This window comes from Carcharodon carcharias, chromosome 1 (genome assembly GCF_017639515.1).
Source record: "Carcharodon carcharias isolate sCarCar2 chromosome 1, sCarCar2.pri, whole genome shotgun sequence".
NCBI lineage: Eukaryota > Metazoa > Chordata > Chondrichthyes > Lamniformes > Lamnidae > Carcharodon > Carcharodon carcharias.
In genome coordinates this window covers 263,820,433-263,964,611 of record NC_054467.1, presented here as the reverse complement: position 1 = coordinate 263,964,611, position 144,179 = coordinate 263,820,433, and the positions used below count along the sequence as shown (strand labels likewise).

Below are 144,179 nucleotides of genomic sequence, written 5' to 3'. Positions count from 1 at the left end.
CTCGCAATAAATGATAACATTTTATTAGCTTTTCTAATTACCTGCTGTGCTTGCACACCAGCCATTTGTGATTCATGCACTAGGACACCCAGATCTCTCTGCACCTCAGAGCTCTGCAATCTCTCACTATTTTGATAATAAGCTTCTCTTTCATTCTTCCTGCCAAAGTGGACAATTTCACATTTTCCCAAATTATACTCCATTTGCTGGATCTTTGCCCACTCAACCTATCTATATCTGTTTGTCGCCTCCTTATGTCCTCTTCACATCTTACTTTCCTATCTTTGTGTCATCAGCAAATTTGGCAACCATCCCTTCAATCCCTTCATCATTTATATAAATTGTAAACAGTTGAGGTCCCAGCACTGATCCTTGTAGTATACCACATCTTATTATTGTAAGCCCAAATGTTGTCCATGTCTTTCTGCATATGGACACGGACTGCTTCAGCATCCAACGAGTCACGAATGGTGCTGAACGTTGTGCAAACATCAGTGAACATCCCCACTTCTGACATTGTAATGGAAGGAAGGTCATTGATGAAGAAGCTGAAGATGGTTGGGCCGAGGACACTACCCTGAGAAACTCCTGCAGTGATATCCTGGCACTGAGATGGTTGGCATCCGACAACCACAACCATGTTCCTTTGTGCTAGGTATGACTCCAACCAGTGGAGAGTTTTCTTCCTGATTTTCGCTAACATTTTACTGGGGCTCCTTGATGCCAGACTCGGTCAGATGCTGCCTTGATGGAAAAAGCAATCACTCTAACCTCACCATTTGAGTTCAACTCTTCTGTCCCTGTTTGGACCAAGGCTGTAGTGAGGTCTGGAGCTTTGCGCTCCCCGGGAAACCCAAACTGAGTATTGGTGAACAGGTTATTGCTGGGTAAGTGCTTCTTGATAGTCAATGATACTTTTCATCACTTTGTTGATGAGATTAAAATTAGACTGATGGGGCAGTAATTGCCCACATTGGATTTGCCCTGCATTTTTTTGGACAAGACACACTGGGCAATTTTCCACATTGCCATGTGGTTGCCAGTGTTGTAGCTGTACTGGAACAGCTTGGCCAGCTAGTTCTGGAGCACAAATAATCAGTACAACAGCCAGGCTGATATTGGGTCCATAGCCTTTGCCTTCAGCTGTTTCTTGATATCATGTGGAGTGAATCGAATCAGCTCAAGACAGACATCTGTGATCCTGGATATCTCAGGAGGAAGCTGAACTGGATCATCCAATCAGCACTTTCAGCTAATGGCTTTTGCAAATGATTCAGCATTGTATTTTGCACTGACATGCTGGGCTCAGCCATGATTCACGATCAGGATGTTTGTGGAGCCTCCTCTTGATAAATTCTGCACACTACTCACAACTGGATGTGGCAGGTCCATAGAGCTTTGATTTGCACTCTTCACTGATCCACAGTTGATCCCTCAGCTTGATGGTAATGGTAGAGTGGGGCATATGCCGCGCCATGAGGTTACAGGTTCTGGTTGAGTACAATTCTGATGCTGTTGTTGGCCCACATCCTCATGGATGCCCAGTTAGTTGTGAGTTGTTAAATTTATTTTGAAACTAACCCATTTAGCATGGTGGTAGTGCCACACAAGGTGCAGGATTTCCATAATGTGAAGACAGGGCTTTGTCTACATAAAGACAGTGTTGTGGTCACTTGTATAAAGGATAAATGCATCTGTGATGGGTAGACTGGTGATAGGATGAGGTCAAGTAGGTTATTCGCTCGTGTTAGTTCTCTCACCACTTGCCTCAGGCCCAGTGTGGCAAATATGTCCTTCAGGACTCAGCCAGCTTGGACAGTAGTGGTACTTCTGGCCATTGAAGTCTCACAACCAGAGTACATTCTGTGCCTTTGCAACTCCCAGGGCATCTTCCAGGTGCTTGTGTGAGGAACATGCTAGACCTGAGGTCTTGGGCAGCGGAACTGTAGGCAGACTATGGAAACTAGAAACTAGTTTACTTACACAATTAACAATATGTACAGGATGGGTTACTGAGAACGCACATCTCCTCAAAGGGTTGTCTGTGTCTAGCACATATACTATCTTCTTTTTAACAACACTATTAACTATGTCCAACTATTTACATCACATTTGTTTTTGAACTATTTACATTATTTTGGATCTGGCTCCTCCTTTTCTTTTGCTCCCCAACTCCCCCACCAGAGTCCATCAGCTAGAAGTTGAATCTCTACAGCGCCTTAGCCATTCTTCAAGACTGTGTCATGGTGACTGACACACTTTCTAAATCCTACACTAACTAAACTGGACACATTGCTCATTCAGCAACCCTGGATTAAAACCCTGGAACTTCCTACCTTCAACTTTGCTGGAGGAACTTCACCAACTTCAGTGGTTCAAGTGCAAGGCCTGTCAGCACCTTCCTAAGGACAACGAGGTGTGGACAATAACTATTGATCTTACTAGCAATGCACATATCCGACAATGAATAAAGAAAGAATTCTGTACACATCTCTCTTGTGTCCATGTTTGCTTGTTTACCTTTGTGTTTCTTAACTGGTAGAGGATTGATTTTAGTGAGCTAAAGAGAGATTTGGCCCAGGTGGCATAGAAATGAAAACTCATATTTACAGGGCTGCATGTCTGAGGTGGCAGAGTTGGGAGGGGGTTGTTGGTGGTGGTGAAATAAGTCAGGAAACCTGGAAGTGCAGTTTTCCTGAATCTCCTGTAGTTTATAACTGCAGGACACCTTTTAAAATTTTCACTCCAGATCATAACAACCCTTTGGGTAAAAAGGTTTCTTTTCATTCTCCTCTTGGATCTTTTTGCCATTTACCTTACATATCTTTCCTCTGGTTACCAACCCTTCTGCTGGTGAAAACAATTTTTCCCTATTTACTCTAACAAAGCCCTTTATAAGTTTGAACACCTGTATTAAATCCCCTCTTAGCCTTCTCTGCTCAAAGGAGAATAGTTCTCTGGTTTCTCCACGTAACTAAATCCCCTCATCCCTGGTATCATTCCAATAAATCTCCTCTACATTCTCTCCAAGGCCTTGACATCTTTCCTGAAGCATGCAGCCCAGAATTGGGCACAATATTCTCGCTGACGCCTCACCAACGATGAGGGGTTTACCATAATGTCCTTACTTTTGTAATTTATGTCTCTATACGTATGCTTTTTAAAATTTTGTCTTCTCAATTTTATCTTGGTGCCTTTAAAGGTTTTTGTATGTAAACTCCCAGGTCTCTCTGTTTCTGACCCCTGCCCTTTAAAATTATACCCTTTCAATTATATTGCATTATGATATTATTTGAAAATGCATCACTTCGCATTTCTCTGTATTATATATAATCTTCCACATGTCAGGCCCTTAAATCAGTCTATGTCCTCCTGAACACTAACTATCCTCCTCACTGTTAACAATATTTCCAAGCTTTGTGTCACCTGCGAGGAGAGACAAAACAAATTAAAAAGTTACGATTTTAAAGGGAGTACAGAAGAGAGGGTGAAATTTTCCCATCTCACCCACAGCGGGTTTCGTGGCGAGCGGGAGCGGAGAATCCAGCGACGGCAAAAACTTACAAATCCACCATCGTGAAAACAGGTCGCAATTCTCCTGACGGTGTGTTCATGGCAAGTCGGTTATCCCGCCAACTAGGGGCGTAAACCCCACTTACATTCATTAGTATGTCATGAATGCTCATTAAAACAGCTGCTTGCTGGAATCTTGTCAACCTTTCCAATCTTCCATCCTGCCGTCGGGAAATTATGTCAGTGTCAAATCCATTTGAAAAGGGGTGGCGTGCACAAGTCAGACCTCAGTTCGCTGGTAAGTTCGAGGTGAGTGAAACAAACCTGGCATAGCGCTGCGCCGGTCTTATTGTGATGAACGCCACTCTGCTGAGGTTGTTGGGTTGGACTGCTTCTTCTCTTTGCTTCCATTGTCCCACGGAAAGCCACTGTGCTGTGGTACTCATGCAGGTCTCCATTTTCAGAGACTAGCACTTCAACCGGGGTTGGGCTGTGAGGCAAGAGTTGGGTTGATTGACACGAAGGGAGGCAATGGGGAGGAAAGGTGGTGAAATGGCAGTGAGGGGGAAGGGTGAACACGAGGAGGGGCAACGGGGAGGGAAGGTGGTGGAATGGCAGTGAGGGGGAAGGGCGAACACGAGGGAGGCTTTTCTTGGGGTTGCCCTCGAACCTGTTATTGCCGCAGGAGTGAGCAAGGGTCTGCTCAGAATGAAAGAGGGAATACCCCCTTGCGATAAAAGCCACTTAAAGCCAATGGCTTCATTAGCACTGTTAAAGGGCATATTATTGGAAACAATTCTGAGAGAAAGGATAAACTGTCACTTAGAAAGGCACGTATTGATCAGGGGTAGTCAGTATGGTTTTGTGTCTTACTAAGTTAATAGAATTTTGTCAGGAAGTAACAAGGAGGATCGATGAGGGTATTGCAATCGATTTTATCTACACGGATTTCAGTAAGGTATTTGACAAGGTTCCACATGGCAGACTGGCCAGGAAAGTGAGATCTCATTGCGTACAGGGAATATGGCAGAATGCAAAGTTGGTTCAGTGACAGGAAACAAAGGATAATGGTCGATGGATTTTTTTTGAGATGTTTCACGGGGCTCAATGCTGTTTGTTAAATATGTTAATGATTGAGCCTTAAATGTGGGAGGCATGATTGGGAAATTTGCAGATGACACAAAAATTGGCCATGTAGTTGATAGTAAAGAGGATAGCTGTTGACTCCAGAAAAATATCAAGAGAAGTGGCTAAAGGAATTCAATTCAGGAAAGTGTGAAGTAATGCGTTTGGGAAAGGCAAACAAAGCAAGGAAATACTCAATAAATAGGAAGTTATTGAGAACGGTTGAGGAAGTGAGAGACCTTGGAGTGCATGTCCACAGGTGCTTGAAGTTGGTAAGAAAGTATATGGAATGCTTTCCTTTATTGGGCGAGGCATTGAATACAAAGGCAGGGATGTGATGATGGAACTGTATAAAATGCTGGTTAAGCCATAGCTGGAAGTTTGTCTACAGTTCTGGTCACTACATTATAGAAAGGACATAATTGTTTTGGAGAGAATACAGAGGAGGTTTACAAGGATGTTGCCAGGGCTTGAAAATTGCAGCTAAGAGGAGAGATTGGATAGGCTAGGGTTGTTTCCCTTAGAACAGACGAGGCTGTGGGGGTGACCTAATTAAGATGTACAAAATTATAAAGGGGACTAAATAGGGTAGACAGGAAAGACTTGTTTCCCCGAGCTGAGGGGTCAATTACCAGGAGGCATAGATTTAAGGTGATCAGTAGAAGGATTGGAGAGGACATGAGGTGTCTGGAATTCACTGCCTAAGTTGATGGTTGAAGCTGAAATGTTCAACTGATTTAAAAAGGTGCCTGCGTCTGCGTCTGAAGTGCTGTAACCTGCAAGGCTACGTACCAAGTGCTGGAAAGGGGGATTAAAATGAGCAGCTAGTTATTTCTCCTCTTTGGCCAGTGCACATACGATGGCCGATATACCACATCAGAGGTTGGAGCACAGATCTAGGTCGGGTCACTCATCCCACTTAAACTTTAGCATCCCACACAAGGCTGAAGATGTTACATATCCGCGATGCCATCTTGGTCACCTCGATGTGTGTATTAGTGTCTCAGGGACAAGGTGGCATCAGCCACCATGCAAGTAGGGCAGGAAAAGCTATGGACCCTTACGGTCTCCAAATGTACCATCTTCTGAGCTTCACTTTCTTGCCTCCTGAATCATTAATGTCTTCAAACTTTCCTTTCAGCGAGGAGCCAAAAGCACATATGGATCCAGGGCTCAATGCTGCCTTTGTCAGGGTCCTAATGTAATGGAGGAGGCAAAGGATGGAGTGATGACTCCGCGCACAGCTCCAGCAGGAGGGACATGGTCAAATCAAGCCACAGCATGAAGAGGAGGGTCAGGAGGAGAGACCCAGACAACCGGGGCGACTTACCGGACCTAGGGTTTATCGTCCAAGAGTTTCCGATTTACAAATGAGTGAGAGGCAATGCAGTGCATGTCTGTGTTTGTCCCAAGCTCTGTTACATCACATATGCCACATTCTTCGTGAAGACCTGATGCCACATGGAGTTAGACAGCATCCCCTGCCAGTGGCTTTGAATGTGACCGCTGCATTCAGTTTCTTGGCCTCTGCTTCTTTCCAAGGCGACCTGTGTGGCATCCCTCAGTCCTCAACACATCGATGAATAAAGGAGGTCACAGATGCCCTTTACAGGAAGACCCATCATTATGACAGGTTTTCTCTGGATGAAGATAGCCAGGCTGCGAGATTCACGGGCTTCATCGCCATCTCAGGCTTCCTAACAACGCAGGGTGCAATAGACTGCACCCATGTGGCTATACGAGCTCCACAGCAGCAGGCCCTAATGCTTATAAATTCCAAGGGCTATCATTCCATCAATATACAAATGGTGTGTGTGATCACCAGAAGCACACACTGCACGTTCATGCACAGTACCCCGGGAGTTGCCACAACTCCTACATCCTGAGTCACTCCCAGGTGCCTGAGATTTTTGAGGGGCAATTATGACTGCAGGGATGGCTGCTTGGGGATAAGGGGTACCCACTGAAATGCTGGCTGATGACACCAGTGCATCGCCCTCAGAGTCCATCTGAGGAGAGGTACAACTCTGCTCACAGCTCCACATGCTCCCATATAGAGCAGACCATACAGCTTAAGACCATAAGACATAGGAGCAGAAATTAGGCCATTTGGCCCATCGAGTCTGCTCCGCCATTCAACCTTGGCTGATAAGTTTCTCAACCCCATTCTCCTGTCTTCTCCCCGTAACCTTTGATCCTCTTACCAATCAAGAACCTATCTATCTCGGTCTTAAATACATTCAATGACCTGGCCTCCACAGCCTTCTGTGGCAATGAATTCCATAGATTCACCACCCTCTGGCTAAAGAAGTTTCTCCTCATCTCTGTTCTAAAAGGTCTTCCCTTTACTCTGAGGCTGTGCCCTTGGGTCCTAGTCTCTCCTACTAATGGAAACATCTTCCCCACATCCATTCTATCCAGGCCTTTCAGTATTCTGTAAGTTTCAATCAGATCACCCCTCATCCTTCCAAACTCCATCGAGTATAGACCCAGAGTCCTCAAACGTTCCTCATATGTTAAGCCTTTCATTCCTAGGATCAAGTGGCAAGTAAATCCGCACCACACAAGTGCCAGGCATTGACCATATCCACCAAGAGAGAATCTAACAATTGTCTCTTGACATTCAATGGCATTACCATCACTGAATTCTCCACTATCAACATCCTGGAAGTGAGCACTGAACTGGACTAGCCATATAAATTCTGTGGCTATGAAAGCTAGTCAGAGGCTAGGAATCCTGCAATGGGCAACTCACCTCCTGACTCCCCAAAGCCTTTCCACCATCTACAAGGTACAAGTCAGGAGTGTGATGGAATACTCAACACTTGCCTGGATGAGTGCAGCTCCCACAACATTCAAGAAGCTGGACACCGTCCAGGACAAAGCAGTCCGCTTCATTGGCACCACATCCACAAACATTCACTCCCTCCACCATGGACGCTCAGTAACAGCAGTCTGTACCATCTACAAGATGCACTGCAGAAATTCACCAAGGCTCCTTAGACAGCACCTTCCAAATCTACGACCACTACCATCTAGAATGACAAGGGCAGCAGATAGATGGGAACACCACCACCTGGAAGTTTCCCTCTAAGCCGGTCACCATCCTGACTTGGATGTCGCTGGGTCAAAATCCTGGAACTCCTTCCCGGACAACACTGTGGCTGCAACTAAACCACATGGACTGCAGCGGTTCAATGGACTGCATCCAGTGAATGAATTTTAAAAATTGCATGTGACTCAGGTAATAACCCAGAGATTATAATCTTTGAGGTTCTGCTTCTTAATTTGGTGCCTAGCTCCCCAGATTGACTATGCAGAACCTTCTTCTTTGTCCTGCCTATGTCGTTGGCACCTACATTGACCACAATGACTGGGTCCTTCCCCCTACCACTGCAAGTTGCTCTCCAGCCCCAAACAGATGTCTCGAACCCTGGCACCAGGCAGGCAATACAGCCGTCTGAACTCACGCGCTTTGCTACAGAGAATGGTATCAATCCCTCTGACCACACTTTCCCCTACTACCACTACATTCCTTGTTACTCCCCCCACTTGAATGGCTTCCTGTACTACAGTGCCATAGCCATTTAGCTCATCCACCCTGCAGCTCCCACACTTTTCCAAACAAGCTGATAAACCTCAATCTATTGGACAATTGCAAAAGCCGAGGCTCTCGCACTCCTGCCCTGTGGGTCCCCTTACCTGCCTCACTTGCAGTCACACCCTCCTATCCCTGACCACTGACCAAATCAGAAGACACTATCCTAAGGGGTGTGACTGCCTCCTGGAATATCGTGCCCAGGTAACTTTCCCCCTCCCTGATGTGCTGTAGATCTGCAGCTCGGCCACCAGCTCAATAACTCTGAGCCAAGGTTCCTGCAGCCACAAACACTTAGTGCAGATGTGTTTGCCCTGGATCATACCAGTATCCAGAAGCTCCCACATCCTGGAATCGCAACAAATCACCTGCCCTGCCATCTCCAATATGTGTTAATTAATTAATAATTGCTAATTAATTTATACTTATTGAAGCCTACACCTCCCAATAAGTTTTGTTACTGCCAGTAAACTTTACAATGCTGATAAAACAATACAATACTTACAATACTGATAAAACTTACAGTTTCTAATTACACCAGTTACTGGTTAACCTGCTCTTTCTGCCACACCAAACTGGAAATCAAATACTGGAGGCTGAAAGAGTAGAAGAAAAAAGCAGGTCATTTTTCCAGGTAATTCTGTTTTTGTTTTGGATATCCAGCATCCGTAGTTTTTTTTGTTTTTATCTCTTGTGTTTAATTGACTGCCACTGCTCTTCAAGAAATGCCTACCTTCTTGAAGAAGTTCTGTTCGTCTCTGCGACAAGATTTCCGTATCTCTCTTTTGCCTTGCTCACCTTCCTTGCTTTCCATTTCTCTCCTGGTGTTTGACAAGGTGTTTACTAAAACCCGCTTTCACAGCCATATCTCCTTTCTCAGTGACTGTCTCCGTCTCCGACTTACCCCACGTGGATTTCAACTGAAATTCCACCCCTCATGATTCGAACCCAACCAGGATTACAGGTATCTCCGGGGCATAAAACGTTTCTCGGACTGCTATTCCCGTCACATTCTGAAATCCACACTCAGTGCCATACGCCCCCAAATGAACACACTCGACCTCTCCCTCCAGCAGCACCGCCGTACCCTTTTTCAAAGCTGCGCGTGCCCCTAGTTTCATTTTATTCTTCGGCTCATCCGACGCCTCAACAAGAAACTTTTTCTCTTTCTCTCAAGTGCTAAGGAACACAAGCTCCAACAACTCATCGACACCAACACCCATCTAGGACCCTCCAGCCCTGCCTGTCCCTCCGTCCCCACCCCATCTTCCAACCCCGGCCCCAGCTGTGTATTCACTATACCCCCTGACCTTCCCCTCTCCGATGCTGAACATTCAGTGCTTAGTAAAGGACTTAGTTTCATACCCTTACGCCCTCACCTCAATGAATTTCGGGCTCGGCTTGATGCTGAACTCTTCTTCCGCTGTCTTCGTCTCCGGGCTCACTTCTTTGGGCAGGAGTCCTCTCCCCGTTCAACGGATCCTTTCACTCACCTCCAATATTCTCCCTCCACCTGGACCCCTCCCTCTGGATTCTTACCTTCTCTTGATCTTTTCATTGAGAACCGTCGGCGCGACATTAGTCGTCTCAATTTCTCTGCTCCTCTCACCCATTCTAATCTCTCTCTCTGAACTTAACTGCACGCCATTCTCTCAGGTCCAACGCTGACATTGTCATCAAGCCCACTGACAATAGTGGTGCTGTTGTTGTCTGGCGCACTGACCGCTATCTCGCGGAGGCTGAGCGTCAACTCACAGACACTTCCTCCTACCTCTCCCTGGACTATGACCCCACCACTGAACATCAAGCCATGGTTTCCAGGACTGTCACTGACCTCATCTCCTCTGGGGATCTTCCTCCCACAGCTTCCAACCTGATAGTCGCCTAACCTCGGACGGCCCGCTTCTATCTCCTACCCAAAATCCACAAACAGAACTGCCCCGGTAGACCGATCGTCTCAGCTTGCTCCTGCCCCACAGAACTCATTTCTCGTTATCTTGACTCCCTTCTCTCTCCCCTTGTCCAGTCCCTTCCCACCTACATCCGTGATTCCTCTGACACCTTACGTCACCTCAACAATTTCCAGTTCCCTGGCCCCAACCGCTTCCTCTTCACCATGGACGTCCAATCCCTCTACACCTCCATCCCGCACCAGGATGGTCTGAGGGCCCTTAGCTTCTTCCTCGAACAGAGGCCCGAACAATCCCCATCCACCACTACTCTCCTCCGTCTGGCTGAACTTGTTCTCACACTGAACAATTTCTCCTTCAACTCCTCTGACTTCCTCCAAATAAAAGGTGTGGCTATGGGTACCCGCATGGGCCCCAGCTATGCTTGTCTCTTTATGGGGTATGTGGAACATTCCTTGTTCCAGTCCTACTCTGGCCGCCTTCCACAACTCTTTCTCCGGTACATCGATGATTACTTCGGTGCTGCTTCATGCTCTCGTCCGGACTTGGAAAAATTTATTAATTTTGCTTCCAATCTCCACCCCTCCATCATTTTCACGTGGTCCATCTCTGACACTTCCCTTCCCTTCCTTGACCTCTCTGTCTCAATCTCTAGTGATAGACTGTCCACCAATATCCATTACAAACCTACCGACTCCCACAGCTACCTCGACTACAGCTCCTCACAGCCCGTTTCCTGTAAGGACTCCATCCCATTCTCTCAGTTCCTTCGCCTCCGTCGCATCTGTTCCAATGATGCTACCTTCAAAAACAGTTCCTCTGATATGTCCTCCTTCTTCCTTAACCGAGGTTTTCCACCCACGGTCGTTGACAGGGCCCTCAACCGTGTCCGGCCCATCTCCCGCGCATCCGCCCTCACACCTTCTCCTCCCTCCCAGAAACATGGTAGGGTCCCCCTTGTCCTCACTTATCACCCCACCAGCCTCCACATTCAAAGGATCATCCTCCGCCATTTCCGCCAACTCCAGCATGATGTCACCACCAAACACATCTTCCCTTCACCCCCCCTATCGGCATTCCGTAGGGATCGTTCCCTCCGGGACACCCTGGTCCACTCCTCCATCACCCCCTACTCCTCAACCCCCTCCTATGGCACCACCCCATGCCCACGCAAAAGATGCAACACCTGCCCCTTCACTTCCTCTCTCCCCACTGTCCAAGGGCCCACTCTTTTCAAGTGAAGGAGCATTTCACTTGCATTTCCCCCAACTTAGTCACTGCATTCGTTGCTCCCAATATGGTCTCCTCTACATTGGAGAGACCAAACGTAAACTGGGCGATCGCTTTGCAGAACACCTGCGGTCTGTCCGCAAGAATGACCCAAACCTCCCTGTCGCTTGCCATTTTAACACTCCACCCTGCCCTCTTGCCCACATGTCTGTCCTTGGCTTGCTGCATTGTTCCAGTGAAGCCCAACACAAACTGGAGGAACAGCACCTCATCTTCCGACTAGGCACTTTACAGTCTTCTGGACTGTATATTGAATTCAACAACTTTAGATCTTGAGCTCCCTCCTCCACCCCCACCCCCTTTCTGTTTCCCCCTTCCTTTTGTTTTTTCCAATAAATTATATAGATTTTTCTTTTCCCACCTATTTCCATTATTTTTAAATATTTTTAAATCTTTTATGCTCCCCCCACCCCCACTAGAGCTATACCTTGAGTGCCCTACCATCCATTCTTAATTAGCACATTCGTTTAGATAATATCACAAACTTTAACACCTATGTGTTCTTTTGTTCTGTGTTTGTGACATCTTTTCTTTTGATGATCTGCTTCTATTACTACTTGTTTGTCCCTACAACCACACCAACCCCCTCCACTTCTCTCTCTCTCCCCCCACCCAAACCCGACCGCCCCCCCCACCCCCACACTCACACCTTAAACCAGCTTATATTTCACCCCTTTCTTGGACTTACTCAAGTTCTGTCGAAGGGTCATGAGGACTCGAAACGTCAACTCTTTTCTTCTCCGCCGATGCTGCCAGACCTGCTGAGTTTTTCCAGGTAATTCTGTTTTTGTTTTGAAGAAAGAAGCACCTCCTCCCCACCCTTCACTCAACTCCCCACTCAGCACATTATACTTCCTGCAGTAAATCTTAACTAAAGCATCTCTATCCCCCTATGCGCTGAATTCCCACTTTGAACCAATTTCCCAATTATACTCAATCGGTCTCTGTCTGACTCAGGCGAAGTCTCCCTCACTGACCGTGCGCCTACTGACCCTAGAAGGTTGACACCATCCAGGTCAAAGCTGCCCACTTGATTGGTACGCCATCCTAAAACATTCAATCCTTCCACCATCGACACACAGTAGCAGCAGTGTGTACCATCTACAAGATGCACTGCAGAAACTCACCAAAGCTCTATAGGCAGCACCTTCCAAACCCACAACCACCACCATCTAGAAGGACAAGGGCAGTAGACGCATGGGAACACCGCCACCTGAAAGTTCCCCTCCAAGACACTCACCATCGCCATTATATCGAAATATATCACCGTTCCTTTAATTTCGCTGGGTCAAGATCCTGGAACTCCTTTCCTAACAGCACTGTGAGCATACCTACACTACAGGAACTGCAGCGGTTCAAGAATGCAACTCACCACCACCTTCTCAATGGCAATTAGGGATGGGCGATAAATGCTGGACCAGCCAGCAAAGCCCATGTCCCGTGGATGAATATAAAAAATATACAGTCAAAAGAATTAAGGAGATTTACAGGTTACTTTTCAGCACTGGGAGAGTCCACTTACATTTATAGCACCCTGTCACTGTTCAACACACCTCATGACTAAATTTATAAGTGTCATCCACAAGGAACTTTTCAGTACAAATCCAATTATGTGACAAAACTGGTTGAACCTTATCTAGTACCTAGGAACAACTATCTAACTCTTTTTGTTTTGCCTCTCTTAATAGTTTACCCTGAAGTTTATTGGCAGTCATCAAAAGTTCATGATCATGAGGACTTCTACTTCAAAGTGCGCTACATTACTTTTCTGGGGCCTTTATTTCATAAGGCTACAGCATCTACTTCCACTCCGAAGTCTGATGGGATTACTCCTGTGAGGTCTCTCTCTTGTACTACTGGACGTTTTTCCTCTTGTTTGCGATTGTTTTCTGGCACATTTATGGACTCTCGACCACTACTTGCACTCCACTTTCTAACTCTCCACTCTTTTGCCCTATTCTGCCAGGCAATCAAGATCACTTCTTAGCTACTATCTTGAACATTCAACCAATATTTAAACTTACCAAGAGCTTTTGAAGTCAGGGTGGGGATAGGAATTGGCATAGGGAGATGAATGCATGGCTCAAAGACTGGTTCATGGGGCACTGGCACCAGTGGAGAAAATGGGATCTATACCATTGGAACGATCTACACCTGAGCCGTGACATCATGTACAATTGGAGTATTGGGGGTAATATACTCATTAAATGCAATGTAGACAATCATTCATTGTGGGATTAATGTACACTCTACTGTCAGATTGTCTTGCTAAAAGAAACAGATGTACAGGCAAGTCATTAGGTTTCCTAGAGGTGGGGCATCTCACAACATAATTCTTTGGACTGAAAATATAAATCTTAATTGTTTATTACATCTTTGTTGCACACAGAAAATTTATTTCCATTTTTACTCAGGGAGAGAGAGAATGCAATCTGTTAATTGTATTCAGGTGGTGAGCTGAATGGAGATACATCTGTAGTCATAAATAATCTACATATATAATAGATGTAAATGGATATGATATGATTGCAATTATAGAGTTATACCTGCAGGGTGACCAAGGGGTGATCCAAGGGTACTCAATATTTAGGAAGGACAGGCAAAAAGGAAAAGGAGGTGGTGGTTAGTTAAGGACAAAATCTGTGCGATAGTGAGAGGGGATATTGGCTCAGAAAATCTACATGTAGAGTCAGTCTGGGTGGAGCTATGAAGCAATAAGAGGCAGAAAACATTAGTGGGAGTTGTCTATAAGCCTCCAAACAGTAGTGGTAAGATAGGGGATGGCATTAAACAGGAAATTAGAGATGTATGTTACAAGGGTGCTACAATGATCATATTTATAGACTGGGGAAACCAAATTAGCAATAATACTGTGGTGGATGAATTTCTGGGGTGCGCATAAGATGGTTTTTTAGACCAGTACATCGAGGAACCGACTGGAGAACAGGCTATCCTAAATTTGGTGTTGTGTAATGAGAAGGGGTTCATTAATAATCTTGTTGTGTGGAGTCCTTTAGGGAATAGTGAACATAACATGATAGAATTCTTCATTAGGGTGGAAACAGAAGTAATCCAACCTGAAACGAGGGTCATAAATCCAAACAAAGGAAACTAATAAGGTATGAGGTGTGAGTTGGCTAAGATAGATTGTGGAACTTCATTAAAAGGTGGATAGACAATGGCTAGAATTTAAGGAACAAATATACATTCCTTTCTGGTGCAAACACACCAACATGAAAAGCAGCCCAACCATGGCTAACAAAAGAAATTAAGGGTAGTATTAGATCCAAAGAGGAGTCATATAAAGTTGTTAGAAAAAGTAGCAAGCCTAAGGATTGGGAGCAGTTTAGAATTCAGCAAAAGAGGACCAAGAGATTGATTAAGAGGAGAAAAATAGAGAATGAGAGTAAACTTGCAGGTTACTTGCAGCGGAAGCTTCCATATGTACGTAAAAAGAAAAAGATTAGTGAAGACAAAAGTTGGTCCCTGGCAGTCTGAAATTATAATAGAAAACAAGAAAATGGCAGAGTAATTAAACAACTACTTTAGTTTTATCTTCGTGGTGGAAGACACAAATAACTTCCCAGAAATACCCGGGAACCAAGGGTCGAGTGAGAAGGAGGAATTGAAGGAAATTAGTATTACTAAAAAAATAGTGCTGGAGAAATTAATGGGACTAATAGCTGATAAATCCCCAGGGCCTGATAATCTACATCCCAGGGTACTAAAGCAGTTGGCCATGGAAATAGTGGATGTGTTAATTGTCATCTTCCAAAACTCTGTAGATTCTGGAACAGTCTTGGCAGGTTGGAGGGTGAAAAATGTAATCCCACTATTTAAAAAAGGAGGAAGGGAGAAAACAGAAAATTAAAGAACAGTTAGCCTAACCTCAGCAGTAGGGAAAATGCTAAAGTCTATTATAAAGGGTGTGATAACAGGACACTTAGAAAATATCAACGGGATTAGACAAAGTCAACATGGATTTATGAAAGGGAAATCATGTTTGACAAACCTAATGGAGTTTTTTGAGGACATAACTAGCAGAATAGATAAGGGAGAACCAGTGGATGTGGTGTATTTGGATTTTCAGAAAGCTTTTGATAAAGTCCCACTTGAGAAGTTAGTATGTAAAATTAAAGCGTATGGGACTGGGAGTAATATATTGGCATGGATTGAGAATTGGTTAGCAGACAGGAAACAGAGTGGCAGGCAGTGAATAGAAGGGGACCAGCATGGACCAGTACTTGGGCCCCAGCTATTCACAATATATATCAATGATTTGGCTGAGGGAACCAAATATACTATTTCCAAGTTCACTGACAATATGAAACTGGGTGGGAATGTGAGTGGTGAGGAGGGTGTTAAGAAGCTTCAAAGCAATTTAAACAGGCTAAGTGGGTGGGTAAATACATTGCAGATGCAGTACAATGTGGATAAGTGTGAAGTTGTCCACTTTGGTAGGAAAAACAGAATGGTAGAGTATTATTTAAACGGCAATTGGGGAATGTTGATGTACAAAGGGACCTGAGGTGCCCTTGTAAACCAATCACTGAAAGCAAGCATGCAGGTGCAGTAAGCGGTTAAGAAGGCAAATGGTATGTTGGCCTTCATTGTGCGAGGACTTGAGTACAGGAGCAAAGGTGTCTTACTGCAGCTGTACAGGGCCTTGGTGAGACCACACCTGGAATATTGTGTGCAGTTTTGGTCTCCTTACCTAAGAAAGGATATACTTGCCATAGAGGGAGTGCAGCGAAGGTTCACAGTCTGACACCTGGGACGGCAGGATTATCGTGTGAGGAGAGATGGGGACGAATAGGCGTGTATTCACCGGAGTTTAGAAGAATGGGAGGAGGCCTCATTGAAACATAAAATTCTGACAGGGATGGACAGACTGGATTCAAGGTTGATGTTTCCACTGGCTGGGGGTCTAGAAAAAGGGGTTACAGCCTCAGGATACAGGGTAGTCCATTTAGGTCTGAGATGAGGAGAAACTTCTTTACTCAGAGGGTGGTGAACCTGTGGAATTCTCTACCACAGAGGGCTGTGGAGGCCAAGTCACTGAATATATTTAAGAAGGGAACAGATAGATTTCTGGACTCTAAAGGCATTAAGGGGTATGGGGAGAGCGCGGCAGAACGGCATTGAGATAGAGGATCAGCCATGATGGTATTAAATGGTGGAGCAGGTTCGAAGGGCTGAATGACCTACTCCTGCTATTTTCTATGTTTCTACATAACACCCGTGTTCTGAGCACATCCATCCCTGACCCAGTAGGAATTGTTATAATGGTTCCAATCTGTTGAAAACAAATTCCAAAAACCTTAAGATTAGGTCACTGATAGGATTAAAATTTTGATTACTATTCATACCATAATTAACCAGATAATGTGAACAATATTCTAATGGTTGTTGATTTTGGCTCCAGCTTCCAAGGTATTACAATTACTTTAGACAGTATTACATAAAAACTAGGAGCAGGAGGAGGCCATTCGGCCCTTCGAGCCTGCTCTGCCATTCATTGTGACCATGGCTGATGATCCAACTCAATAGCCTGCTCCCGCTTTCTCCCCATACCCTTTGATCCCTTTCACCCCAAGAGCTATATCCAACTCCTTCTTGAAAACATACAGTGTATTGTTTTAACTGAAATAATATGGAGGCACTGGATAGTATTTCGTCTGTCATTCTGCTTCTGTTTATCATTTCATTTCTAAGTAAATGTATTCCCATATTTAATCTGGATACAGTGATCTGATGGCAAAATAGCCCATAATCTTCTGCCCTCATGTGTTGCGTTTTTTGGTGGGGCAGTGTGAAGGGCCGGGGGTGGGGTAGGGCGACAGTTAATGAGGTGGGAGGGTGGGAGGTGCATACCTGGCCACTCTTCCACCTCTATCCCGATTAAGTCCATGATGGGAAGGCCTTCCTGTCCCATTGACATTTGAGGCCCTTAAGTGGCCAAGTAATGCCCAGTAAGGGCTTCAGCTCACCACTGCTGGTATTAACCCTTGTGGGAAGCACCTCCCCACCTTTTTCCTTGCCCTTGGCTCAGCTGTTGTATCCCCTTCCCCCACAACACCCACCCCTTGAATTATCCCTGCCATCTCTCATCTGTGGCCTGGTTCTGTCAACGATCCTAGCCTTTGAGTGGGTCTTATACCGGGATCAGTCACCGCCGTCCTGGTAGCACTGCTGTTCAATATAGCTGACCTCTGATCGGCCGGCAAATCTCGGTGAGCAGGACGTCCGCCTCCGAGGTCCTTGATCCTGGGGAAAAGTCTGCCACTGACCTGTCAAGTGCCTGAGTGGAACATGGTGTGGCAGACCTTTCTGGATGCAGGTCTTCTGGCAGCTCTTATGCCAATGGCTGAGACCCCCATTGGCTCCATAAGATTCCAGTCATGGTATTCGTTATCCACATTGACAACAGTCTTTCCACATCCTCAGTGAGCAATTTACAATAAGTTTACACTATTACAAAAACAACTTATATAGTGCTTTTCCACAATGAAACGTCCCAGGACATTTTAGGGCAAAGTATGACAATATGGTAGTTGTTACTTGATAGAAGACCTCAAGTATTGTCAAACCATGAGTAAAACTGTTGGGGTAAAGCTTGAGCGCAATATGATCATGGAAACACCATTACCCTCAGGTGCCCATCAAGTCAGACGCCATCCTAATGCTGACTTGCACAGTAATTTCTTGCTCAACATTGTAGTTAGGTTCCTGAAAACTGCAATTTTAAGTTAAACAACTTTAAGAATATCAGATTTTCCCAATACATCCAATGTAAAAGCTATAGTTACATTCTATAGGACCTTACATGTCAGAAACACTCATTAGAACATTGTACCTTGTAAATTGAAATACCATACATTTTTAAATTCCTATATTCATAAATAACTTTTAACATAAAATAAATTGTAAAGTGTTAAAAGAAATATACCAAGTCTTTCTCCTTACCTCCTCCTCCTCGTCTCTCCCACTGGCTGACTCCAATGTTCGCCAACTCTCTCTCTCATTCACTGCTTCTCCCACTCTCCATCTCTCCTGCAGGCTGACCCACCTGCTGGCCGCCTCTCCCACTGGCCGACACTCCCACTCGTGAGCCTCTCCCACTCACCCCTTTCCTCTCCCACTCCATCCCACTCATTACTCTCCCGTAGGCTGACACTCCTGCTTGCCACCGCTCCCAATGGTCAACATTCCCACTCATTGCCTGCCCCGCTTGCCACCTCCATCTCCAACTCTCCCGCTTGCCATTTTCCTCTGATAATTGTTGCTTCCCTCTCCTGAACCCTCTGACAATGTGAGCCTGGGGGAGGGGTGGCGAGAAGGAGGAAGCGAGTTCAAGGAACTGTGAGCAGGAGAGTCAGTGATGGAAGTAGAGAGTGGGGGCATTGAGGGAAGGAAGCAATGAATGGGACGGTCGGGGGGGGGAAGTGGAGAGTGGGAGGTACAACGGGGGAAATGGAGAGCGGGAGGGTCGAGGAGAGAAGTGGAGAGTGGGAACGTCGAGGAAGGAAGCAGAGAGTGTTAAGATTGAAGAGGGAAGTTGAAAGTGGGAAGGTCGAAGAGGGAAAATTTTTTCTCTACAGATAATGATCCAGTTCCCTTTTGCATTCAACCTGCCTCTGCTACACTGTCAGGCAGGGCATTCTAGATCCTAACCACTTGCTATGTAAAATAGTATTTCCTCATGTTGCCTTTGGTTCTTTTGCCAATTCCCTTAAGTCTATGTCCTGTGGTTTCTATCATTCAACGGGAACAGTTTTTCACTATCTACTCTGCTCAGACCACTCATGATTTTGAACACATTGATCAAATCTCCTCTCAACCTTCTCTTCTTCAAGAAGAACACCCTCACTTCTTCTTCAGGGGAGACAGTGGTCGGAGGTAATGTCACTGCACAAGATATCCAGAGGTCCAAACTATTGTCCTGGGGACATGAGTTCAAATCCCATCACAGCAACTGCTGGAATTTGAATTCAATTACTAAATCTGGAATATAAAGCTAGTCAGGGGTGTAGTGCTGCTGGGGTCCACCAGAGCTCAGCTCCGACACCTCCAGGCAGCGGAGTGCCGGGGCCCCAAGGAGGAGAGGCTGGCTGCGAGACCCAGGAGTGAGACGCTGGTGGAGCTCCTGGGCGGGTGGTCAGGCTGACTACCATATGTGGGAGATTGAGTGTGTGTGTGTGTGTGTGGGAGTGAGAGAGTGCATATGTGTTGGTGGGCGGGGGGGGGCGGTGAGGAGGAGTGAGAGTGTGTGAGTGTGTGTGTGGGAATGAGAGAGTGTGTGTGTGTGTGTGTGTGTGTAGGGAGGAGTGAGAGTGAGTGTGTATGTGTGTCGGAATGAGAAAGTGAGGGTAAAATTTTGGCCTTGGCGGGGATGCTCGGTGGGGGTGGTTACGAAGCCAACTGCACCCTGCAATCGGCACCATACCGCGATTTCATGCTGGCAGGCTAATTAAGGCCTGCCCAGCATGAAATGTGAGCAGAGGTGCTCAGTGCTTCCTGTGTGGGGTCTGAGAGTGCAAGCGGGCCGAGTGCAAAATTCACGCATGCGCGCGAGTGCTGCATAATCTTCCTGAGGCACAGCGCTGCCTCAGGGAGATGAAGAGATATATTTTTTTCAAAATTTAAATGTAGTAAAACATGTTCCCCTCATGTGACTCTGTTATTAGGGCTATGTTATTAATGAAAAGTTTTTATTTTACTTTTATTTGCTTTTGGAAACCTCAACCCACCTGTGGATGAGGTTTCCAAAAAAATGCAAAGGCCGTCAGGTTGGACAGGCAGCAAAACCTTTACACCCACTGACCGAACTATCGCGTGAGCGTGCCGACATTTCACACTCGAGCAGTTCAGGCGCGCGCCCACCAAGCAAAAATTTCTGCCCTAAGTGCGGGTGTGTTGAGCGGGGAGGAGTGAGAATGTGAGAGTGAGCATCTGTGGGAGTGAGAGTGTGCCTGTGTGTGTATGGGAGTGAGAGAGTGAATGTGTTGGGGGTGAGAAGAGAGAGACTGTGTATGCGTGTGGGATTGAGAGTGAGAGTGAGCATTTATGTGGGAGTGAGTGTGTGTGTGTGTATGTGGGAGTGAGAAAGATTGAGAGTGTGATTGTTTATCTGTCTTACTCCCAGTCTCAGGTTTCTCACTTACCGTAACCAACACATACACACACCCACTCACAGTGGAGCCCTAAAACTGGGAGTGAGCCTGGCACACACAATCTGACCCTCTCACACTCTGAGCATTTTTATTACTTTTTTTTAAACAACAATTTATTCCTTTGACATCGTGCTATTTTTGCTCAGCAATTGTTTCTTTTCTACATATCTCAACTTTTTTTTGAAATTCAGTTTGAAGTTGTGTCAAACCTAATCTTTCTGAAATTTGCTCATTGGCTCCTTGAGGGAGAAAAAACTGGAAATGTGCCCCCCACCCCGCCCCACAAGCAAAAAGGTTGGACAAGCCAGTTTTAAATGGAGTTCTTGTCATCCATGATGAGCAGCCAAAGCTTAGGACCTGACAGACCAGCTTAAAAAAATCCAAACTTTCAGGCTGAGGCTGGGGCCATTTGTTGGAGGGACGGGCGAGAAAGAGGTTGGTGGCACAATATATATTTCACTTAAAAAGCATAGTTTTACTGTTTTTTGGGGACTCAAATGTTAATACATAAGTGTTAGGGGAAAATTAAAAATGCTAAAAAAGAACACTATAAGAATTTACTGAAGAACACTTAAAATCTCCAGGCAGACATGGCTGCTAAGCATATTAAGAGTCGACAATTACCAGATGAACATTGCACAGCCTTGAGAGTCAGACGAGAGACACGAGAGAGGACATAAGTTAGATTAGGTGTACTCCCCTCTCACATAGGGAAGGGGCAGATGGTTTTAGCTTAGATATGGGAAGACATACAACGGGCAAAGAGAAGGCTTTGATGAAACACAAACAGTCTTGAGCTGTGAGAACCAAAGTCTTTGCGTATGTGCTTTAATTTTGATTGGATAATATAATTATGTATACATCCTTGAGAATAATTAGTTAGCAAAATCACATGTTTATGTACTGAATAGGATAGTGCTTGGGGCCTAGTGTTTTGGATTTCCAGCATCCGCAGTCCTCTGGCACCTCCCCCGTGGCCAGAGAGGAACTAAACATTTGGGTCAGAGCCCCTGCGATCTCCTCCCTTGCCTCCCTCAGCAATCTAGGACACAAATCATTCGGACCTAGAGATTTGCCCACTTTTAAGCCTGTCGACACCTCCAATACCTTATCACTCCCTGTATCAACTTGCTTAAGAACCTCGCAGTCTCTCTCCCCGAGTTCGATACCTTCATCCTCATTCTCTTGGGTGAAGACGGATGTGAAGTATTCATTCAACTCTCTGGCGGTGTCCTCTGGCTCCACCCGTAGATTGCCCCCTTGGTCCCTTATGGGACCTATTCTTTCCCTGGTTATCCACTTCCCATTGACATACTTATAGAATATCTTGGGATTTTCCCTGCTTTTATCAGCCAGAGCTTTCTAATATCCCCTTTCCTCTCCTGATTATTTTCTTAAGCTCCACCCTGCACTTTCTGTACTCCACTAATGCCTCCGCTGACTTGCTTCCCTTGTACCTGCTAAAAGCCTCTATTTTCTTTCTCATCGTAACCTGAATATCTCTGGTCATCCATGGTTCTCTGGGATTGTTACTCCTTCCTATCACCCTAGAAGGAAGATGTTGAGCCTGTACTCTCCCCATTTCCTTTTTGAGCACCCCTCACTGCTCCTCTGTAGATTTCCCCACAAGTTGCTGTTCCCAGTCTACCTTGGCCAGATGCTGCCCTATTTTACTAAAATCCACTCTCCCCCAATCCAAAACATTTTTTGCAACTTGTCTATTTCTTTGTCCTTAACAAGCTTAAACTGTACCATGTTGTGGTCGCTGTCACTAAAATGCTCCCCCACCACCACCTCAGCCACCTGTCCAGCTTCATTCCCCAGAATTAGGTCCAGCACTGCACTGTCCCTTGTCAGACCCTCTACATATTGATCTAAAAAGTTCTCCTGTACACATTTCAAGAAATCTACTCCATCCAAGCCCTTAACACTATGACTATCCCAATTAATGTTAGGAAAGTTGAAATCACCTAATATAATTACCCTATTGTTATTGTTCATACACACCTCACATTGTGAACATATTTGCTCCTCAATTTCCCGCTGACTATCTGGGGGTCTATGATAAAAACCTAACAATGTGGCTGCCCCTTTTTTATTCCTAAGCTCTACCGACAAAGCTTCTTTCCTTGCCCCCTCCAAGATATCATCTCTCCTCTCCTTACTGCAGTAACTGACTGCTTAACTAATAATGCAATGCCTCCTCCTCTTTTACTCCCCACCTGAACATTCTATATCCTGGAATGTTGAGCTGCCAATCCTGCCCCTCCCTCAACCATGTCTCAGTGATGGCTACTATATCACAATTCCTCATGTCAATCCTCACCCTTAACTCATCTGTTTACCTGGCATTAAAGTAATCACCATTCAGCCTTGCCTTACTCCCCTGAAACTTAATGCAGCTGTACTCCCTCTGATTTGATTGTTTTACTCTATTATGTGTCCCTATTCTGCTAATATTGTGTCCCCTCCCCCCGCCAAATTACTTTAAATTCCTCCCAACAGCATTAGCAAACCCGCCCGCAAGGATGTTAGTTCCGCTCTAGATCAGATGTAGATAGTCCCGGTCTAGATCAGATGTAGACTGTACCGCTTGTACAGGTCCCACCATCCCCAGAAACGGTCCCAGTGATCCAGGAATCTAAAACCCTCCCTCTTGCACCAACTCTTAAGCCATGTATTCATCTGCACTATTCTCCTATTTCTGAGCTCGCTAGCACGTGGCACTGGGAGTAATCCAGAGATTACAACCCGAGAGGTCTTGCTTTTTAGTCCACTGCCTAACTCCCTGAGTTCTTGATGCAAGACCTCATCCCTCTTTCTACCTATGTCATTGGTACCAACTCACCTCATGGGTGCCCAAAGCCTGTCCACCATCTACAAGGCGTCTACAAGGAATACTCCCATTTCTCCAACACGCAAGAACCTTAACACCATCCAGGACATAGCAGCCCACTTGATCAGCACCACATCACTCAACATCAACATTCAACTCCTCTACCAATGGCACACAGTGACAGAGCCACAAGATTCACTGCAGCAACTCGCCAAATGTGTCTTTGACAGCACATTCCATACCTACGACCTCCACCGCCTAGAAGGGCAAGGGCAACAGTTATGTGGGAACGCCAACAGCTGCCAGTTCCCCTCCAAACCAATCATCATCCTGACTTGGAAATATATCACTGTTAATTCACTGTCGCTGGGTGAAAATCCTGAAACTCCCTCCCTAACAGCAATGATGGTGCACATCCACTACAGTGGTCAAGCAGGCAGCACAGCATCACCTTAACAAGAGCAATTAGAGATAAATAATAAATGCTGGTGTCATTGTCAAAAAAGCCTGTTCCCCCTGTGTGGAGAGACTAAAACTAGGGGCATAGCCAGGACTGAAATGAAGTAACTTTTCTACACTTAGAGAGCAATGAACCTTTGGAATTCTCTGCTCCAGAGAGCAATGGATGTTCAGTCTTTATGTATATTTAAGACTGAGATTAATAGGTTTTTGGGCACTAAAGGAATCCAGGATATGGGGAGTGAGTGGGAACTGGAGCTGAGATAAAAGAGTGAATGCAGCATGCTAGAATTTCAAGTTCAGTTTGAGAGCGAGAAACCTGAGTCCCACACTAGTGTTCTGGAGTTAAGTAAAGGTAACTACATAGGCATGAGGGCAGATTTGGCCCTAGTGAGCCGGGCAGGAAGTCTATAAGGTAGGACAGTGGATGAACAGTGGCAGATATTTAAGGAGATATTCAATTCCTCCCAAGTAAAATATATTCCAAAAAGGAAGAAAGATGGTATGAGGGGGTAAAAGCATCTATGGCTTAGCAAGGAAGTTAAAGATAACATAAAGGCAAAAACAAAGACATACTAAATTGCAAAAGTCAGTGGCAGGCTGGAAGACTGGGAAACTTTTAAAGATCAACAAAGGGTTCCTTAAAAAAAAAATAAAAAGAGCAAAGGTAAATTATGAAAAAAAACTAACGCAAAATGTAAAAACTGATAGCAAAAGCTTCAAAAAGTATATAAAGGAAAGAGAGTCGCAAATGTGAATGTTGGTCCCTTGGAGGATGAGACTGGGGAATTAACAGTGGGGAACGCAGAAATGTCAGAGACGCTTAATCAAAATTTTGCCTCAGTTTTCACAGTGGAGGATACTAGTACCACCCCAATATTAACAGGTGGGGCAGAGGGTATAGAGAAGGAAGAGCTTGGAACAATCACCATCACTAGAGATAAAGTACTGAGCAAACTATTGGGATTAAAGGGTGACAAGTCCCCAGGACCTGATGGCTACATCCCAGGGTCTTAAAGGAAGTGGCAGTGGAGATTGTGGATGCATTGGTAATAATATTCCAAACTTCCCTGGATTCTGGAAAAGTTCCAATGGATTGGAAAAATGCTAATATATATCACCCTTATTCAAAAAGGTGGGAGGCAGAAAGTTGGAAATTATAGGCCAGTTAGTTTAACATCTGTCGTTAGGAAATTGTTGGAATCCATTATTAAGGACGTAGTAATGGAGCATTTGGAAAGTCAAATTGCAATTCATCAGTCAGCACGGTTTTATGTAGAGTAAATCACGTTTGACTAATTTGCTAGAGTTCTTTGAAATTGTGACAAGCAAAGTGGATAATGGGGATCCTGTAGATGTAGCACATCTGGACTTCCAGAAGGCCTTTGATAAGGTGCCGCACAAAAGATTAATACACATGGCACGGATCTAGGGGTAATATATAATCTTGGATAGAGGACTGGCTAACCAACAGAAAGCACAGTGGAGAAAAATGGGTCTTTTTCTGGATGCCTACCACAGGGTTTGGTCCTTGTGCCCCAACTATTTACAATCCATATTGATGACTTGGATTCAGGGATAGAAGGTACTATAGCTAAATTTGCAGATGACACCAAAATAGGTGGGAAAGTAATTTCCAATGAAGAAATAAGAAATTTACAAATTGATACGGTTAGGTGAATGGGCCAAAATTTGGTAGGTGGAGTATAACGTGTTTAAGTGTGAGGTTATCCACTTTGGTCGGAAGAATAAAAAGGCAACTTATTATTTAAATGGAGAGAAACTTCAGAATGCTTCAGTGCAGAGGGATCTGGGTGTCCTCATGCATGAATCGCTGAAAACTAGTATGCAGATAACAGCAGGTAATTAGGAAGGCAAATGGAATTTTGGCTTTTATTGCTAAAGGAATAGAGTATGAAAATAGGGAAGTGTTGTTGCAACTGTACAAGGCATTGGTGAGACTGCACCTGGTGTACTGTGCACAGTTTTGGCCCCCTTACTTGAGGAAGGATATAATTGCATTGGAGGCGGTTCAGAGGAGGTTCACTAGATTGATTCCAGAGATCCGGGGCTTGTCTTGTGAGGAGAGATTGAGTAGTTTAGGCCTATACTAGCTGGAGTTTAGAAGGATGAGAGGAGATCTAATTGAGGTACATAAGATGCTAAAGGGGATAGATAAAGTAGATGTGGAGCAGATGTTTCCCCTGTGGGGCATTAAAGAATGAGAGGCCATAGTTTTAGGCTAAGGGGTGGTAGATTTAAATCAGAGATGAGGAGGATATACTTTTCTCAAAGGGTCATGAATCTGTGGACTTCACTACCTCAGAGTGCAGTGGATGCCGGGACGCTGAATAAATTTAAGAAGGAGATAGGCAGGTTTTTAATTACTAACGGGTTGAAAGTTTATGGGGAGAGGGCGGGAAATTGGAGTTGAGACCGAAATGAGATCAGCCATGATGGTATTGAATGGCGGGGCAGGCTCGAGGGGCTGAATTGCCGACTCCTGCTCCTAGTTCTTATGTAAAAGATGAGCCATGATCCTGCTGAATGGCAAAGCAGGTTTGAGCAGCGAACGACTTACACCTGCTCGTTTCTTATATCCTAACAAAATCATCGTCTTTGGCAACCGCGCCCCGGCCCCCCCCACCCCCCAACCAAACGTTGTCCCTAAGCACCAACTCCATCCCTCACGCTGAAGTGGAACGGGACGGTTCACCATCTGGGAGTTATATTCGACCGTGAGATGAGTTTCTGGCCACATATCCATGTCATTATTGCGAGAACGTATTTCCACCTCCACAACAATGCACAGCTTCACCCTGTCTCAGCTCACTGGTGCCTTCGTTACCCTCTGAACCTGACTCGTCCCCCACATTCCACCCCCATCCAAAACTCTGTGGCCCTTGTCTGAAACAGCATTAAGTCCCATTCCCCTAGGGCCTCGGTGTTTGTGACCTGGATTGGCTCCAGCAATCAAATAATCATCACCTGGACAGGAATCAAATACTTCTGTTTCTCGTTCGTTTTAAAGAAACTCAAAGGGGACTGTCTGGGGTCTTCTGATTCTCAGAAATGGCAAAAAAAAACCCTAGCAGCCTGTACCTACAGCTCAATGATGGAAAGAGCCTTTTCTTCACCTACTTGACCCCCTGCGCCAAGGGCAGCAGCCACCAACAAAATGGCGCCCAGTCGCCCAACTGCCACAACCGCCGGGAGAATGCCTCCCGTCCAGCAGGCTGCGCAGGCGCCCGAGCGAATCACCGCCGGGAGCTGCCTCCCGTCCATCAGGCTGCGCAGGCGCCCGAGCGAATCACGGCCGGGCGCTGCCTCCCGCCACTCAAACTGCGCAGGCGCCGGAGCCAATTAATCGCCGGGAGCTGCCTCCCGCCAATCAGGCTGCGCAAGCGCTGGAACCAATCAATCGTCGGGAGCTGTCACCCGCCACTCAAACTGCGCAGGCGCCGGAGCGAATCACTGCCGGGCGCTGCCTCTTGCCACTCAAACTGCGCAGGCGCCGGAGCCAATCACTCACTGCATTGTGTCGAAATGTGGAGATGCCCTGAAGGGGCCTTCTCTGGATGGTGGCCGGTGACTAGTGGGAGTTCCACAGGGGTCGGTGTTGGAACCACAACTTTTCACTTTATACATTAATGATCTAGATGAAGGAACTGAGGGCATCCTGGCTAAGTTTGCAGATGATACAAAGATAGGTGGAGGGACAGGTAGTATCGAGGAGGCGGGGAGGCTGCAGGATTTGGACAGGTTAGGAGAATGGGCAAAGAAGTGGCAGATGGAATACAAGGTGGGGAAGTGTGAGGTCATGCACTTTGGTAAGAAGAATAGAGGCATAGACTATTTTCTAAATGGGGAGTGAATTCAGAAATCTGGAGTGCAAAGGGACTTGGGAGTCCTAGTCCAGGATTCTCTTGACATTTATTTCGAGAGGACTAGAATATAAAAGCAGGGATGTGCTGCTGAGGCTTTATAAGGCTCTGGTCAGACCACATTTAGAATATTGTGAGCAATATTGGGCCCCGTATCTCAGGAAGGATGTTCTGGCCCTGGAGAGGGTCCAGAGGAGGTTCATGAGAATGATCCCAGGAATGAAAGGCTTAACATATGAGGAACGTTTGAGGACTCTGGGTCTATACTCGATGGAGTTTAGAAGGATGAGGGGGGGATCTGATTGAAACTTACAGAATACTGAAAGGCCTGGATAGAGTGGACGTGGGGAAGATGTTTCCATTAGTAGGAGAGACTAGGACCCGAGGGCACAGCCTCAGAGTAAAGGGAAGACCTTTTAGAACAGAGTTGAGGAGAAACTTCTTTAACCAGAGAGTGGTGAATCTATGGAATTCATTGCCACAGAAGGCTGTGGAGGCCAGGTCATTGAGTGTACTTTAGACCGAGATAGATAGGTTCTTGGTTGGTTAGGGGATCAAAGGTTATGGGGAGAAGGCGGGAGAATGGGGTTGAGAAACTTATCAGCCATGATTGAATGGTTGAGCAGACTTGATGGGCTGAATTTCTGCTCCTATGTCTTATGGGTGTGGGAGGCAGCAGAGAAACTGTGCAGGGCAGTCAGCTCAAAACCCTGGGACCCTGAGAGCCAAGTTTGCACCAAGGCTGCAATGATCTCAGGGGCTGAGTGGCCATGGTCAAATCCAGCCTGAGTGCCAGTGGGCTGGTTGTTTTCTTTTTATTCATTCACGGGATGTGGGCTTCGCTGGCTGGGCCAGCATTTGTTGCCCATCCCTAGTTGCCCCGAGAAGATGATGGTGAGCTGCCTTCTTGAACTGCTACAGTTGACAAGGTGTAGATACATCCACAGTGCTGTTAGGAAGGGAGTTCCAGGGTTTTGACCCAACGACAGTGAAGGAACGACGATATATTTCCAAGTCAGCATGGTGAGTGACTTGGAGGGGGACTTCCAGGTGGTGATGTTCCCATTTATCTGCTGCCCTTGTCCTTCTAGATGGTAGTGGTCGTGGGCTTGGAAGGTGCTGTCTAAGGAGCCTTGGTGAATTCCTGCAGCACATCTTGTAGATGGTACACACACTGCTGCTACTGTGCGTCAGTGGTGGAGGGAGTGAATGTTTGTGGATGTGATGCCACTCAAGCAGGCTGCTTTGTCCTGGATGGTGTCAAGCTTCTTTAGTGTGGTGGGGGCTGCATTTGTCCAGGCAAATGGGGAGTATTCCATCACACTCCTGACTTGTGCTTTGTGGATGATGGACAGGCTTTGGGGAGTCAGGAGGTGAGTCATTCGTTGCAGGATTCCTAGCCTCTGACCTGCTCTTGTAGCCACAATATTTATATGGCTAGTCCAGTTCAGTTTCTGGTCAATGGCAACCACCAGAATGTTGATAGTGGGGGATTCAGTGATAGTAATGTCTTTGAACATCAAGGGGTGATGGTTGGATTCTCTCTTGTTAGAGTTAGTCATTGCCTGGCACTTGTGTGGCATGAATGTTACTTGTCACTTGTCAGCCCAAGCCTGGATGTTGTCCAGGTCTTGCTGCATTTGTACATGGACTGCTTCAGTATCTGAGGAGTCGCGAACGGTGTTGAATATTGTGCAATCATCAGCGAACATCCTCACTTCTGACCTTATGATGGAAGGCAGATCATTGGTGAAGCAGCTGATGATGGCTGGGCCGAGGACACTACCCTGAGGAACTTCCGCAGTGATATCCTGGAGCTGAGATGATTGAACTACAACAACCACAACCATCTTCCTTTGTGCTAGGTATGACTCCAACCAGTAGAGCTTTCCCCTGATTCCCATTGACTCCAGTTTTGCTCGGGCTCCTTGATACAACATTCAGTCAAATACAGCCTTGATGTCAAGGGCAGTCACTCTCACCTCACCTCGGGAGTTCAGCTCTTTTGTCCATGTTTGAACCAAGGCTGTAATGAGGTCAGGAGCTGAGTGGCCCTGGCAGAACCCAAACTGGGCTTCAGTAAGCAGGCTATTGCTAAGCAAGTGCCACCTGATAGCACTGTTGATGGCCCCTTCAATTACTTTACTGATGATTGAGAGTAGACTGATGGGGCAGTAATTGGCTGGGTTGGAATTATACTGCTTTTTGTGCACAGGACATAGCTGGGCAATTTTCCACATAGCCGGCCATATGCCAGTGTTGTAGTTGTACTGGAATAGCTTAGCTAGGGATGTGGCAAGTTCTGGAGCACAAGTCTTCAGTACTATTGCTGGAATATTGTCAGGTCCCATAGCCTTTGCAGTACCCAGTGCGTTCAGCTGTTTTTTTCTTGATATCACGTGGGGTGAATCAAATTAGCTGAAGACTGGCATCTGTGATGCTGGGGACCTCCAGAGGAGGCCGAGATGGATCATCCACTCGACACTTCTGACTGAAGATTGTTGTAAATGCTTCAGCCTTATCTTTTGCACTGATGTGCTGGGCTCCTCCATCATTGAGGATGGGGATATTTGTGGAGTCTTCTCCTCCAGTGAGTTGTTTAATTGTCCACCACCATTCACGACTGGATGTGGCAGGACTGCAGAGCTTAGATCTGATCCGTTGGCTGTGGGATCGCTTTGTCTACAGTGTGTTGCTTACACTGTCTTTGTTTGCTGGTTTTTGCACTTCATCCTTCAGTTTGGAAGTTAGGACAATAACACGTCAGCAAGCTAATTTGGGCTGTCAGCAAACACATTTATTAAACAATAAAGTAATAAGTGAGTAGAACCATTGCACAGTGTCGATGTAGCTATAAAACACAATAATATCCTTCAGAAAGTGAAAAAAGCAAAAGTCCTGACTGCTGTGTTAAAAGTGTCAAATGTTTAAAGTCCACAACCCTTCTGGCCAATTCATGCTCCAACTCTAAAGCCTAAAACCATTTAGGCAAAAGCCTAAAATCATTTAAGGGTCACTGGATCGATGAATTAAGATAGCTCAATTGGCTTCTCTCATCCATAATTAGGTTATACCAGGACCATCCTTGAGTTGTTTGCTTCTTTTGGGGGGAGGGAGGGAAGGGTGTCAACTTTGTTGAAGCTTTCAGATGGCTTTTGTTTATATACGAGGTTAGCACTTTATCATCGGGGTCTAATGTGACTGCTAATTGGAATAAATGGACTAGATTAATGTTCCTCTAACTGACAGGACCATTTCTTGTCAGATGCTAAATTGGTAAAAATTAACTAACAGTTGGAGTATTTGCCCAATTACTCCATTGTGATAATTGATAAGAAAGTCAATATAGCTTAAACATCCCCCCAACCCCAGGACTCGCTATGCACCTTGACCTTGAAGTTCTACCAGGCGGGGGGGTGTGGGGTTTCAATCAGTGGGGTGGCCAGTGAAGTGGCAAAAGCACCTTAGGGGAGTGGCTGGTCTGCTGAAATTACAACCGCAGAGTGCGAGACCCCTTTCCCCTCATCTGCCCCTTGGTGGAATTCCAAGTCCATTCATTCAATCTATCTTTAATATGAGTTTCAGAAATTCATTAATGTCTTGGTAGGCTCTTAATTCAACTTCCATCTTCATAGCAGTATCACGTATGATTTTAGCAACATCAGTTTTGCTTCCTTTACTAAGGTCTATGGAATTCTTTGTTATGGAGAAGATATTTGTCACTATTAAGATTGCTGAAAGAATTCCTGAAATAACTTTGACAAAAGTAGATAGCAGGGGAAGCGATCCAGAAAGCAGCTGGTTCACGATTTCAGTTTTCTGGCTTGCTGTTGTTACCTGCCTAGCTGTTTTAGACACTGGAAGAGTACTTGACTCTCCTATAACTGAATCTTCTTCATCTGTCTTCCTGCAATTAGCTGCACCGCAGGCTGCGTTTAGAAACTCTGACATTTCTTCACTAGACTTGTGCTTCATGATTTCTGCATGTAGCTTCTGGCTCCAAGATTTCATTGTACCACAAATCTCGTGTAAATATTTTGATATTTGTTTACAGCTGTCATTGTATTGATTTACAATTTCATCAACTCTTTTCTGTTTGTTTGATTGTTTAACAGATTCTGTGATACCAGCTGTAAAATTGGTGGTTGCACCACTTGCACTCATACCAGCTCCCAATGCACTGAGACCCAACGAGGTACCTGATGTAAAAGGACTTGCGATTATTCCTGTAATGGACAGAACCCCTCCTACAACCGCTGCTGAAGCCCCTGTGACATTTGCAATGGTGGCACCTCTGTGATACTCATCAATGCTGTCCGCAACCTCTTGCAGTTCCTTTATGTATCCTCGGGTCTGGTCTCTCCAAGCTGGGAACTGCTTCGCAAACAATTGGCAATTCTCAGCTCTCTTTTCCAGTTCAGCCTTCAGCTCTACCCTGTTAAGATTGTAAACATTACTTCAAGTCATTTCACAGCGCACACTGATCTTTACTAACAATGGTACAGAGAGAACAGGGAGGCTAGTCCTTCATGCCTGTCTTTGTTAGGACTGGGATTTGGATGAATGGATAGCAATTGAAGAGGGACAATGAGTGGTACTAACTGAGAGGAATAAGTGGTAATAGGGGAAAATGTGACAATTAATGGGGCAATTGGATGACAGTAAAAGGGGAAAATAGATTGTAATTGAAGATGGCAACCATTGTAAAAAGGGAAAGGTAGATTATCTCTATTGTATTGTATCTGCAGTTTTCTCTGATCAGAACCATTACACTGCACTTGTTGACATAGATTGGAGCCTTTTAGCTGTGCCAGCTTAGTGGTAGCTCTCATACCAAAAGCCAGGGGTCCACTCCAGAGAGTTCTATATAAAGTCTATGTGAAGGCATAGTGGTAATGTCACTGGACTAGCAAACCAGAGGCCTAGGCTAATGTTTACAAACGTGGAAATCTGGTGGAATCTAAATTCAAATTGAATTAATAAATCTGGAATTGAAAGTTAGTCTCAGTAATGGTGACCCTGAAACTATCATCAATAGTTGTAAAAGCCCATCTGGATCACTGACGTCCTTCTGGGGAGGAAATCTGCCATCCTTACCTGGTCTAACCTACGTGTGACTTTAGACTCACAGCAGTGTGGTCCTTCTGAGATGGCCACTCAGTTCAAGACAACAAATGCTGGCCTTGCAAGTGATGCCCAAAAATAAAGAAAAAGAGATTAAAGAATATGTGTCTGTATAGGGTCACCAGCAGAGGACATCGCAGAGTATGGAAATTATGAATTCAGTGCAGAGAGAGATGGCAGTGTTGCTTTTTGCCTCTAATATCTGTAATGGTTTATGTTAAAGTATATAATTCACTTATCCTACCTATAACTTAAACCAGAGCAAGTACTTAGATAAAAGTAACAATAGGCTAACCCATTGACTAATCAAATAAATTAATGAAGATTCGATACAGTACTGTGGGTGTACCTACACCACATGGACTGCAGCGGTTCAAGAAGGCAGCTCACCACCACTTTCTCAAAGGCAACTAGGGATGGGCAATAAATGCTGGCCCAGCCAGCGAAGCCCACATCCCATAATTAAATCAAAAGAAAGATGGCAGCACGTGTGGTGCGGTATACTGCAACTCTAATTTAAGGAGCACCTTGTGATCCCAGACAACCACGTCTGCAGTAAGTGTTTGTATCTCGAAGTTATTGAGCTGGAGTCCAAAGTACTGACATTGTGGTGATCAGGGGAGGGGGAGAGTTACCTGGGCACTTTGTTCCAGAAGCCACACCCCTCATGTTAGGAAGTAGTACAGGTCTGGTTAATGATCAGGCACAGGAGAGTGTGACTGAGAGCCAGGTCAATAAAGGAATCCCGGGTGTAATGCTGGAGGAGTCTGCATCTTTGATCTTTTCTAATAGGTACAAAGTTCTTTCGGTCTTACTTGGCAAAGTCAGCATCCTGAACAAGCAAACTGACTGGCATCACGGAACTGGAGGCTATTCAAGTGGGAAGTGATCAGGGATGTGGTAGTCATGGAGGACAGTATTCTTGGGGGTTAGATACAGTTGTCTGTGGAGTTGTGAAGGCTATGGTGCCTGCTTAGTGTCAGGTTTAAGGACATTTCCTCATGGCAGGAGAAGACTTGGAATGGGAAGAGGAGGATCCAGTTGTTGTCTGTGTAAGAACCAGTGACATATGTAGACCATGGGATGATGTTCTGGTGAAGGAGTTTTTTTTTTATATATACCTTTCACGAGCTGTGGACGTCACTGGGTAGGCCAGCATTTGTTGCCTATCCTTAATTGCCCTTCAGAAGGTGCTGGTGAGCCACCTTCTTGAAGTGCTGCAGTCCATGTGGTTTAGGTAGACCCACAGTGCTTTTTGGGAGCAAGTTCCAGGATTTTGAACCAACAACAGTAAAGGACTGGCAATATAGTCCCAAGAATGAACCATGGTATAGTTCCCGGATTCCCCAAGCTTATGGAGGACTATCCTTCCCTGGTTCGTTCCCCATGGCAATGCCTTGACCAATCAGAGTCGACCTACTTGGTTTGAACTTGAAACAAAAGCTTGGCAGTTAACTGTTCTCTGCTGCATTATCCATGGCAATGCCTCTACCAAACCATTTGCCAACCAATCAGCAGGCTCTTCTCATGCAGTATAAATTGTTGTGCTATCCTGATGAGTGCAAGACAAGATGCTTTGATAGTATGTCTCTTTCCTAGCAATACTCAAATTTGGCACTATTAAACCATAGTAATGAACTTAATGTCAATTACATAGGATCAAGATGGCTACTGTGATTTGGAGAATTGGACTAAAAGTTATGACGGCAGATAAGCAATGGAAAACATTGAAATAAATATTTCATACTTTTGAACAAATCCATTGAGTAGTGAAAATCCCATGGGAAAAGAGAGCCATTCATGGCTAACTAAAGATGTTAAGGATAGCATTAGATTCAAAGAAGAGTATTCAAATATTGTCACAATGTGTAACCCTGAGGATTGGGCAAAATTTTAGATACTAGCAAAGGATGACCAAAAGATTGATAATGAAGGAGAGTAAATTAGCTAGAAGAATAAAAACAGATTGTAAGAGTTTATACAGGTATTTAAGAAGGAAGGGAATTCCTTAAGGGCTGAAACAGGAGAGATTATAAAGGATATTAATTAACTAATTGGGTTTTTAATAACCCAACAGCTTCATGGTCGCCCTGACCGATATCAGTTTTCTTTATTCCCAGATTTCTTTCAACTGAATTAAGATTTGAAAACTGCAGTGACAGGGTTTGAACTCATGTTCGAGTGCATTATTAATGCAGGCCTCTGGATTAGTAATAAAAACAAAAAAACTGCGGATGCTGGAAATCCAAAACAAAAACAGAATTCTGTTTTTGCTCTGGATTAGTAGTTCAGTCACACAACCAGCACATTACTGAACCTTTGTTTGCTATCCCTGTTAGATATTGTTAAACTAAGTCACCAGCTTGTCGATAGTAAGGAAAAGGTTGAAAGGTCCAATGGCTAAAATGCCCTCTGTTTTCATCTGTACCGACACTGGCCTCCTGGCAGCCCCCTCCACTTCCTCACCTCCCTCGAGACTGGGTTCGTCCAACCTGAGGGAAAGCCGGGACTGTCGGATAGAAGATATGTGTTCTTTTCCATTGTTTGAAATTGTATCCTAACCAAGCTGTGTTACAGATGGTCAGTGGTGATGCAAACAGGCTCAACGACCCACCTTTCTGGTCTGCATTAAGAGAGTGAATCTGTTATCTGGGTTAACTTGAAGGCAGGAGCGAATTTAGAAAGAAAGGCTTGGGTACAGTGCTAATTGAGGCAGAATGTTTTACTCAAAATTTGTTTCACTGAGCAGCTGCTACAAAAATGTCAGTACCCACCATAGCTCTTCTGGAATGGGCTCACCATCTGTGAAAGGAATCAGATGAATATTAACGCATTTTAACACTATCAAAGCCTCTGTGAGCTCCCTATTAATAGGACACACTGGTCTTTCCCTGGAGCTCCGTGCAGATTTACAGCAGAAGTCTGCTGGAACAGTCTAGAAGTAACAGAGCCATTGCCCTATACAAAATCTTGAACCCAAAATTATGTTTATTTTAGGGGCCCAGACCACTCTCTGGTACTAACTGAGGCCATTAACTTAAAAAAAGAAAGACTTGCATTTGTCTAGCGTTTTTCACAAACACTTGGCGTCTCAAAGCACTTGACAACCAATTAAGTACTTTTTGAAATGTAGTCACTGGTGTAATGTAGGAAACACAACAGTTAATTTGCACTCAGCAAACTCCCACAAACAGTAATGTGATAATGACCAGATAATCTGTTTTTTTGTGATGTTGATTGAAGGATTAGTATTGGTCAGGACACTAGGGATAACTCTAAAATAAAAGCAAAGTACTGTGGATGCTGGAGACCTGAAATATAGAGGAAGTGCTGGAAAAACACTGCAGATCTATGGAAAGAGAAGCAGTTAACATTTTTAGTCCAATATGGTTTATGAAGAAGAGTCATATTGGACTTGAACTCTGTTTCTCTCTCCGCAGTTGCTGCCAGTTCTGCTGAGCTTTTCCAGCACTTTCTCTTATTACACCAGGGATAACTCACCTGCTGTTCTTCAACACAGTGCCATGGGGTTTTTACATCCACCTGAGCAGGCAGATGGGCCTCTATTTAACACCTCATCCAAAAGACAGCATCCGAAAGTGCAGTACTCCCTTAGTACTGCACTGGAGTGTCAATCTCCATTTTTGTGCTCAAACCCAGGAGTGGGACTTGAACCCAGAACTTTATGATTCAGAAGCGAGTGTGCGACCTATGCTGAAAAATCAAGGCTGACATGCCAGTGCAATACTGAGGGATTGCTGAACTGCCAGCGGTGCTGTCTTTTGGATGAGATGTAAAACTGATACCCCATATGCTCTTTCAGGTGCGTGTGAAAGATTGAATGGCACTATTTCAAAGTTGCAATATAAAGTAAAAGATACAATTTTAAGGAGGGTTCAGGAACAGAAGGATCTCGATATATGTGGACAAATTGTTGAAGATGATAAGGATAGGTTGGGAAAGCAGTTAGTAATGCATAAAGGATCCTGGGCATTATAAATTGAGGAATAGGGTTCAAAAGCAAGAAAGTTAAGCTAAACCTGTATAAAACACTGGTTTAGCCTCAACTGGAGTGTTTTGCCCAATCCTGGGCACCCCATTTTAAGGAAAGGTATGAATTGGAGAGGGTGCAAGAAAGATCTGCAAGACGGCAATGAAAAGTTTCTGTTATGGGGATAGATTTGCAAAGCTGGGGCTGCTCTCTTTGGACAATGTTCAGAGGTGTTCGAAAAAGAGGATAGCGGTGTTCAAAGCCACGAGGGGTCTGGACGAGATGGATTGGAAGAAACTGTTCCCATTGGTGGATGCATCGAGAACCGGAAGGCACAGATTTATGAAGATTGGGAAAAGCAGCAATGGCAACATGAGAAAAGACATTTTTTTCCATGTCAAGCATTTGGGATCTCAAATGCACCCCATGAGGTGAAAGCAGATTCAATCTCCATTGTTTTCAAAAAGGAATTGGATAACTAGCTGAAGAGAAAAAAAAAATCGCAGGGCTACAAGGAAAAGGTGGGGGAGTGGGACTAGCTAAGTTGATCTTTCAGAGGGCTGCCAATGAGAAGCATGTCTTGTAACTGACCAAAATGGAGAAGGTTCGCATCAGCATAGACATGACAGGCTGAATGGCCTCCTTCTGTGCTGTAAACATTTTATGATTATAAAGGCAGGGATTTATCCCCAGTGACCAGGCCAGTATTTCTTAGGCAGTCCCTTGGGATTGAGGATGACTTGTTTCCACTCTGGTTGATAAATCCAATGCACGATCTGCAGACTCTGCCACATGCGGGGCAGAGGTAGTGCTTGGAGATGGGTGGTTTTGGAGGTTTGTGCACTCTTTCTGACACCTTAACTTTGTCCCTGTGTTCCCGACAAATTCTCTTGATGTGCTCAGTGTCTTCCCAAAAGAATCCTCTCCATTTTGTTCAATCATGACTCCCATTAGCGGTGTTACAATTCCTGTTGAGATGGCTTTTACTGTAACAAACGAACTAAAGTTGATATTGACTAAACATTACTTAGTAAGCAACTAATACTCTCTAGACCAGGTATCCTTATTAGTTTCTGAATACAAAATAAAACCCCATGCCACATTTATATATTATTTTGTGCTCTTTGCAGAACTTTAGTTTTTACAGGAACCAGTTAAAGGACAGGGATTTGCTTCCCACACAGCAAGTCCCCCACCTACCTCAGCGGAGAGATGAGGCCCTTAAGTAGGCATTAATTGACTGGGCATGATAGGGTTAGGAGTCCCCATCCACCATTCTCCCACCAGATTCATTGGCCACCGTCACCAAACTTGACGAGGGAGAAGAGCATAAAATTCCACTGCCAATCTCTTTCTCTGGGGCTCACTCTCTCTCCAAAGTCACTAAATCAATAAATCTGCACAAAGCCAGGTCAGCTGCTTCCGCCTTTGTGTTCAGGTATGAAAGTGAGCAAGTTGGTTGCAATATGTCTTAACCCAAGTCCCTGCGGTGACCAGATCCCATCAGCTTATCACCAGGCAGAACTAGTAGGTCACATGCTCCATCTTATCCTGAATTTAAAGAGAGTTTAAAACATAACCATCTTATAAAACCTGGCACTTGGAACAGCATGGATGTTTGTCCTCTTCATGGATGTTGTAAGGATACCCCAAAAGCGCTTCTGTTGTCCTGTGAATTTCCTGGTGCAGCTGAGTTGTTTATTTGCCCACCACCATTCACGACTGGATGTGGCAGAGCTTAGATCTGATCCATTGGTTGTGGGATCGCTTAGCTCTGCCTATCACTTGCTACTTATGCTGTTTGACTTGCAAGTAGTCCTGTGTTCTAGCTTCACCAGGTTGACACCTCATTTTTAGGTATGCCTGGTGCTGCTCTTGGCATGCCCCCCATGCACTCTCCATTGAACCTGGGTTGATCCCCTGGCTTGAAGGTAATGGTAGAGTGGGGGATATGCTGGGCAATGAGGTTACAGATTGTGGTTGAGTACAATTCTGCTGCTGCTGATGGCCCACAGCGCCTCATGGATGCCCAGTCTTGAGTTGCTAGATCTGTTCGAAATCTATCCCATTTCGCACAGTGGTAGTGCCACACAACACGATGGAGGGTATCCTCAATGTGAAGGCGGGACTTGGTCTTCACAACAGCTGTGTGGTCGTCAGGAAGTAGTTGCTTTTGGAATCTGGTGTCAAGCACATGGACTACATGAACTGCTGGTTTTGAGTGATCAGTGCCTCGATGCTGGGCATGTTGGTTTGGAAGAAGACGCTGTTGTTGGACCGCCTTTCTTGCAAACAGATTTGGAGGATCTTACAAAGACACCGTTGGTGGTACTCCAGTGCTTTGAGATGTCTGCTATAGATTGTCTAGATCTCTGAAGCATATACGAGCACGGGGATCATTGCTGCTCGGTAAACCATTACCTGAGTCTCAGGTTTGTGATTCTGCCTCCCCCCCACCCACCCCCCGAATACTCTTTTCCTCAGGCTGGTAGCTGAACTGGTATTTTGGAGGCAATGTCTGCCTTTGTCGACAGAATTCTCCCGAGATATGGAAAATGGTCCACGTTCTCCAGGGTCTCACCATTGAACTTAATCAATGGGGGTATTGTGTTGTGGGAGCCGATTGGAAGAGAACCTTAATTTTCTGGGTGTTTAGTGAAAGCCACATTTTCTCCTACGCTTCAGAGAAGGAGTCGACAATGACCTGGAGCTCGGTTTCTGAGTGAGTGCATACATAAGTGTCATCTGCCTGTTGCAGCTCGATAACTGCAGTTGAGCTAATTCTGGTTTTAGATTGGCAGCGTTGTAGATTGAACGGTTTCCCATCCTTTCGATAAATGACCCCCACGGCCAGAATTTTCCGGCGCCATTGGCGTCAGGCATCGTGGTGGATGGGGGTGGACAGTATGGCGCGAAGGCTAAAATTTGATTCCATGCCAACATGAAAGTATAGCGGGATGATCTGTTATTGTCATGAATCCTGCTGGAGGCTGGCACTTACCCAATCTGCATCCCAGTAGTGGGATGCAAACTAAGGCCTGACGGGGTTCGTACCCCTCACGCCAGATTTACCGTTATGTCAGCGGGAAAGCACATCGGCCCAGAACAGGTCTGGAGAAGTGTGACGTACAGAAGTCGGGACTTACCATTAAAGCCTTGCACAGATTGTAGATGCCCGAGGATCAAAAGATGCTGGAGCCCAACATCTACCAGATCTTGGAGAAACACATGCATCGCTATGCTGACTGAACTCTCATGGACATGGCTCTGCCGCAAAGCAGCTCTCGGAAGGTGGGAGGTCACCTTTGATGTCTCAGGCCTGCTTGAGAACATCATGGTCTTGGCTATGGGCTGCCATGGATGATCGACAATGAAGTGGGAGAGGAAGGTGTACCTGGGGGTTGGGGGGGGAGGACAAAGATGGGTGGGGTGTGAGCTTGGGAGGGGGAGCAGAGTGTAACAGGGCAAATGCGGCAATTGGGGAGGTAGGTATAAGTGGGGGAAAGAAGATGTATGGGAGGGAGTTCAGGAGATGGAAGAGGTCCAAGGGGAGGAAGGTGTCTGGGGGAGGAGGGAGTTTGGAGGGGGATAGGTGTCCAGGGGCTGGAGGGAATTTGGTGGGGGAACTGTCCAGGCATAAGAGGTAGTTCAGAGGGGGGGGAAGCTGTCCAGGGGGAGGAAGGTGTCTGGCGGGAGAGGTAGTAGGGGTATGTCCAGGTGAACGTGCAAGGAAGGGGTCTATGGAGTCAATGGCTGCCTCCTGGGGAGCAAACTGAGGGTGGGCATGGTAGGAGGGAATGGTGAGTATGGGGGCAAAGGGAGCCAAAGGGTGGGAGGGCGAAGGTGCATCGGGAGCAGTAGAAGGGACGGTGAGAATGGACACGGACTCTAGGGAGGGGCAGGAGGAGGTTGGGGAGGTCAGTGGGAGTGGGATTGTCAGGAAGGCAGGGACTGTGCACATTCACCTGGACATCATAGAAAGACAATGGTTCAGGTTGGTAGGTGACGGTTGGGCGGTGGAAGGTGATGCCTGGGGGGGTCAGTGGTGTAGGGGAAAAGGACGAGGGAACTGGTCAAACACTTAATTACGACCAGCGTTGTCGAAAGCAAAAGTGAGCGGAGCCTCATGTTGGACGGGCACAGGTGCTGTATGGGAGTGTGGTCAGTGGGTGGGCAGAGGTGCAGGTCAGGCTCAGATGGACAACTGAAAGAGAACCCCAGCAGGCAGCATGGAAAATGCTCGGGACAGTGAGACGAGTGTGATGGATGAAGGCTCCATTTGCGTGGGAGAGTCCTTGCACAAAGCTCTGAGGGGCCCAGCCACTTACACACACTTCCAGAATCACTCCTGGTTCAGCTGCGTACAGCTGCATTGCTAGTTGGGGGGGGGGGGGGGGGGGGGGGCGAGGGGGGGTGAAGGGGGGACGCGGGGAGGGCTCGCGAAGCCTGTCAATAAAGCTGCAAGCAACATCGTACATTACTCAGTGAAAGTGAATATGTTTTCACATTATAAAGTAACAAAATATGTTCACCTGTGCTACCACTTGTGATCAGAGTTTATTAACTTTCCCTAGGCTTACCACTCCCTCTAGATAAAAACAAAAAACTTAATTGCTGGAAATCCAAAACAAAAACAGAATTACCTGGAAAAACTCAACAGGTCTGGCAGCATCGACGGAGAAGAAAAGAGTTGACGTTTCGAGTCCTCATGATCCTTCAACAGAACTGATTTTTCTTTACAAGGAGAGGGGTCAAATATAAGCTGGTTTAAGGTTGGTGGGTGGGGGGGGAAGAGAAGTGGAGGGGGGTGGTGTGGTTGTAGGGACTAGCAAGCAGTGATAGGAGCAGATCATCAAAAGATGTCACAAACAAAAGAACACAGGTGTTGAAGTTGGTGATATTATCTAAACGAATGTGCTAGTTAAGAATGGATGGTAGGGCACTCAAGGTATAGCTGTAGTGCAGGTGGGGGGCATAAAAGATTTAAAAATAATGGAAATAGGAGGGAAAAGAAAAATCTATATAAATTATTGGAAAAAACAAAAGGAAGGGGGAAGAAACAGAAAGGGGGTAGGGATGGAGGAGGGAGCTCAAGACCTAAAGTTGTTGAATTCAATATTCAGTCCAGAAGGCTGTAAAGTGCCTAGTCGAAAGATGAGGTTCTGTTCCTCCAGTTTGTGTTGGGCTTCACTGGAACAATGCAGCAAGCCAAGGACAGACATGTGGGCAAGAGAGCAGGGTGGAGTGTTAAAATGGCAAGCGACAGGAGGTTTGAGTCATTCTTGCGGACAGACCACAGGTGTTCTGCAAAGTGGTCGCCCAGTTTACGTTTGGTCTCCAATGTAGAGGAGACCACATTGGGAGCAACAAATGCAGTAGACTAAATTGGGGGAAATGCAAGTGAAATGCTGCTTCACTTGAAAGGAGTATTTGGGCCCTTGGATGGTGGGGAGAGAGGAAATGAAGGGGCAGGTGTTGCATCTTTTGCGTGGGCATGGGGAGGTGCCATAGGTGGGGGTTCAGAAGTAGGGGGTGATGGAGGAGTGGACCAGGGTGTCCCGGAGGGAACGATCCCTACGGAATGCCACCAGCGGGGGTGAAGGGAAGATGTGTTTGGTCGTGAAGGTAAACACATTGTTGGAGTGGGATAGCAGCATCTCACGACTGCTGGCTGCTGGGCTGTGACTCTTACAATGACCTGAATGTAAAGGCAGTGAAAACCAATCAAGGAAAAACTGGTTGAAGAGAGAAAATCTTCAGGACTTGCATGATCATAACCCCATAAGGAAGACAACACACTAACATTCTCTCTGTACTCTCCTGTGTTGCACTCTGGGGAAGGTGAAGGCACCGGCTTGAGAAAATGAAGCACTTTCAGCTGCTGTGAAGATTTTTGCAGCTGTTTCATTCACCGCTGCTGTGACATCGAAAGAAGTATTCAACACCTGAGTCACAGAAGCACAACAGCACAGGAGGAGGCCAGTTGGCCCATCGTACTGCACCAACTCTCCAATTGACCATCATGACCTGGTGCCATTGCCCTGCCTTTTCTATGTGGCCCTGTGTATTTGTTTCTAGTCAAATTATCATCTAATGCCCTCTTGAATGCCTCAATTGTACCTGCCTCCATCACACATTCCAGACCCGAACTACTCACTGTGTGAAAAAGTCTTTTCTCATGTCACATTTACTTCTTTTGCAAATCACTTTAAATCTGTGCCCCCTCGTTCTTGATCCTTTTATGACTGGAAGCAGCTTCTCCCTATCTACTCTGTCCAGACCCCTCATGGTTTTGAACATCCCTATCAAATCTCCTCTTTGCCGCCTTCTCTCCAAGGAGAACAGTCTCAACTTCTCCAATCTATCCTCAAAGCTGAAGTTTCTGATCCCTGGGACCATTCTTGTAAACCTCTTCTGCATTCTCTTCAATGTGTTCATATCCTCCCTATAATGTGGCGCCCAGAACTGTACACAATACTCCATCTGCGGTCTAATGAGTGTCTTATATAAATTCAGCATAACCTCCCTGCTCTTGTACTCTATGCCCCTATTAATAAAGCCCAGGATACTATAAGTATGAATGAATCTGGTAGACAAAAAGAAGAACAAAGAATATCCTGAGGACACTGCAGGATACGTGGACAGGAAGATTTCCCTACTACTCCTAGAGTAAGATTTTCACTTTCTGTGGGTAACAGTATCATTTCTGCGCATTCTTCAGTGTGAAGCTGCTCCACTACAGGCAATGGGCTCACGAGGTTAGCATCTGAAAGTAGGATTGCACTATCATCAAAATGGAATAAACCTCCAGACCGGGATCTATAGGAAGTTCCTGCATAGTACACATCAGCTGTAGAAGCTCTATGATTTGGGCCTCTGCTTCTTTATTGAAAGAAGGTTTGAGTGCATCCATGACTTGCTCATGATATCCAAATGTAAGCTGTATCTTACATTTGTACAAATTAAAAAGCTCTGAACTTTCACTATTGGTTTGGTCCAATTTAGAGTTAAGCATCTCATTTTCCCTGGATAGTGTTCTGAAGATTGCTTGTAAAATTGTTGATGCATCTCATCGCTTTATTACCTTCTTCAACAAAAGGATGATTCTCCTTAAAAGAGACAACAAAGTTTTCACAAGCATTGACAGTGGAGTCAGAGTATAGTGAGATCTAGGACCTCTTGTTCAAACCGATCATCTGCTTCTGCAGTGGCTTTGTTCTTTTGAACTCTGTCCAGAAAGAGCCAACCAAGGCCTAGAGGCTCATCTAGTGGTTGGTCATCGTCAATGTTGGTGCCTCCTGTTTCTGCCTCTTCTAGCCTATCTCCAAAGAGAAGTGAAAGATCTGCAATCTCCTCCTGTGATCTCATGGATATTGTTTCGTCAATAAAGACTGGCCCACTACATAATGAATTGACTTTAATTTCTGCTGCAGTTTTGAACTTTTCCAGTCTTTGGAACAACTTTGGAAATGCATTCCTGAGTATTGCTCCATTATCATCTAATGTTACCTCATCAACCTTTGTAGAAGTTCAAGTCCTGCACACGCTGCCTGGCTGAGCAGAGAAATTTGCTGTTTTGAGAAGGTGTAAAGAGTTTTGTTAATTTCTTTATCTTCATGCCTAAATGTTGTAGTGAAACTGACCCTTCGCTCTGGGGTCTGCAGCTCCTGGCCCCTTTTAGAAGGCTGGATTTCCTTAAGACAACCCTGAAGCCAGTCCAACTTGTCTGATAAGACTGTGAACCTAGCACCTGTGTCCAGTTTAAATTCTGCTCTGTATCCTTCAACTTCTAGCTCTACAGACCAGAACTGCTTATCAGGATCTTTAATTTCTCCTAGGAATTCATCGGGTTGAAATGCTGTATATCCAATTTCCCAGATTTCAAATGGTTGGAAACTTGTTCAGCTTTCTTCCTTTAAATTGTGCTCTAGATCTTGTGAATGTCTAGCCTTGCCACACAAAAAGCATTTGGCTCTCCTTGCTGAGCAGTCTTCGTCGCGATGCTGCTTTCTGGCACCGCATCCAGAACATTTTAAAATAGGTGGAAGTGTTCTCTCACTCCTTCAGAGTGGGCTTTTCAGTCGGCAGGGCTTAAATACGGATCAACCTCTCCCGAAACTCGTCATCTCCTCGACGTACACCCTGATTCTACTGTTGCAGCTCTGCCTGCCTTGCAAACTGGACTTCTCTAGCGTTAAATCCTCCTTTGTTTGCAAGATATCCGACAGTTTGTTATCGAGCATACCGATCACAGTGCGATTGAAAATTAGCACATGCTTTAAAGCTCTGTAGCTGCAAGTACAGGCCAGGCTATACAAGTCATTAATAAATGCATCAGTGGATTCACCCGGCCTTTGGCTCCTTCAGTTGAATCTCACCTGTTCAATGACCAATTCTTAAGTTGAAGTAATTATCGAAGGCGCTCAAAATCACCTCATAGGACACCAAGGACTCTTCAACTCCTTGCCTTGCCAGGACAGCATCAGCTATGGCCCCGATCACACATATAAAGGGATACTGACCTGGTGATTTTGTGTCCTCTCTTGTAAGCCCGAAGCTGTTCGGTACCTTTCAAACCATTGCCTCCAGAGCTCCCATCACTGACCTTGCTGTGGACCCTCTGTGTTGGAAGGGGTAGTGGCTGTTCAGTCAGTGGCTGCCGACGTCATGAGTGGTTCATCATCCTCTATCAAAGTACGCCTTATTTTTGTTCTTTGTCTGCGAAGTCGAGGTGTTCCAAGGTCTTCACCCATGGTTAACCAATCTGTGGTCTCAATTTCTTAAACTGAGCTCTCCAGTGCTGCCACCATGTTTTGGGCTGTCAGCATGTTTGTGCTTGTTGCCCTTTACTTGTTTGGTCTTCTGGCTCGATGAGGTTTCTCTTACTGCATGCGTGACTTGAAGATAGTCAGCATTTAGTTTTTCTTGAAATTATTTGCTTACAGTTATTACAGCCAAGACCTTGTGGTAAGTACATTATTGCCTGGTCACAGACTGCTCTGCATTTTTCAACCTTGGAGCCTCTTGGTCATCTGACCCTGATGTCATTCTTACTTCATCATTAACATCATTGTCTAATTAACATAACCATTAACTCTTTACTCTACGTTCCCTACGTTTAGAACAGTGACTATACTTCATTTGCTGTAAAGCACTTTGGATCATCCTGAGGTCATAAAAAGGGGCTGTATAAATGTATTTTTTTTAAACGTCCACTTTTACATAATATTGACACTGCTCCAAAGTAATTAATTGTATTCAAAGGTTTGAGTGCAATCTGGCCTATTAAGATCCCTTCCTATCTGTCCAGCATAAGGTTGTTTTCCTGGCCAAAAACATGAGGAAATTCGAAGCATGAGAATTGACAGGCTATTTGACCCTGGAGACATCACAGCTGACCCCATGTTATTCTCTGATGCTTTTTAGCATCAATATTTAGTGTCACTGGTTGGTCATCAGGTACTAGAACCATTGCTGTAGGTTTTCTGCTGTCCTCCTTCCAGAGAACTTCTCTTTACGTAAGGGTAAAATAAGACCTTTACCTTTTGCATGATTAAGATCCCTGCAGGCATGGTGCCGATCCAAATAAACATTAATCTACCCCTTCTCATTCTTTTCTGACCTTTAATAATTTCTCTATCCAAATAATGACACATTAATACAATAAACTTTAATTTTTGTAACACTTCTGTAATGTTGCATCTAACCAGGCATCTTCAGAAAATCCAAATAAACAACATCCATCATAGTCCTTTTATTTACATGCACCAATTCCTGCAAAAATTAGTAATTGAAAGAATTGAGCGTAATTGACTATTTATAAATCAAAGACTCAATAGGCTGAATGAATTCCATTCTGTGCTGTAATGACTAAGACTCTCAATCCAAATTCATTGTCTCTGAGTCTTTTTAAGTTTTCTTCTGTAGCATGTGTTTCTGAATAAGGTCCCTTATAGTCAGAAACAGGGGAATTTATAATGGGGAATGAAGAAGTGGCTGACCAACTAAATACACACTTTGGTTCTGCCTTCACAAAGGAGGACACTAATAACATACAGAAATGTTGGGGAACACAGGAAGGAACTGAAAGAAATCAGTATTAGTAGGGAAATGGTGTTGGGGAAATTGGTGGGAATGAAGGCAAATAAATCCCGGGAGCCTGATAATCTACATCACAGAGTACTTAAGGAAGTAGCTGTGGAAATAGTGGATGCATTGGTGGTCATTGTCTGAGATTCTATACACTCTGGAACAGTTCCTACAGATTGGAGGGTAGCTAATGTAACACCACTATTTAAAAAGGGAGGCAGAGAGAAAACAGGGAATTATAGACCAGTCAGCCTGACGTTAGTAGTGGGGAAAATTCTAGAGTCCATTCTAAAAGATTTAATAGCTGAACATTTGGAAAACAGTGGCAGAATCGGACAGTCAGCATGGATTTACGAAAGGGAAATCATGCTTGACAAATCTACTGGAATTTTTCGAGAATGTAACTAGTTGATGAGGAGGAGCCAGTGGATGTGGTTTATTTGGACTTTCAAGAGGCTTTCGACAAAGTCCCACATAAGAGATTAGAGTGTAAAATTAAAGTTCATAGGATTGGGGGTAGTGTATTGAGATGGATAGAAAACTGGTTGGCAGACAGAAAACAAAGAGTAGGAATAAACGGGTCTTTTTCCGAATGGCAGGCAGTGACTAGTGGGGTACTGCAGGGATCGGTGCTGGGACTGCAGCTATTCACAATATATATTAATGATTTAGATGAGGGGACTAAATGTAATATCTCCAAATTTGCAGATGACACAAAGCCGGGTGGGAGGGTGAGCTGTGAGGAGGATGCAGCGATGCTTCAGTGTGATTTGGACAAGTTGAGTAAGTGGGCAAATGCATGGCAGATGCTGTATAATGTGGATAAATGTGAGGTTATCCACTTTGGTAGCAAAAACAGGAAGGCACATTATTATCGGAATGGCTATAAATTGAGAGAGGGAGATGTGCAACGAGACCTGGGTGTCCTTGTACACCAGTCGCTGAAGGTAAGCATGTAGGTGCAGCAGGCGGTATAGAAGGCAAATGGTATGTTGGCCTTCATAGCCAGAGGATTGGAGTACAGGAGCAGGGATGTCTTGCTGCAATTGTACAGGGCTTTGGTGAGACCACACCTGGAATATTGTGTGCAGTTTTGGTCTCCTTATCTGAGGAAGGATGTTCTTGCTATAGAGGGAGTACAGCGAAGGTTTACCCGACTGATTCCTGGGATGGCGGGACTGACAAATGAGGAGAGATTGAGTCGGGTAGGATTATATTTACTGGAGTTCAGAAGAATGAGGGGGGATTTCATAGAAACCTATAAAATTCTAACAGGACTAGACAGGGTGGATGCAGAAAGGATGTTCCCAGTGGTGGGGGAGACCAGAACCAAGGGTCACAGTCTGAGGATATGGGGTAGACCATTTAGGACTGAGATGAGGAGAAATTTCTTCACCCAGAGAGTGGTGAACCTGTGGAATTCGTTACCAGAAAGTAGTTGAGGCCAAAACATTGTATGTTTTCAAGAAGGAGTTAGATATAGCTCTTGGGGCAAAAGGGATCAAAGGATATGGGGAGAAAGCGGCAGTAGGCTTTTGAGTTGGATGATGAGCCATGATCATGATGAATGGCGGAGCAGGCTCGAAGGGCCGAATGGCCTACAATTTTCTATGTTTCTATGAATTTCACCCACATCAGAGATGAACTATCCTGGGATTTCCTGGCTTTCCCCTTTTCTGAATAAGAGTGTAATGTTTTCCATTCTCCTTACCATTTGGCACAATTTCCATTCATGCCAGTACAGTCCTCTCTTCATCTTCTTTCAGTGTCCCAAGATGGCCACTGGGCCAAGGGCTTTTTTTCTACATTAACTTTCTTAAGACAGATAAGTACTCAAAACAAAACTGTATTAGAAAGTTCATGGGACTAAAAGTTACCAGCCTCAGATCATAGGCTTCCCAAAATACTCAGGATCTGCAATGGGGAAAAATTGTCCCACCGAGGTGTGACTACTTTCTCCTGGTAGATGGTTTCAAGATATGTTGGCAACACCAGATCCCCCAGCAGGTAGAGGTGAAAGGGGTGTTGTAAATAAAAGGAAGCATGTTGGGATGGCCATAATTTCTTTCATTAAAGTTCATTAGTTAACACCTTACCTTCTGCATCACCCTTCAGCGGTTCATTTGTGTTGTTTAGCTGAGAGGTGGCACTATCCCGGGACCAAGCCTGGCCCTGTGACATTCTCACTGTCAAAGCAATAAAAATGAACATCAAATCGACTTTATATCTCCTACAAAGGCTTGCTGCTTCATGCTATAATGTTTTGTTAGTCAGCCAGAGATTTGCAAGGGGCTGATTTTCCGCTCTGGGCCCGACAAAGCATATCCCACAGTCAAACAGCTGTGCAAACACACCCAAGGGGCTGCAGAAGTTGCATCTGTGGATACCTAAGGAACTAAGAATCTGAGGACCCATGAGATATCTCATTCATTAAAAGCAATGCAAAAACTGAGAATGGTCTTTTGTCACCATGAGGTGCGGTCAAGCCCAAGTGCCAGCATAAATGCCAAAATGGGTGAGAAGTTGGTGCATGAGCCAAGCAACTGGAGACAACAGGAAGACCTTCCTTATCTGACATTATAAGGTTATTAAATATTGTTGCTCTGTGGCTTGGAGTACTATTCATGCTCATTGCCTGTCCACCTCCTACCAGGGCTGTTGTGCTGCCTGCTGATTCTCTCTGTTTCAATTGGTCCATTCCCTTCCTTGCTCACTTCATAGAGAGGCCTCAGTACCCCTCATTCTGTCTCTCTCCACCCTAATTTGTCTGCTGGCATCCTGATAATCACTTGATACTTGAATCACTTGAATGTTAAAGGAGTTGTTGAATATCATAGTGATCAATCTCTAAAACAGAGCCAGACATGAGGTGACGAAACCCGGTGGTGGAGAGCTTTGTTAACCTTAGGCCCAAAAACACATGATCCTGCAAGCACTTAGCCCTACATCAACTCTTAAATACTGTGTCCCAAAATAATATCTGAAAGAAATCCTGTATGTGTTTGAATGAATAAGTATGTTGTGCTTCCTCCAGCTTCCACAGTAGCCTGTTCCATAGGTTGACCACTCACTCACTACCCCTCTGCAAACCTTGTTCTCTGTTCATTTTGTTGCATGCATTAGTTGGTTTTGCTGAGTAGGTCTACCTTCTTTCCTTTAGGGTGTTTTTATCCCTAACTTTACTTTTCTTTATTGCGCTTGATTTCAGTTGGTATTTTAAAATTCATTCTTGGAATATGGGCATTGCTGGCAAGGCAGGCATTTAGTGCCCAACCTACTGTACTGAAGAGTCACAGATTGATTTCCAATTTCAAATACCCGGCTACACTCAAAGAACTTTGGCCAAGTATTTTTTTTAATCATTCATGGAATGTGGGTGTCGCTGGCTGTGCCAGCATTTATTGCCATCTCTAATTGCCCTTGAGAAGATGATGGTGAGCTGCCTTCTTGAACCGCTGCAATCCATGTGGTGTAGCTACACCAACAGTGCTGTTAGGGAGTTCCAGGATTTTGACCCAGTGACAGTGAAGGAATGGCGATATATTTCCAAGTCAGAATGGTGAGTGACTTGGAGGGGAACTTCTAGGTGGTGGTGTTCCCATCTGTCTGTTGCCCTGTCCTTCTAGGTGGTAGTGGTTGTGGGTTTTGCTGTCTAAGGAGCCTTGGTGAGTTGTTGCATTGCATCTTGTAGTTGGTACACACTGCTGCCACTGTGCGTCGATGGTGGAGGGAGTGAATGTTTGTGGGTGGGGTGCCAATCAAGTGGGTTGCTTTGTCCTGGATGGTGTCAAGCTTCTTGAGTGTTGTTGGGAAGTGTAGACCCAGATGTTCTGGTCACAGTTTATAAAGTAATAATGGAACTAAACAGTGTTTATGTGGGAAAATTATTTCAACTGGATAGGTTAGGAGGCGAATCAGTGGTCATTCTTGTACATTGTGTAAGGGTACAACTAGGTTGGAGATTAAGCTGTTCTGCGTTTCCCAAAGAATAGTAGGGCTGAGGAACAGGAAGCTTTTGTTTCAGATTCATTTCTCTTGAAAAAGATGGCAACCAACTGCTCAGAACTGAAGGAAATGTGGAACTGGTGAGCTTTTAACAAAATTACTTCAATAAAAACAGAAAATGTTGGAAATACTCAGTAGGTCTGGCAGCATCTGTGGAGAGAGAAACAGAACAAAAGGTAGATCTAGAAAAGGTGTAAATGGGGAAAAAAGCACAATCATCACAAGTTTCTATTTTATTTCTGATTTCCATCATCCACTATGTGCTTTGCTGCCCTGAGGTTCAGTGAGCATTGACAATCAAGCTCCGAATTAAGTAATAAGATTGGTGCTTAGATTGGGAGAGCAAAGTCACAACAATGGAATGAAGCACCATTGTCACCGTTGTATTACAATTCATTGTATACTGAACATCCTAGAACTCATGATAACTTTTATGGCCATGAGGTTGGGACCAGAGGTGGATGAGAGATAAGACTTGCCCCATTGGCCAATGAGTGGGTTCCCTGATTCCATTCTGCCTTCAGGCCATCTTTGCCAAGATGGGATCAGGAGTCAGCAGGGCTATCCGCTTACATACAGTGGGTAGCCAACCGGGCTCCATTAAGAGCCTAAATGAGGTCAATTAAAGGAAGACAACTGGAATTGTTTCCGCAGTTTCCAGTGTCCACAGGGACATTCTAGGTGCCTGGAGTCGGGCACCTGGTAGTGGGGGGGGGGGGGGGGGGGGGGGGGGGGGGGCAGTGCCAGTGCTCCAGGCAGGCCACGAGGCCCTCCCTGCCTGGGCGCAGGAGCAGCTAAAGAGCACTCTGTGGAAGGGCTCCCACCACCCCTGACAGTTGTAGCCTGGTTGCTGTATCTATTTTTGTAATTAATGATTTTATAAAATTGGGGCGATGGCTCCTGCATTTTGAAGTGCCCTCTCTCTCTTACTTCACTGCCCTTCTAGCCTGTTGCCTCTGATTGATCCTCCCGCTTAGCCAGCTCGTCCATGGTCCTTAATTGGACACTAAACTTGTCTCCAGGCCAGTTAAGGAAAGGATGGAGAAGGCCTTGAAAATCCCAATGAGTGATTGCTTCTCCCAGAGGTGGGTTCTGCACCTGAAACAGTTCAGAGCTCAGCTTCCCATCCCAGGGGGAAAATCCAGCCCATAGAATTATAACAGCAGAGAATGAGGCCCCACAGCCCCTTGAATCCACCCTGGCTTTCTGTAGAGTAAACCTGTCAGTTCCATTCCCTTGCCCTGAAAATTTAGTTCCCTTAAGGGTCTATCCAGCTTTGGAAATCATTAATCGTCTCCAGTTCCACCACCCTTGAAGGCAGCGAACTGCTACTTACTGCCTAAAAAAAGTTCTTCCTTTTATGCCCCCTGCATCTCTTTCCCAAAGCTGTAAATCTGTGTCCTCTGGTCTTTGTACCACTGGCTAATGGAACAGTATTTCTTTCTCTACCTTATCTAAACCTGTCATAATCTTCTTCACCTCTATCAGATCTCCAATCAATCTCCTTTGCTCCAACGAGAACAATCCCAGCTTCTCCAACTTAACGTGGTAGCTAAAATCCCTCATTCCTAGAACCATTCTGGTAAATCTCTGCACCTTCAAGGACCCTCATATCTTTCCTAGTGTTTGGTGACCAGAATTGGACACAATACAAAGAACAATGAAAAGTACAGCACAGGAAAAGGCCCTTCGGCCCTCCAAGCCTGCGCCGATCATATTGCCCGTCAACTAAAACATTTTGCACTTCCTGGGTCCGTATCCCTCTATTCCCATCCTATTCATGTATTTGTCAAGCTGCCTCTTAAACACCACTATCGTACCTGCTTCCACCACCTCCTCTGGCAGCGAATTCCAGACACTCACTAACTTCTGCGTAAAAAACTTGCCCCGCACATCTCCTCTATAGTTTTCTCCTCTCACCTTAAATCCATGTCCCCTGGTAATTGACTCTTCCACCCTGGGAAAAAGCTTCTGACTATCTACTCTGTCCATGCCACTCATAATTTTGTAAACTTCTATCAAGTCGCCCCTCAATCTCCCGTGTCCTCTGGTCTTTGCACCACTCCAGTTGTGGCCTAACCAGCACCTTATAAAGGTTCCCTGCTTTTGTATTCAGTGCCTCTATTTATGAGCCCAAGATCCCATTTGTTTTACTAAACACTCTCTTAATATGTCCTGCCAATGTTAAAGGTCTATTGACATGAACCCCCGGGTCCCCCTCTCCCTGCACACTCATTAGAATTGTGCCATTAAGCCTATATTGCCTCTTCCTATCCCTTCTGCATTACTTCACACTTCTCTTTTAAATTCATTCCACTGCTTGCCTGCATATTCTGCTCTAGCCAATCTATGTCCTGTGCATTTGATTTGTATAATCTTCACTGTTTGCCACTCCTCCAGGTTTGCTATCATTAGCAAATTTTGAAATTTTACCCTGCATTCCATTATCCAATCGTTTATATGTATCAAAAAGCAGTGCCCTGACCCTTCAGGAACACCACTCTCTACCATCCTCCAGTCTGAAAGACAACCATTTATCATCACTTGCTGTTTTCTGTCCTTAAGCCAATTTTATATCCAAACTGACACACAGCCTCTTATTCCATGTGTTTCAATTTTGTTTACTCGCCTTTTTGTCAGCTACTTTCTTAAAATCCATGTAGACAACGTGTATCACATTCGCCTCATAGAAACATAGTAACAGGAGCAGGCCCTTTAGCCCATTGTGTCTGCTCCGCCATTCAGTATGAACATGGCTGATCATCCACTTCAATGCCTTTTTCCCCACACTATCTCCGTATCCCTTTATGTAATTTGTATTTAGAAACCTAGCAGTCTCCGCTTTAAATTCAATCACTGAGCTTCCACAGCCCTCTGGGATAGAGAATTCCAAGATTCACAACCCTCTGAGTAAAAAAAAACTCATCATCTCAGTCTTAAATGGCTTCCCCCTTATTTTGAAATTGTTTCCCCTGGTTCTAGACTCCCCAACCAGGAGAGACATCTTACCTGTGTCTACCCTGTCTATCCCTAAAATATTTTGTAGATTTCAATGATCACCTCTCATTCTTTGAAACTCTAGAGAATGGAGGTCCTGTTTCCCCAATCTCTCTTCATAGGACAGACCTCCCATCCCTGGAACAAGCCTGGTGAACCTTTGTTGCACCCCTTCTAAGGCAATAATTTCTTTTCTAACGTAAGGGAATCAAAACTGCACACAGCACTCCAGATGCGGTCTAACCAAGGTTCTATACAATTGAAGCAAGACTTCACTATTGTACTCAAATCCTCTTGCGACAAAAGCTAACACTCCATTAGTCTTCCTAGTTGCCCTTTGTACATCACCACTTTCTAATCTCGTATTATTTAAGAAATACTCTGCACATCTGTACCTCCTACCAAAGTGGTAACCTCACATTTTTAAATGTTATATTCCATTGCCGTGTTCTTACCCACGCACTAAGTCTGTCCAAATCCTCTTGAAGCCGCTTTACATCTTCCTCTCAACACACATTCCCACCAGCTTTGTGTCATCCACGACCTTGGAAATATTGCATTTGGCCCCCACATCCAAATCTTTGATACATATTGTGAATAGCTGGGGCTCAAGTCCTGATGCCTGAGGTACTCCACTATTCACAGCCTGCTAATGCAAGAATGACTCATTTATCCCTACTCCTATTTTTTGCCTATTAACGAATTCTTAATCCATGATTAAGCCTCATCAACCTTCTCTGTTACTTCATCAAAAAATTCAGTTAGATTAGTCAAACGTGATCTGTCTTTTACAAATCCATGCTGGTTATCCTAAATTAACTCAAACCTTTCCAAGTGCTAGTAATTTTTTCCCCTGATTATTGTTCCTAAAACCTTACCAAACCCCGAAGTTGAACCAACTATTAAACAAGCACTGATGTTAAATAAAAGTAATGTTCCCTTTGTTGATTTAAATTACACTTAGCAAGTTGAGCACGGTTATAGGCCTTCCACTGGAACATCTGAGCACATTTTGTCCAGTTCCATCCACTGTGCCAGTATCACTCACTCCCCACTGCCACACATTGTGCCATTCAATGTTGCAACTCTGGTGCAATCATTCAGTTTGTGGTAAATGTAAACTCAGTTTAATCCAGTTGGCAAGACATTGGTAGAATTACTTTGACCATATTGTCAATTGATTTGTTTACTTTTGAAGTGACTTATAATCCCTGTCATTTGATCTGACTTAGCAGATATCTGGGACTATTTTGTAACTGTCCGAAGCAGCACAGTAATAACTCCCTGCTGATCTTGCACATGGGGGGTTTGATAGTTTGAAGTTAAGGGTACTAAACTAGTAACCTAGGCATCTTGAGTTCAAACCCCACCAACATAGGAACTTAAGAAAGCTGCTGATTGTTGTAAAAACCCAACTGGATTACTCATATTGTCCCCTGCCCAGTCTGATCTCAGACGATTCCAGACTCACAGTTTTCCAGTCTCAAAGCTCTCAGGACAACCAAGGGCGGGCAATAATAAAACGCTGTACTGACCTGTCCTGTTGCGAAGATTTGAAGTTGCTAAAGGACCTGCACTCACAACTGACTAGCCAACGTTAACTGCTCCCAGCCACCTCTTGGCACCCTGTGTGATCAAACCCTTGCATATAATGAGGAGTTTAAATAAATTCCATGTTTCCTGTAATCGGATGTGCTCCGGTAATCAGTGAGAACGTGATATTCTGACTTCAAGGTCAAGTCACAGCCTCCATTCAAACAGAAATAAACAAATTGCAACAGTGACATTCGATTCAATAACGAATAGAAATTGAAATACATTTTAAACAAAATTGCACAAATGATCAGGCACACTCTGGAAAGTAAATACATAGCTTCATGTTCGTTGTGGATTCAAAACTTATACCCATTTATTAGCGTAGAATGGAGTGAATTCTCTGATCGGGCCCTCACTGTAACTAACTGAGCTGGCAGGAGCATGAGTCAGTGTTAGTTTAATATCCTGCCCCTGACCTGTGTTGTCTTTGACCATGATGCCCCACACAGAGCGTATCAGTGCAGTGCCCAAAACTGAACACAGTTACTCCAGATGGGGTCAAACTGAGGCTCTAAGTAATGGAAACATTACTTTTTCCTGTTTATATTCCAGGCCCCATGAGTTAACGGCCAACATATGACATTAGATATGAGCCATTCTTGTACTTTGGCTATTCAAAATCGGTGGGGATTGTAGGGGGGTGGTGTATGGAGGCCTCTGTTTAGAATTTTCCCCTGCTTGATCCAGTGTTTCAGTTAGTGGCTGGAAGTAAACTATGGAAAATATTTTCTATTCAACGTTCAATCTAGCCAAGGATACAGCTGTCTTTGAGAATGCTATTTATTAATTATTCAAAACTACTGTTTCTGACTTTCACTAGATCGAGCATTGAATCCTGATCGATAGTTTTCATTGTCCTCCTCCCCCCCCGACTTCCCCACTGTTCTGACCTCTTTCTTGCACATCCCCAGTTTTCATCGATCCTCCCCATGCTGGTCTTGGTGGCCATGTCTACAAGCTGTGTGCTAAAATCTAGAATTCCCTTCCTAAAACGCTCTACCTTTTCCTCTCTCCCCTTCTTTAAAATGCAGCTTAAAACTTAAACACAGCCCAACTATTTCCTTTTATGGTTTGGTGTCAAATTTTGTTTAAAATTGTTGATTTTGATTGTTTGCTTTTGTTGCTTCTGTGAAGCCACTTGAGGTATTTTACAATGTCAATGATGAAATATAAATGTGAGTTGCTGTTGTTCTTTTGTTTAGTCTTTCTTGGACCTCTTTATGCCTGTTGCAATCACTTCTTTATCTCAGTGTCTGGGCAATCCCCTGCCAATGTTTTGAGCTGATCTTATTGTGAGTTCCAATAGACCATTGTGTCCTTGCAAAACCTGTAAGACTTCATGTCCCTTAGTTTGATATTATTTTTGAATTAGTGACATTTAAACAGCAAAGGCAGGAGTGATTACAACTGCTCGGGAACTAACTGTCCTGGCTCCCTACCCACCCACCTGGTCAAAGCTAGGTCTTTTTTTATATTTATTCATTCTTGTGGTGTGGATGTTGCTGCCTAGACCAGCATTTCTTGCCCTATTGCCCTTTAGAGAGTGGTAGTGAGACACCTTTTTCAACTGTTGCAGTCCATGTGGTGCATCCTTGGCTCTTTAGTAAAGCCTTGGCAAATGGAGTGCTGCTGAATAACTGAGTGAAAAGGGGGGTTTTAAGTGTTAATTTTGTTCATAAATTTTGCTCTTAAAATCTAATCTAGGCTGTAATTAGCAATAAGAGGAAAGTACTGTGTAAGCAGGTTAAATTCTTGCAGTTTAGACAGGGTAAACTCACTCTCAGCTGTAGGAGCTGAGTAGCTAACTAGTTGAATCTGGTTACCATAGCCCCAGTTCTGTTTACTCTAATTTTTTAAATTCGTTTTTATTGGATGTGGACATCGCTGGGTAGGCCAGCATTTATTGCCCAGCCTGAGTTCAGAATTCAGAGTTCTTTAGTGCAGCCGACTAACTGAGTGAAGACTTGGAATTTGGTGAGGGGGGAGTTTGGGGAAGGGGGAGAAGGAGTTGTTCGTTTCCTTTTTCTACCTTTGTCACCCCACATAAGTTGGTTCTTGCTGTACTACAGGGAAAGGAGCTAGCTGTTTGGTGAGTATCTGGTAAGTAAGTAAGTTCTATTCTATCCCTAAGGTTTAAAATAGTACACAAATCAGTGGTAAAGTTAATAAAATATATAAGAAAGAAACATAAATAAGTGATTAATATAATTAAGCAATTATTTAAAACACATGAAGGATGGCAGGACAGGTGATGTGTCAAGGCTGCAGCATGTGGGAGTTCCTGGATAGCATTGTGATCCAGAGCAAACAATGTCTGCAGTAAATGTTTGTGGCTTGAGGAACTTCAGCTCAGAGTCATTGAGCTGGAGGCTGAGCTGCAGACACTGCGAAACATCAGGGAGGGGGAAAGTTACCTGGATGCTTTATACCAAGAAGCAGTCACACCACTTCGGATAGGGTCTTCTGATTTGGTCAGTGGCCAGGGACAGGAGAGTGTACTGCGAATGAGGTGGGTAAGGGGATCCAGAGGGCAGGAATGCAGGATTGTCAGCCTCTGCAATTGCCCAATAGGTTTGAGGTTCTCTCAGCTTGTTTGGATGAGAGTGAGGGCTGCAGGGTGGATGAGCAAACATCCTGGCATCGTGGTACAGGAAGTCATCCAAGTGGAGGGAGCAAAAAGGAATGTAGTGATAGTAGGGGACAGTATAATGAGGAGGATTGACATTGTTCCCTGTAGCAAAGAGCGAGACGGCTTTGTTGCCTGATGGTCTACACCTGATCCGTGCTGGGGCTGGTGTCCTTGCGAGCTACCTAACTGAGAAGTAGAGAGGGTTTTAAACTGAATAGTGGGGGCAAATGATCAAATTTGGGAAGATGTGGCAAACCAAAGAGTAGAGGCAAGGCAAGAGAGATAGGTATTAATCTGGGAAATGATAAACAGACTGTGACAGGAAGGGACAGAGAGTGCAAATGTTAGAGTCTATTATAAAGGATGTTATAGCAGAGCACTTAGATATACATAATATAAATCAAGCAGAGTCAGCATGGTTTCATGAAGAGGAAATCATGCTTGACAAATTTATTAGAATTCTCTGAGGAAGCCACAAGCTTGATAGATAAAGAGGAACCAGTGGATGTATATTTGGATTTCCAAAAGGCATTCAATAAGATACCGCACATAAGGCTACTTAATAAGATAAGAGCCAATGGTGTTGGGGGTAGTATATTAGCATGGATAGAGGATTGGCTAACTAATAGAAGACACAGTTGGGATAAGGGGGGCATTTTCAGGATGGCAACCTGTAACTAGTGGAGTGCCACAGGGATCACTGCTGGGGCCACAATTATTTACAATATATATTAATGACTTGGATGAGGGAAGTGAATGTACTATCGACAAGTTTGTGAATGACACAAATGTAGATGGGAAGTCAAGTGGTGAGGATGATGCAAAGAGTCTACAGAGAGATATAGACAGGTTAAGTAAGTGGGCAAAAACTTGGCAGATGGAATGTGGAAAATGTGAGGTTATGCACTTTGTCAGGAAGAATAGAGGAGCTGAATATTATTTAAATGGAGAAAGACTGCAGAAAGCTGCAGCACATAGGGATTTGGGAGTCCTCATGCATGAATCACAAAAAGCTAATATACAAGTTCAACAAATAATAGGGAAGACAAATGGAATGTTGGCCTTTATTTCAAAGGGAATGGAGGATAAAAATAGGGAAGTCTTGCTAAAACTAAACAAAGCATTAATTAGACCACACCTACAATACTGTGAACAGTTTTGGTCCCCTTATCTAAGGAAAAATATACTGGCATTGGAGGCAGTCCAAGGAAGGTTTACTTGGTTGATCCTGGGTATGGAGAGATTTTCTTATGAGGAGAGGTTGAGTAGGTTGGGCCTGTACTCATTGGAGTTTAGAAGAATGAGAGGCGACCTTATTGAAACATATAAGATACTTAGGGGGCTTGACAGGGTAGTTGCTGAGAGGTTGTTTCCCCTTGTGGGAGAGTCTAGGACCAGAGAACATAATCTTAGAGTAAGGGGTCGCCCATTTAAGACAGAGATAAAGAGGAATTTCTTCTCTCAGAGAATAGTCAATCTGTGGAATTCTTTGCTGCAGAGAGCTGTCGAGGCTGAGTCATTAATTATATTAAAGGCTGAGATCTGACAGATTTTTAATCAGTAAGGGAATCAAGGGTTATGGGGAAAAGACAGGAAAGTGTAGTTGAGGATTATCAGAGCAGCCATGATCTCATTGAATGGCGGAGCAGATTCGATGGGCTGAATGGCCTACTTCTGCTCCTATGTCTTATGGTAAAATCTAAAAGTAAGTCAGCAGATAAGGCTAGACACTACAAATATAATAAAAGGACAAAAGTAAAGGTTCTGTATCTAAACACACGTAGCATTTGAAACAAATCAGATGAACTGATGGCACAAATAGAAATAAATAAGTATGATCTGATAGCCATTACAGATACATGGCTACAGGATGACATAGATTGGGACCTGAATATTGAAGGGTACATGACATTTAGGAAGGGCAGCAAGTTTGGAAAAAGAGGAGGGGTGGCTCCGTTAATTAACCTTCACATTAGAGCAGGGTCAACTAAGTTCAGGAAACCAGGATGTAGGAGCGGTTTGGGTTGAGATGAGGGACGATAAAGGCAAGAAGTCACTTGTGGGAGTGGTGAACAGGCCCCCTAATTGTAACTACACAGTCGCACAGAGTTTAAAAGAAGAGGTAATGGGATCTTGCGAGAAAGGTACAGCAATAATCTTTGGGGATTTTAATCTGCATATAGACTGGAAAAATCAGATGGCAAAGGTAGTGTAGATGAGGAGTTCATAGAATGTTTTCAGGATAGTTTCTTAGAACAGCACCTTCTGGACCCAACCAGACAGTAGGCTCTACTAGACCTGATATCGAGCAATGAGATAGGATTAATTGATAACCTCCTAGTGAAGGCAGCCCTAAGTAGCTGCGATCATAATATGATTGAATTTTACGTTCATTTTGTGGGAGAAACAAGTGTGTCCAAGATTAGTATTTTAAACTTAAATAAGGGCAATTTTGGGGGCATGAAAGCAAAGCTAGCTGAAGAGAACTGGCAAATCAGGCTAAGGAATTGGTCAATAGAAGTTGAGTGGCAGACATTTAAAGGGATTTTTCGGAATACACAGAATAGATACATTCCAAAGAGAAATAAAAACTCCAAGGGGAGGGCCCACCATCTGTGGTTAACTAAATAAGTTAAAGACAGTATCAAACTTAATGATAAAGCATATAATTGTTCAAAGGCGGGCGGCAGATCAGAAGATTGGAAAGAATATAAAGAACAACAAAGAATGACAAAAAGATAAGTAAGGAGGGAACAATTAGGGCATGAGAGAAAGCTAGCTCGTATAAAGATGGATAGTAAGAGTTTCTATAGATACTTAAATAAGAAAAGAGTTAACAAAGTGTGCATTGGTCCTATAGAGTGTGTGTCTGGGGAATTCATAATGGAAAGTAGGGAGATAGCAGATGAATTAAACAGGTATTCTGCTTCAGTCTTCACTGTAGAGGTAACATCCCGGAAATAGATATAAATCAGGAAATGGAAGGGATGGAGGAACCCGGGAAAATTACAATCACCAGGGAAATGGTATTGAGCAAATTGTTGGGGCTCTGGGCTGACAAATCCTCAGGTCTAGATGGACTTCACCCTAAAGTCTTGAAAGAAGTGGTGAGTGAGATAGTTGATGCACTGGTTTTAATTTTCCAAAATTCCCTAGTTTCAGGGAACGTTCCATTAGATTGGAAAAAAGCAAATATTGAAAAAAGGAGAGAGACAGAAAGCAGGAAACTATAGGCCAGTTAGTCTAACATCTGTCATAGGGAAAATGTTAGAAGCTATTATTAAAGATGTATAGCAGGGCACTTAGAAAAATTCAAGGCAATCAGGCAGAGTCAACATGGTTTTGTGAAAGAGAAATCATGTTTAACCAATTTATTGGAGTTCTTTGAAGGAGTCCCATGTGGATAAAGGGGAACTGATGGACGTACTATACTTAGATTTCCAGAAGGCATTTGATAAAGTGCCACATCAAAGGTTATTGCTCTACTAGACCTGGTCTTGTGTAATGAGATATGACTAATTGATAACCTCCTTTGTGTCATCAGCAAATTTAGCAACCATAGGTAGGAAAGTAAAGGAGGCTACAAATTGACATAGATAGGTTAAGTAAGTGGGCAAAGAACTGGCAAAAGGAGTATAATGTGGGTGAATGTGAAATCATTCATTTTGGCAGGAAGAATTAAAAGAAGCTTATTATCTAAATGGTGAGAGCTTGCAGAGCTCTGAGATTCAGAGAGATCTGAGTATCCTCATGCATGAATCACAAAAGGTTAGTTTGCAGGCATAGCAAGTAATTAGGAAAGCTAATATTATTGAAAGATTATTGCCAGTGCCTCTGAAATTTCTACTCTCACTTCCTTCAATATTCTTGGATGCATCTCATCTGGTCCCAGTGCCTTATCAACTTTAAGTACCGACAGCTTATCCAATATCACATCCGTATCGATTTTAAACCCTTCGAGTGACTGAGTTTCCTCCTCTGCCACCATGGTCAGGGCAGCATCTACTTCGTAGGTAAAGACAGATGCAAAATATTCATTTAACACCGCAGCCTTGCCTCTTGCCTCTATGTGTAAATCTACTTTTTGGTCCCTAATTGGCCCTACTCCTTTTAACACGCTTTTACTATTGATGTGGTAATAGAATACTTTGGGATTTTCTTTTATATTAGCTGTCAGTCTTTTTTCATAATCCCCCTTTGCTCCTCATGTGCTTTTTCACATCCCTTCTGAACCTTCGGTATTCAGCTTGACTCTCAATTGTATTTGCTACCTGACACCTGTCATTAGCACACTTTTTCTTCTTTAACTTAATTTCTATCCCCTTTGTCATCCAGGGAGCTCTGGATTTATTCCTTTTGAGGGAAATATACCTTGACTGTGCCCAAGCCATCTCTCCTTTGAAGGTAGCCCATTGTTCAGCTACTATTTTTCCCATCAAACTTTGGTTCCAATCTATCCGGCCCAGCTCCCATCTTTCCCCATTGAAGTCCGCTCTCTGCCAATTGATTATTCTTACTCTGGATTGCCCAAGATCCTTTTTCACCGTAATCCTAAACTTTATGTATACAATGACCACTGTCCCCTAAATGCTCCCCCACAGTCGCTTAATCTACTTGGCCCACCTCATTCCCAAGAACCAGGTCTAGCAATGCCTTTCTTGTTGGACTGCACATTCACTGCTGTTGAAAATTCTCCTGAACACAATCTAGGAACGCTTGTCCCTCACTGCCCCTTACACTACCACTGTCCCAGTCTATATACGAGTAATTAAAGTCCCCCCTCATAACTTCTCTATGATGTTTACACCTCCCTGTAATTTGCTTGCAGATTTGTTCCTCTATATCCTTCCTAGTAGCTGATGGTCTATATATTACACCGAGCAATGTAATTGCACCCTTCTTATTTCTTAGCTCTAGCCAAATCAATTCTGTCCATGAATCTTCTGACACATCCTCTTTCTCCAGTCCTGCAACATTGTCCTTAACCAAAAATGCCACCCCTCCTTTTTTCCCTTTCCTATCTTTTCTGAACACCTTGTAACCAGGAATATTTAGCACCCAGATCTGCCCTTCCTTAAACCGTGTCTCCGTTATCGCCACAACATCATAATCCCGCAAGGCAATCTGTGCCTGTAACTCCCCAATTGTATTAACTATATTCCTTGCATTCACATACATGCCATGTAACCCTGAATTAGATTTCATTACTTGTTCCCTTACTCCAACCCCATTTATTAACTTTCTATTCTCTATTTTAGTGCTATCTGCCTCTCCCAACATTCCGTGCACCTTGACATTATTTTCTAATATTCTCTCCTTGTTCCCACACCCCTGCTGAGTTAGTTTAAACCCTCCCTAACAGCGCTAGCAAAACACCCCACAAGGAACTCGGTCCCAGCTCTGTTCAGATGCAACCCATCCTGCTTGTACAGGTGGCATCTCCCCCAGAGCCAGTCCCAGCGTCCCAGAATCTAAAGCCCTCCCTCGTGCACCATCTCACCAGCCACGCATTCATCTGTCTCATTTTCCTATTTCTGTGCTCACTTGCACGTGGCACTGGGAGTAATCCGGATATTACTACTTTAGAGGTCCTGCTTGCTAATTTTCTACTTATCTCCCTAAATTCCGATTGCAGGACCACATCCCTCTTCCTACTTATGTTGTTAATACCAATGTGGACCACGACCTCTGGCTGTTCGACCTGCCCCACAAGAATGTCCTGTAGCTGTTCTGTGATATCATTGACCCGAGCACCAGGGAGGCAACAAATCACCCTGAAGTCACATTGACAGCTGCAGAAACGCCTGTCTGCTCTCCTAACTAAAGAATCCCCTATCAGTACTGCCCTTCCCCTTTTCTTCCTCCCTTCCTGTACAGCTGGGCCACCCATAGTGCCACAGGCTTAGCTCTTGCTGCACTCCTCCAAGGATCCATCACTCTCATCAATATCCAGGATGGAAAACCTGTTAGTGAGCAGGACCTCTGGGGACTCCTGCACTACCTGCCTGTTTCTCTTGCTATGTCTGGCAATCGCCCATTCCCAATCTGCCTGTTTGCCCCTAACTTGCATTGTGACCACCTCTCTAAACGTGCTATCCACATAGTTCTCTGCCTCACGGATGCACCTCAGTGACTCCAGCCGCTGCTCAAGCTCTGAAACGCGGAGCTCAAGCTTGTGCAGCCGGTGACACTTCCTGCACATGGGCTCCTCTGGGTCACGAGAAGTGAAGTGTCCACGACTCCCCACATGCCGCAGGATGGGCATTCTGCTTGGCTGAGCTATCCTGCCATGCCTTATCCTTAAACTTTTAAATCACTTAAACTTTGAAATCCTACTTAATAAACCTTACTGAAAAGTACAGTTCCTACTTTATCCTAAACCTTAGGAATAAAATAAACCTTAAACACTTACTAGATACTCACCAGATACTAAACCTTAAACAATTACTAAATATTCACCTTTGTGTCATCGGAAAATTGAGCAACCATATCTTCATTCCTTTAACCAAAGCATTTATATATAAACTGTAAAAAAACTGAGGTCCGAGCACTGATCCCATCTTGTCAGCCTGGAAATGACCCATTTATGCCTACTCTCTGCTTCTTAGCTAAAAAATCCTCTATCCATTCTAATATGTTACCCCCAATGCCATGAGCCCTTAGTTTGCGCAGTAACCTTTGATGTGGCACCATGTCAAATGCCTTCTGAAAATCTAAGTATAGCACATCCACAGGTTCCCCTTTATCCTTGATATTTGTTACTTCCTCAAATAACTGCAATAAATTTTCACAAAACCATGTGGAATCTGCCTGATGACATTGAGATTTTCTAAGTGCCCTGCTATAACCTCCTTAATAAAAGATTCCAGGAGGATATTTAGGGCTGTAAATCTCATCCTAAGCCAATTAACAACCTGACGGCTGGAAATCCTACTCAACTTCCTGGCCGTGCTCCCAACTTTTAAGCTGTGGTCTGGGGTTGGGTATTGGTGTGGCGGGGAGGGATTGACGCAACCACCTCCATCTAAAATCCTGCCCATGTAATTTGGTGACGTTTTTCTGATGTCTGTACAAAGCAAATTATCAGTCTAAAATGAGATGAGGTATTCAATGTCAGTCCTGAATTTTATTAAAAATGCTCTAATAAAGCACAATATTTTTGTTCTTCATATCAGCATCTGGCTTTCAACAGTGGACAGACTTTGCCAGCTATTGATTACATTTCCTTTCTATGGGACTTGGCGCTGGAACTGTGGGAGTGAAATTCAGTTGTGGAGCAAGTCCCACTTCCAGCATAGCCCATGCAATGTTAATGAAGTGGACTGGCATGAAGTCATCGATGCAAACAGACTGATGCAGCGCCAGGATACCAGAATTGGTCAGTGCATGTACAGGTTGTGGTTTCCTTATTCACACATTATAAAGCAAAATGGGCCCTAATCTGTGGTTATTTAAACAATCACTCAAACAGTTTCAGCTGAGGTACTTTTGTATTAGTTTTGTTTAGGCAAATCATTTGGAAGCACTGCAGTGATGTTCTAGAGCAAGCTGGAGGGCTTTTCTGACCACAAAAAGGTGGAAAATAACATTGCTTTGCATAGGTAAAGGCCAGTGGTTGTAAGAATTTGGACCTGATTAAAATTTAGGGATGCTGGTGTCTTTAGTCAATTTAACTTTGTATCCCAAATCCACAATTTATTTGGATCTCTCAGCTGACCTACAAAGTACAAACAAATGATGGAAGCAACCAGGTGTAGTGAATCAAAGTAGAATTTATTAAGCAAGAAGGGTAAATATGTTTAACAAAAGGTAGTGAAGGCAGCATGGATTGACCCCCAAAGGCTATCAGCACAATCAAAGTCATTCTTTTCATCCCGGTTTGAGCTGTGTCTTCAGGAAAGTTGTCACCATAGTGATGGTGATGACTGTGCTGAAAGTCCTTGTGCCACATTTAGACATAGCTTGTATTAACCCTTTCAGTTGGTCAGCAGTGAGGTCACTAGCTTTCTCTCCCCACCTTCATGGCTCAAGTCATGTATCCAGTAACTGAAAACAGGTGTGCATTCCTTGTATGCTATGTTATCTCTAGATGATACGTGAATTAGAAGTACAAATGACATGTTGCCTCTTTATTCCATAAAATGGCAATTTGAGCTTCTCGAGATGTCTTCACGCACTTGGTCATGTATGTCCTGAAAGCTATCATACCAGGATTAAGCAATGTCTCGGGGCAAAACAGAAAAAATGTAGGCCAGACCAGGTAAGCACAGCAGATTTCCTTCCCTAAAGGACATTAGTGAACCAGATGGGTTTTAAATGGCTTAATCAATAACAAATGATCAATATGTTAAAAAAACTATTCTAATTAAAAGGTAAATGTGTGTTGGTGCTAGCCTTCATCACTATATGGAGGGATTCATGCTGAGATTTGTTTGGCCTTGTCTTTGAGACAAATGGGTTAGACCATAAGACCTAGGAGCAGAAATTAGGCCATTCGGCCCATCCAGTCTGCTCCGCCATTCAATCATGGCTGATAAGTTTCTCAACCCCATTCTCCCACCTTCTCCCTGTAACCTTTGATCCTCTTACCAATCAAGAACCTATCTATCTCGGTCTTAAATACACTCAATGACCTGGCCTGCACAGCCTTCTGTGGCAATGAATTCCATAGATTCACCACTCTCTGGCTAAAGAAATTTCTCCTCATCTCTGTTCTAAAAGGTCTTCCCTTTACTCTGAGGCTGTGCCCTCGGGTCCTAGTCTCTCCTACTAATGGAAACATCTTCCCCACGTCCACTCTATCCAGGCCTTTCAGTATTCTGTAAGTTTCAATCAGATCCCCCCTCATCCTTCTAAACTCTATCGAGTATAGACCCAGAGTCCTCAAATGTTCCTCATATGTTAAGCCTTTCATTCCTGGGATCGTTCTCATGAACCTCCTCTGGACCCTCTCCAGGGCCAGCACATCCTTCCTGAGATACGGGGCCCAATATTGCTCGCAATATTCTAAATGTGCTCTGACCAGAGCCTTATAAAGCCTCAGCAGCACATCCCTGCTTTTATATTCTAGTCCTCTCGAAATAAATGCCAACATTGCATTTGCCTTCCTAACTACCGACTCAACCTGCAAGTTAACCTTAAAAGAATCCCGGACTAGGACTCCCAAGTCCCTTTGCACTCCAGATTTCTGAATTCTCTCCCCATTTAGAAAATAGTCTATGCCTCTATTCTTCCTACCAAAGTGCATGACCTCACACTTGCCCACCTTGTATTCCATCTGCCACTTCTTTGCCCATTCTCCTAACCTGTCCAAATCCTTCTGCAGCCTCCCTGCCTCCTCAATACTACCAGAGTTTCTGTGAACTTACTCCAGACAAGCCAACTCTTCTCAGCAAAACAGTTCTTCACACAGTACCAACAACCTTGAGTCTTGCAGCTGCACATTGCTAGCAGCCTGATCAATTACCTCTCAGCAGGCAAGAATTTAGGCTAGTCTGTTTAAAGTGGGGTTAATATTAGATCGCAAAATGTTAGTCCTAATTAATATAAAAACCTAAAATTAGTAGATTATTGAAATCTTGCGCCCTTGCTCTGAAACATGAGCAGGACATACAGAGGAGGAGGCAGAGAGCAGAAACTCTGGAGAAAGGGGTGGATTCTCCTTTGAAGTACCCTTTCCAGAAAAGGTCTACTGGGGACATCACTCGTATGTCGCAATGAGTCAGGAGCAGTACCTCAGTATGCTTCATAAAGGAGATAGTGCCACCTTTTTCAAATTGTGGCGAGGACATTAGGGTCTGCAAAGCGATATAGGTTGGTTAAGTGAGTGGGAAGAATGGAGTATGATGTGGGAAAATGTGAACTTAGCCACTTTTGTACGAAGAATAGAAAAGCAGCGTTTTATTTAAATTGAGAGAGATTGCAGAACCCTGTGGAATAGAGGGATCTGGATGTCCTGGTACATGAATCAGAGTTAGTTTGCAGGTACAGCAAGTGATTAGGGAAGGCAAATGGAATGTTGGCATCGAGGTCTGGACAGAGTGGATCAAGAGAAACTGTTCCCATTGATAGAAAGGTCATTCCCCTCTGCTGCTCCACCCCAAACTCCTTCAGGTCTATGCTCCTTAACTGTTGGTCTCCAACACTTTCCTCCTTCAGGCTGCCTCTCTTTTTTACTTTTTCTTTTTGTCTTGATTCTTAGGAAGGTGGACTGGGATCCGGAGAGTGTGTGAAACCTGGAAGACGTGGATCCTGCACCCCACTGTGAAATGTAACTTAGAGAGTGTATGTGTGAGATATTGCTGTCAGGTTCCCTGTTTGGAAGCCATCCTGAAAGATAGGCTTGGCTCCGGTTGGGTGCATGCATTTGGAGAAGGCCACACCCTCACCTGTGGAGCAAGGGCTGGAGGGGGGAACCCATCCTGGGAATGATGGGTGTAGGGGCATCTGAAGCAGCGCATCTGGGGGTTGGGGGGAGTCCAGTTCCAAGGTAAGGGGTGATGCTGAGAGCTGGCATTCTGAGAGATTGAATTCACTGGGGGAAGGGGGAAATCAGGGGCCTCAGGTGGTGAGAAATCAGAGTTTGGGATGGAAATCAGGGGCTTCAGGGAGATAGGAGGCCTGGGGGAGGAAGTTGGAAGCCTCGGTTAGAGGGTGGGTTGGGAGATCATTGGTCTTGTGGGGGGGGTAGTCAGAGAGTTTTGTAACATTCCCCCTTCATTACTTTCTTCTAAAAATTGCTCCAAAGCTTCAAAAATCTGTTGAACAATTTTCAGTTTCCCTTCGATCTCTTCTGCCTTGTTCTGTACCCGCTGAGCCAGCTCCTTCTTGTTGCCCTTGTGCAGGTTCATGGTCTCTGTTACCAGGGAGTAGACGTCCCATGCCACAAAGGCTGTGGACAGTGCCGCAGTCGCCACCCAGGCACAATTAGTCACCACAAGTGGCTTGCCAAACAGCAGGCTCTTGACATAACCCATGCTGTCCACGAAATTACCACTCTGGAGGCTCCCAAGGAGCGCTGACACCTTCGTTGCCAGTCCCTGCAATACAGACATCTCTTCCAGTGCCTTCCTGGCCAGGACTGTGCTCACCAACCTGTAGCTGTTATATCCCACCGAGATGGGACGGATGCCCAGCCGCTTTGCTAGGCCAGCAGCCATTTCCACCTGGCTCAGTTTAGTCAAGCATTCAATGGCACCGTAGGCCCCCTTGAAAGACTCCATCAGCTCTTGGCTGTCGATGTTGTACCGCTCAAGAATCTCATCCACTTTTTTCTGATGGCCCTTGTTCGCGTAGGCTTCTGTGATGCAGGCAGTGGTAGAGGTGAACCCTCCAACCAGAGCTGCCCCAGTGAAATATAAGGAGGCGCCTCCTGTGAAGGGCGCAGCAAGTAATCCTACCATCGCAGCAGTCCCTCCCACTGCACTAGCGCCACTGCCCACAATGGTGGCAATGCTAGCATTTCGGTGACATGTGTCAATGTCATCCGCAACTGTTTGCAGATCAACGATGCTTTGCTTGATGCGCTTTTTAAGGACAGGGAAGAGGATGACAAAGTGTTCCAGCTTCTTGTACATATTCAGCACGTTAGCAGGAGCCTGTTCATTCGTCGTCTGCGTCCTGTTGGATTTTATAAACAAGGCACATGTTACTTTACTGCTCAGAACCAGCCTTACTCTACAGAGGGAACTCTGTGCCAGAAGAGATTCCACTCCCCCTCAACTCTCAAGAAAACTAGCACAGGTTAGATACAGAATACAGCTCCCTCTACACTTTCTCATCGGCTAAGGCAGGTACAGCGCGGGGCTAGATACAGGGTAAAGATTAACGAGTGTGAGCGTGAGATGATGGGGAGTCGGATGGGGTACGGTGTGAGAGGGCGGGGAGTTGAATAGGGTACAGTGTATGTGAGAGGCTAGGGAATTCAATGGGGTATACTGTGGGCGGAATAGTCCGTGCCCGCTGGCATCGGCTGTGTTCGGTGGCTTGAGTGGACAATATGGCGAGAAGGCCAAAAATCAGTTTCACAACGTCATGAAACCAGTTTGCGATCATCCGCGTAGCTTGTCAATAGCGGGACGTGTTTCCCTGCCATCAGACATCAGGAACCTCATTGTAAACATCAGCGTATCATTATAAGCCCAGCCCGCCAGAATCATTCTCTCTGTGCCCCCCACCCCCAGCCAGCTGGATCATTTGCCCATGCCAGCTGGTGCAGAACACGTCCTGATAACTGTGACGTGCAGAAGTCAGGACCTACCACCAAACCCTTGCTCGCATTGTGGACATCCGAGGAGCAGAAGATACTGGAGCCCGACAGTAATGACATGCTGGAGCGTCTCAAAGGAGGAACATTAGGTAGAGAATCGGTGAGTTATAGGGAATAATGACCCCAGCTTGGGGCCTATGCAACTGAAGGCACAGCCATCAAAGCTGGAGCTATTGAAATCAGTGATGCTCAAGAGGCCCAAATTAGAGGATGACAGACATTTCAGTGGGGGTGTGGAGTTGGAGGAGATTAGAGATGTGGAGGGGCCAAGCGATGGATGAATTTGAAGATAAGGATGAGTTTTAAAAATTCAAGGTATTGCTTGACCAGGAGCCAATATAGGCCAGCAAGCACATGATGGTAGGGGAACGGGATCCAACGCGAGTTAAGATACGGGATGGAAATCTACAGCCCTGTTGCAGTGGGGGCCGGGCCTTAAATGCAGCAAGCCATTCAAAACTCCATTGACTTTTGCAGGACTGTGAAATGCAATCATCATTGATTTACATAGTTTTCTGGGTGAGTCTGAAAATGCCATTGAAAATATACAATCCGTTGTGGCCCTTCAACACTTGCGATTTTCTTGTAAGTCTTTAAGGCCCTTATGTTTCTTTCCTCCAGCACAAATGAAGGCAGTTGTGTATTTTACCAGCAACGGTACAAAGATTGCCTGCAGAGTGTTCATGTTCTCATGAGCCAGAGTGAAGCTCCTAACACCACACTGGGTAAGGGGCAACATGTTTTTTTTTATTTGTTCATAGGATGTGGATGTTGCTGGTTAGGCCAGCAATATTGCCCATCTCTATTTGCCCTTGAGAAGGTGGTGATGAGCCATCTTCTTGAACCGCTGCAGGCCATGTGGTGTAAGTTTGTGTCTCAGCCTTCATGTCTGGTCTTTGTGTGGCTGAAAGAGCAGAGATAAATTCTGGGGCTTTGGGATTCATTAAATGAGAAAGGAAAAGGGGCAACCATTTTTGAGATGGAGAGGTGTGAAGATGAAATTGAATTATTCCTTACTTAGAGAAAGTTCGTTTAGAAAATGTCCATACGTACCACAACACAACTGCACCACTTTGTCCATCTGTTAAAGAAATTAGAGATTCAGGTTAAGTATTGCTGGAAAAAGGGACATGTTGAGGCTTTTCATTTTGTACTCATCAGGACACTTTGCAAAAATACCAATATAAGGGTAAAACAATAGTGTATGTGAAGAGAATGCTGATTGGTTAGCAAGTGGACTCTGATTGGTAGAGGCGGTGCCACGGAGAATGCACCAGTGATGGTGATTGACAGTTAACTGCCAAGCATTGTTTGAAATTTAAACCAGGCAGCTGACCTTGATTGGTCAAGGCATTGCCCTGAGGAATGAATCAGCGAATGACTGTCACGTATTTTGTTTAGCTGAAACAGACACAACGTGTATACATGTTCTTTTCATCTGCAAAGAACAGGGCCCTGTGTCTTAATAGATGTAGCTTCCCGTGCACAAAAATGCACCATATTGTGAGTCTGACTGACAATCTTAAATTGGTTGTTAGTGTAACTCTTAGCACATTAAGGATTGTTTAGCAAATGTCCAATTGCGGAATCACATCTAATGTTGGACACTGTGTTTTGAGTTTTGCAAGAATGGGCTGGTTGGGTACAGTCTGCACCTTACCTGTTACAAACAGCGGCTGGGACATGCTATTTGATGCGATCTGCCAGTCTTTGGGATGTATGGCCTCCATACCTAGTGTCACACTGGCACTGAAATTCATATACCACATTACTCATTTGTGTCATAGGTAGAACGTCTTTTTGGCTTGACGGCAGCATCCTGTTAGTGGTGAATACCACTCGCGTTGCTACTGCATAGTAGCAGCGTGACACAGCTAGCTTCACCTGTTGCTCAAATTTTTGAGATACCTTGCCCTTCCAGGGTAATCTGAGGTAGACTGGGCACTTTTCAGGGTCGAAAGTGATGGCCTTAGGCCTGTTCATGAGTTTGCGTGATATGCATTGAAATGATCTGATCAGGGTAGCCATTATTCTGCAGGATGCCTTTGATGCCCCTATTTCAGCATCAAGTTTGCATGAAGAGCAAGTGGCTTGGACCCAGTTTACAAGGTTGCCGATAAGATCAATCTTATAGCGTGTGGAACTGTAAGAATCCCAATGTGTATATTGACCAATACAGGTAGGCTTGCGGTAGACCGTGGTAGAGAACCCCCTGGTAGATTTCTCAACTAGAACGTCGAGGAAAGGGAGTTCGTTTAACTGCTCCATTTCAAAGGTCGATTTGAGTGCAGGATGGGGCCCATTAAGACATGTAAGGAAATTATTGCATGCAACTGTGGATTTAAACATAGCAAATGTATTATCCACATATCAGAAATATGTGAGGGGTAGGAGGTTAGGTGACCTTGTAAATAGGGCCTGAGCCATTTGCTCACCATGCAAGCTTGATGCTGAAATAGGGGCATCAAAGGCACTCTGCATCTTGGAGGTGAAGCTAGCTCTGTCACGCTGCTACTATGCAATGGCAACGCGAGTGGTGTTCACCAGCAACAGGATGCTGCCGTCAAGCCAAAAAGACATTCTACCTATGACACAAATGAGTAATGTGGTATATGAATTTCAGTGCCAGTGTGTAGAGAGGGCCCAGGAGCCGTAACCACCACCTAGAAGAGTGGGTGAAAAAAGGACTCAGAGACAGTAGCTACCACCTAGCAGTGGGGGTAAAAAGAGGATCTGGAGACTCAGCTAGTCCCTTTGTTTAGAACATATAAATTCAGGTATTCTCAGTGTGACCAGCACTGAGTGTGCAACCTTAGTGGAGTGAGGGAGTTTGGTGAACCGAGGGAGTTCAGTGAGGAGGGGAGGGAGGTGCTCCTTTGCTTTTTCCAACTCTTTCACCCTGTAGGAACTGGTTCTTGCTCTGCTACAGGGAATAATCTAGCTGGTTGTTGAGTATCTGTAAGTGGTCAAGGTCTATTCAATTCCTAAGGTTTAAAATAGTACAGGAATTTGTAATAAGATTAATAAATATATAAAAGAAAATAAATAATTGAATAAATTTTTAGGGTAGGTGATGGTGTCGTGGTATTGTCACTGGGCCACTAATCCAGAGACCCAGGGTAATGATCTGGGGATCCAGGTTTGAATCCCACCACAGCAGATGATGGAATTTGAATTCAATAAAAATCTAGGATTAAAAGTCTAATGATGACCATGAAACCATTGTTGATTGTCGTAAAAAAACCCATCTGGTGTCCTTTAGGGAAGGAAATCTGCTGTCCTTACCTGGTCTGCCCTACATGTGACTTCAGACCCACAGCAATGTGGTTGCCTCTTAAATGCCCGGAACCTACACCACAGGGACTGCAGTGGTTCAAGAAGGCAGCTCACCACCACCTTCTCAAGAGCAATTAGGGATGGGCAATAAGTGCTGGCCTAGCCAGTGCTGCCCGCATTCCATGAATGAATTTTAAAAAAAATTAGTAAGTAACTAAAGCACATAAGTATGGTAGGACAGGTGATGTGTCATGACTGCAGCATGTGAGAGCTCCTGGATACCAATGTTATTCAGGGCAAACGTGTCGGCAGTAAATGTCTGCAGCTTGAGCTTCAGCTCAGGGTCATTGAGCTGGAGGAGGATCTGTGGACACTGCGACACCTCAGGGATGAGGAAAGCTACCTGGATGCTTTGTACCAGGAGGCTGTCACACCTGTTAGGATAGGGTCTTCTGATTTGGAAGGTGCTCAGGGACAGGTCAAGATTGTTGACTTGGAGGGGAATTTCCAGCTGGTGGTGTTCCCATCTATCTGCTGCCCTTGTCCTTCTAGATGGTAGTGGTCATGGGTTTGGAAGGTGCTGTTGAAGGAGCATTGATGAATTCCTGCAGTGCATCTTGTAGATGGTACACACACTGCTGCTACTGTGCGTCGGTGATGGAGAGAGTGAATGTTTGTGGACATGGTACCAATCAAGTGAGCTGCTTTGTCCTGGACAATGTCAAGCTTCTTGAGTGTTGTTGGAGCTGCACTCATCCAGGCATCTGGGGAGTATTCCATCGCACTTCTGATTTGTCCCTTATAGATGGTGGACAGGCTTTGTGGAGTCAGGAGGCGAGTTACTCACCGCAGGATTCCTAGCCCCTGACTTGCTCTTGTAGCCATAATATTTATCAGTTTCTGGTCAATGGTAAGCCCCCATGATGTCAATAGTGGGGGATTCAGCAATGGTAATGCCATTGGATGTCAATGGTCGATGGTTGGATTCTCTCTTGTTGGAGATGGTTATTGCCTGACACTTGTGTGGCGCAAATGTTACTTGCCACTTGTCAGCCCAAGCCTGGATATTGTCCAGGTCTTGCTGCATTTGGACATGGACAGCTTCAGTATCTGAGGAGTCACGAATGGTGCTGAATATTGTGCAATCATCAGCGAACATCCCCACTTCTGACCTTATGATGGACAGAAGGTCATTGATGAAGCAGCTGAAGATGGTTGGGCCTAGGACACTACCCTGAGGAACTCCTGCAGTGATGTCATGGAACTGAGATGACTGACCTCCAACAATCACAACCAGCTTCCTTTGTGCTAGGTATGACTCCAAGCAGTGGAGAGTTTTCCCCCTGATTCCCATTGACTCCAGGTTTTCTAGGGCTGCTTGATGCCACACTTGGTCAAATGCTGCCTTGATATCAAGGGCAGTCACTCTCAGCTCACCATTGCCTGATATGTGGCATGAATGTTATTTCGTCGGGTTTGGCACTGTGTTTGTAACTGTGCTGAAACAACCTGGCTAAAGGCACAACTAATTCTGGAGAATAGAATTCAGTCCCACAGTCAGGGCGTTGTCAGGGTCCAGAGCCTTCTTGATATCATGTGGAGTGGATTGAATTGTTTGAAGACTGACACCTGTGATGCGGGGTACCTCAGAAGAGGCTGAGATGGGTCATCCGCTCGGCACTTCTGGCTGAAGATGATTGCAAATGCTTCAGCCTCATCTTTTGCACTGATGTGCTGGGCTCATCTATCATTGGGATGGGATATTTGTGAAGCTTCCTCCTTTTAGTTGTTTATTTGTCCACTACCATTTTGACAGCACCTTCCAAATGCATAGACTCTGCCACCTAGAAGGACAAGGGCAGTAGATAGATGGGAACACCACCACCTGGAAGTTCTCCCACAAGTCATACACCATCCTGACTTGGAAATATCACCGTTCCTTCACTGTCGCTGAGTCAAAATCCTGGAACTCCCTCCCTAACAACACCTACAGTAGATGGTTCATTCGAGGACGATTAGGGTTGGGCAATAAGTGCTGGCCTAGGCAGCAACGCCCACACCCTGTGAAAGAAGTAAATAAATGACTGGATGTGGCAGGACTGCAGAGCTTTGATCTGATCCGTTGTTTGTTGGATCGCTTAGCTCTGTCAATCGCAAGATACTTCCACTCTTTAACCTGTGTGTAGCTTCACCAGATTGTGGCTGGTGCTGCCCCTGGCATGCTCCCCCAAGCTCCACATTGAGCCAGGGTTGGTTCCCTGGCTTGATAATCATGGTGAAGTGAAGGATATGCCAAGCCACTAGTGGATATCTGGGATAAGAGGACATTGGGTGGAATCTTCCGCTCCTGCCAAGAGTGGGAATCGTGGCGGGAAAAAATCTGTTTCCCAACAGTAGGATAAACTCTTTGAATTTTGTTCTCCCAACTTTCAGGGCAGGTTAAAGGTGGGTCGAGCTTCCCAACGAACTATGTCGAGAATCCTAATTGCGTGCATTAGCACCTCATGCATGTTCATCAAAAGGCCACCTCACTGGAGTTAAGCTCACCCTCCAAATGAAGTTTCCCATCAGCTAGAATTTACAACATTCATTTTTATGACTGTATACAAGTATCATGCAACTGGCTGGCTTCACCTCTTCCACAACTTTGAGGTCAGTAGATGCCACCTCTGTCTTCCTGGGGACCGCACATAACTTCATCCATTTCAAGTGCTGGTAGCAAAACCTGCACCGAGACTGGACACAGGGGGCCGGCTAAGTGGGGGTGGGGTGGGGGTAGTATCTCTGTGGAAGAGCAGGGTTGGGGTTTGCCAGGAGTCTGGGTAGTGGGCGGGGGCGATTGGTGGGGTGGAGAGTGTCCAGGGAAGGGGGAGAGAGAGAGTTACTCAGTTAATGAGATCCCACCAAGTGGGAGGAGGGTCTTTTCAGGTGGGTGGAGTTCAGTGTCAGCAGAAGTGACCGACTAAAGGAACACCCTAATAATAATGAGGCAACTGGATGTCAACCATGCTCAGTTGTGTTCTCCTCTCTTTGGTGAAGCCCACATTGCAGCAGGTTTGTTCCCGACACATGGGTCTCATAACATCGAGATCCCAGCAAGGTGTGGAGCTGTTGTTCATTCTGTGTCGTGTGCCATCAGCTGCAGTCAGAGGCAGGTAGATGCCTTCAAGAGGCAGAGCTGGTGGATGGTAGACAACTCGCAACTCCAAACCTCCATCCTCCTGGGTGAATGGCCATGGCTGACAAAGAATCTTACTGTTGGTCTTCTATGCTGCCAAGGCGATGGTCTCTGTATAGAGTCTCGAGGATGGTGGAGGCAAGTGGAATAGTGTCAGAGACAGGCTTCTTGCATATGGCTCTCATCCAGATGAGAAGGAAGGGCCCTTCGCAGGTTGGCACTGGGCTAGGAGGAGCAAGGGCCTGAGCAACAAAAGGCGGCAGGGCCTCTAGAAGGCCAAGATGCTGGTGAATAGGGTCCACTGCAACATTGAGCATTGGCCCAACCATGGCCGTTTCACAGGCGGTGGTCTTATCTAGAAATGAGTGAAAGGCAATGCCGGAGGAACCTTTGTATGCCCGGGGTGTGGTCGCTGACATCAGCCAGCTTCTCCAATGCAAGCTGCGCCTGCAAGGGTTCTGGAGGATTAATGCAAAACTCTTGGCCAGCAGTGAGTGAATGACTGTCCGGATGCCGTTTAAGTATGGCGGCAGGACCTTCGACCTCACGAGGTCACACAGGGTTGATGACTTCCTGCCCCACCACGAGATTCACCGTGCACTTCACGGATACATAATTAATGAGCTGGACAGCAGAGGTCCCGCTGCCCAGCAGGAATCATGCCGACTTCCCTGCCTGCCACCAGAAGATTCCACCATAGTCCAAAAATTAGGACCGGGCCTTTCAGGAGTGAAGTTAGGAAAAGCTTCTACATACAAAGGGCGGTAGAGTTTGGAACTGTCTTCTGGAAATGCGAGTTGATGCTGAGCCAATTCCGAATTTTAAATCTGAGATCGATAGACTTCTGTTGTTCAAATTGTATGGGACAAAGACGGATATATGGCGTTAAATCGCAGATTAGCTATGATTTCACTGAATGGCAGAACAGTCTCAAGGGGCTAAATGGCCTCCTTTTCCTATGTTGCATCCCTTATATTCTAGCCTTCTAGATATAAAGGCCAATATTTCATGCACTTTTTTGATTATCTTCTGTACCTATCCATCACATTTTAATTATATATATAGAGAGACAACTAAGCCCCTTTCGATATTCTCTGTTCTAGCTTTGCACCATTTAAAAGTACTCTGTTCAAACCTTCCTTGGTCCAAAGTGGATAACCTCATATTTGCCTACGTTAAAATCCATTTATTACAGTTTTGCCCATTAACATAAGAATGTAAGAAATAGGAGCAGGACCATTCGGACCATCGAGCCCGCTCCTCCATTCAGTGAGATGATGCCTGATCATCTGCTTCTGCACCGTTTTTCTGCACTATACCCATATCCCTTGATGTTTTTAAGATCTCAGTCTTAAATATAATTAAAGGCTGAGCCTCCACAGCCCCCTTGGGGTAAGAGAATTCCAAAGGTTTACCACCCTCTGACTGAAGAAATTCCTCCTCATCTCAGTCCTAAATGGCCTGCCCTTATTCTGAGACTGTGTACCCTGGTTCTAGAGCCCCCCCAGCCAGGGGAAATATCCTTCCTGCATCTACCTTGTCGAGCCTTTAAGAATTTTCTATGTTTGATTAAAATCATCGCTCATTCCTCTAAACTCTGGAGAATAAAGGCCCAGTCTATTTAATCTTTCCTCATACTTGAATTACAAATACTCCTTTTAATTTTATTCTTTTATATTGTCAGATCATGACGGCTTCTGACTGGTATTCCATTGTTCTTACTCAAAGGTTCAGCATTCTATTTCAATCATCCCCTTCATTGGGATTAATCAGAAGCCCATTGCTAACACTCACCTTCTGTGTGTTCCCTCACTGGGGTAGTTTCACTCATGTGGGAGGGAGTAGTGATAATTCGTGTAGTTGGATTCTGCCAACCTGGGTGAAATAAACTGCATCAGTGTTTGCAAGAGTCATAGAAAGGCTGACCTCACTCAGCCTCCACATCCCCCATAACAATGTGAATGGTTTTCATAAAAGGTTCAGCACAATAGAATTGAAGAGGTAATGTCCACAGAGAGTTGACACTCGGCTCCTCTTCACCATCATTAACCATCTCTTCAAACCTCTTTGTTTATGGGCTTCTTTGTCTCCAAGACTGGGGCCATCAATATGGCTGTCCCTGCTGATAGGTCTCCTTCTCTATCCTTGCTCCCAACTTTGAGCAGTTCCTCATTCACTCCAGCCATGACCCACCAACACTTGTAATTTCTTCTCCCATGTCCTCACACAGCTCATCTCTTCCACAAAATCGACATCCTATTTCCTAGACCTCCTCCAACCTACACTTGACCATTCATCTTCTGCTGCTGCCAAAGACAAAAAACTTAAGAACTAGCTGTATCCACAAATGATAATGAACCCTGGAGTGAGGAGCTTGTGGTTGGTTTTGAGCGGTATTTTAAAAGTGGGGAGAAAAGCAGCAGGGGAAAGAATTTAGTGAAGAAATTCCAAAGAGTGAGGGCAAGCTGCCTGATGGAATGGTCAGCATTTGTATAATGAAGGAAGGAGGGTGCTGGAGTCATAGATGGAAAGGTTTTGGGACAAAGAATTGAAGGGAATGTTTTGTTGCGATATGGGATACAGGCTGGGCAAATGTTATTTTCATTCGTTTGTTGTGAAATTGGGAAGTTATGCACTTCTTAAGCAAATAACTTAGAAGACAAATGGAATTTTGGCCTGTGTTGCTAGGGGATTGGAGTTTAAAAATAGGGAGGTCTTGTTACAACTGTACAGTGTGTTGGGGAGGCTGCACCTGGAGTACTGTATCCCCGTATTTAAGAAAGGACACACTGGCATTGGAGGCAGTTCAAAAGAGATTCTCTAGGCCGATTCTTGGGATGAAGGGGTTGACTTATCAACAGCGGCTAAACAGATTATCCCTTTATTCATTAGATTTTAAGAAAATGAAGGGTGATCTTATTGAAACGTACAGGATCCCGATGGGGCTTGTCAGGTTCGATGTTGAGATGTTTCCACTAATGGGGTAATAAGTTACAGAATAAGGGGACACTCATTTAAAACTGAGATGCAAAGAAATTTCTTCTCTCTGAGGGTAGTAAATGTCTGGAATTCTCTACCTCGGAGAGTTGTGGAGGCTAGATCACTGAAAGAATGTAAAGAGGAGGTAAATAGATTTTTGAAATATCAGGGAGTTGAGGGCAATGAGGAGCTGGCACAAAAGAGGAGTTGAGGCTTGAGGCAGATCAGCCATGATCTTATTGAAAGGTGGGGCAGGTTTGAGAGGCCAAATGGTCTACTCTTGCTCTTATTTCTTATGTTCTTTAGGGACTCAAATCTGCTGTCCTTACCTGAACTGACCTACATTTGACTCCAGACCCACAACACTGTGGTTGAATCTTAATTGCCCTCTGAACAAGGGCATTTAGGATGGGCAATAAATGCTGGCCTGGCCCGAAACGTCCACAACCCACCAACAAATTTTTAAAAACTAACTCATTGTAAGAGGATGGTTTTTGAATCAGTTAAAATCTTGCCTACAGAATTCAGAGAATTATTACAGAACAGAAGGAGGTCATTTGGCCTGTGGAGTTTGTGCTGGCTCTCCAAAGGAGCAACTTACCTGGCGTCATTCCCCCACCTTCTCTCTGTAACCTACACATCCTTCCTTTTCAGATAGGAATCCAATTCTCTCGAGTGCCTGGATTGATCCTGCCTCCACCACACACACAGGCAGTGCATTCCAGATCTTAACCTCTTTATAAATTCTTTCACAGGAGGTGGTTGTCAGAAAGATGCCTCTAAATCCATGTGGACTTCTTTGCTAACAATCTCTTGCGTGGAGCTCTATCGGATACTTTTCCTGAAGTCCTTTCGGAAAATATCACCAATGTTAGTGACCCTCTCAAAAAATGTCACCACAATACTCAGCCATGACCAGCCCTTCACAAATGGATATTGACTCTCATTTCAGCTCATTCATGTCCAAATGCTCAATCATCTGTCTCTGCCGATAGATTCTAGTAATGTTCCCAAAAGGCTATCGCCCTGATTTTAACCCAGGGCAGTAGTGTGGTTAAGTGTGAGGACTTTTGTTCAAAGGCAGTGTTCAAGAAGGAGTAAAGTCACAGCGCTGACTTACCAGCTGCACGGAGGTTCAAAGAGTCAGCACCATCAGTCTGGTTGAAGGCAGAATGTGTCCGTGGAGCAGGGTTGGGTCTCCGGTTCTCTGGTTGGAAACACAACTTGGTATTAACACAAAAGCAGCTTCTTTCTGCTTCCCTCAACCAGACAGCACTGAAAGTTATGAGAGGCCATTGTACAGGTGAGCTTCGTCTAACAGAATGTGCTCTCCTATAAAAGCACCAACACTGGCATATATAAAAATTGCTTGAAGCTTTAAGCACAGAGCTTGGTGAGAATTGATCAGCATGCTACACAGCGACAACAGGAATTTGGCCAGAGTGGGAATTTGATGCAGAGAAGTTGAAGGTGCTAAGTCATTTAAACCAAGTGACAAATATAAATCAGCAAATGTATGAATAATCACAGCAATTAATTATTTTCAGGAAATATAAATAAAACTAACTAAACAGAGGATAGCATTAAAAGGTAATGTAAATTGCTTACAATAAAAAAATCTGGTATACATAAATGGTAAATGAATAATAAATGGCCTGCCCTTATTCTGAGTCTGTGTCCCCTGGTTTGAGATTGCCCCCACCAGCCAGGGGAAATATCCTTCCTGCATCTACCTTGTCAAGCCTGTAAGAATTTTGTATATTTGAATGAAATCATCGCTCATTCCTCTAAATTCTGGAGAATAAAGGCCCAGTCTATTTAACTTTTCCTCATACTTGAATTACAAATACCCCTTTTAATTTTATTCTTTTATATTGTCAGATCATGAAGGCTTCTGACTGGTATTCCATTGTTCTTACTCAATGGTTCAGCATTCTATTTCAATCGTCCCCTTCATTGGGATTAATCAGAAGCCCATTGCTAACACTTACCTTCTGTGTGTTCCCTCACTGGGGTAGTTTCACTCATGTGGGAGGGAGTAGTTACAATTTGTGGAGTTGGATTCTGCCAACCTGGGTGAAATAAACTGCATCAGTATTTTAAACTGAACGAATCACCTCCATTCTCCTGCAAGCAACCAAAACCTCCACTACGTAAGCTGCATCTTCTGACTGATTGATGATGATACCCGAGTTAGGTCAAACAGAGCCTCACGCATTTGCAATAGTCATGGAAAGGCTGACCTCACCCAGCCCCCACATCCCCCATAACAAAGTGAATGGTTTTAATCAAGGGTTCAGCACAACAGAATTGAAGAGGTATTGTCCACAGAGAGTTGACACTCGGCTCCTCTTCACCATCATTAACCATCTCTTCAAACCCCTTTGTTTATGGGCTTCTTTGTCTCCAAGACTGGGGCCATCAATATGGCTGTCCCTGCTGATAGGTCTCCTTCTCTATCCTTGCTCCCAACTTTGAGCAGTTCCTCATTCACTCCAGCCATGACCCACCAACACTTGTAATTTCTTCTCCCATGTCCTCACACAGCTCATCTCTTCCACAAAATCGACATCCTATTTCCTAGACCTCCTCCAACCTACACTTGATTCATCATCTGCTGCTGCTCAACCTTACCTTAGACAAAAAACTCAAGAACTAGCTGTATCCACAAATGATAATGAACCCTGGAGTGAGGAGCTTGTGGTTGGTTTTGAGCGGCATTTTAAAAGTTGGGAGAAAAGCAACAGAGGAAAGAATTTAGTGAAGAAGTTCCAACGAGTGAGGGCAAGCTGCCTGATGGAATGGTCACCATTTGTACAATGAAGAAAGAAGGGTGCTGGAGTCATAGAAGGATAAATTTTGGGAGTAAGGATTGAAGGAAATGTTTTGATGCAATATGGGAGCAGGCTGGGCAAATGTTATTTTCATTCATTTGTTGTGAAATTGGGAAGTTATGTCCTTCCAATCAAGTAATCCTTCCTGCACCTTCTCGCCACCAACCTTGCTCAACAAAATGCTCTCCCTTAACCCCTCCACTGAGGAAAAATTCAACACACTCTTCCTTGTCCTAAATCCCCTGGTACAGATTGTGGAGGAACGCCACTTGTCACATCCAGCTAATAAGAGGGTCTTCCCTTTACCCGTACTCACTGGGTTTATAGGGGAGGCAGTGGTGTAGTGGTATTGTCACTGGGCTATTTTTCCTGAAAGCCAGCATGGCAGATGGTGAAATTTGATTTTGAATTCAATGAAAATCTAGAATTAAAAGTCTGATGATGACCACAAAACCATTGTCAATTGTTGTAAAAGCCCATCACTAATCCGTCGCTAAACCGATCATTAATCACCCATCAAAAACATGGCAGCTGGAGTTTAATGTAGGAACGTGTGAGGTCATGCACTTTGGTAGGAAAAATCAAAAGACAAACTATAATTTAAATGGCAAAAGACTCCAAAAAAATGCAGAGGGATCTGGGTGATTTTGTGCATGAAACACAAAAAGTTAGCATACAGTTGAAGCAAGTAATTTAGAAGGCAAATGGAATTTTGGCCTGTATTGCTAGTGGTTTGGAGTTTAAAAATAGGGAAGTCTTGTTACTACTGTACAGGGTGTTGGTGAGGCTGCACCTGGAGCACTGAGCACAGTTTTGGTCCCCGTATTTAAGAAAGGACATACTGGCATTGGAAGCAGTTCAAAAGAGATTCTCTAGGCCGATTCTTGGGATGAAGGGGTTGACTTATCAACAGCGGCTAAAGAGATTATCCCTTTATTCATTAGAGTTTAGGAAAATGAGGGGTGATCTTATTGAAACGTACAGGATTCCGACGGGGCTTGTCAGGATCGGTGTTGAGATGTTTCCACTAATGGGGGAATAAGTTACAGATTAAGGGGACACTCATTTAAAACTGAGATGCAAAGAAATTTCTTCTCTCTGAGGGTAGTAAATGTCTGCAATTCTGTACCTCGGAGAGTTGTGGAGGCTAGATCACTGAAAGAATGTAAAGAAGAGGTAAATAGATTTTGAAATATCAGGGAGTTGAGGGCAATGAGGAGCTGGCACAAAAGAGGAGTTGAGGCTTGGTGCAGATCAGCCATGATCTTATTGAATGTTGGGGCAGGTTTGAGGGGCCAAATGGTCTACTCCTGCTCTTATTTCCTAGGTTCTTTAGGGACTCAAATCTGCTGTCCTTACCTGAACTGAGCTACATGTGACTCCAGACCCACAACACTGTGGTTGAATCTTAATTGCCCTCTGAACAAGGGCATTTAGGATGGACAATAAATGCTGGCCTGGCCCGAAACGTCCACAACCCACCAACAAATTTTTAAAAACTAACTCATTGTAAGAGGATGGTTTTTGAATCAGTTAAAATCTTGCCTACAGAATTCAGAGAATTATTACAGAACAGAAGGAGGTCATTTGGCCTGTGGAGTTTGTGCTGGCTCTCCGAAGGAGCAACTTACCTGGCGTCATTCCCCCACCTTCTCTCTGTAACCTACACATCCTTCCTTTTCAGATAGTAATCCAATTCTCTCGAGTGCCTGGATTGATCCTGCCTCTACCGCACACTCAGGCAGTGCATTCCAGATCTTCACCTCTTTAAAAATTCTTTCACAGGAGGTGGGTGTCAGAAAGGTGCCTCTAAATCCATGTGGACCTTTTGCTAACAATCTCTTGCGTGGAGCTCTATCAGATGCTTTTCCTGAAGTCCTTTCGGAAAATATCACCAATGTTAGTGACCCTCTCAAAAAATGTCACCACAATACTCAGCCATGACCAGCCCTTCACAAATGGATATTGACTCTCATTTCAGCTCATTCATGTGCAAATGCTCAATCATCTGTCTCTGCCGATAGATTCTAGTAATGTTCCCAAAAGGCTATCACCCTGATTTTAACCCAGGGCAGTAGTGTGGTTAAGTGTGAGGACTTTTGTTCAAAGGCAGTGATCAAGAAGGAGTAAAGTCACAGCGCTGACTTACCAGCTGCACGGAGGTTCAAAGAGTCAGCACCATCAGTCTGGTTGAAGACACAACGTGTCCGTGGAGCAGGAATGGGTCTACAGTTCCCTGGTTGGAAACACAACTTGGTATTAACACAAGATCAACTTCTTTCTGCCTCCCTCAACCAGACAGCACTGAATGTTATGAGAGGCCATTGTACAGGTGAGCTTCGTCTAACAGAATGTGCTCTCCTATAAAAGCACCAACACTGGCATATATAAAAATTGCTTGAAGCTTTAAGCACAGAGCTTGGTGAGAATTGATCAGCATGCTACACAGCGACAACAGGAATTTGGCCAGAGTGGGACTTTGATGCAGAGAAGTTGAAGGTGCTAAGTCATTTAAACCAAGTGAGAAATATAAATCAGCAAATGTATGAATAATTACAGCAATTAATTAGTTTCAGGGGATATAAATAAAATTAACTAAACAGAGGTATTATTAAAAGGATCCAAATTGCTTACATTAAAAAAATCTGGTATACATAAATGGTAAATGAATAATAAATGGCCTGCCCTTATTCTGAGACTGTGTACCCTGGTTTGAGATTCCCCCCACCAGCCAGGGGAAACATTCTTCCTGCATCTACCTTGTTGAGCCTGTAATGATTTTGTATATTTGAATGAAATCACCGCTCATTCCTATAAACTCCAGAGAATAAAGGCCCAGTCTATTTAATTTTTCCTCATACTTGAATTACAAATACTCCTTTTAATTTTATTCTTTTATATTGTCAGATCATGACGGCTTCTGACTGGTATTCCATTGTTCTTACTCAAAGGTTCAGCATTCTATTTCAATCATCCCCTTCATTGGGATTAATCAGAAGCCCATTGCTAACACTCACCTTCTGTGTGTTCCCTCACTGGGGTAGTTTCACTCATGTGGGAGGGAGTAGTGATAATTCGTGTAGTTGGATTCTGCCAACCTGGGTGAAATAAACTGCATCAGTGTTTGCAAGAGTCATAGAAAGGCTGACCTCACTCAGCCTCCACATCCCCCATAACAAAGTGAATGGTTTTCATAAAAGGTTCAGCACAACAGAATTGAAGAGGTAATGTCCACAGAGAGTTGACACTCGGCTCCTCTTCACCATCATTAACCATCTCTTCAAACCCCTTTGTTTATGGGCTTCTTTGTCTCCAAGACTGGGGCCATCAATATGGCTGTCCCTGCTGATAGGTCTCCTTCTCTATCCTTGCTCCCAACTTTGAGCAGTTCCTCATTCACTCCAGCCATGACCCACCAACACTTGTAATTTCTTCTCCCATGTCCTCACACAGCTCATCTCTTCCACAAAATCGACATCCTATTTCCTAGACCTCCTCCAACCTACACTTGCCCATTCATCTGCTGCTGCTCAAAGTTACCTTAGACAAAAAACTCAAGAACTAGCTGTATCCACAAATGATAATGAACCCTGGAGTGAGGAGCTTGTGGTTGGTTTTGAGCGGTATTTTAAAAGTGGGGAGAAAAGCAGCGGGGGAAAGAATTTAGTGAAGAAATTCCAAAGAGTGAGGGCAAGCTGCCTGATGGTATGGTCAGCATTTGTATAATGAAGGAAGGAGGGTGCTGGAGTCATAGATGGAAAGGTTTTGGGACAAGGAATTGAAGGGAATGTTTTGTTGCGATATGGGATACAGGCTGGGCAAATGTTATTTTCATTCGTTTGTTGTGAAATGGGGAAGTTATGCACTTCTTAAGCAAATAACTTAGAAGACAAATGGAATTTTGGCCTGTGTTGCTAGGGGATTGGAGTTTAAAAATAGGGAGGTCTTGTTACTACCGTACAGTGTGTTGGGGAGGCTGCAGCTGGAGTACTGTATTCCCGTATTTAAGAAAGGATATACTGGCATTGGAGGCAGTTCAAAAGAGATTCTCTAGGCCAATTCCTGGGATGAAGAGGTTGACTTATCAACAACGGCTAAACAGATTATCCCTTTATTCATTAGATTTTAAGAAAAAGAAGGGTGATCTTCTTGAAACGTACAGGATTCCGATGGGGCTTGTCAGGATCGATGTTGAGATGTTTCCACTAATGGGGGAATAAGTTACAGAATAAGGGGACACTCATTTAACACTGAGATGCAAAGGAATTTCTTCTCTCCGAGGGTAGTGGATGTCCGGAATTCTCTACCTCGGAGATATGTGGAGGCTAGTTCACTGAAAGTGTGTAAAGAGGAGGTAAATAGATTTTTGAAATATCGGGGAGTTGAGGGCAATGAGCTAGCACGAAAGAGGAGTTGAGGCTTGGGGCAGATCAGCCATGATCTTATTGAATGTTGGGGCAGGTTTGAGGGGCCGAATGGCCTACTCCTGTTCCTATTTCATATGTTCGTTAGGGAAAGAAATCTGCTGAACTGACCTACATGTGACTCCAGACCCACAACACTGTGGTTGAATCTTAATTGCCCTCTGAACAAGGGCAGTTAGGATGGGCAATAAATGCTGGCCTGGCCCGAAACGTCCACAACCCACCAACAAATTTTAAACAATTAACTCATTGTAAGAAGATGGTTTTTGAATCAGTTAAAATCTTGCCTACAGAATTCAGAGAATTATTACAGAACAGAAGGAGGTCATTTGGCCTGTGGAGTTTGTGCTGGCTCTCCGAAGGAGCAACTTACCTGGCGTCATTCCCCCACCTTCTCTCTGTAACCTACACATCCTTCCTTTTCAGATAGGAATCCAATTCTCTCGAGTGCCTGGATTGATCCTGCCTCCACCACACACACAGGCAGTGCATTCCAGATCTTAACCTCTTTATAAATTCTTTCACAGGAGGTGGGTGTCAGAAAGATGCCTCTAAATCCATGTGGACTTCTTTGCTAACAATCTCTTGCGTGGAGCTCTATCGGATACTTTTCCTGAAGTCCTTTCGGAAAATATCACCAATGTTAGTGACCCTCTCAAAAAATGTCACCAAAGTACTCAGCCATGACCAGCCCTTCACAAATGGATATTGACTCTCATTTCAGCTCATTCATGTCCAAATGCTCAATCATCTGTCTCTGCCGATAGATTCTAGTAATGTTCCCAAAAGGCTATCGCCCTGATTTTAACTCAGGGCAGTAGTGTGGGCAAGTGTGGGGACTTTTGTTCAAAGGCAGTGTTCAAGAAGGAGTAAAGTCACAGCGCTGACTTACCAGCTGCACGGAGGTTCAAAGAGTCAGCACCATCAGTCTGGTTGAAGGCAGAATGTGTCCGTGGAGCAGGGTTGGGTCTCCAGTTCCCTGGTTGGAAACACAACTTGGTATTAACACAAGATCAACTTTTTTCTGCCTCCCACAACCAGACAGCACTGAATGTTATGAGAGGCCATTGTACAGGTGAGCTTTGTCTAACAGAAAGTGCTCTGCTATAAAAGCACCAACACTGGCATATATAAAAATTGCATGAAGCTTTAAGCACAGAGCTTGGTGAGAATTGATCAGCATGCTACACAGCGACAACAGGAATTTGGCCAGAGTGGGAATTTGATGCAGAGAGGGTGAAGGTGCTAAGTCATTTAAACCAAGTGACAAATATAAATCAGCAAATGTATGAATAATCACAGCAATTTATTAGTTTCAGGGGATAAAATTAATGAAACAGAGGATACTGTTAAAAGGATCCAAATTGCTTTACATTAAAATATTCTGTTACACATAAATAGTACATGAATAATAAATAAGAGTAAACTAAAAATTTTTATAATGCAAGTGGATCGTCGCTTAAACAAAATTTTGGAGAGCTGAGATCAGCGGTCTGCAATTCCTGTCCCTTGTGGGAAATCCAGGATGTAGAAACTCTCGACTCCAGGCACAGTCCATGTGCCCTCAATAACCACACCTGCAGCAAATGCCTCCATTGCCTGAGCTTGAGATTCTGAGCTTGAGGGGTGGCTGATGTCATTGCAGGGGCATTAGAAGGGTATCAAAACAGTAGGATTAACATTTTAGCAGTGGGAAGGACTTCAAATTCCTGGGACCATTGGGACCAGCTCTGTGGTGGGACAGATCTGTCTGAGATTGACCAGTTGCACCTTAATTGGTCTGGGACCAATGACCTCATGGGAAGATTAACAAATGCTGTGGGGGAAGAGTTTGGCTGGAGGTTGGGCACCAAGATAAAATATTAGAGAGCAGAAACTAGGTACATTGAGGACTGGGGCAAATAGCTCAGAGAGGGGCAAATATGAAGCAATCTAAAACATCTTTGAAGTAATTATGTGTAAATGCACTTCACGTGATCAATAACGTTGGAGAGCTACAGGCCCAAGTCACTACATGCACTATGAGCAGGGGTCACACTCGCCCATGGTGTTCAGGGAGTAATTCTTTGACCTGAACCTGTAGGATCGGAATCGCCTCCAACTGGGAAGTTTATGAAATAAAAAAAGTCCAGACCCACGGACATGTGATGACCTCATGTTTTAGAATTATAAAAGACAAAATCGCGGCTGCAGCCAGCAGCATAGGACTGGGCGGCAAAGGGTTAATTCAGACAGTCTGTGAAAAAACAGGGGCACGTCAAAAGGGTTTGGACATTGACTGACTGCTATCAGAGTGTTTGTGGCACTAGGGAAATGCTATTATCTGCTATTGACGAGGACAATTAAGAGTCTGATCATCCACCCTGATGGCTCAAGGGACATGTTATCAATACAATACACTCAGGGAAGGGTAATGCCCCTAAGGGCTGCACCACAAATGATAGTTGCAATGCCAGATCCCAGTACAATGACTGGTTCCTATCAGAGAGAGGAGGAGGGTCATTCAAACCTTCATCAGCCCAGGTGCTAATACTCTTTTGCCTCAAACAGCAGGAGAATTGTTCATTCAGTGACAACTGAGAATATTTATCTGGGATATATCTCCCATGGAAAAACCCTGTAATGTTTCAGCCAGCATGATTTGATCACATCTGACGAAACTATGCGTGGAATAAACTTAGAGCACTAACGGTGGGACATTTGAACAGCAGGAACAACAGGAGAGAGCGAGAGGAGGACCCTGGGACAGGCAGTCAGCAGCACCTAGAGGAGAGTGTGAGAGGAGCACCCTGGGATAGGAAGTCTGCAGCACCTAGAGGAGAGTGTGAGAGGAGGGCCCTGGGACAGGCAGTCAGCAGCACCTAGAGGAGAGTGTGAGAGGAGCACCCTGGGTCAGGCAGTCAGCAGCACCTAGAGGAGAGTGTGAGAGGAGGCTCTGGGACAGTCAGCAGCACCTAGAGGAGAGTGTGAGAGGAGGACCCTGGGTCAGGCAGTCAGCAGTGTCTAGACGAGAGTGTGAGCGGAGGACCCTGGGGCAGGCAGTCAGCAGCACCTAGAGGAGAGTGTGAGAGGAGGACCCTGGGACAGGCAGTCAGCAGCACCTAGAGGAGCGTGTGAGAGGAGGACCCTGGGACAGGCAGCAGCACCTAGAGGAGAGTGCGAGAGGAGGGCCCTGGGACAGTCAGCAGCACCTAGAGGAGAGTGTGAGAGGAGGACCCTGGGACAGGCAGTCAGCAGCACCTAGAGGAGAGTGTGAGAGGAGGAGCCTGGGTCAGGCAGTCAGCAGCATCTAGAGGAGAGAGCGAGAGGAGGACCCTGGGACAGACAGTCAGCAGCACCTAGAGGACAGTGTGAGAGGAGGACCCTGGGACAGGCAGTCAGCAGCACCTAGAGGAGAGTGTGAGAGGAGGACCCTGGGACAGGCAGTCAGCAGCACCTAGAGGAGAGTGTGAGAGGAGGACCCTGGGACAGGCAGTCAGCAGCACCTAGAGGAGAGTGTGAGAGGAGGACCCTGGGACAGGCAGTCAGCAGCACCTAGAGGAGAGTGTGAGAGGAGGACCCTGGGGCAGGCAGTCAGCAGCACCTAGAGGAGAGTGTGAGAGGAGGACCCTGGGATAGGCAGTCAGCAGCACCTAGAGGAGAGTGTGAGAGGAGGACTCTGGGACAGGCAGTCAGCAGCATCTAGAGGAGAGTGCGAGAGGAGGACCCTGGGACAGGCAGTCAGCAGCACCTAGAGGAGAGTGTGAGAGGAGGACTCTGGGACAGACAGTCAGCAGCATCTAGAGGAGAGTGTGAGAGGAGGATCCTGGGACAGTCAGCAGCACCTAGAGGAGAGTGTGAGAGGAGGACCCTGGGACAGTCAGCAGCACCTAGAGGAGAGTGTGAGAGGAGGACCCTGGGACAGGCAGCAGCACCTAGAGGAGAGTGTGAGAGGAGGATCCTGGGACAGACAGTCAGCAGCACCTAGAGGAGAGAGTGAGAGGAGGACCCTGGGACAGGCAATCAGCAGCATCTAGAGGAGAGTGTGAGAGGAGGCCCTGGGACAGGCAGTCAGCAGCACCTAGAGGAGAGTGTGAGAGGAGCACCCTGGGATAGGAAGTCTGCAGCACCTAGAGGAGAGTGTGAGAGGAGGACCCTGGGTCAGGCAGTCAGCAGCACCTAGAGGAGAGAGTGAGAGGAGGACTCTGGGACAGGCAATCAGCAGCATCTAGAGGAGAGTGTGAGAGGAGGACCCTGGGACAGTCAGCAGCATCTAGAGGAGAGTGTGAGAGGAGGACCCTGGGACAGTCAGCAGCACCTAGAGGAGAGTGTGAGAGGAGGACCCTGGGACAGTCAGCAGCACCTAGAGGAGAGTGTGAGAGGAGGACCCTGGGACAGACAGTCAGCACCTAGAGGAGAGTGTGAGAGGAGGACCCTGGGACAGGCAGTCAGCAGCACCTAGAGGAGAGTGTGAGAGGAGGACCCTGGGACAGTCAGCAGCACCTAGAGGAGAGTGTGAGAGGAGGACCCTGGGACAGTCAGCAGCACCTAGAGGAGAGAGTGAGAGGAGGACCCTGGGACAGACAGTCAGCAGCACCTAGAGGAGAGTGTGAGAGGAGGACCCTGGGACAGGCAGTCAGCAGCACCTAGAGGAGAGAGTGAGAGGAGGACCCTGGGACAGTCAGCAGCACCTAGAGGAGAGTGTGAGAGGAGGACCCTGGGACAGTCAGCAGCACCTAGAGGAGAGTGTGAGAGGAGGACCCTGGGACAGGGAGTCAGCAGCACCTAGAGGAGAGTGTGAGAGGAGGGCCCTGGGACAGACAGCAGCACCTAGAGGAGAGTGTGAGAGGAGGACCCTGGGTCAGGCAGTCAGCAGCACCTAGAGGAGAGAGTGAGAGGAGGACCCTGGGACAGGCAGTCAGCAACACCTGGAGGAGAGTGTGAGAGGAGGACCCTGGGTCAGGCAGTCAGCAGCACCTAGAGGAGAGAGTGAGAGGAGGACCCTGGGTCAGGCAGTCAGCAGCACCTAGAGGAGAGTGTGAGAGGAGGACCCTGGGACAGACAGTCAGCAGCACCTAGAGGAGAGTGTGAGAGGAGGACCCTGGGTCAGGCAGTCAGCAGCACCTAGAGGAGAGTGTGAGAGGAGGACTCTGGGACAGGCAATCAGCAGCACCTAGAGGAGAGAGTGAGAGGAGGACCCTGAGACAGTCAGCAGCACCTAGAGGAGTGTGTGAGAGGAGGACCCTGGGACAGTCAGCAGCACCTAGAGGAGAGTGTGAGAGGAGGACCCTGGGACAGGCAGTCAGCAGCACCTAGAGGAGAGTGTGAGAGGAGGACCCTGGATCAGGCAGTCAGCAGCACCTAGAGGAGAGTGTGAGAGGAGGACCCTGGGACAGTCAGCAGCACCTAGAGGAGAGTGTGAGAGGAGGACCCTGGGACAGTCAGCAGCACCTAGAGGAGAGTGTGAGAGGAGGACCCTGGGACAGTCAGCAGCACCTAGAGGAGAGTGTGAGAGGAGGACCCTGGGACAGTCAGCAGCACCTAGAGGAGAGTGTGAGAGGAGGACCCTGGGACAGGCAGTCAGCAGCACCTAGAGGAGAGTGTGAGAGGAGGATCCTGGGACAGTCAGTCAGCAGCACCTAGAGGAGAGAGTGAGAGGAGGACCCTGGGACAGTCAGCAGCACCTAGAGGAGAGTGTGAGAGGAGGACCCTGGGACAGACAGTCAGCAGCACCTAGAGGAGAGTGTGAGAGGAGGATCCTGGGACAGTCAGTCAGCAGCACCTAGAGGAGAGTGTGAGAGGAGGACCCTGGGACAGTCAGTCAGCAGCACCTAGAGGAGAGTGTGAGAGGAGGACCCTGGGATAGGCAGTAGGCAGCACCTAGAGGAGAGTGTGAGAGGAGGACCCTGGGATAGGCAGTAGGCAGCACCTAGAGGAGAGTGTGAGAGGAGGACCCTGGGTCAGGCAGTCAGCAGCACCTAGAGGAGAGTGTGAGAGGAGGACCCTGGGACAGTCAGCAGCACCTAGAGGAGAGTGTGAGAGGAGGACCCTGGGTCAGGCAGTCAGCAGCACCTAGAGGAGAGTGTGAGAGGAGGACCCTGGGTCAGGCAGTCAGCAGCACCTAGAGGAGAGTGTGAGAGGAGGACCCTGGGTCAGGCAGTCAGCAGCACCTAGTGGAGAGTGTGAGAGGAGGACCCTGGGACAGGCAGTCAGCAGCAGCTAGAGGAGAGTGTGAGAGGAGGACTCTGGGACAGACAGTCAGCAGCATCTAGAGGAGAGTGTGAGAGGAGGACCCTGGGACAGTCAGCAGCACCTAGAGGAGAGTGTGAGAGGAGGACCCTGGGACAGTCAGCAGCACCTAGAGGAGAGTGTGAGAGGAGGACCCTGGGTCAGGCAGTCAGCAGCACCTAGAGGAGAGTGTGAGAGGAGGACCCTGGGACAGTCAGCAGCACCTAGAGGAGAGTGTGAGAGGAGGACCCTGGGTCAGGCAGTCAGCAGCACCTAGAGGAGAGTGTGAGAGGAGGACCCTGGGACAGGCAGTCAGCAGCAGCTAGAGAAGAGAGCAAGAGGAGTGTCCTCTGCAGTCACCGTCGCTGAGTGTAAAAAAAAGGAGTGGCATCACAGGAAAACCATAAGTTCATTGGTTGGTAAGTAACTGTTTGTTTGAACTACCTATTCTAAGTTGATTTCAGATTAAGGGTGACTACTGGGGCCCAGGATCGGAGACCTAACACTTCAGCTTCAACCCAGCAGAGAGAGCGAGTTCCAATTGAATCTCTATTCTAATTTGCTTTCAGATTAAAGGTAAATAGGAGAAATATTTTATAGATTGATAAGCTAAAGACCAGTAGGAAATTTAAAAACAAATTGAAAAACTCAATTAAATAAAATAGAGATGCAGAGCCAGGCAATGTAGCTGCATCATGTTGGAGCTGGTGGACCCCATTGTGGTTCCTGCTGACCACATCTGCAGCAAGTGTTGGTTGCTCAAGGAACTCCAGCTCAGAATTGATGAGCTGGAGTCTGAGCTTTGGACACTACGCCACATCAGGGAGGGGGAGAGTTACCTGGACACTGTGTTTCAAGAGACAATCACACCCTTTAGATTAACTACCTTAAATTCAGCCAGTAGTCAGGGACTGGAGGGCGTGACCATGAGTGAAGCAGGTAAAGGGATCCAGGGAGTAGCACTGCGGGTGCCTCAACCCTTGCCCTTATCCAACAGGTTTGAGATTCTTGCTCCCTGTGTGGATGAGAGCGGGGACTGTAGGGAGGATGAACAAACTGACCAAAGCTCCGTGGTATAGGGAGCCATTCAAGTCGGGGGAGAAAAGAGAAATGTATTTGTAATTGGAGATGGTATAGTTAGGGGAATAGATACTGTTCTCTGTACCCAGGATCGAGAGTCCCAGAGGCTGTGTTGCCTACCTGGTGCCAGGGTTAAGGAGATCTCATCTGGGCTGCAGAGGAACTGGAGTTAGAGGGGAAAGATCTAGTTGTCATGGTCCACGTAGGTACCAACAATATAGGTAGAAGGAGGAAAGAGGTTCCGCTGAGGGAATATGAGCAACTAGGAGCTAAATTAAAAAGCAGAACCAAAAAGGTAATAATCTCCCGATTACTACTTGAGCCACGAGCTAATTGGCACAGGGTCAATAAGGTTAAAGAGGTAAATGCGTGGCTCAAAGATTGGTGTGGGAGAAATGGGTTCGAGTTCATGGGACATTGGCACCAGTACAGGGGAAAGAGGGAACTATTCCGTTCGGACAGGCCCCATTTGAATCACGCTGGGACCAGTGTCCTGGCGAATCACAAACTAAATCGTGGGGGGGAGGGTTCAGTTGCATGGAAATACAAAAAATCCAAGTTTAAGGAGAGGGTAAGAGTGCAGGTTAGTGACGAGGCTGATTGCTATCAAAAAGTGAAAGGAAGCGACAGAGTGTGTGAACACCATATTGCACCAAAGAATCATATAAGAGTAGGGAAAATTGACAATAGGGCAAACTTAAAGGCTTTGTATCTGAATGCACATACATTCGGAATAAAACTAATGAGTTAACAGCGCAATTAGAGATAAATAGGTATGATTTGGTGGTGATTACTGAGACGTGGTTACAGGGAGAACAGGTTTGGGAGTTGAATATCCAAGGGTACTCAGTGTTTCAGAAGGATAGGCAGGAAAGAAAAGGAGGTGGTGTAGCTTTGTTAGTAAAGGAAGAGATCAGTGCTACAGTGAGGAATGATATAGGCACTGGAGAGCAAAACATAGGATCAGTCTGGGTAGAAATAAGAAATAGCAAGGGAAAGAAGTCCCTAGTGGGAGTAATCTATAGGTCCCCAAACAGTAGTTTAGCAGTCGGGCACAATTTAAACCAGGAAATACTGGGAGCATGTAAGAAAGGCACGGCAATAATCATGGGTGATCTTAATATGCATATAGACTGGACTAGTCAAATTGGCAGGGGTAGCCTTGAGGGAGAGTTCATAAAGTGTATTAGAGATTGTTCCTTGGAGCAATATGTTGTGGAACCAACCAGGGAGCAGGCTATTGTGGATTTGGTTTTATTTAATGAGTTGGGATTAATTAATGATCTCATAGTAAAGGATCCTCGAGGGAAGAGTGATCATAGCATTAAAGAATTTCAAGTTCAGTTTGAGAGCGAGAAACCTGAGTCCCACACTAGTGTTCTGGAGTTAAACAAAGGTAACTACATAGGTATGAGGGCAGATTTGGTCCTAGTGGACTGGGCAGGAAGACTACAAGGTAGGATAGTTGATGAACAGTGGCAGATGTTTAAGGAGATATTCAATTCCTCCCAAGTAAAATATATTCCAAAGAAGAACAAAGATGGTGTGAGGGGGAAAAAGCATCTATGGCTAAGCAAGGAAGTTAAAGATAACTTAAAGGCAAAAACTAAGGTATATCAAATTGCAAAGGTCAGTGGCAGGCTGGAAGATTGGGAAACTTTTAAAGATCAACAAAGAGTTACTAAAAAAATAATAAAAAGAGCAAAGGTAAATTATGAAAGAAAACTAATGCAAAATGTAAAAACTGATAGCAAAAGCTTCTCCAAGTATATAAAAGGAAAGAGAGTAACTAAAGTGAATGTTAGTCCCTTGAAGGGCGAGACTAGGGAGTTAATAGTGGGGAATGCAGAAATGGCAGAGACCCTTAATCAATATTTTGCCTCAGTTTTCACAGTGGAGGACACTAGTACCACCCCAGTAGTAACAGGTAATGCAGAGGGTACAGAGAAGGGGGAACTTAGAACAATTACCATCACTAGAGAAAAAGTACTGAGCAAGATATTGGGACCTGATGGCCTACATCCCAGGGTCTTAAAGGAAGTGGCAAAGGAGATAGTGGATGCATTGGCTATAATATTCCAAAATTCCCTGGATTCTGGAAAGACTCCAGTGGATTGGAAAAATGCTAATATAACATCCTAATTCAAAAAGGGAGGAGGCAGAAGGTAGGAAACTATAGACCAGTTAACTTAACATCTGTTGTTGGGAAATTGTTGGAATCCATTATTAAGGAGGTAGTAATGGGGCATTTGGAAAGTCAAAATGCAATCCATTAGAGTCAGCATGGTTTTATGAAGAGTAAATCGTGTTTGACTAATTTGCTAGAGTTCTTTGAAGATGTGACAAGCAAAGTGGATAATGGGGATCCTGTAGATGTAGGACTTCCAGAAGGCCTTTGATAAGGTGCCGCACAAAAGATTAATACACAAGATAAGATCACACGGAGTTAGGGGTAATATATTAGCTTGGATAGAGGATAGGCTAACCAACAGAAAGCAGAGAGTCGAGATAAATGGGTCTTTTTCTGGATGGCAAGCTGTAACTAATGGGGTGCCACAGGGTTCAGCCCTTGGGCCCCAAGTATTTACAATCTACGTTAATGACTTGGATTCAGGGATAGTTAAATTTGCAGATGACACCACAATAGGTGGGAAAGTAATTTCCAATGAAGAAATAAGAAATTTACAAATTGATATGGTTAGGTGAATGGTCCAAAATTTGGCAGATGGAGTTTAACATGGATAAGTGTGAGGTTATCCATTTTGGCCGGAAGAATAAAAAGGCGACTTATTGTTTAAATGGAGAGAAATTTCAGAATGCTTCAGTGCAGAGGGATCTGGGTGTCTTGGTGCATGAATCACTGAAAGCTAATATGCAGATACAACAGGTAATCAGGAAGGCAAATGGAATTTTGGCATTTATTGCTAAAGGAATAGAGTATAAAAATAGGGAAGTGTTGCAACTGTACAAGGCATTGGTGAGATCACACCTGGAGTACTGTGCACAGTTTTGGTCCCCTTACTTGAGGAAGGATGTATTTGCATTGGAGACGGTTCAGAGGAGATTCACTAGATTGATTCCAGAGATGCAGGGCTTGTCTTATGAGGAGAGATTGAGCAGTTTAGGTCTAAACTTGCTAGAGTTTAGAAAGATGAGAGAAGATCTAATTGATGTTAAAGGGGATAGACAAAGTATACGTAGAGCAGATGTTTCCCCTTGTGGGGCATTATAAAATGAGAGGCCATAGTTTTAGGCTAAGGGGAGGTAGATTTAAATCAGAGATGAGGAGGAATTACTTTTCTGAAAGGGTCGTGAATCTGTGGAATCCACTACCTCAGAGTGCAGTGGATGCTGGGACGCTGAATAAATTTAAGGAGGAGATAGGCAGGTTTTTAATTAGTAACGGGTTGAAAGGTTATGGGGAGAGGGGCGGGAAATTGGAGTTGAGGCCAAAATGAGATCAGCCATGATCATAATGAATGGTGGGGCAGGCTCGAGGGACTGAATTGCCGACTCCTGCTCCTAGTTCTTATGATAGGCCTGAACTAAATTATTTTAAAAATGCAAGCATATCAGAGTTTCTTTGCTGCAACTGGGAGAAGGGTGAGGGCCGGTCACCTTGGCTTAGGACCTACAATCAACACCAGACAGACCAGTTGTGTTGGGAATTGTAAATGGTTTCAGCCAAATTGTAGTGATATTGGTCTGAGGATTCTGTAAGGGTTTGGGGTAAAAGCGTGGTGTTTTTGCCGGTGATTTGTAAGGCCAGAATTGTCTGCTTGTTGGGCAGACACATGCCTGACCCAAACGCACATAATATGATGTGTGATGACGCCGACAATTAACAGGCCTTTTTAGGCAATCAACAACCTAACTGAATTAAATTTTTCACTGCCCATCCAGCCTCTTACATTTGGCAGGCAGGTGAAAAAGCCAAGTGGCCTTTGCATTTTTTTTGCGAAACCTCATCCACGGGCGGCATGAGGTTTCGATCCATCATTTAAGACAAAGTTTTTTAAAATGTTAGAAATTGGTATGAAAAATTAAAAACAAAGTATTTGAAGGTGTTAAAAAGACATGTCACCTCGTGTGTCACAGGGGGACATGTTTTTTAACACCTTAAAATTCCTTGTTTTAATTTTTTTTTTACATCTTCATCTGTTTGAGGCAGCTCTGCTGCAGGGAGCATTTCCTGTGCGTGTGCGCAAAGTTCCCCCTGCTCACCCTCCTCCCCCTGACACATAGGCAGCGCTGCAGCATGTGTTTCACACTGGGGTGGACCTTAGTGGGCAGTCGCGGCCCGATTGCGGGCGGAGGTCGACTTCCCAACCGCTCCCGCCCGCCCACCCACCCGACGAGGACAAAATCCTGGCATCAAGTGGGGTTTTTTTTCATCTATATCGTAGTAACATTGGTCTGAGAAGGTTTCGGAAGTTTTTGGGACCAGATGTGATACTTTGTCTACGCTTTGTAAGTTTTAAACTAAACCGTGGTGACTTTGGGTTCGCTGGGATTTGGGGTGTTAGGTTCAGCCGGCCACAGGAGGTTTTGTACTGAGGACGTGTTGTTTTAATTTTGGGGTTTTTCCTGTTATTTCCATTAATCATAGAAGTATCTGTATTAGGGGTATTAGTGGGTTCAGTAGGGGGAGGCGATGGTGTAGTGGTATTGTCGCTGGACTAGTTTTCCAGAGACCCAGGATAATGCTCTGGGGATCCAGGTTTGAATCCTGCCATGGCAGATGGTGGAATTTGAATTCACTTAAAATTAAAAGTCTAATGAAACCATTGTTGATTGTTGTAAAAACCCATCTGGTTCACTAATGCCCTTTAGGGAAGGAAATCTGCCATCCTTACTTGGTTTGGCCTCACCTCCATGTGACTCCAGATCCACAGTGTGGTTGACTGAGATGACTGAGCAAGCCAGTTGTACAAACCGTCACAAAGTCACAAACTGGACAGACCACTCGGCATCGACCTAAGCACTGGAAATGACAACGGCAATCTCAGCCCTGTCGACCCTGCAAAGTCCCCCTTACTAATATCTGGAGGATTGTGCCAAAATTGGGAGAACTGTCTCACAGACTTGTCAAGCAACAACCTGACATAGTCATCCTCACAGAATCATACCTTACAGATAATGTCCGAGACACCACCATCACCATCCCTGGGTATCTCCTGTCCCACAGGCAGGACAGACCCAGCAGAAGTAGCGGCACAGTGGTATACAGTCAGGAGGGAGTTGCCCTGGGAGTCCTCAACATCAAATCCGGACCCCATGAAGTCTCATGGCATCAGGTCAAACATGGGCAAGGAAACCTCTTGCTGATTACCATGTACCGCCCTCCCTCAGCTGATGAATCAGGGCTCCTGTTATGTTGAACACCACTTCGAAGAAGCACTGAGGGTGGCAAGGGTGCAGAATGTACTCTGGGCGGGGACTTCAATATCCATCACTAAGAGTGGCTCAGTAGCACCACTACTGACCGAGCTGGCCAAGTCCTAAATTACATAGCTGCTAGACTGGGTCTGCGGCAGGTTGTGAGGGAACCAACAAGAGGGAAAAACATACTTGACCTCATCCTCACCAACCTGCCTGCTGCAGATGCATCTGTCCATGACAGCATCTGTAGGAGTGACCACTGCACAGTCATTGTGAAGACAAAGCCCCACCTTCACCTTGAGGATACACTCCATCGTGTTGTGTGGCACTACCACCATGCTAAATGGGATAGTTTTTGAACAGATCTAGCAACTCAGGACTGGGCATCCATGATGGCTGTGGGCCACCAGCAGCAGCAGAATTGTACTCAAACACAATCTGTAACCTCCTGGCCCAGCGTATCCCCCACTCTACCATTACCATCAACCCTGGTTCAATGAAGAGTGCAGGAGGGCATGCCAGGAGCAGCACCAGGCATACCTAAAAATGAGGTGTCAACCTGGTGAAGCTACAACACAGGACTACTTGCACGTCAAACAGCATAAGCAGCAAGTGATAGAGCTGTGATCCCATAACCAACGGATCAGATCTAAGCTCTGCAATCCTGCCACATCCAGTTGTGAATGGTGGTGGACTGTTAAACTACTTACTGGAGGAGGAGATTCCACAAAAATCCCCATCCTCAATGATGGAGGAGCCCAGCACATCAGTGCAAAAAATAAGGCTGAAGCTTTTGCAACAATTTTCAGCCTGAAGTGCAGAGTGGATAATCCATCTCAGCCTCCTCCGGAGGTCCCCAGCATCACAGGTGCCAGTCTTCAGCCAATTCAATTCACTCCACGTGATATCAAGAAACGGCTGAAGGCACTGGAAACTGCAAAGGCTATGGACCCTGACAATATTCCGGCAATAGTACTGATGACATGTGCCCCAGAACTTGACATGCCCCTAGCCAAGTTTTTCCAGTACAGCTACAACACTGGCATTTCCCGGCAATGTGGAAAATTGCCCAGGTATGTCCTGTACGCAAAAAGCAGGACAAATCCAACCCAGCCAATTACCGCCCCATCAGTCAACTCTTGATCATCAGTTAAGTAATGGAGGGGGTCATCAATAGTACTATCAAGCGGCACTTGCTTAGCAATAACCTGCTCACTGATGCCCAGTTTGGGTTCCACCAGGGCTACTCAGCTCCTGACCTCATTCCAGCTTTGTTTCAAACATGGACAAAAGAGCTGAACCCCGAGATGAGGTGAGAGTGACTGCCCTTGACATTAAGGCAGCATTGGACAGAGCGTGACATTAAGGAGCCCCAGCAAATCTGGAGCCATTGGGAATCGGGGGAAAACTCTCCACTGGTTGGAGTCATACCCAGCACAAAGGAAGGTGGTTGTTGGAGGTCAGTCATCTCAGCTCCAGGACATCGCTGCAGGAGTTCCTCAGGGTAGTGTCCTTGGACCAACCATCTTCAGCTGCTTCATCAATGACCTTCCTTCCATCATAAGGTCAGAAGTGGGGATGTTCGCTGATGATTGCACAATGTTCTGATTCCTCAGATACTGAAGCAGTCCATGTCCAAATGCAGCAAGACCTGGACAATATCCAGGCTTGGGCTGACAAGTGGCAAATAATATTTGCGCCTCACAAGTGTCAGGCAATGTCCATCTCCAACAAGAGAGAATCTAATCATCGCCCCTTGATGTTCAATGGCATTACCATCATTGAATCCCCCACTATCAATGTCCTGGGGGTTACCATTGACCAGAAACTGAGTTGGACTAGCCATATAAATACTGTGGCTACAACAGCAGGTCAGAAGCTAGGAATCCTGCAGAGAGTAACTCACCTCCTGACTCCACAAAGCCTGTCCACCATCTACAAGGCACAAGTCAGGAGTGTGATGGAATACTCCCCAACTGCCTGGATGTGTGCAGCTCCCACCACACTCAAGAAGCTTGACACCGTCCAGGACAAAGCAGCCGCTTGATTGGCATCACATCCACAAACATCCACTCCCTCCACCACCGACGCACAGTAGCAGCAGTGTGTGTACCATCTACAAGATGCACTGCAGGAATTCACCAAGGCTCCTTAGACAGCACCTTCCAAACCCACAACCACTACCATCTAGGGGGACAAGGACAGCAGATAGATGGGAACACCACCAACCGGAAGTCCCCCTCCAAGTCACTCACCATCCTGACTTGGAAATATATCATCGTTCCTTCACTGTCGCTGGGTCAAAATCCTGGAACTCCTTTGCTAAAAGCACTGTGGGTGTACCTACACCACATGGACTGCAGCGGTTCAAGAAGGCAGCTCACCACCGCCTTCTCAAGGTCAACCTGGGATGGGCAATAAATGCTGGGCCCAGCCAGTGAAGCCCACATCCCGTGAGTGAATAAAAAAAACATTCAACTCTTGTTTGATCCAAGCACTGTGTCAGTGTAATTTTGTTCTTTATAAACCCTGAAGTCCACGAACCATTTAAAAGGGGGCAGGAACCCTATCAAAACTCAGCAAGGACAATGTGTGAGCCATTTGCCCATCAGTGAGGGCATCTGCTGCAGCCACAACTGCAATCTCAGAACTGGACAAAGATTGCATTGCCTGTGGCTATGAAGTTAGTTGTGGGTGATTAATTTTTATATGACTGGCTGATTCCATGCCATAGAGGGATCTTTTTGCAACACCTTGTAGTTTGTCATCCACTGCTGAGAAAGCTAACATAATTAACTCCATGCCATTCTCTCTTGCAAGATACAAGCAGAGGAAGTGAGTATGCTGCTCCTCTAGGATCGCAGGCATGCCCAGGGTGTCTAGACTGCATGCACATTGCTCTGTGCATGTCAACTCCGTCTGATACCGGAACCAAAAAGAATTCCACTGCTGATCATCCAGCTAGTTTGTGACCATACACACCAAATCATGCAGATCAATGCCCAGTATCCTGGCAGCAGGAATAATGCCTTCATTCTGCCACAGTCCACTGTACCAGCTGCAATTGAACCACCACAGAAACATCTTCACAGAATATTAACGGCGCAGAAGGAGGCCATTCGCCTCATCACGTCTACACTGGCTCTCCAAATGAGCATTATGAACTAGTGCCATTGCCCATGCTTTTTCCCCGTACCCTTGTACATTGTTTCTATTCTAATAATCATCTAATTCCCTCTTGAATGTCTTGATTGAACCTGCCTCCACCACAATTCCAGGCAGTGCATTCCAGACCCGAACCACTTCTGCGAAAAGTTTTTTCTCACATAACATTTGCTCCTTCTGCAAATCACTTTAAATCTGTGCCTTCTCATTCTTGGTCCTTTTACAAGTGGGACCAGCTTCTCCCTATCTACTCTGTCCAGCCCCCTCATGATTTTGAACATGTCTATAAAATCTTTTTGCCTTCTTTTCTCCAAGCAGAACAATCCCAACCTCTCTAATCTATCCTCATAGCTGAAGCTTCTCATCCCTGAAACCATTCTTGTAAACCTCTTCTGCACTCCCACCAATGTGTTCACATCCTCCCTACAAGGTGGTTCCCAGAACTGTACACAATATTCCAGCTAAGGTCTAATGAGTGTCTTATATAAATTCAGCATAACTTCCTTGCTCTTGTACTCTATGCCCCTATTAATAAATCGCAGGATACTATATGCTTTATTAACTGCTCTCTCCACCTGTTCTGCCACCTTCAATGATCTATGCACAAATACACCCAAGTCTTTCTGCTCCTGCACCCTCTTCAAAATTTCACCCCTTATTTTATATTTTCTGTCCATGTTCTTCCTACCAAAATGCACTACCTCACACTTCTGTGATTGCACACCGCAATGTGCAATTAGAGTTAGCTGCTGACCCCAGGCTGAAAACTCCAGTGTGTATCCCACACACACACACGCACACCCCCACACACAACCCGAAAGTAAAATAATCAGCTCAGACCAGTACTCTCATTTCCCAGTTTTACTGGTGTTCCATTTTAAGGTATACAAGACCAGTTTGGACTAGTATTCTTATTTCCCAGTTTTTACTGGCATTTCCTTCCAGGAAGTGAGCAGCATGTACATAATAAAAGCAATAATGCTGCACAGGATGTGATCTCTGGGGTACTGAAACAACATTTCAGCTCCCATGACAACAAGAAGGGGGAGAACAGGAAGGGAGATAACTTTGTCACTTCCTGTCTGGATAGTCCGTGAGGCGTTCATTGGAGTACAATTCACCGTCAGTGAATTCAACCTTCCCTGTCTAACTGACCATCACAGCTTGTTCACAAGGCAAAAGTAAAAGCCTCCTGAAAATAAATAATTCAAATCAAATTTCCAAATGAAATGTTGCGATATCATGTACAAAAGGTTAACCAATCACTCTGTACCTGTCTTCCACTAGTCTGTCTTTGTCTGTTCTGGTGGACAGAGCTGCTGTAGTGCAGCAGCATGGTCGGTGGAAGGCTGGCTGCAAATGGCTTTGGAGGATGAGGTTAGAATCTCAGCAAAGGTGACAGCAGTCTGGGCTGACTGGTTGACAAGCCAGGGCAGTGGCAGCAGTGGGAGAATGAATGCTGCCACGCTGAGAGAGGGCCACAGGTTTGTGATTCCAAGTGGCCCAGGGTGAAGATCAGATTTGCTGTGATACTGTGTAAGCCCCTCTGCACACTGCAGTCCACAAGCATGACGACAGCAGTCTGAACTTCCACTGCGGCACTCAGACACTGGGTGACTGCTGCTTGTGCTGCAATGGAAGCGACAACATCGCCGGCCATGGCCTCAATAATGAACAAAACAAAAACAGAATTACCTGGAAAAACTCAGCAGGTCTGGCAGCATCGGTGGAGAAGAAAAGAGTTGACGTTTCGAGTCCTCATGACCCTTCGAAGGGTCATGAGGACTCGAAACGTCAACTCTTTTCTTCTCCACCGATGCTGCCAGACCTGCTGAGTTTTTCCAGGTAATTCTGTTTTTGTTTTGGATTTCCAGCATCCGCAGTTTTTTTTGTTTTTTTTGTTTTTGCCTCAATAATGAAGTTGGTTTTTTTGGTCTCTGTATCTAAGGAAAGATGTACTGGCATTGGAGGCAGTCCAGAGAAGGTTCACTAGGTTGATCCCAGGTAGGAAGGGATTTTCTTCTGAGGAGAGGTTGAGTAATTTGGGTCTGTACTCACTGGAGTTTAGAAGAGTGAGAGGCAACCTTATTGAAACATGTAAGATTCTCGGGGGGGGCTGGTGGGGTTTGACAAGGTATGTGCTGAAAGGCTGTTTCCCCTTGTGAGACAGTCTAGGACCAGAGGGCATAATCTCAGAGTAAGGGGGCACCCATTTAAAACAAAGATGAGGAGGAATTTCTTCTCTCAGAGAGTAGTGAATCTGGAATTCTTTTCCACAGAGGGCTGTAGAGGCTGGGTCGTTTAATATATTCAAGGCTGAGATAGATTTTTAGTCAGTAAGGGAATCAAAGGTCATGAGGAAAAGGCAGGATCGTGGAGTTGAGGATTATCAGATCAGCCATGATCTCATTGAATGGCAGATCAGACTCGATGGGCTAAATGGCCTACTTCTGCTCCTACATCTTATGGTTCCTAAAGAGAATTGCTCTTTCCAGTCAGACGGTGAAGAGTCAATCTCCTGGGAGCAGGAATTGGTCTCTGACAGTCTGTGTGGAAATGAAAATACTTCAATCAATTTAGCACAGTGACATTTTTCTGTCAATACTGCCCTCTATTCACACTCTGCATTAGTGATTATTCTGAGAATTAGCGACCAGAATGCAAGGTATTCAAGGCATTTGCTACAACTGTACAGGGTATTAGTGAGATCTCATCTAGAGCCCTGTGTACAATTGTGGTATTGTGGTCTCCTTACTTAAGGATGGATATACTTACATTGAAAGCTATAGATTGAAAGCAGCTCAGAGAAGGTTCACTCGGCTGATCCCTGGGATGAAGGGTCTTATGAGGAAAGGTTGAGTAGGTTGGGCCAGTACTCATTGGAGTTTCAAAGAATAAGAGGTGATCTTATTGAAACATCGAAGATCCTGAGGGTACTTGACAGAGTAGATGCTGAGAAGGTGTTTCCCCTTGTGGACGAATCTAGAACTAAGGGACACAGTTCAAAAATATGGGGCCCCCATTTAAAACAGAGATGAGTGTTTTTCTTCTCTGAGGGTTGTTAACCTTTGGAGTTATCTTCCCAGAGACCATTGGAGGCTGAGTCATTGAATATATTCAAGGTTGAGTTAGACAGATTTTTGATCAACAAGGGAGTGAAGTTGAGACCACTATCAGATAAGCCACAATCTTATTGAATGGCAGAGCAGGCTCAATGGGCTGAATGGCCTATTCCTGCTCCTAATTTGAGACTTCATCTGTTCAAGTGAATGCTGGAGAGCCCTTGGTACGTTTTCGTGAGCAAACTTGAATTAGATTGATTATTTTGCATATAATAAGCCCACAGGAGCACCGATTTATTGAGTGTCAGAGAGGCCTCAGGACCTCACCAGTCATTGCTGCTACATGAGGAATTTCAGGAGAACATCAGATGGCCATTGAATGGCAACCCCAATAAGGTTCAAAAGATTGAACCCTAGCAATATCCCTGAACTGCATTGAACAGGAACCTCAGATGATATATTATAAAAGCAAAAAACTGCGGATGCTGGAAAATAAAAATACCTGGAAAAACTCAGCAGGTCTGACAGCATCTGCGGAGAGGAACACAGTTAACGTTTCGAGTCCGTATGACTCTTCAACAGAACTAAGGAAAAATAGAAGAGACGTGAAATGTAAGCTAGTTTAAGGGGGGGTGGGACAAGTAGAGCTGGATAGAGGGCCAGTGATAGGTGGAGATTGCCAAAAGATGTCATAGACAAAAGTACAAAGAGGTATTGACGGGGGTGATATTAGCTAAGAAATGTGCTAATAGGTGACATTAAGGGTAGAAAGCAGGACAAGCAAGGTACAGATAGCCCTAGTGGGGGTGGGGTGGGTGTAGGGATTGAAATAGGCTAAAAGGTAGAGATAAAACAATGGATGGAAATACATTTAAAAATAATGGAAATAGGTGGGAAAAGAAAAAATATATATAAATTATTGTAAAAGAGGGGGATCAGAAAGGGGGTGGGGATGGAGGAGAGAGTTCATGATCTAAAGTTGTTGAACTCAATATTCAGTCTGGAAGGCTGTAAAGTGCCAGTTTTTCCAGGTATTTTTATTTTTGTTTTTGTTTTGGATTTCCAGCATCCGCAGTTTTTTGCTTTTATCTTAGTGTTTAATTGACTGCCGCTTCTCTTCAAGGAATGCCTACCTTGAAGAGGTATTGCTCTTCTCTCCAACAGGATTTCCGCCTCTCTCTTTTGCCTTGTTCATCTTCATTGCTTTCCATTTCTCTCCTGGTGTTTGACAAGGTGTTTACTAAAACCCGCTTTCACAGCCATATCTCCTTTCTCAGTGACTGTCTCCGTCTCCGACTTACCCCACGTGGATTTCAACTGAAATTCCACCCCTCATGTTTCAAACCCACCCAGGATTACAGGTATCCCTGGGACATACAGTGCTCCTCGGACTGGTGTTCTCATCGCATCCTGAGATCCACACTCAGTGCCATGCTCCGCCATTTGAACACAATCGACCTCTCCCTCCAGCAGCACCGACACACCCTATTTCTAAGCTGCCCGTGCCCCCAGTTTCATTTTATTCTTCATCTCATCCGACGCCTCAACAAGAAACTTTGTCTCTTTCTTTCAGGTGCAAAGGAACACAAGCTCCAACAACTCATCGACACCAACACCCATCCAGGACCCTCCAGCCCTGCCCGTCCCCACCCCATCTTCCAATCCCAGCTCCGGTCGTGTATTCACTATACCCCCTGACCTTCCCCTCTCTCTTGCTGAATGTTCAGTGCTCAGCAAAGGACTGTTTCACACTGTTACGCCCTCATCTCAATGAATTTCAGGCTTGGCATGATACTGAACTCTTCTTCCACCGCCTTTGTCTCTGTGCTCACTTCTTTGGGCAGGAGTCCGCTCCCCGTTCAATGGATCCTTTTACCTGCCTCCAATATTCTCCCTCCAGTATAGAAGGATAAGCGGGGATCTGATTGAAACTTACAGAATACTGAAAGGCCTGGATAGAGTGGACGTGGGGAAGATGTTTCCATTAGTAGGAGAGAATAGGACCCAAGGGCACAGCCTCAGAGTAAAGGGAAGACCTTTTAGAACAGAGATGAGGAGAAACTTCTTTAGTCAGAGAGTGGTGAATCTATGGAATTCATTGCCACAGAAGGCTGTGGAGGCCAGGTCATTGAATGTATTTAAGACCAAGATAGATAGATTCTTAAAAACAAAAAAACTGCGGATGCTGGAAATCCAAAACAAAAACAGAATTACCTGGAAAAACTCAGCAGGTCTGGCAGCATCGGCGGAGAAGAAAAGAGTTGACGTTTCGAGTCCTCATGAGGACTCGAAACGTCAACTCTTTTCTTCTCCGCCGATGCTGCCAGACCTGCTGAGTTTTTCCAGGTAATTCTGTTTTTGTTTTAGATAGATTCTTGATTGGTAAGGGGATCAAAGGTTACGGGGAGAAGACAGGAGAATGGGGTTGAGAAACTTATCAGCCGTGATTGAATGCCGGAGCAGACTTGATGGGCCGAAGGGCCTAATTTCTGCTCCTATATCTTATGGTCTCCACCTGGACCCCTCCCTCTGGATTCTTACCATCTCTTGATCTTTTCATTGAGAACTGTCGGCGTGACATCAATCATCTCAATTTCTCTGCAGCTCTCACCCACTCTAACCTGTGTCTCTCTGAACTTGCTGCACTCCGTTCTCTCAGGTCCAACCCTGACATTGTCATCAAACCTGTTGACAAGCGTGGTGCTGTTGTTGTCTGGTACATTGACCTCCACCTCACAGACGCTGAGCATCAACTCGCAGACACGTCCTCCTACCTCCCCCCGGACCATGACCCCACCACTGAACATCAAGCCTTTGTTTCCAGGACTGTTACTGACCTCATCTCCTCTGGAGATCTTCCTTCCACAGCTTCCAACCTCATAGTCTCCCAACTTCGGATGGCCCGCTTCTATCTCCTACCCAAAATCCACAAACAGGACTGCCCCAGCAGACTGATCGTGTCAGCCTGTTCCTGCCCCACGGAACTCATTTTTTGCTATCTTGACTCCATTCTCTCTCCCCTTGTCTAGTCCCTTCCCACCTACATCCACAATTCCTCTGACACCCTACATCATATCAACAATTTCCAGTTCCCTGGCCCTAACCGCTTCCTCTTCACCATGGACATCCAATCCTTTTACACCTCCATCCCCCACATCGGGATGGTCTGAAGGCTCTCCACTTCTTCCTCGAACAGAGGCCCGAACAATCCCCATCCACCACTACTCTCCTCCGTCTGGCTGAACTTATTCTCACACTGAACAATTTCTCCTTAAACTCCTCTCACTTCCTCCAAATAAAAGGTGTGGCTATGGGTACCCGCATGGGCCCCAGCTATGCCTGTCTCTTTATGGGGTATGTGGAACATTCCTTGTTCCAGTCCTACTCCGGCCCCCTCCCACAACTCTTTCTCCGGTACATCGACGATTGCTTCGGTGCTGCTTCATGCTCTTGTCTGGACCTGGAAAAATTTCTTAATTTTGCTTCCAATTTCCAGCCCTCCATCATTTTCACGTGGTCCATCTCTGACACTTCCCTTAACTTCCTTGACCTCTCTGTCTCGATCTCTGGTGATAGACTGTCCACCAATATTCATTACAAGCCCACCGACTCCCACAGCTAGCTTGACTACAGCTCCTCACACCCCGCTTCCTGTAAGGACTCCATCCCATTCTCTCAGTTCCTTCACCTCTATTGCATCTGTTCTGATGATGCCACTTTCAAAAACAGTTCCTCTGACATGTCCTCCTTCTTCCTTAACCGAGGTTTTCCACCCACAGTGGTTGACAGGGCCCTCAACCGCATCCAGCCCATCTCCCGCGCATCTGCCCTCACACCTTCTCCTCCCTCCCAGAACCATGATAGGGTCCCCCTTGTCCTCACTTATCACCCCACCAGCCTCCGCATTCAAAGGATCATCCTCCACGATTTTCGTCAACTCCAGCATGATGCCACCACCAAACACATCTTCCCTTCACCCCCCTGGCGGCATTCTACAGGGATCATTCCCTCCGGTACACCCTGGTCCACTCCTCCATCACCCCCTACATCTCAACCCCCCTCCCACCGCACCTTCCCATGCAACTGCAGAAGGTGCAACACCTGCCCCTTTACTTCCCCTCTCCTCACCGTCCAAGGGCCCAAATCCTCCTTTCAAGTGAAGCAGCATTTCACTTGCACTTCCCTCAATTTAGTCTACTGCATTCGTTGCTCCCAATGCGGTTTCCTCTACATTGGAGAGACCAAACCCAGACTGGGTGAGCGCTTTGTGGAACACCTGTGGTCTGTCTGCAAGCATGACCCAGACCTCTCTGTCGTTTGCCATTTCAACCCTCCACCCTGCTCTCATGCCTACATGTCCGACCTTGGCCTGCTGCAATGTTCCAGTGAAGCTCAACGCAAACTGAAGGAACAACACCTCATCTTCCGACTAGGCACTTTACAGCCTTCCGGACTGAATATTGAATTCAACAACTTTAGATCATGAACTCTCTCCTCCATCCCCACCCCCTTTCCGATCCCCCTCTTTTACAATAATTTATATATATTTTTCTTTTCCCACCTATTTCCATTATTTTTAAATGTATTTCCTCCATTGTTTTATCTCTACCTTTTAGCCTATTTCAATCCCTTCCCCCCACCCCACCCCCACTAGGGCTATCTGTACCTTGCTTGTCCTGCTTTCTACCCTTAATGTCACCTATTAGCACATTCCTCAGATAATATCACCACCTTCAACACCTCTTTGTACTTTTGTCTGTGACATCTTTTGGCAATCTCCGCCTATCACTGGCCCTCTATCCAGCTCTACTTGTCCCACCCCCCTTAATCCAGCTTATATTTCACCTCTTCTATTTTTCCTTAGTTCTGTTGAAGAGTCATACGGACTCGAAACATTAACTGTGTTCCTCTCCGCAGATGCTGTCAGACCTGCTGAGTTTTTCCAGGTATTTTTATTTTTGTTTTTGCTCAGGTGATATATTAATAGATTAAAGGGAGCTTAACTCCATATAAAACTCTGCTGTACCTGACCTGGGAGTGTTTGATGGGGACAGTGTAGAGGGAGCTTTACTCTGTATCTAACCCCATGCTGTACCTGTCCTGGGAGTGTTTGATGGGGACGGTGTAGAGACAGCTTTACTCTGTACCTAACCCCATGCTGTCCCTGTCCTGGGAGTGTTTGATGGGGACAGTGTAGAGGGAGTTTTACTCTGTATCTAACCCCGTGCTGTACCTGTCCTGGGAGTGTTTGATGGGGACAGTATAGAGGGAGATTTACTCTGTATCTAACCCCGTGCTGTACCTGTCCTGGGAGTGTTTGATGGGGACAGTGTAGAGAGAGCTTTACTCTGTATCTAACCCTGTGCTGTACCTGTCCTGGGAGTGTTTGATGGGACAGTGTAGAGGGAGCTTTACTCTGTATCTAACCCCGTGCTGTACCTGACCTGGGAGTGTTTGATGGGGACAGTGTAGAGGGAGCTTCATTCTGTATCTAACCCCGTGCTGTACCTGTCCTGGGAGTGTTTGATGGGGACAGTGTAGAGGGAGCTTTACTCTGTATCTAACCCTGGGCTGTACCTGTCCTGGGAGTGTTTGATGGGGACAGTGTAGAGGGAGCTTTACTCTGTATCTAACCCCGTGCTGTACCTGTCCTGGGAGTGTTTGATGGGGACAGTGTAGAGGGAGCTTTACTCTGTATCTATCCCCGTGCTGTACCTGTCCTGAGAGTGTTTGATGGGGACAGTGTAGAGAGAGCTTTACTCTGTATCTAACCCCGTGCTGTACCTGTCCTGGGAGTGTTTGATGGGGACAGTGTAGAGGGAGTTTTACTCTGTATCTAACCCCGTGCTGTACCTGTCCTGGGAGTGTTTGATGGGGACAGTATTGAGGGAGATTTACTCTGTATCTAACCCCGTGCTGTACCTGTCCTGGGAGTGTTTGATGGGGACAGCGTAGAGGGAGCTTTACTCTGTATCTAACCCCGTGCTGTACCTGTCCTGGGAGTGTTTGATGGGGACAGTGTAGAGGGAGCTTTACTCTGTATCTAAACCCGTGCTGTACCTGTCCTGGGAGTGTTTGATGGGGACAGTGTAGAGGGAGCTTTACTCTGTATCTAAACCCGTGCTGTACCTGTCCTGGGAGTGTTTGATGGGGACAGTGTAGAGACAGCTTTACTCTGTATCTAACCCCGTGCTGTACCTGTCCTGGGAGTGTTTGATGGGGACAGTGTAGAGACAGCTTTACTCTGTATCTAACCCCGTGCTGTACCTGTCCTGGGAGTGTTTGATGGGGACAGTGTAGAGGGAGCTTTACTCTGTATCTAACCCCGTGCTGTACCTGTCCTGTGAGTGTTTAATGGGGACAGTGTAGAGGGAGATTTACTCTGTATCTAACCCCATGCTGTACCTGTCCTGTGAGTGTTTAATGGGGACAGTGTAGAGGGAGCTTTACTCTGTATCTAAACCCGTGCTGTACCTGTCCTGGGAGAGTCACATTCCTCTGCATCGATGTCGCTCTGAAGGGTGAAATGAGGTGAGGCGTTCAGGGGCCGCGAATCTGATGTCATTTCTGTTGATAAAAACAAAGTACAGCAGCAAAAATAAAAATGTCAATAATAATGATTTAGGTCAAGTGTTACATACATACTTTGGACATGTTGGTGAGGGAGGTGATAGAGAGGGAGGAGCGACCATGTGAGAGGTTAGAGAGCACATGACCTGGGAGGGGAATATAGATTAAAGAGTTAACTCTAATGATAGCTCCCAAGCATATGTGCAAGGAGCTATGTCCCTCACTGAGGGAAAGAGACTTAGAAGTATCTTAGAGAGCAGCTCCAGTTATGTCTTGGTCTTTTTTAACCTTTGTAAACAGTTAATATGTAAATAAATGTGTTTTCAACAGAAGATCATTACCTCTAGCAACATTTCTTCTGGAACAGGAAGTTAATGAATCCTGAGATAAAATCACAATAGCAGATGCTGACAGCAGTGACTCCACCCACAGGGTGTCATGAAGCTATTAACGTATATAATATTTTGGAAAATAATTTTCTTTTAAAATAGAGGTTTAGTCTGTGGATTTAACTGGATTAAAGCCAACTAGTCTGGGTGCTTTGATGGGGACTAGTTTTGATGTGTAAGAGAGATAGCGTGCATTGGCATTTTCTTGAACAGAGCATTCAACAAGTGGGGTGAAAACTGATACCTATCTAGCAGCTACCAAGCAATATGATTATATTACTAATAAAATTGGTACAATGAAAGAGGTTTCATTGTTAAAAGGTGGAGTTCAAAGAGGCTGGTGAGACAATGAGAATTTGCTTTCAGTCAGTGGTGGTGGGTGTAACAAGACAGCAGTTTTTGGGTGTGCAGAGAGAGGCATGGGGGATCAAAGGCAGCTGTCAGCCTCCAACTGACTTCACAGCAACCAAAGTGAAAAGAACCTCATTCTGAATTCCTCAGGTGAAAATGCTTTGCTGAGTCTACGAGCAGAATTTCCCTGTTGGTGTGCCGGGGGAAGGCCCCGCATGCCGACGCATAAAATGACGCGTGGTGACATTGAGCCAGCGCCCTGCCCTCACTGTGTACCATCGTGATATTTCAGTGGGTGGGCGCACGATGATCTCCAATGCGCACCCGTCACTAATTAATGGGTCACTTGAGGCGCCAATTGACGGTGATTTTTTTGGGGCCTGTGCAATCTCCGGGTCGGCGCCAGGGCACAACGGGCAGGCGGGTAGGACATATTTGTATAAACCTCATCCACGGGCGGGATAAGAGGGCTCAGTGGGGTTGTGAATGTGATCAGTCAGATATTTAATTTGGACAGTCACTGATACTTGCCTGCGTGAGCAGAAATACTTCAAAACTTATACCGGCTGCTTGGTCTGGATTCACAACCTTCAGGTCAGCGCTCTGTAGTGAGGAATCTCTTTTGGGCCTGCAGGTTTCAGGAAGCCTTCCCTTAGCCTGGGAATGGGAGCTGAACTCTCCACTGGAGGAACCTCCTCTGAGGAGAAAGGGAGGGCTTGAAGGGGGAGGAGGCCAGGAGTACAAATTCAGCCTCCAGGGGAGCCACCTTTGGGAGGACAGGCGCAGGCACAAGAGGCACAGGGCCAAGAGGTTGTCCAAGGTGGAAGGGGCTGCAGAAGACGTCACTATCCTGCTGCCAGAGTATACAGGCAGTGAAGCAGCTACCTCAATATGGCTGAGGTGCAGTGCCAAAGAACGCTCTGTCTCTCAAGGGAGACAGTCACCTCTATCTGTCAGATGATTGGCCCTGAGATCTCCCCTAACTGTGTGGGAGGACACTGCATGCCAGTGGCTCTAAAGGTCACAGCTGCCCTCAACTTCTGTGCATCTGGCTCCTTCCAGGGCTCAGTGGGTGATCTTTGCGGAGTCTCCCAATCAGCTGTCCACACTTGTGACAAGCAGGTGACAGACGCTCTGTTCAGGCGTACATTGACCACTACCATTGGGACGAGGCCGTCCAGACAGAGCGAGCCAGAGGCTTCGTGGCCATTGCTGGCTTCCCCCGTGTCCAGGGTGCTATAGACTGTACACATGTGGCCATCAAGGCCCAGTGGGTGAGCCCAGTGCCTTCGTCAACAGGAAGGGCTTCCACTCCATGAACGTGCAGATAGTGTGTGATCACAGGATGCTGATTCTACAAGTCTGTGTAAGGTACCCAGGCAGCTCCCACGACGCCTACACCCTCAGACACTCCCAGGTGCCGAGGCTCTTCAGTGCTCCAGCCCGGCTGGATGGATGGCTGCTGGGTGACAAGGGCTATCCCCTCAGAAGGTGGCTAATGACGCCTCTCCACCATCCAAGAACAGAAGCTGAGGAGCGCCACAATAGAACCATGACTCCACAAGGGCTGTGGTGGAGAGACCCATTGGCCTTCACAAAATATGCTTCCGATGCCTGGACTGTTCAGGGGGCGCACTCCAGTACCCCCCAGATCGTGTGTCACTGATAGTGGTTGCATGCTGCACTCTCTAAAATCTTGTGCTGGAAAGGGAGGAAACAATGGACGATGAAGATGTCGATGCAGTGGCTCCGGCTGCACACGATGAGTCCAGCAGTGAGTCCGAGGATGAGCACACACAGGGAAGTGCTGAGGGGGTTGACACTGACCCGGGCATACACCAGGGAGGCAGGGACACCCGGGAGGCTTTAATCCAATGAACCTTCAGCTAGAACACCACAGATGGACCTCCAGGACAAGACTGGGCTGCAGGCTCCATACTTGATACCTGAGTGCTAAATCTCCCTGGATAGGAACATTAACTAAGGGCCTTGTCAATAAAGCTCAATGTGACACAAATCACTCATAACATCATGGGTAACCATCCACCTGCAGAGGAAAAGAGGCACCCTCAGCCATGGTCACATGACTAAATTTAATGATATAACAAAATGCACTTAAGGAAACAAAATGACAAAGGTGTTAAACACCACACCAACTAATCATGACCTCATTGCGGGGCAACACAAAAACACCAGTGAGAAACCCCTGGTGTGCCTAAGGTGCCTTAAATTTACAGTTTTAAGTGCTATGTCTTGGTGCTGCCGCCTCGCTCGGAGTGGCTTGTGAGACAGCCTGCTGACTCTGCTGTCCTATTGGCCTTGATGACCTTGGTGGGCGTCCTCTGGCCGGTGGAGCCTGTGCTGGTTCCGCCTGGGAGGGAGCGGCCAGTTCCATAGCTGGCATCTCCCCAATCGTCGCAGCCTCACTGGATGCAACGGTCAGTGGGACAGGGGTGGAGGAGCTGCTGCCCTCAAACGGAGCCCCCTGAGAAGAGCTCGCAGAGGCGACAGGCAGCTGCTGTGCCGACGTGAGGTTGCTTCGGACCTCTCTGCTCACCGTGGGTGGATGGGCACCGAGCTGGGAAGCTTGGTGCCCAGATCATCTCCCACACTGGCACTGACCAGCTGCGGTCAATGCCGATGCAAGGGCTTGCTGGTCCAAGCACATCACCAGGAAGCCCTGATTGGTCTCCTGGAGGAGCCTCTCCACGAGACTCTCTCCATGGAGGAAGCATGCGCTCAGCCATGAGGCTCATTGCATCGGTGATGGTCTCCATGGACTCCTGCACCATGGAGACCAAGCCAAGCATAGCCTCATGTATCTCCCCCAGATCCGCCCGCATACCCTGCTGGACTTCCAGAGTCTGCTGTCTCAGGGACAACTCCAGAGGGACATCATCAGGTACCAACTGAGCATGTGCCTGGTCCCCTGCAGTCCTCCGACTGCTGGCGCCATGGGCACTCTCTGTCTCCGCCAGCTCCTCCAGCGACAGAAGTGCCCTCACCGCTGTGCCCTGGGACACTAGCCGATGATCTAATTCCCACCAAAGTGCTAGTATCTGCGCTGGTGCCTGTCTGGCAGAGATGGTGTGACGCTGGTGAGTCCGGGACTTCAGGGCCCTCAGGTGTGAGAGGGGTCCCTGTGCCACCTCCCCCCGGCCCTGTTCCGCAGATGCTGAAAGGAAGAACAAGGACATTGGATCAGTTAATGTGGAGACAATGTCAATATGTATCCCTGTCCCCCGGATCATTATGCGCTCATCCTTCCATTAGCAATGGTCAAGAACATGTTGCAAACTTCAAGCACTGAACGTTCAGCATAGCCATGACTGCTGGAACACCACTGGTGACCTCAGTGCTGGGTAAACATACCTGCCCGTGGCACTCCAGCCTCACCGACACTGGTGGACCTGGGAGCATGGTGCCTCTCCAGATCGAAGACCTCCTGCTCGAACCTGCTAATGATGGCCAACTGGGCTGGCCCTCCACCGGTCCTCACCCACTCAGCAGCATTATGTGCATTCTTCTCCCAAAAAGGAAAGAGGAGCATTGATTAGTGCAACTTGTACCTGGAATCTCTTTGCTGCCGTCCCACCCTAACCAGAGTGGGACATTCCAGTACCTCCTCATCCCGCGGCTGCTGAACACTTACACAAAGATGCCAGACCTGTCCCTCTCCCCTTGGCCAAATGCTGCCTACATCACATTTGGCACCACATGGTCTAACCTTCCATAGCAAGGAGGGCAGCATGTCAATCGTCTGAAAAACAAGGGGTACAGTGCCCCTCCCCCCCAACGCACTACCCTCCTGCCTGGCCTTCTCACCAGCAGCACTCTGGGGAGCCCATCTGCTGGCCGTGTTTGACAGCCTTTACAAGGCTGCAGGAGCTCTTTAAACAGGCCGCTGGGTCGCCATTGGACCCGGCGGTCATAGTAGTCCAGCCGCCGCCCGCCCACTCCCACTGTCCTTGGGAGCCGTGTTTTACACTGGGCGGGCCTTAATTGGCTCACCTGTGTAAAGTGGTGGCGCAGACCCAATTGCTGGCGGCGATCAGATCCGAACTCACTCTCACATGTCCCGCCCGACAGGCAGAAAATTCTGCCCTTTGGGTTGCTGTTGCCTTAACAGAGATTAGTTTGGGAATTTGTTAAAAGTTATGATAGTAGTAATTTGTAGCCATGTGTATATATATATTTTTTTACCTGTGTAAATTAATTAAATTTCAATTAGTTTAATGTAAAACCTCGAGAACTGATGGTCTGATTCCTGAATTTAGAGTCACATCTCAAACATAGCACTTAAAATTATAGGTTATGATAGTTGTTTAAAGTTTCCAATCTGGGACTTTTAAACAACTCCGCTTTACTGACTACATCAGTCATTACAAGGGACACAGTGGAAAACAACAGGAAAAGCCTCAAGTGAAGCCCAGCGACAGTAAATTTAATTAATTTACACATGTAAAAAATATATATATATATACACATGGCTACAAATTACTACTATCATAACTTTTAACAAATTCCCAAACTAATCTCTGTTGAAGGGCTTTGAGTCCACCACCCACGCCGGAGACAACAAAATAATGAGGGAAGCCAAACATCTGACAAGACATGCAGCGCTGAAAGAGACAACCTTGAATCAGGGTGAGAAATTGCTACAACTTTGCCCCTTCCAGAATCATTTCAAAATATACCAGGTTTTAGACAGGTTGAGTAATGGCTAAATCGACAAAGACATTTTACCCGGTACCATAACACCTCAGGTCGTGCGAGCAAAGAGAACAAAGATCAAGTTAACACTTTGTTCTATGCTTTTGGGAATATAGCAGACGATGTGGTAAACAATGAGACTGCTTCCTTTATTAAGGAGGAAATAGATGGATTTTTAATTAGTAACGGGTTGAAAGGTTATGGGGAGAGGGCGGGAAATTGGAGTTGAGGCCGAAATGAGATCAGCCATGATGGTATTGAATGGCGGGGCAGGCTCGAGGGGCTGAATTGCCGACTCCAGCTCCTAGTTCTTATGCTGTTATATTGTTCCTACAAGAATGTCATTGGAGCCTTTAACTCATACTTCAGTCTTTGTGAAAATATTGTCATGGAGAGGGAAAAATTTAATCAACGACGTCAACAACAGGGTGAAGGGATTGACTCATTAACCAATGAATTGTAACCGCCTAGCCGAAAATTGTGAATATGGACGACCTGATCAAGAGACGACCTGATCGGAGATACAATAGTTGTTGGCATTTTACATGAGAATCTATCTGCCTTCTTACCATCTCGGGAAGATTTAAATTTAAGCAGAGCTGTACGACTGGCCAGACAGGCCAAAGAGTGAAGGCAGAATGAGGCAGAGATGTGACAAAAATTGCCCAAGAACAGCTCAGTGAAATTGTTCAATTTGTTGGTTCTAAAACCAAAAGTGTAGCAAGTTAGCAGCTAGGGAAACACCCTGGAAAGGCACAAAGCCCCATTTCCCCTCTGTGGCAGGAAGAAGGTCCACAAGCGGGAAGAATGTCCCACACAAATTGCCCAGGTGCCAGGGCTGTGGAAAATTAGACTATTGTAAAGTGGCCTGCCATTCCAGGAAATTGGTGTTTATAAGACAGAAGGAAAAATCTGTGAAAGGAACCTCCATCCAAGAAATTCAAGACTTTGACAACCAAGAAATTATCTTCCTCGAAGAAGTAAAGGAAAATACAAGCCAGCGTAGGAGTGAAAGAATGGTGGAGGCAGGTTCGATCGAGGTATCCAAAAGGGAACAGGACTGCTACCTGAAGAGAGAGAATGTGTTGGATTACGGGGATAAGGCAGGGGAGTGGGACTAGGTGGAATGCTGTTTCAGAGAGCCAGTGCAGACTCGATGGGCCGAATGGCCTCCTTCTGCACGTAAAGATACTGCGATGCTGAGTGCTGACATTAATCCAAGTGGACATTTGACCAAATTCAAACTAGACACAGGAGCTGGTGTCTCAGTGTTATCTGACAGAGTTTCATGGCTGAATGAAGTGACACCACATCTTTCCTCTATTCACCTCCAAGGTCCCGGGGGAATGAAGTTCAAGGCCAGCTTGAGGTGACACTGAAAAACAAAGATGGAGAAGTTTCCGAAATATTGTACGTTATCAAGAATCTAAAGTGCTCTTTGTTGGGCAGAAAAGCCTGCAAAGTTCTGAACCTGCTTCTAAAAGTTGATGAGGTCTGTGCGGAAATACATGATCACAAATTTAGAGGGAATTCCCCACACTTTTTATGGGCTTGGGTAAGCCTGTACATTATACTCAAGACGGACGCTAAGTGCCTTGTCTATTCATGTCAAGGAAGGTCCCACCCCCACTTCTGAAAAGAATCAGGTGTGAGATTGAGGCAGTGCTGCATAAAGGAGTCATTTTGCCCATCACTAAACCAACCCGGTTTTGCTCTGGTATAATACCAGTCCCATAACCTAATGGCTCCATTCATATCTATGTTGATCTAACACACCTCAACAAGGCAGTGGAAAGAGAAATACTTCCAACGGCATTGATAGTTGACAACTTGGCCAAACTTGCAAAAAGTCTCCAACAAACTGGATGCCAGCAGTGGATTTTGGCAATTGCAATTGGACTCGAAGACCAAATTCTTAACTACTTTCATTATTCCCTTCGGACAGTACTGTTTTAACCATTTGCCATTTGGCAGCTGATCAGCCCTTGAAACATTCCAAAGACTTAATGTCCAATATACTACAGGGCATTGGCAACATTATATGCCACATGGATGTTACTTTGATCCATGGGTCAATGAAACAGGAACAGAATAAATAAAGGAGTTATACGTACAATTTTCCAATCTAATAGAACCTTCCCTGAATCTAGGGAATTTGGAAAATTCAAACCAACACATCAACTATTTCACTAGCCACTCCTTCTATGACCTTAGGATTTGTCAGCCCGCAGCTCTAACAATTTGCTCAGTGCCACTTCCCAGGTGGTTGGAATTTTATTGAATTATATTTAAACAAACGAGTTAGGAGCAGGAGTAGGTCACTAGGCCCTTCAAGCCTGCTCCGCCATTCAATAAAGATCATGACCGATCTGATTTTAACCTCATCTTCCTGTCTACTGCCGATTACCTTTCACCCCCTTGCTTATCAAGCATCTGTCTACCTCTGCTTTAAAGATATTCAAGGACTCTGCCTCAAGCATCTTTCGAGGAAGAGAATTACAAAATCTCGCAACACTCTGCGAGAAAAAATGTTTCCCTCATCTCTGTCCTAAATGGGCGGCCCCGTATTTTTAAACAGTGGCCCCTAGTTCTAGATTGTCCCACAAGAGGAAACATCCTCCCTACATCCACCCTGTCAAGTCCCCTCGGGATCTTATATGTTTCAATCAAGTCGCCTTTTACTCTTCTAAACTCCAGCGGATACAAGCCTAACCTGTCCAACCTTTCCTCATGAGACAACCTGCCCATTCCTGGTATTAGTCTAGTAAACCTTCTCTGAACTGCTTCGAATGCATTTACATCTTTCCTTAAATAAGGATACCAGTACAGTACATAGTACTCCAGATGTGGCCTCACCAGTACCCTGTATAACTGAAGCATAACCTCCCTACTCTTGTATAAAATTCCCCTCACAATAAACAATAACATCCTGTTAGCTTTGCTAATTACTTGCTAGTTCCTACCTCCCTTCCTTTTCTTGATTTACAGCTAGTTCCAGGATATTACTTGTATCCTCTATAGTGAAGACCGATGTAAACTATTTGTTCAATTCGTCTGCCCTCTCCTTATTTTCTATTATTGATTCCCCAACACACTCTGTTAACTCTTTTATTTTTAAATATCTATAGAAACTCTTACTATATAGGGTTCCTTGATGCCACACTCGGTCAAATGCTGCCTTGATGTTAAGGGCAGCCACTCTCACCTCACCTCAGGAGTTCAGCTTTTTTGTCCATGTTTGAACCAAGGCTGTAATGAGGTCAGGAGCTGAGTGGCCCTGGCGGAAGCTAAACTGAGCATCAGTGAGCAGGTTATTTCTGAATAAGTGCTGCTTGATAGCACTGTCAACAACACCTTCACTTTACTAATATGGAGAGTAGACTGATGCGGTAATTGGCTGGGTTGGATTTGTCCTGCTTCTTTGCAGACAGGACATAACTGGGCAATTTTCCACATAGCCGGTAGATGTCAGTGTTGTAGCTGTACTGGAACAGCTTGGCTAGGGATGCAGCTAATTCTGGAACACAAGTCTTCAGTACTATTGCTGGAATACTGTCAGGGCCCATAGCCTTTGCAGTTTCCAGTGCCTTCAGCCGTTTCTTGATATCACGTGGAGTGAATCGAATTGGCTGAAGACTGGTTCTGTGAATTTCCTATATTTTTCCATGGAATGTGGGCATCCCTAGCAAGGCAAGCATTTGATTCCCATCCACAATCTAAAGCTGTGCTTGTGAGCTGGAGCACACTCAGGAATCCAGCAGAACGGAATTTCAGGAGACAAAATTGACACTGTGTGAGCTGGGCCGTCATTGAGGCTGTCTGAGTCTGGTTCAACTTGTGGGGAGAATTCAAAGGTGAAGACTTTCAACGGTGAAGATTGGAATCTCTCGTGAGAGACAGATTTCCAACAAGATTGGCTGACTTAGTGTTACTGACATCAGGGTGGGTTGTTGGGAAATCCATGTTAGAGTGTAAGACAGATATTGTAAATTGTTTTACTTTTCTGACCTTTTTTAGTGAAGTTTATTTTTGTTTATTCAAAACCTGTGGAATCTTGTGGCTTTCTTCACTGAATCTCAAACTTTGTCTATTTTAAGCAAAATGTTACTGGTCCCCAACCTTATATTACCAACAATTTGTGGGTCTGGCCACATCCATTTCATCAAAATGATGATTTCATCAAAAATTCTGAAATCCCTATTGGATGGTTAAAAAGAAACAAAGCACAACAGTAGCCCTATGAGTAAATTATCATCAACATGTAAGACCTAGACAACATTAAGGCTTGGGCTTAAGTGGCAAATAACATTCAGGTCACAAAAGCGCCAGGCAATGACCATCTCCAATAAGAGAAAACCTAATCATCTCCCCTTGACATTCAATAGCATTACCATCGCTGAATCCCCCACTATCAACATACTGAGGGTCACCATTGAGCAGAAGCTGAATTGAACCAGCTGTATAAATACAGACAATAGCAGGTCAGAATCTGGGAGTCTGAGATGAGTAACTCACCCCCACAGTTGAAAACAATTAAAACGAAGTTCTTCTATCCCAATCCTCTGGATATTCAAGATAATACTTCAATCATAGACTTTAAGATTTGATGGCATCTTTCCCATGCCTCTTGCGACTGTGGGTGTATGCTGTTGAATTAAGTTGTTTTATTCTAAACTACATATAGGCCAGGATTTTTCCTATGACAGGTGGGCTAGATGGGAGCAGGCGGGGGCGGGGCCAGGCACAGAGCTGATCGCCCACCCAGCATAATACGCAGCTGGTAGCACCCAGCGCTACCTGTGCAGGAGGAGGGAGAGTCGGGGCCAGCACTCTCATGTGCACGAAAGAGCGCTTTAATTTCCCTGAGGCACAGAGCTACCTCAGGGAGATTGAATGAATATTAAAATAATTAAAGAACTGGGTTAAAAATGTATTTAAACATGTCCCGTCATATGACTGTGTCACATGAGTGGAGCCATGTTTTTGTATTTATGAAAATTTATTTATTTATTTTTTTAATGAAAGTTTCAGGAAACCTCATCCCACTCGTGGATGAGGTTTAAACTGAAAAATGCAACGGCCGGTGGGACTTTCTGCCTGCCGCAACCTTAAGTTCTCAGATGGCTCAATTAATTTGTTAATGGCCTTAATAGGCCGTTTACATTTCGGCGGGTGCGCAGTCGACTCCAGCGCGCGCCCACCAAATGAAATATCTCGATGGCGTGCAATAACGTTGGAACGCACACCTGACATCATCACGTGTCATTTTACATGTCAGTGTGTTGGGCCTGCCCTCGCACGCTGAGTGGAAAATTCTGCCCATTGTTTCCTGCAATGCCCGTGACATAAAGTTTGACCCTTGGTCAGAGTGAACAGCTCTGGCAATTCATACCTAGCGAAAAACTGAATCAACCCTTCAATTACCCTCTTGGCAGTAATCTTTCTTGAGGGAATGGCTACATTATGCACTTGACTGATTATCTTAAATTGGTTGTTAGTGTAACTATTAGCACACTCTGGTTTGTTCAGAAAGTGCTGTCCAATCAGAATCATATCTATCATTTTTTGAATTATTTAATATAATCAGTCGAGCTTGTAACGTGCCTCATTTACACTTGCTAGAAGTGACATATATTCATTTGCAGAGACCTATTCTCTACAAACTCAAGGAAAATATTCAATCTTTGCATCTTTTTTGATTTATCCATGAGCTTGGGGAGCCTGAAGTTCCCCATTGCAATTTCCATGGGAACACCTCGGCCAATCAGAGTTGACATGCAATCAACACCCTTTACTCCTGTAGTATAAATGTTTTCCAGCCAATCACAGAGTGCAGGTAGAATGACAGTAAAGGCTTGGTAAATCCAGGAAGGGCCCAAAGGCTCCTGAAACCAACAGTAGGCAAGAAAATGGAAGGAAGATGTAGGAAGTCTACCCCACACCAAACCCCTGCCCCACCCCCCCTCACACTGACCCCCCTACTCCCAGTTCTTTGACTTGCCTGGATATGCTCGAGTTGATGAGAGCCAGTGGGGAGATTTTCTTTCCTGTGGATAGTAAAAAGACACCAGCCACCCAAATGAAGCAGGCTTGACTGGATGTAGCAGAGGCTATCAACAGGGTAGTGCCCAGGACCTGGATTCAGAGCCATAAAAGGATTAATGACCTCATTAGGTCAACAAAGATGAGTGATAAAAACAAATATAAAAACAAAAAACTGCGGATGCTGGAAATCCAAAACAAAAACAGATATACCACTTGCAGGTGATATCCATCTATCTGACTTCCCTAGCATTCTCCTGTACAGCACTGCGTTGACTGACACACCTTACAGCTCCACGCATTCCTGCCTCTCCAGGCACCTCCTTAAATCTCCATCTGTGCAGCCAAAGCTCACACTCAGCCTCAGCCTGCTGTCACCTCGCACCTATCCCTCACAGTCACCCTCTTCAAAAGCTCCCATTCCGTCCTCTGCACTTCTGACAATCGTAACTCTCTTTCTCCCAGGAGAGGAGAGTGCAAAACTCCAGGGGGCTGCAGAGAATCGGGGTGGATCTGGAGCTATTGCCACCCAGTCCACAGAAGGACACCCTGGGGACTGGCAGGATGACGCAGATATTAGTTGTTGGCGATGGAGAGATGGAGGCTGCCCAGAGACATGATGGCAGAATTAGATATGATGCTGCCACTCAGTATTTAAAAGTCACTCTCGTTGAATTGACGCTGCCGCTAACTGAAATATCATGATTTTCACTATGTCAAATTTGAACCCTTTCCCCGTGTGTCTTTTATCCCCCACAGGTTCCCCAAAGGGTAACGAAGGAGCTGCTGCAGGAAGAGGCCAAGGAGTCCTCAGAAGAAGGTGAGCACTCTGAAAATGCAATGTCATGTGTCACAAGTGTACCCTTCACCAGTACAGGTACCTCAGTGGATACTTGTTTAGAAATGCTAGGCTGTCAGATGTTGAGGAGGAGGAGCAGGTTCTAGAGACAGTACCACTCCGAGCTGGACAGAACTGCAGAGCTTTGGAGATAATCCATGAAAAGGGAACTTACAGAACAGCAACAGGAAACCTGTGTTGCTATGATCCGGTCAGGGACCAGTAACTTTTTGTTCAAAGTTGCCAAAGTTTGAAATCCCAGTTACCCACCTGGAGAATAAAACCACAAGATCCCATGGTTTTAAACAAACAAAATAAACTTTACTATACAAACTTAGAAAAGTAAAATGATTTCCAATCTTGTACTTTAATAATCAGAATTAACAAGAGGTAAATATAAATTAACAGGCAAACTGTGGTCAGACATACCACACTGCACATTAAATGGCAGATGCAACCAAGACAGATCCCATGGATTTCCCAGCAACCCACTCAGGTGTCAGTGACCACTGTGAGTCAGAAAATCTCATTAAAACTCTGTCTTCCTCACCAAGGATTTCAACTCCTCACTTTCGAAATTAGCCTCTGAATTCCCTCAAATGCTGCTTCGACTGGGACTGTCTCAATGACTGCTCACTTCCCTATGGTTCAATCTCCTCCTGACACTATGTCCCATGGGATTCACAAAGCTACATTCCTGTCTCCAATTACTGAAACAAACTGCTAACTTCTCCAAGCTGGGATTGCCACTGGGGTTTCTCTGAACTCCAGTCACTTGGCTGCATTAAGCTATAAATGGCCCCCAAGCCTTCTCTGATTCCTAACTGCCTGGAGCCTTCTCTCAGTCCTCAGTGCTTCGCTGAGCTGCAAACCACATGAGGTCCAAAGTGCAACCAACACCCTCTCCCAGCAAACACGGATAAATTATAATCAGAGAACCTTCTTCAGCCCCACTCATCTCCATGGCAATGTAGCCTTTCAGGGTTCAAAGAATGCTTTTCAACTAATTTAGCTCTAACTCCCAAAACAAAACATCTCTCTGGATTGCACTGCTTTGCAAGAAGTGTAGACAACACATCTCCAGTTCTCCACCTAAGGAAGCCCACCTGCTGTTTCATCGGTAAAAACAAAAAACTGCAGATGCTGGAAATCCAAAACTACCTGGAAAAACTCAGCAGGTCTGGCAGCATCGGCAGAGAAGAGCAAAGTTGATGTTTCGAGTCCTCATGACCCTTCAACAGAACTAAGTAGAAATAGGAAAGGGGTGAAATATAAATTGGTGTAAGGGGGAGGGCAGTGTGGGGTTGTTGGGATAAGCAAGCAGTGATAGGAGGAGATAACCAAAAGATCTATATAAATTATTGGAAAAAACAAAAGGGAGGGGGAAGAAACGGAAAGGGAGTGGGGATGGAGGAGGGAGTTCAAGATCTAAAGTTGTTGAACTCAATATTCAGTCCGGAAGGCTGTATTCGAAAATCCTGACGGAGAGTAGAACAAAACTTCTTCAAGGTAGGCATTTCTTGAAGAGAAGTGGCAGTCAATTAAACACAGAGATAAAAACAAAAAACTGTGGATGCTGGAAATCTAAAAATACCTGGAAAAACTCAGCAGATCTGGCAGCATTGGCGGAGAAGATCAAAGTTGACGTTTCGAGTCCTCATGACCCTTCAACAGAACTAAGTAGAAATAGGAAAGGGGTGAAATATAAGATGGTTTAAGGTGGGAGGGGGGGAGAAGGGGGGACAAGCAAGTGTGATAGGAGGAGATAACCAAAAGATCTGCGGTCTCCTCTACATTGGAGAGACCAAACGCAGACTGGGTGACCGCTTTGCAGAACACCTTCGGTCTGTCTGCAAGTATTACCCAAACCTCCCTGTCGCTTGCCATTTTAACACTCCACCCTGCTCTCTTGCCCACATGTCTGTCCTTGGCTTGCTGCATTGTTCCAGTGAAGCCCAACGCAAACTGGAGGAACAGCACCTCATCTTCCGACTAGGCACTTTACAGCCTTCCGGACTGAATATTGAGTTCAACAACTTTAGATCTTGAACTCCCTCATCCATCCCCACTCCCTTTCCGTTTCTTCCCCCTTCCTTTTGTTTTTTCCAATAATTTATATAGATTTTTCTTTTCCCATCTATTTCCATTATTTTTAAATGTATTCCACCTATCGCTTATTTCACCCCACCCCCACTAGAGCTACCTTGCTTGTCCTGCCATCCACTCTTAATTAGCACATTCTTTTAGATAATATCACTACCTTCAATACCTCTTTGTTCTTTTGTCTGTGACATCTTTTGGTTATCTTCTCCTATCACTGCTTGCTTGTCCCTACAACCACCCCCCCACTTCTCTCCCCTCTCCCCCCATTTAAACCAGCTTATATTTCACCCCTTTCCTATTTCTACTTAGTCCTGTTGAAGGGTCATGAGGACTCGAAACGTCAACTTTACTCTTCTCTGCCGATGCTGCCAGACCTGCTGAGTTTTTGCAGGTATTTCTGTTTTTGTTTTGTGCTGTTTCATTGGCTCCACCTCTTCTGTTCTGACTCTACTAAACAAACCTTCTGAACTGCCATTTACTTTTAGGTGCTCTGGCAGTCTCTAAAGCCCAGCATTTTAATTACCTTACCTTCACAACAATAATCTTCCCAGAACTAAAAGTTACCTCTAAAATATTATCATGATTTTCACTACAGTGTGTTTCTGTCAGCATTTCCAGAGGCAGCTTGGAGTGTGATTGGAAGAGTCCATCTCTAGCATTGTCATGAGCTGTAACTCATTTTCGCGCTTTACTTAATTCCTTAAATTCTTCTGCAGTCCTCTGATAGCCAACCGGTAAGCTCAGTCTCAAGCAACTTCTGCCCATTCTATTGCACTAATCAGATCAGACAGAAGTGAGTTTATTCAACATGAGCCTTTTTCTTCTCAAAGACCTTATTTTGTTACTTAGATTTAAAAGAGTGTGTTGGTTATGTCATGCTGAAAAAGATAATCCAGAGAACACAAGGAGGGCAGTGGAGTGGAATAATCAACCAGGGGTGCTGTTGCTACTGAATTCTTACCTGGAGACCTGGAGTAAGTGGCACCTCTGGAGCTCACACTGATACCAGATGTTCGACTGAATCTTGAAACTTCCCAGCTCTCTGCAATAATCCCCTGGGAGTCAACGCAGATCAGCTACAGGAAGTGAAACTGAAACTCATTGTTTCCTTCAAAACAAGCTGTCCTGCCAAGGCTGAAAATCAAAGGTACAAACAGAGGAAACTACCCAATCAAATTACCGTGTGCAATCAACTGAATCTTCTAAAATATTGCCAAAGAATTATAATTTGTACTTTTAGGTCTGACCCATTAAGAAGCAGCTATGGAGTTGTACACTTTCTAATGCATCTGTCTTGTTGCAGAAAATGGAGAATTGGTGAATTGGGTGATCTGGAGGGTGTCATTGAACCATTAGTCCCATTTAAATCAAACATTCATTCCCAATTTTTATATTTCTGTTATAAATCTTTGCATAAATGTGTCACCACTTATCAAGACCAAAAAAAAGCTGAATAAAAGCATTAAAATATTTTTCAATATTTATCATGTCAGGCAGCATCTGCAGAACAAGAGGGAAACAGATTTAAGGGGCAGGGTTTTCCTGTCAAGCGAGCGGGGATGGGGCCTGCTTGTCGATGCGTAAAATGACGCGCGGTGACGTCGGGCGGAACTCCTGATGTCACTGCGCCCCATTTAACTTTTTAGGTAGGCGGGGGCTCAGCAAAATCAGCTGATGGCCAATTGAGGCCAATTGACAGAATCATTGCAGCAATTAATGGACCTGCCCATCTAACCTTAGGGTGGGCAGGCCAGGAGCCCTGACGGGCATCAAACCTCAACCACGGGCGGGGTGAGGTTTCATGTAAGTTTTAAAAAAGTTCATTAAAGTTTTTAAAAAAGTTATGGACATGTCCCAACTCATGTGACAGTGTCACAGGAGGGGACATGTCAGGGATGTGTTTTTTCTCTATTTTTAATGTTTTTGACAGTAGAGCCCATCTCCCTGAGGCAGCACTTAGCCTCAGGGAGATGAGTGCGCTCTTTCGTGAGCATGCGCGAAAGAGCACACTCTGAGGTTTAGGGAGTTCCCCCCTCGCCCGCACAGGGAGTGCATAGCACTTCGATGTGGACATCACACTGGGTGGGACATAGTTGGGCCGCTCATGTAAAATGGCAGCGTGCCCCCAATCGGGGGCACCGATCGGAGGCGCGCCTGTGTGCGCCTGCAATTCAACTTCGCCCCCGACGAGAGGAAAATCCTGCCCAAGGTTTCAGGTCAATGACCTTTCATCAGAACTGGGAAAATTCAGAAACATAATGGATCTTGAGCAAGTAAAATTGGGGGAGAGTGGGAAGAGAACCAAAGGGAAGGTCTGTAAGAGGGTGGAGTGCAGGACAGATTAAATTACAAAAGGTTTCATGATTCTAAAGCCAAAGGGAGTCATAATAAGTAAATTAAGTAAAGAAAGGAAGTGTCTAGAGGAAGTGTGAATGGCAAGATAGCTGCCGTCCAAACACAAAGTGGAGGAAAAAAGAGAGAAACAAATGAACAAAAGAAACTAGCAAAAGAACTTAAAACAAGTGGGGCAGAAGTGATGATCTAAAGGCTGCGTTTAATTGCGCTGCAACAGTAGGGGGAGCTCGTCCTTCACATGTGCAGACACGGCGTCCGTCACTGTGGGCTGAACAATATGGTGGAGGTTGCAGGGGCAGTGGACGGATTCCACCCACCCCAAACCCCAGGACATAAAGTCAACATGGAGTTGACCCACTCCACACTGTCCTGTCCCGTAGCTATACCATGCTGCACATGGGCTTAACAAGGGCAGTATGGCAGTTCTGTCCTTCACTGGGGAGGATGTGGTGACATCTGGAGCTGCCAGCCAATCTGATTGGCCAGCAGCTGCATCAGTCCCAGTAGCGCCAAGGGCGCATTAGTGGCCACTGCCGGGAGTGCAAGAAGAAGACAGAGAAAGCCCAGGGCTCCCTGGAGCCAGTAAGTCCAGTCTTGGCCGGGGGGTTACAGCTGGCCAGGGAGGGGGGCAGGAGTTGGGGGCTCGGGTTTAAGGCCGGGGGCGGGGGGGGTGGGGTGGTGAGGTTAGGAAGGAAGGGGTGTTCAACCTTAAAGTGGTCAGCTCCAATCTGCAAAGGGCAGCCCCGAAACATCGACTACCACATCCCCCTTCCTTCTCGCCCTGTAAAGTTCCATTTAAAAACTTGGGCTGCCCATGCAAAACATTTTGTGACATGGGGGGTGCATTATCAGGGTAAATTGGCTTGGTAACAAGCCCTTGATTGCTTATTTGAATATCGCAGGTCTTTTTTTATTCATTCATGGGATGTTGTCTTCGCTGGCTGGGTCAGCATTTATTGCCCATCCCTAGTTGCCCTTGAGAAGGTGGTGGTGAGCTGCCTTCTTGAACCGCTGCAGTCCATGTGGTGTAGGTACACACACAGTGCTGTTAGGAAGGAAGTTTCAGGATTTTGACCCAGCGACAGTGAAGGAACGGTGATATCTTTCCAAGTCAGGATGGTGAGTGAATTAGAGGGGAACCTCCAAGCGGTGGTGTTCCCATCTCTCTGCTGCCCTTGTCCTTCTAGGTGGTAGTGGTTGTGGGTTTGGAAGGTGCTGTCTAAGGAGTCTTAGTGAATTCCTGCAATGCATCTTGTAGATGGTACACACTGCTGCTACTGTGCGTCAGTGGTGGAGGGAGTGAATGTTTGTGGATGTGGTCCCAGTCAAATGGGCTGCTTTGTCCTGGATGGTGTCAAGCTTCTTGATGTGACTTTATCATTTACGACTAGTTAGACATCCTAACCTAATATTTGAGATGCCAATTGAAAACTGTTATTATAGGGAGTAAATTAAAACAGAATTATGTTAGGATTGACTGTTCCCCCAAAATGTTCTGTCCATTTGTCAGTCATTATTATTAAAATTCTCGTCAGAAATACATTGGGGCATTGCTTTTTTAAATAGGTCTTTTTGCAAATACTATCAAAAATATGTATTCTATTTTCTACAAATATATTTATTCTTTGGTAAATAAGTAATTAATAAATAAACAAGTTTTAAGTAAAAATTCATTGCCCGATGTGTCTGTTATGACCGATGCAGTTGATAAAGCGGAGTTATTTAAAAATCCAAGAGGGAAACTTTAAACAACTGTCATAAACTATAATTTTAAGTGTTATGTTTGAGATGCCACTCTAAATTCAGAAATCAGACCACCGGTTCTCAAGGTTTTACATTAAACTAAATGAAACATTTTATTAATTACACAGGTTAAAAATATATCCACATGGCCACAAATTACTACTATCATAACTTTTAACAAATTCCCAAACTTATCCCCATTAAAGCAACAACAACCCATATATTTAACCAAACACCTGTGTTAGGGGAAAGAAAGTAAGTAAGAATTTATGGTAAGGAAGAATTTATTAAAAGGGAATAAATTACTTAAAATCTCCAGGCAGCCAGTGCTACCAAGCACATTAACAGTTAAAGGTTACCAGATGAACCTTGCACAGCCTTAGGGCCTGTAAGCAACAGAAAGGCCTTGGGAGCCAGACTGGAGTCAGAGGATTGCAATAACATAGATTAAGTGATAGGGGAAGGACAGATGGTCCCAGTTTAGATGGAGAGAAGGTCTCTGCCTGGGTGAAAATAGGGACATACGATGCATGTACCAGAGATGTCTGTTTAATGTAAACTTATATGTTGACGAGATCGGAATCTGGAAACTGTTCTTGTACGTGACCAATAATGTATAAATATGTTGAACACTTGTGATTTAGCAGACTGCTATCTCAAGCTGCATTGAGATGGTTCTCTCCTTGCAATAGCTTGAATAAATGATTGTGACCTGTACCTGAGACCCCTGTGGTCCGTTTGTCAAAGTGACCATGATAGTTTTACATAGTCGGCAGGATACTTGGATCGGATCCTCAGGATGGCTCTGCAAAGTGGGTGAGCATGTTTTATTTATTACCCGTAGTTAGTGCAGTAAGCCTACTGGAGAATGGTCCGGTTGAGTATCAAAAGAATCGGGAGGAGGACTCAGGAAAGGAGATAGAGGCCAGACCCCAGTTGAGAGGAGGCAGAGCCACGCTGGTGGGCTGTGGTTTGAAATACAACCTTAGCCAAAGCCGCGCAGGCCAGGCCCCAGTTAAACAAGTAGACCGCATACACCTCAAATAACTAAGTTGTTAGGGCGGGGCGAACCTACCACGCAGAGAAAGACGGGGATATAAGAACAGAAGGCCGTCAGGAAAACAGAATGGAGCTATGGAACTCGACTGGGGAGCCGCGGACTCCATTACTAGGTCCATAGCAGAACAACGGTCAAAATTAATCAAGAAATTGTGGAAGGATGATTGGGACCCAAAAGGTTCCCTACTGAATTTTCTGTAACTTAAAAAAAATGAATGATCTAAGTTACAAGAGCTGCTTGTGCTGAAGAGAGAGAGAGAAAGAGAGAAAAGGGGGCTACCCCTAGGGAGTTAATAAGCACTCACAGGCAGGAGCAGGGGAAATGTGAGCTTTCATCGGTTTGATGGTCCCTATAGGTGGAGCCTTCAAGATCCCCACTGCAATTTTGAAGTTTCGTTTAGAATATGCGAGTTTTAAGTCGTTAAGTTAAGGATTCAGGAATATAAATACATACCTCTAAATATATGTTTGTTTGTGTGCAAGCAAGCATTTGTATGTGAGCTTTAATGTGTTTCCTTCCTTAAATTCTCATTTGTGTGTGTGTGTGTAGTTCAGCATTTTAGGGTTGAAAACCCCATATTAGATTAAAGGAAAAGTATACTCAAACATTCTAAAGTTTTGAGTATAAAGTTTGAGTTGAGATTTCTGGCAAAAATCGCAATTTGAAGGTATCATAAAGCTAAACAGGGTTAGATGAACCAACCTTTGTTCCACCCCCTTGCAGACTAGCATCACCAGCTTCCAAGCTGATTGGGATTGATACATACGAGTTACATGAATTTCATGAATTTACATAAAATTCTGAGGGGAAAAATTACCTGAAGTTCAAGGGATTCCAGGAAAACCAAAAGGCGTAAACACACGTTCTAGGTAGTTCCAATGGATAAAAAAAGGGTTTATTTTGAAGCGATGAATTAAAAATGAAAGGAAATATGCATCCCAACAGCACTGTAATTTGAATTTGGGACAATCTTGAGATGTAAAGTGCAGCATAATTAATAATGCAAAGTAACAGGTTACTTTGAATAACGAGGATGCTTTCCAAAGATAAAGAATGAGTCGATAAACATATGGGACTTCTAATCTGGATACAAATCAATACACATAAGAAAGAGGTAGTTTTAATTTTGATAGCGTAAATTATATTTCTTACAAAGTTTAAAATTTTGAGGTTAGGGTCTTGATAATGTTCTCAAAAGGGAATTTTCATTTTAAAAGGTTTGACAACAACTGGCACCAATTCAAATGCTGCAAGCTATTGTATTTGTAAGTCTGTTCCCAAAATATGAAGCTAAGCTCAAGACCTTGACAAAGTTTGGCAGAAATCGAATGTTTGGCCGAGTTAATGAATCTGGGATAATTCTAAAAGAAGCGGGTCAGACACAATTTACTGGGTTACCTTTGAAACAATAAAATGTTGTTTGAGAAGAAGATAAGGAACATGTCAATGCCTGATTTCTATTTTTAAAACTGTTATGAGAATACTTTATTGGATTTTAAACTCTCTCCAGACACCTGAACAAGATAAGGTGGGAGCTGTTGTACGTGTAAAATGGTATGAGGCAAGTAGAAGAAAGAGTTAGGGAAAGAGGACGCAATATACAAACAGTTTTAAGGGAACTGAATTTGATGATCTGGCCATCAACTGAGATATTGGAAACGCACAGGGAGAGATAAGCAGGGATCTAGAGACAGAGATCCTTGTTGACAGGGAATAGTTAATACGGCCTAAAGAGCAAGGAAACATTATAAACGATCAAGACAATAGGAAACTGACTTCAAGAGAATCTTAGGATGATCATGGTCAGAGGGAAAAAAGGTAAAACTATGTGGAATCTGTAGTTCAGGAATTGAAATGTAAGGAGAAATAATACTTAACAGCAATTTACCACAAGGTGGATATTGGTAAAGGGAAAGCTGGAAAAAGGCTAAATAGATGTATTACTGATTGTATTAATGTGCCTGCGAGCTACAAAAAGTAAGACCACAGGATTAACACTATGATGACAGACTTTTTTTTGAAAAATATACTTTATTCATAAAATATCTGGAAGAACGTTACAAAACATTTCTAAATGGCCATCACAAAAAGTGCATCAGATTCAACTTTTACACATGGATCACAAGGTGCTTCAATACAATCAATGAATATTACAATCATTTCAATATGGTCATTACAGACAATCAGACAGTGCAATGGTGTTGGAGCTATCAACACCCATCATGTTGCACTCTGAGGTGCTTCAATACAATTATAATACAATTAGTATTCAATGTATACATTCATTGTGAGCTGTACAGCCCGAGGGGTCTAAACAGTTCCCAGCCCCTCAGTGCACTATGGCAGAAAGGTCTTAGACAGCGACCTTTCCCCATTTCACCTTTGCAGCAGCTGTCCCAAGCTGTGTCCCTCAGCACGTAGTCCTGGACCTTGGAATGTGCCAGTCTGCAACACTTGGTCGGGGACAACTCTTTGCACTGGAAGACCAACAAGTTTCGGGCAGACCAAAGAGCGTCTTTCACCGAGTTGATGATCCTTCTGCTGCAGTTGATGTTTGTCTCGGTGTGTGTCCCTGGGAACAGCCCGTAGAGCACAGAGTCCTGTGTCACAGAACTGCTCGGGATGAACCTCAATAGAAACCACTGCATCTCTCTCTCTAGATCTTCTTTGCAAAGGCACAGTCCACCAGGAGGTGAACAACGGTCTCTTCCCCACCACAGCCACCTCGAGGGCAACATGCAGAGGGGGTGAGACTCCTGGCATGTTGGAAGAATCTGACGGGGAGGGCCTTTCTCTCCACCAGCCAAGCTACGTCTTGGTGCTTGTTGGAAAGTTCTGGCAATGAGGCATTCTGCTAAATGACTTTGACATTCTGCCCGGGGAACCATCCTACCGAATCCACCCTCTTCTTTTCCCTCAGGGCCTCTAAGACGTTACATCCCGACCACTGCCTGATAGTCTTGTGGTCAAAGGTGTTTCTCTGCATAAATTTTCCCACGACGGACAGGTGGTACGGCACGGTCCAACTACTTGGAGCATTCCGCGGCAGCGTGGCCATACCCATCCTTCACAACACCGGGGACAGGTAGAACCTCAGCACGTAGTGACACTTGGTGTTTGCGTACCAAGGGTCTACACACAGCTTGATGCAGCCACACACAAAGGTGGCCATCAGTATGAGGGCGATGTTGGGCACGTTTTCTCCCTCCTTATCTAGAGGCTTGTACATCACGTCCCTGCGGATACGATCCATTTTCGACCTCCAGATAAAGCGATGACAGACAGAGTTAAGCGGCTCCCAGACAGCACCGCCACTGGAAGTGAAGACACTGAGCCATTGAAAGATAGGATAAGAAGGTGCACTGTAGAGTCGTGTAGGCAGTTTAAGGAATTGAGGTCTGACATGGGACAGCAGCAGGAGGCAGTAGACTGGAAGGAGTGGAGGGTGCCTGTCCAGATGGATTCAGATCAGGGAACTCATTTCACAGGAAGAGTCATTAAAGAAATGTATAAATTTAAACAGAAATTCCACATTCCCTACCAGCCACAGAGCTCGGGGGTGATGGAAAGGATGAACTGAACTTTAAAAAAAAACATTAATCGCAAAAGCAATTCAAGAGACAGGGAACAGCCCAATATTCTAATGCACCTTAGGGCCACCCCAAGCAGGACTGGATCACCCCAATTGAAATAATGACAAGGGGATCAATGCAGTTACCCGAGGGAATCATAGTAGGAGTGGGAGGTGTAGGACCATTAAAAGGAAGGATGCAAGACTACTTGAGGGAAATGAGTAAGCAATTACATGAGTTAAGGAAGGAAGTCAGGGACCGACAGGTAATTAAGGACATGGAAACAGGCAAATCCAAAGAGCAACAATGGACCCCTGCCCCCCTAAGTGGGGAATAAGTTGATAGTCAAGGTGAGCCCGGAGCGAATAGGTGGCATGGACCTTATGAGGTAATTATGATGAGTGATACATGGGCACTTGTAGATATGAAAACACGAAGTTAATGGAGGCATTACACACAGCTAAAGATACATGACAATTGACCAAACGGTAACCCGGAGAACGGGAGCCAATGTTAATGTCTCCACAGATCTAATCGTGGGCCTATCAGCACTGGCAACAAGGTCGGGGATCATCACTGCTCATCCCGCACTGCAGGAGGAGCCTTGGTACACCACGGACAGTGCCGAATGCAACACGTAACGGGGAATGATAAATGTAACAGTAGGAGAACAAGTGCTTTCGAATTGTAGTAAGGGTTTGGTTCAGATCGGGCCACTATCCAGCCACCTCCCACGTCTACACCCACAGTCTGAGTAGAGATAATTGAAGCCCCTCAAACCACACCGACTAACCCATCTTGTCCAACTATGTATCCAGGACTGACGAATGGCTTGGTACTGGTTAATCAGAAGTTTTGTATGATAATGTACACCACGAGCTGGTACCCGTGGTCTTGAACATATCTGGAATTGCCCTGCCCCCCAGTGGTACTCAACCCATATTCGAGCACTATATACAGCTCGAATGGGCCAGCGGATGACTGAAACATCTCAGTTCAATGGAGGGATGCGATCAGGTCTAGGAAGAAACCGAAATAATCACAGCCTGATGAATGACGCTGCCACGATATTCAATACAGGGACATCAGTGGTTGATTCAGAACCTGGCAGCTGTTGATCAGAAAGTCCATACCCTGAGCTGCAAGCTTAAGGAAATTTTAGAACAGGAACAGGGAATTCACAACACCAAATTAAACACAGGCCAGGACATGACACGATTAATCCAAAACCTGACTACCGTGCTCGAAGGTCATGCGGGGACTATCAATAAACTGATTGGGATAGAGAAAAATATTTCAGAAGAAGCGAGCAGAAATGATGTTTGCAGCACCTGATCTTGGGCACTGGAACAAGCCCAAGAGAATTTAAGACAGATTAATGAAGGGGTGGTTCCTTTATGGGTAACTAATGAACATTTATTTAATCTTTCACGACATAAGGATCATGACTTGATTGGTTGCCAGCTCAGAGGTTTAACACGCATATATAGAATGAATGTTGAATGTATAGTAAATAATAATATGCTAACAGGCATTGTCTTAGTGATGCCTGTCATACCTATGTCAACACCCGGCAGAACATTATATAGAGTAGAAAATATTGGGATTATATGGGGGATTACTATTTTAAGTACCACAATATTCCGCCATATGCAGTAGACATAGAAGGAAATATAGTTAGCACCGCATTAGAAAGGTGTAGTATAGAGGCCACCACAGTAGTATGTGCACATCCAATATATGAGACGGAGGAAGCGAAGTGCGGATATGAAGCAGCAGCAAGTTGTACAATGGAAACTATATGGGCTACAAAAGAACCGACACATGTTGCATACACGGGGAATGGGAGACATTGTATTACCATGTGGCAGCAAAAGATCCAGTACGGGAGCAACTGGATGTGCCCCATCCACAGTCGATCGGTCTGCCTACACCCACAGGTGCCGGCAAGGGTGGGGAATATGGAACTGGCCAAAATATACTAGAGAAGAACGACTACTATCCAGGTCATGGAAAGCCTTAGGGATAACCTGATGCAGTACGTGAACCAGTTCTCCGATGGAATTCCCTTACTACCAGAGCACTTAACTGCGATTCAGAGACAGGCTCAACAAATGTATAGGACTTACTATACACTGCAGCAACAGGTTAGAGCCTTAAAAGAAGGTATTGATCGAATAGATGAGAGGATCTGTGGAACTGGGGCACAAATGTACACATACACCCATGGATTATCTCCCATACCCTAGTTATACTTCAACTGATATTGATTATATATCTAACATATATTTCATCATACTCAAAGGTTGCAAAAATAAAGGGTGTTGCTGGGGGAGATTATACCGGTGGGGACAAATTTAGTAAGCCATACGCCTGAATTGAACGGCCAGATGATACAGATGGTCTGACGGTACCTTTTATAACCCAAAGCTGGATGACTGGCCAGCATCAATGGGGAGCAGTGCGCAAAGGGACAGACAGCACCACTATAGTTGGCTACCTTGGGCTAGGCCAAGGGCCATAAGGGGTGACTGTTAGGGGGAAGAAAGTAAGTAAGATTTTATGGTATTTATTGAAAGGGAATGAATTACTTAAAATCTCCAGGCAGCCAGTGCTACCAAGCACATTAACAGTTAAAGGTTACCAGATGAACCTTGCACAGCCTTAGGGCCTGTAAGCAACAGAAAGGCCTTGGGAACCAGACTGGAGTCAGAGGATGGCAACAACATAGATTAAGTGTGCTCTTCAACAGAAAGGGGAAGGACAGATGGTCCCAGCTTAGATATGACGGAAGGTCTCTGCCTGGGTGAAAATAGGGACATACAATGCATGTACCTGTTACCAGAGATGTCTGTTTAATGTAAACTTATATGTTGACGAGATCGGAATCTGGAAACTTTCTTGTACGTGACTAATAATGTATAAATATGTTGAACACTTGTGATTTAGCAGAGTGCTATCTCAAGCTGCATTGAAATGGTTCTCTCCTTGCAATAGCTTGAATAAATGATTGTGACCTGTACCTGAGACTCCTGTGGTCCGTTTGTCAAAGTGACCACAACACCAGGTAAAGCATTTTCACCTTACACATTCAAAATGAGGTTCTTGACACTGTGGAGCCAGTTGGAGGCTTGCAGCTGCCTTTAATTTTACATTGCCTCTGCCTGCACACCTGAAAACTACTGAAGTTATACCTGCCAGCCCCATTCAATGTTAATTCTCATTGTATCAACAACCTCTTTGAACTTTACCTTTTAACAATTAAACCTCATTCATTATACCAAGTTCATTAGTAATATAAACATATTGCTTGGTAGCTGTTAGAAAGGTGTCAATTTTCACCCCACTTTTTGAATGCTCTATTCAAAAAATGTAAATGCACGCCATCTCTCTTACATATCAAAACTAGAACATATTAAAGCACCCAGACTAGCTGGCTTTAATCCAATACCTGCAGACCAAACCTCTATATTAAAGGAAAAATATTTTCCAGAATATTATATACATTAGTAGCTTCATGACATCCCCCTCCTTATCAAAAAATGAACCATCATAATTCTAAAAGACGGCTTCATTTTAATAACCCATCTCACACTATTTCCTATACTTATTACACTATTATATTACCAGATGCATACCTTAACATAAATATATATATACAAGTCCTTGGTATCAACAAAAATCACTCCAGTTCAGTCAGGTTTATTTTTGAAATGTCCTATTTTCCTTCAAGCTTCAAACTCTTGATAACACATCTGCGAACAGATTTTCTCTACCAGCAGTATATATAATACCTGAATTAAATGGCTGTAACAATAGACTCCATCTGAGAAACCTTGCATTTTTGTCACAAAATTTGTCCAAAAACTTCAAAGGATTATGGCCCGTGTGAACGATTATTTCTGATGCAAAACAAAAACAGAAATACCTGGAAAAACTCAGCAGGTCTGGCTGCATCGGCAGAGGAGAGCACAACTCAAAATTCTGTTAGTTCTGTTGAAGGGTCGTGAGGACTCGAAACGTCAACTGTGCTCTCCTGCGCCGATGCTGCCAGACCTGCTGAGTGTTTCCAGGTATTCCTGTTTCTGTTTTTGTTTTGGATTTCCAGCATCCGCAGTTTTTTGCTATTATTTCTGATGAATTGTTTGCAACATGGGGAGAATTCCCCCCACCACCACTGCTCGGGCGGTGGTGCAAGGGCGTGCACACCCCCGGTCAGCTCCGCGGTGCCCATTTTACATGTGCGGGCCAATTAAGGCCCTCCCAGCGTGACACGCGCCCGGAAGCTCTGAGCGCTCCCTGTGCGGGCAGGAGAAGGGGTTCCCTGAGTCAGGAGTGCGCTCTTTCCTGCGTGTGCGTCAAAGAGCGTAGAAATCTCCCTGAGGCTCGGAGGTGCCTCAGGGAGATAAGTTTTAAAAATTTTAATTAAAAATTTTAAGACATGTCCCGTGGATGAGGTTTCGTGAAAAATGCGAAGGCCGCCTGGGCTCTTCGCCTGCCCACCGCCAACCTTAAGGTTGGACGGGCAGCTTTCCCCATAGGCTTTATTTGGTTAATTAATGGCCTTAACAGACCTTTGACAGTTCGGCGGGTGCGCAGCCGAGTTGGCTGAGTGCCTGCCGAACAGAAAATCTAAATGACGGGTGGTGATGTGACGACATACACCCAACACCACCACGCGTCATTTTACACGTCAGCAATCCAGCCTCGCCCCCCCCCCCCCCCACTGCTCACCAACCGGAAAATCCTGCCCATAAGAACCAGGAGCAGGAGTCGGCAACTCAGCCCCTCGAGCCTGCCCCGCCATTCAATACGATCATGGCTGATCTCATTTCGGCCTCAACTCCAATTTCCCGCCCTCTCCCCATAACCTTTCAACCTGTTAGTAATTAAAAACCTGCCTACCTCCTTCTTAAATTTATTCAGCATCCCGGCATCCACTGCACTCTGAGGTAGTGAAGTCCACAGATTCATGACCTTTTGAGAAAAGTATATCCTCCTCATCTCTGATTTAAATCTACCACCCCTTAGCCTAAAACTATGGCCTCTCATTCTATAATGCCCCACAGGGGAAACATCTGCTCCACATCTACTTTATCTATCCCCTTTAGCATCTTATGTACCTCAATTAGATCTCCTCTCATCCTTCTAAACTCTAGCTAGTATAGGCCTAAACTGCTCAATCTCTCCTCACAAGACAAGCCCCAGATCTCTGGAATCAATCTAGTGAACCTCCTCTGAACCGCCTCCAATGCAATTATATCCTTCCTCAAGTAAGGGGAACAAAACTGTGCACAGTACACCAGGTGGGATCTCACCAATGCCTTGTACAGTTGCAACAACATTTCTCTATTTTTATACTCTATTCCTTTAGCAATAAATGCCAAAATTCCATCTGCCTTCCTTATTACCTGCTGTATCTGCATACTAGTTTTCAGCGATTCATGCCTGAGGACACCCAGATCCCTCTGCACTGAAGCATTCTGAAGTTTCTCTCCATTTAAATAATAAGTTGCCTTTTTATTCTTCTGACCAAAATGGATAACCTCACACTTATCCACGTTAAACTCCACCCACCAAATTTTGGCCCATTCACCTAACCATATCAATTTGTAAATTTCTTATTTCTTCATTATAACTTACATTCTCACCTATTTGGTATCATCTGCAAATTTAGCTATAGTACCTTCTATCCCTGAATCCAAGTCATTAATATAGATTGTAAATAGTTGGGGCACAAGGACCAAACCCTGTGGTAGCCCACAAGTTACAGCTTGCCATCCAGAAAAAGACCCATTTGTCTCCACTCTGCTTTCTGTTGGTTAGCCTATCTCGATCCAAGATTATATATTACCCCTAGATCCGTGCGATGTGTATTAATCTTTTGTGCGGCACCTTATCAAAGGCCTTCTGGAAGTCCAGATATACTACATCTACAGGATCCCCATTATCCACTTTGCTTGTCACATCTTCAAAGAACTCTAGCAAATTAGTCAAACACGATTTACTCTTCATAAAACCATGCTGACTCTGATGAATTGCATTTTGACTTTCCAAATGCCCCATTACTGCTTCCTTAATAACGGATTCCAACAATTTCCCAACGACAGACGTTAAACTAACTGGTCTATAGTTTCCAACTTTCTGCCTCCCCCCTTTTTGAATAAGGGTGATATATATTAGCATTTTTCCGATCCACTGGAACCTTTCCAGAATCCAGGGAAGTTTGGAATATTATTACCAATGCATCCACTATCTCCACTGCCACGTCCTTTAAGACCCTGGGATGTAGCCATCAGGTCCTGGGGACTTGTCACCCTTTAATCCCAATAGTTTGCTCAGTACTTTTTCTCTAGTGATGGTGATTGTTCCAAGTTCCCCCTTCTCTATACCCTCTGCTCTACCTGTTAATATTGGGGTGGTACTAGTATCCTCCACTGTGAAAACTGAGGCAAAATATTGATTAAGCGTCTCTGCCATTTCTGCATTCCCCACTATTAACTCCACAATCTCATCCTCCAAGGAACCAGCATTCACTTTAGTTACTCTCTTTCCTTTTATATACTGGTAGAAGCTTTTGCTATCAGTTTTTACATTTTGTGCTGGTTTTCTTTCATAATTTACCTTTGCTCTTTTTATTTTTTTTTAGTAACCCTTCGTTGATCTTTAAAAGTTTCCCAATCTTCCAGCCTGCCACTGACCTTTGCAATTTGGTATGCCTTAGTTTTTGCCTTTAAGTTATCTTTAACTTCCTTGCTTAGCCATAGATGATTTTTCCCCCTCATACCATCTTTCTTCCTCTTTGGAATATATTTTACTTGGGAGGAATTGAATATCCCCTTATATATCTGCCACTGTTCATCAACTATCCTACCTTGTAGTCTTCCTGCCCAGTCCATTAGGACCAAATCTGCCCTCATGCCTATGTAGTTACCTTTGTTTAACTCCAGAACACTAGTGTGGGACTCAGGTTTCTCACTCTCAAACTGAACATGAAATTCCATCATGCTATGATCACTCTTCCCTAGAGGATCCGTTACTATGAGATCATTAATTAATCCCAACTCATTGCACAAAACCAAATCCAGAATAGCCTGCTCCCTGGTTGGTTCCACAACATATTGCTCCAAGAAACAATCTCTAATACACACTATCAACTCTCCCTCGAGGCTACCCTTGCCAATTTGATTAGTCCAGTCTATATGTGGGTGTGTGGGGGAGCACAGTGAAGGCTCCCTGAGGCACAGTGTGGGTGTGTGGGGGAGCACAGTGAAGGTTCCCTGAGGCACAGTGAAGGCTCCCTGAGGCACAGTGTGGGTGTGTGGGGGAGCACAGTGAAGGCTCCCTGAGACACAGTGTGTGTGTGTGGGGGAGCACAGTGAAGGTTCCCCGAGGCACAGTGTGTGTGTGTGGGGGAGCACAGTGAAGGCTCCCTGAGGCACAGTGTGGGTGTGTGGGGGAGCACGGTGAAGGCTCCCCGAGGCACAGTGAAGGCTCCCCGAGGCACAGTGTGTGTGTGTGTGTGGGGGAGCACAGTGAAGGCTCCCTGAGGCACAGTGAAGGTTCCCCGAGGCACAGTGAATGTTCCCTGAGGCACAGTGAAGGTTCCCTGAGGCACAGTGAAGGTTCCCCGAGGCACAGTGAAGACTCCCTGAGGCACAGTGAAGGTTCCCTGAGGCACAGTGAAGGTTCCCTGAGGCACAGTGAAGGTTCCCCGAGGCACAGTGAATGTTCCCTGAGGCACAGTGAAGGTTCCCTGAGGCACAGTGAAGACTCCCTGAGGCACAGTGAAGGTTCCCTGAGGCACAGTGAAGGTTCCCTGAGGCACAGTGAAGACTCCCTGAGGCACAGTGAAGGTTCCCCGAGGCACAGTGAAGGTTCCCTGAGGCACAGTGAAGGTTCCCTGAGGCACAGTGAAGGTTCCCCGAGGCACAGTGAAGACTCCCTGAGGCACAGTGAAGGTTCCCTGAGGCACAGTGAAGACTCCCTGAGGCACAGTGAAGGTTCCCTGAGGCACAGTGAAGGTTCCCTGAGGCACAGTGAAGACTCCCTGAGGCACAGTGAAGGTTCCCTGAGGCACAGTGAAGGTTCCCTGAGGCACAGTGAAGACTCCCTGAGGCACAGTGAAGGTTCCCTGAGGCACAGTGAAGGTTCCCTGAGGCACAGTGAAGGTTCCCTGAGGCACAGTGAAGGTTCCCTGAGGCACAGTGAAGGTTCCCCGAGGCACAGTGAATGTTCCCTGAGGCACAGTGAAGGTTCCCTGAGGCACAGTGAAGGTTCCCTGAGGCACAGTGAAGGTTCCCTGAGGCACAGTGAAGACTCCCTGAGGCACAGTGAAGGTTCCCTGAGGCACGGAGCCACATTAGGGA

The 144,179-nt window shown here is 45.3% G+C and overlaps 2 protein-coding genes and 1 long non-coding RNA gene across 5 annotated transcripts; 1 reads left to right on the top strand and 2 right to left on the bottom strand.

The window, feature by feature from the left end:
- Nucleotides 1-31,346: 31,346 nt before the first annotated feature.
- LOC121276058 (apolipoprotein L3-like) lies at nt 31,347-33,768 on the bottom strand. The gene is made up of 2 exons (XM_041184003.1): nt 33,728-33,768; nt 31,347-32,223 (listed from the first exon to the last, which is right to left on the bottom strand). Exons 1-2 carry the CDS (start codon nt 33,766-33,768, stop codon nt 31,347-31,349), a joined length of 918 nt encoding a protein of 305 aa, XP_041039937.1.
- A 34,398-nt stretch (nt 33,769-68,166) lies between these two features.
- LOC121283440 (apolipoprotein L6-like) lies at nt 68,167-128,163 on the bottom strand. Of its 3 annotated transcripts, XM_041198054.1 has the most exons (10): nt 128,042-128,163; nt 112,549-112,641; nt 88,071-88,157; nt 85,772-85,852; nt 84,904-84,990; nt 81,912-81,992; nt 81,041-81,127; nt 78,736-78,816; nt 71,541-71,568; nt 68,167-69,838 (listed from the first exon to the last, which is right to left on the bottom strand). In XM_041198054.1, the coding sequence occupies exons 2-10, from the start codon at nt 112,637-112,639 to the stop codon at nt 68,866-68,868; spliced, it is 1,596 nt and encodes a 531-aa protein (XP_041053988.1). In that variant the 5' UTR covers nt 112,640-112,641; nt 128,042-128,163; the 3' UTR covers nt 68,167-68,865. The 3 variants fall into 3 exon arrangements, with proteins under 3 accessions (XP_041053988.1, XP_041054073.1, XP_041054161.1); XM_041198139.1 differs by lacking the exon at nt 81,912-81,992; XM_041198227.1 differs by lacking the exons at nt 81,041-81,127; nt 81,912-81,992.
- On the top strand, nt 98,854-136,399 carry LOC121283569. Its single transcript, XR_005944292.1, has 3 exons — nt 98,854-98,935; nt 124,899-124,959; nt 136,339-136,399. It is a non-coding gene; the product is annotated as an uncharacterized LOC121283569 (long non-coding RNA).
- The last annotated feature ends 7,780 nt before the right edge of the window (nt 136,400-144,179 follow it).

What these genes read in the sequence shown, in the direction of transcription:
- LOC121283440 (XM_041198054.1), bottom strand. Translation starts at nt 112,639, where the DNA reads ATGACATCAGATTCGCGGCCCCTGAACGCCTCACCTCATTTCACCCTT. An exon ending in TTTGAACCTCCGTGCAGCTG is followed by an intron (nt 85,853 to 88,070) that starts GTAAGTCAGCGC and finishes TATTTCACCCAG; the next exon opens with GTTGGCAGAATCCAACTACA. An exon ending in AGTGAGGGAACACACAGAAG is followed by an intron (nt 71,569 to 78,735) that starts GTGAGTGTTAGC and finishes TTTCTTTAACAG; the next exon opens with ATGGACAAAGTGGTGCAGTT.
- LOC121276058 (XM_041184003.1), bottom strand. Translation starts at nt 33,768, where the DNA reads ATGCCAGTCAGTTTGCTTGTTCAGGATGCTGACTTTGCCAA. An exon ending in CAGGATGCTGACTTTGCCAA is followed by an intron (nt 32,224 to 33,727) that starts GTAAGACCGAAA and finishes CAATCTTAACAG; the next exon opens with GGTAGAGCTGAAGGCTGAAC.